Raw genomic sequence first — 125,349 nt, 5'->3', positions numbered from 1 at the left:
GATGGTGCAACATCTCTCAATCCCTACATAAGGCAAGCCCTGTCAAGGGCAACTTCATCCTGCCTCTGCTAAAAATGGGGGAACTAGAATTTCTGCTACACATTCCAGCCATTTTGGGTTGTCATGTCATGTGGTGTTTTTTCTGGTTTCCATTTGTATCATCTCTGCCATAATTAAGACTTTCAATTTGTATTAGGGAGAATATGTTAAGAGGATTTTCCTCCTTTTCAAAAAAATTTCCAGGTATTTCCTTTTCCAAGAGTGAATGGGACAATCCATCAGCATTCCCATGATTAGTCATCCTCTTCAATTGGATCTTGTATTTGTGTCCTCCAAGGTACGGAGCTCATCTCTACATTTGTGCTGCTGCAGTTAGTGGAACACACTTCTGTGGATTGAAGATGGACACTAGTGGCTGATGATCAGTAATGAGGGTAAACTCTCTCCCATCGAAGTACTAGTTGAAACATTTTACACACCAAACCAGTCTCAAGGCCTCTCTGTTGATCTGTGTGTAATTTCTTTCTGCAGTAGCAAGCAAAGGCTATGGGATGTTCACTTCCATCACTCTTAGTACTGTATGTAACATGACTACACCTACAGTATATCATAAGCCAAAGCATCACAGGCACTTCACTGGACAATGTGGACCATAATGGATGAGTGCAGTGTCAAACATCACCATTTCAATTGTCTTTAGTAAAGCCGCCTCACATTGATTTGCCCATTGCCATTTCTTCCCAATCTGTAGTAATGAGTTCAAGGGGTGGAGGACAGTAGCCAGGTTTGGTAGGAACCCGTTATAGTAATTGACACATCTTAAAAGGAATGGCAACTATGGCATATACTATGGCTTTGGGACAGGCACCACTGCTCGCTGAAATATTCTCGGCAGACTTGTGTAAATCTTGTGCGCCAATGGTGTGACTACTCTAAGTGATGCTTGGTTTAAAGAATTCACACTTGTTGAATTATACCCTGCACCCATAATCTTCTGATGTTTTAAACACTTCCTTTGAGATTTTTGAGATGCTCTTTGTCATCCAGGTAACACTGAGTGCTTGGGCAACTTGGTCCTTAGCTTTCTGCCAGAGTGCAGGTGCAGATGCAACTCCAAAAATAAGACTATTATTACAACACATCCCTTTGTGAGTGATTATGGTGAGAAACACTTAGAACACTTCTTCCATTTCCATCTGCTAAGCCAGCTAAGCCTATTTTGCTGAAGTGTTTCCCTCTAGAAAGGTTTGCAAAGATATCCTCTATCCTGGGAAGAGGGTATTAATCTACTTGCAGTGTAGGGTTGATGGTGACCTTAAAATCAACACACGTCCTGACAGATCCATTCTTCAGGGTTACTAGGACCACTGGCATTGCCCATGGGCTTCACTCAAACTTGGAAAGAATTCCTTCAGCCTCTATGTGATCTAGCTCATTGGCTGCTTCATCATGGATTCTGTTGATACAGCTATTTCAACTGCTCTTTTAAATGTAAGTAGTGCTTCAGTTAGCATTGTTTTTGAATGACTTTTTGTAAGATTCCACAAACTAAATGACCTATCAATGCATCATTAAGCCCATTACTAAATGGACAATGCCCAGACAATCTCTTCAATTCAGCCACATGTGCTGAAATGGATTCCCCTTCCTTTTAATTCCACTTATGAAACCTAATTTGTTCTGCAATCAACAGTAGTTTCCCTTCTAAATATTCCTGCATTTATTTCACAATATCAGCAAAACTCTATTTGACTGGGTTGGGGTTGGTTAGAGTATTTAAACTTCTAAAAAAACTGTATGCACCTCCATTCAGTGCACTCAGCCAAACTGGCACTCACTTCTCTTGGTTATTCCATTTGCTTTAAGCTACTGCTCAAATGGTTCCATAAGCAATATCTAGTTGCTCTGTCTCTTGTTCAATTGAATGTGTCTATCTTTCCAATTGAGCCATTTCTGCTTGATTTTAATTTATGATTATTATCTGACTGTCCTTTCTGTGTCTTTTCTTTTAACTTGCTCCTGAGGAAGCATATGCTGTGCTGTTTTATCGCTTGATGATTTCTCACTTCGCTTTTTTAAAAACTTGAATGTCTCATTGCGCTTTAACAGATACACACAAGATGCTGGAGGAACCCAGCGGGCCAGGCAGCATCTGTGGAAAAGACTCAACACTCGATGTTTTGGGCTGAGACCCTTCATAAGGACTGGGAAAAAAGATAAGAAGTTGGAAAGTTGGAGCAAGGAAGTAGGGTGAAAGGGAGGAAGAAGTACAAGGTGTACGTTACCGGTGAAACTGGGAGGGGGAGGGGTGAAGTAAAGAGCTAGGAAGTTGTTGGTGAAACAGATAAAGGGCTGGAGAAGGAAGAACCTGATAGGACAGGGTAGAAGACCAAGGGGAAGGAGCATCAGCGGGAGGTTGTGGGCAGGTAAGGAGATAAGCGGGAGAGGGAAATGGGAATGGTAAAGGTGGGGGTGAGAGCAATCAGTGTTTGACAAATTGATGTTCATGCCATCGGGTTGGAGGCTACCCAAATGGAATATAAGGTGTTGCTCCTCCAACCTGAGTGTGACCTTATCATGGCTTGGCAGTAGAGGAGGGCATGTCGAAATGGGAATGGGAAGTAGAATTGAAATGAGTGACCACCAAGAGATCGCGCTTCTTTTTCTGGCAGATGAATATAGGTGCTTGGCAAAGCAGTCTTCCAATCTACGTTGCGTCTCACTGATACTGTATACAGGAAGCAATACTGATCACTTGATACAGTAGAAGACCCCAACAGGCTCACAGGTGAGGTGTCACCTTACCTGGAAGGGCTGTTTGGAGCCCTGAATGGTAGAGAGGGAGGAGGTGTAGGGGCAGGTATGGCAGTTGTTCCACTTGCAAGGATAAGTACCAGGAAGGAGATCAGTGGGGAGGGATGAATGGACAAGGAAGACGTGAAGGGAGTGCTCCATGCAGAAAATGGAAAATGGGGGTGGGGGGGAGACATGCTTGGTGCTGGGATCCTGTTGGAGATGGTGAAGGTTATGGAGAATTCTGTGCTGGATTTTGAGGCTAGTGGGGTTGCAGGTGAGGGCAAGAGGAACCATATCCCTGGTGGGGTGGCAGGAGGACGGAGTGAGGACAGAATGTGCAAGAAATGGAAGAGATGTATTGCGGGCAGTGTTGCTGGTGGAGGGAAGAAAGCCCCTTTCTTTGAAGAAGTAGTTCTGGAACGAAAAGCCTTCTCTTTTACAGGTAGGTGGTTGTCTTGGGTTTGCTTAAAACTTAATCATCGGCACTGTTATGTTTTGTAACTCCAAAATATAAAACTAATTGAAAGCAAAAACATCGAGTTGGGAATAACGTGTCTTAGTTCATTTTTTACTATTCGTGAGATGCGCACATATGACCTGGTGGCTTGATGACATATGCCATTCATGTACTTTTACCTATAACCCATAATTAATTATTTAAATGAGCAAGAATACTTAGTCAAACAATAGATTTACAATATTACTCAAATATTCCTGAGATATTAAATACAGCACAACTATTTTATGCTTTGTATTGGAAAATCAAACCCTGTTAAAGTGGAATGTCAAAGATAGAGGTGTTTAGACCCATTGTGTTTCTGCTACCATTTTGGAAGAACGATCCAGCTAATTCCATCTGACCACCTCCTGTCATAAATCTTCAGACGAGTATCAGATTCTCGTTGGAGCATCTTAGTGAACATGCTTCCATTATGCATCACTTTCCAGATCATGATAACTCACTCTATAGGAACAACAGTTTCCTCATCTTCCCTTTATTTGGCAATTACCTAAATTTGTGGCTGCTTGTTATCGATCCTTCATTCAAGAAAGCAAATGCCCCTGGTTTATATTATCAAAATTCTTCGTGATTTTCAACATCTCTATAAAATCTTGTGCTGGTCTTCTCAGGCCTAAGGAGAACAACATCAGTTTCTTCTGAATTGAATTGAATTGACTTTATTTCTTACATCCTTCACATACATAAAGAGTAAATACCTTCGCATTATGTCTCTGTTGTGACGAGAATTCACATAAAATTAAGATGTTTGCTGGCCTGGGTTAGCATCAGTGACATCAGCAAGTGGTCTGCCACCTGCCCTCAGGGGAAGGAGAGATAAGGAACAATGGAGCAGCGTCTGGAGATGTGTAATGAAGGGACGTGGGAGAGAGAGCTGTCTGGAGCGGCTCCCCCTTTGAACCCTGAACTGTTTGAAGTGGTGGACAGGCGATGCCCCAGCAGGGGGATAAAAAGGGACCGGTTCGCTAAGGCAGGACACACACGCCACCCGAGGTAACGAGACCCTGGAAGCGGTACGCTTCTCACGAGTCGGTGGGAAGTATCAGACAACGGCCAGGGTGGAAAGGTACGATCAGCGGGAACCCGGTGTGTGTCCGCCCTTGCCTGGGTGCCGGGTTCACTGCAGAGGATCGACCGCATCTGGAGGAGGGGTCACAGTCGGTGCCCTCAGGTGACATCACCAAGGACCTGCCCAAAAAGCTGCTTGTGAGCCATATCGTCGGTCTGTGAATGAAGCCGTGTCTGAATGATCAGTTGTTCCTGTTCTCTCTCTCTCTCTCTCTCCCCACGTTGTCCATCGCCATGGCAACGATTACTGCGAACTGAACTACTAAACTGGACTGAACTTTGAGTCACTTTGAAATTTGGTCATTTACCCCTAGACAACGATAGAGCTTGATTGATGCTGTTATCTTAATTCTGTGCACATGTGTGTTTAGCATCGCTGAACTGTTGCATTTATTATCCTTTCGATTACTGTGTTGCTTGTTTCTTTAATAAAACTTTCTTAGTTCTAGTACTCCAGACTCCAACTGAGTGATCCATTTCTGCTGGTTTGGCAACCCAGTTACGGGGTACGTAACACTGTCTATATATGCAATGTGCAATCTATAGTAATTTGTAATTAAATGTATGTACAACAGGACAGTCAATACAGCATAGAAATACAATTGTATCAGCATGAATTAATCAGTCTGATGGCCTGGTGGAAGAAGCTGTCCTGGAGCCTGTTGGTCCTGGCTTTTATGCTGCGGTACTGTTTCCTGGATGGTAGCAGCTAGAACAGTTCGTGGTTGGGGTGACTCAGGTCCCCAATGATCCTTCAGGACTCTGCTTATAGGAGTCATAGAGGCTTACATCATGGTACAGGATATTTGGTCCACCACATCCACGCTGAGCATTGAACACCCATCCACACTAATTCCATCCCCTAACACGTAGCCTGTAGACTTCTGTGCCTGAGCAATTTGAGTTCATTGAGATACTTTTTAGATGTTGACAGTAACACCACTTCAATCACTCTCTTGGGCAGACGATTCCAGGTATTACAACTCTCTTATCTGTGCTTGAGTGGGATGTCAGCTGTAATTGTGTCAACAAATGTATTTTCTGACACTCTTGTGCGGACCTTAAGAGTGCCTGTAATGATATAAGACTTAGAACGGAAATGAAACTGTTGCCTATTGAACACCTTGGCATAGGTTTAACCTGTGTGCATGCTTCTGGCAGCTGGCCAATCACACTAATCAAATGATAGTCTAAGGAAAAGAGGCCTGTGGACTTTGAGATATAGTTCTTCCATTAGTACTGACATCCTGGAGGCAGGAGAGGAATGTCTTGAACGAAACCACTAGTGCCAGGCTGCTGCAATGTTGCAACCCCAGAATGATCTGTGGATTGAATGGAAGGTGTGGCTGGGATGGGAGATACATTCCTTTTTAATGCAGCAATGGCTCAGATGAGTGCTTGGAGACAGGGAAAACTGATTGGTTAAAACCACCATTGTCTAACAATAGGGACCAATTAAATCTGGATTTCCAAAATTCATTTGATAAGATATGATTTAAAAGATTATTTGACAAAATGAAGGCAGTCAGAATTAAGGATGACATATTGGTTTATCTAGAGGATTGGTTAAGGGCACAAAACTGGGTTGGAAGGAATGGGTCTTTCTCTGCTTAGCTGACATCAGTGGGATGTTACAGGGATAAGTATTGTGCTTTTATCTATTTACAGTCTATGTTACTGACAGATAACACAGTGTTACAAATCTATATTTGCTAATAATGTAAAGCTATGTGAAATAACAGGCTATGACAAGCCTCTGTAAAAGGTTAACAATGAGTTGGGTGAATGAGCAAGAAAGTGATAGATGGAGTATAACGTGAGGAATTGTAAGGTTATACATATTTGCAAGAAAGGGTACCAAACATTTTTTTTTATACAGAGGGAAGGAATAGAGATGGTGCACGGGATTGTTAATGTGACATAAAAAGTAAGAAACCACTTAGAAAGACAGAAAGTGCTTTGGCCTTTATAGAAAGAGGATTGGAGAACAAGAGTAAGAAAGCCTTCTGTATTATTTATTGAGGTACAGCATGGAATAGACCCTTCTGGCCTTTTGAACTGTGCTGCCGAGCTATCCCCTGATTTAACCCTGGCTTAATCACAAGACAATTTAGAATAACCAACTAACTTACTAACCAGTAGGTCTCTGTTGGAAGAAAATGGAGCTCCTGGAGTAAACCAGTGTGGTCATGGGGAGAATATATAAACTCCTTACAGGCAGCAGCGGGAATTGAATGCAGATCACCTGTACTGTAAAGCATTGTGCCACCACTATGCTACCGTGCTGCCCCAGTGGATTGACTCCTAGAGTATGGGTAGGGAAGTCCTCAGGAGAAATTGAGAACGACTGACCTATACTTAGAAGAATGAGAAGTGATTTTTTTGGGACACTCAAAATTGTGGAAGTTGGAATGTAGATGTTGAGATGCAGGCAAGATGTTCTCAAACTAGGGAGTTAATCTCAAGATACGCAATCACTCATTCAGGTCTGAGAGAGGAGATTTTTGCTGACTACAAATATTGTAGGCTTTTGAATCCTCTATCAGAAAGGTCAACAAATACTGAGTGTATTGACTATTGAAACTAATAGAATAACCATCAAGAGATCTGTGGATGGTGTGAGAATGTAGATGGGCACTGACTCAGTGTTCGGATGAAGGGTTTTTGACTCCTGTACCACAGAGGCAACCTGACCTGCTGAACACTTCCAGCATTTAATTGTTTTTTAGCTTGGATTTTCAGCATTGAAGTTGCTTTGATTTCCGTAATTTGACTGAATGCTCAAGGGGCCCTATGACCCACTCTCACTTCTGCTTCACATCACTTATATCATTATATAAGAAATGCACAGTGATTGAAGCATTGTCTACGACCAGACTGTTGAGAGAAATCTGTTTTCAGCTGAGGGAATGTATGATGAGCTGTAGTCGCTCCAACATCCTGCAACATCCTGGTACTGATTACCAAGCGAACAAATGTTTCTTTGGTCAAACAATCTCTTCCATATTAAGATGCATGGATATTTGGATTTTATTTATGAATGGAAATAAAGATGTCAGGTTAGGACCTTATTAGCTCTCTTCAAGTCCTTGGGGCATCCAGAGCACATCAGAAACATAATGAAACTTGGGCATTAGAATAAAGACAAATCTTAAAATTGTTTTCAGATGTTCGGTAATTCCTATAGAGGTTAAGTTTTTCTGGATTAAAGCACATGCAGGCAAACACATAAGCATCAATGAAGCAGAATTCAGTATATACTATGCTTCAATTATTTAACAAGAAGCTATCAATAAATAGTATGAAATGAACCCATCCCCAAATTACACTAATAAAATCAATGACGCAGCTAACTTATTCCTCAAATAAGATATATTCGGAATGCATGATATCTGTCTTCCTAAAGCAAACCTTTCTGCACTTTCCGCCTCCACTACCTGATAGATCCAATCATTAAATAAGAAGGAAGATGTTATTAACACCCACAAAGAATAACCTTCTTGTTGGAATGTACTAGAAAGTACACACTCCTGCTCTTTCAGTTTAGACTGGCAAAATCAACACAAGAAGGAATAACCTACTTTGAAACGGTGGCTGTGTTATGTAATTTCAGAAGTCAGATAGTTTAAAGGCTTTTTGCAGAAAATATTAGTTGTCCTAAATTTCAATATTTTGTGCACTTAACAACTTTCAACGAATAGAATGATAACAGAAATAGCCTGTGGACTAAATTGGTTAATATAAACCAAAGCTCAGTCTGTTCTGTAAGTTTGATGCAAATGACTTTACATTTTTGTTTTGAAGAATAGCAGACTTTCTTTCCCCAGGGTCCTTGCAAATATTGATGCCCCGTTGGATATACCCAAAACATTATCATCTTGAAGTTACCTACCAGAGTTGGTTGTTTCTCAGATTGGCTACCATGCTTTCTCCACCAGAACTGTGAGTATATTTTAAATGGAAAAAAAAAAGAAAACTGCTTAGAAGACTCAGAAGCTACTCATAGATCATTAGGCATTTGGAAACAAACTGAAAAAAAATTGAGGTTATTCTTTCATAACATAGCCTCTCAGTCTTACTGAGACTTTCATTGGTGAAACGTGTTGTTAGATGTCTATTAAACTACATAGATTAGAAGGAGTGCAATTCATTCTGCAGTTAACATCTCAGCTGGGTGAGTGGTTAATTGGTCTAAGTTTTTTTAACGTTATAAAGTGAGTGTCTGGGGAATGTTGGTGTGGGGAGAGTAAAGATCCTCAATTATGTTACCCTCTACTACTGATATGGGATTGATTTGTGGAAAATCTAAGAATGCCTTTTTAACATGAAAACCAAACATAACTGTGATATCAACCACCAGAAAATGGCCCATTGATGGTTATGTTTAAGCTCAGTTGAATGCTGTCTTTCTGTTGAGAGACTTGAATAGAAAACGTCTGGACTTTGAGAGTTCTCCACTGTTGCAGGAGATCTCTATTAGATGAATTGTTTAACCAACGCCTAGTCTTGCCCTTTCAGGTGGGCGTAAGTGATCCAACATTTTTGTTTTTGAAGTATACCAGACTGTTTATCCCCAGTGTCCTGGACAATATTGACTCCTCAATGAATATGACCAAAATATTATCATGTTACATAACAGGGCTTACTGTGTACAGAATGGTAACTATGCTTTCCATATCAGAACACTGAATATATTTCCAATCGACAATGAAAACAGGAACTGCTAGAAAGGCTCAGCCAATAGTCATAGAGCAGTTCAGTATGGATACAGGCCCTTTGGCCCAATGAATCATGTTGACCACACACAGCTAGAACCAATTCCTGCGTTCAGCCAATATCCCTCTAAGCCCCATTCCTCCATGTACTTATCCAAGTTTTTTTTAAATGATACCACTGTACCTACCTCAATCTCTTCCACTGGCAGCTCATTCCACATATTCACCATCCTCTGTATGAAAAAATTACATGTTTAGTCATGTTTAAATCTTTCTCCTTTCGCTATAAGTCTATGTCTTCTAGCTTTGGACTCCCTTACCTTGTGAAAAAGATTGTTGCTGTCCACCTTATCTATGCCTTTCATAATTTTAAACATTTCTATCAGGTTATCAACACGTTCACCACATTCCAAGGAATAAAAACCCCTCCCTATATCTCAGGTCATACATTCCTGGCAATATCCTTGTAAATCTTTTTTGCATTCTTTCCATTTTAACCATATCTTTCCTCCAACAGGGTGATCAAAACTATGCACAGCACTCCAAAAGCTGCCTCACCAACGACTTAACAGAAGCAGCATGATGTCACAACTCCCAATGTTCTAACTGACTGACGAAGGCCAATGTACTAAAGCCTTTTTTACCACCTTGTGATGCTGCCTTCAACAAACTATGCTCTTGTACTGCTAGGTTCCTCTGTTGCATGACATACCCGAATTCCCTATTCTTCATAGTGTAAGTCCTATTTTGGTTTGACTTTCTCACATTTTTCTGTACGGAAATCAATTTGCCACTCTTTGATCCACCTCCCTAACTGATCAAGATCCTTTTGGACTTGACAATAATCTTCACCATCAACAATACCTCCAAATTTCATGTTATTGATTAAGTCTTGTGCATTCACATCCAAATCATTGTCATAAATAACAAAAGTCAGGGTCCCAACACCAAGCCCCATGGCACACTACTAGTCACCATCCACCATTCTGAGAAACAGCCTTCAACCACCACTCTATGTTTCCTACCTCCAAGCCAATTTTGAATCCACCTAACTAACTCTCCCTGGGTTCCATGGGATTTAATCATCAGGATTGGACTACTAAAAGGATCTTGTTGAAGGCCTTGCGGAAATTCAAACAGACAACATCCATGTCTTATGCTCATTGACTTTTTTGATGAGGCAGAATCTGTGGAAAGAGAAATGGAGTTAATGTTTCATGCTGGAGACCCTTCATCATATTTCTCTTCACCATAGATGCTGACTACTAGCTGGGCGTTTTCAGCAAGTCCTGTTTTATTTCAGATTTTCAGTATCTGCAGTTATTTGATTTGCATTTCAAATGTACTTCTTTATTTTTTTTAATTATGCGCTGTGTTATATACATTAAATATCTTGTATTCAATTTTTACAACTAATGTGTGGCCACTTGCCCAAACATCAATTGGTTCTACAATAGTTTGGCTGCTGTTTGTTTTCCTCAGACTTGGAATGTGTTATTCTTTTAAGATTAGTGTCATCAATTTTCTTTATGTCTTTGCATTGGTTCATTCAGGAAGACTAGTGCCCAGGTCTGGATAAAACTTTTGGAAGGTGTTAGTGCAAGATGAAACGTGCTGTTCATTGTGAGTGGTTTGGAACCTCTGAGGCAGTCACATGTTCACCTCAGTTGTTTCCACTAACTTTATCAAAGACAAACATGCCATTAACATTGTATATCCTGAACTTACTTTTTCCTTCAACTACCCGAAAGATATCAAGAGAGACATTCTAATACTGGCTATGAAATTCAGGAAATCACGAAATCGTCAGTTTGATCTGAAGCCAAAATGGCATTTGAGCAGAAATCAAGATGATATGAAAGTTTCTGTTTTATAATAGTTTCCATGAACTTTGCTGGAGCTGGCACTTGCAGATACTAAACTTGGACCCTCAGGATCTGACTTTGATTCTTATTATGAATGCATCTGATATCTGGTGCTTTTCACTTAGTGAGGCAATAACAGTTGTCAGGATCAGTAGAAACCGAAAAGACCACGATATCTGCCAATACTTAAACTTGTATTATTCAGTTACCATAATTACTTTCCACATGCTATTTTCTTGGCCACAATAACATAGAAAGAATTGCATTCCATTGAATATTCATCATATATTTTCTTCATAATCCCCAAACAGATACTTGAGCAACTTTTTTCTTAGAAAGTAATTAATTAGCATTTTATTGGTCCATCTCCATAGCTAATTTTTTTGGGCTTTGTAAGACGTTTTCTTCATGTTTGTGCTTATGATTTCTAACTCCTTACACTCGTGATGAATAACAGGCTTACCCCTAATGCCTCTTGACATTTTAAAGTCCTGGCCACATGCCTTGCCAGCTGTTCTCCTCTTCCACAAAAAGAAATCACCACCACAAATCTTTCTTCCTAACTTAAAGTATTAAAAACAACAACAATTTTTGTTCCTTCTGAACTCTTTGCAATGTATAATTTGATTCAGTGGAACTGAATCTTATGAACGAATATGCATACTAAGAACAAGTGAGAACCAGTTTTAACTTACAAATGCCGTAAATTCATTGAAATAACTTGCTCATGTTTTATGAACCTTCCAAGAGGTGAATGCTTATCTTTAGATGATTTGCTAACAAGTTCATAGTGACTGCAGACATTCATGGATTTGAAATGATGGAAGAGCAGGCAGATTGGTTGGCTTAATGGTTTTTGTAGTAATACAGATATTAGGGCAAATTTGATCAAAGCCCAGAAATCACCTTTCACATTTCATTCTTAATTCTTATTCTCATTCTCATTATTTTTCCTTTTGTAGTTCCATCAATCAGCAATTTTATTGTGTGTCTTTATTGGTACATTTTGAACATTTTTAGTACTAAATACCTTCAATTTAAAGATTTTATTACTGTTCATTGCCTCATTTTCTTAATTAACTGAATATTTTAAATATTATAATTCTTCTTTCTGTCAGTCATCTGAGTATTTAGCTCGTGGAAATGGAGGTGTACAGAGACGGGGGTAGCCCCACAGTCTTTCCAGCCTATCATACCATTCAATTATGATCACATTTTCTATGCATCTGAATTAAATTAAGAGAAGTCAAATTAACAAAAACCTAACTGCTTCCTTCAAATAATACATCTGGTCTTTTTCCTTCATTATATTTTGGATTAACAGTAACTTCACTTTGTTTCTGGTTTATTCACATCACTACCTTTGCTGATTTAACCCAAATGTATTGATTGCATTGGTCATTTCGTTACCAGTAGTATACATCAGCTCTATCTGGTTTCTTCACCTCTGATTCCACTTCAAAACTACATTAAAAGTGGAATTACTGAGAGCTTTGTTCAAAAAGAGTTTACCTGAATCATTATTATCTTATGTATTCTTAATACGTAGTGGGAAATATAAGGGATAAGAGAATGAGATTAAAATGTTTTTTTTTTAATTTGTTCATGTAAAATTTAAGAAAATACAAAAATACATCCTTTGGCATTTCCACAATATAATTATTATTTTGAATTTTGCTCCAAGAGGCAACCAGTCTGTGAAATAACTTGCACATATTGTTTGAAATATTTTAATTTTGAGTGGATTGAGTCACTTCATTCTTCTACAAATATTTGTAGATATAGAACAAGGTGGTTGTTAGTTTGCCAAGGATTTTGTATATTTGAAAAGTTCTGCAATGAAGAATAATCTGAGCTGTTAGATTGCCTGTTAGGGCAGAGGCATCAGCATGGCAGGCCTGAGGAGCACCTGTTAGTATTTATAATGGTTGATGCAAAAGTATCACTGATAGAGCTGGGTATAAATAGTAGTTTTCAGATATTGCCTTATAGAGCGTGGAAATATTGCCAATGAATTCAAATTTCAATTTAATGAAAGAAGAAAGAGGCAAGGGTGCAAGTTATTTTTAATAACAAAGAACTTGGTAAAGTAATCGCAGTGAAAGGTAAGACAATTACTTCCCCCAAGTCATCAGGTTGATCAACACCTCCACCCATTAACCCACCCACCGCCTTGACATGTGCAACACCTAGCATCTCTTTATACACATACAATCTGTTTCTGAATGTAACAGTTACTTTCATATTGTGTTTTATAGCGTTGCTTTTATCTTTATTGTGTTCTTTATGCTTATTTTTTATATGTGGCTTCAGATCCAGCGTAACAATCATTTCATTCTCCTTTACACTCATGTACTCATGAATGACAATAAAAAATCTTGAACATTCATTCTAAGAGAATCTGTGATTATATTTGACAAGAAATGAAATACTATTAAGCTAAGATTAATGGAAGATGCAATAATGTAATGTCCTGCTTAAGGCTAGGGGCATTCCACCGAGATGCAACACTGGGCGTCATAGGAAGTCATTCCTGCCTGTGGCCATCAAACTTTACAACTCCTCCCTCGGAGGGTCAGACACCCTGAGCCAATAGGCTAGTCCTGGACTTATTTCCTGGCATAATTTACATATTACTATTTAATTGTTTTATTACTATTTAATTATTTATGGTGCAACTGTAACAAAAACCAATTTCCCTCAGGATCAATAAAGTATGACTATGACTATGACTATTTGTGGGAATTCAGTGTGTCTGCTTTTGGAGGAAAATGTTAAAACGTGGACATACAGCACATGTACACTTAAATTCCTATGCACATATTCATTGTGGGGATGGAGCTGTTGGGTGCACATACTCCTGCTTGAGGTGTTAATGAATAAAGTATTCCTTCTCCAAATGTGAAGAATGTTGATATGAGACTGATTTGAAGAGGGTATCTAGAGATTCCGGGTTGAGAGAGCAGGATTTGTGTGGGGTTAGAAAGAACGTTGAAATCTGTTGGCATGGATTGAAAAGGCACCCAAGCAAGGAGCAGCACGATAGCATAATGCTACTACAGCACCAGCAACCTGGGTTCACTTTCTGCCGCTGAGTGTGAGGAGTTGGTACGTTCTCTCGGTGACTGCGGGAGTTTCCTCTGGGTGCTTCCCACCTTCCAAAAACGTGTAATTGGGTGGTATGGGCTCTTGGGTGAGAAGGTCCTGTTACTGTGCCGTGCCCCTAAAATAAATAATAAAAACAAAACAGGAATTTTGTTTTCCTTACATTTTTGCCTTTTTGTGAGAGAAAGCAAATGGCTTGGGGAGGGGCAGGGAAAAGGAATAATCAGAAAAAAAGGAGGCAGGCAAGCAACTATTTAAAAAAAAATGAAGTAAAATTGTTTTGAACAATGTAGGTTTGAGTTAAGGGACTAGCTTTGCGTGTTATTTTTGTGGTTGCTGATCGATTCAAATCAAGAATTACTTCTTGGTCCCTAGCACATGTTTGTATTAGAAGTCCCATTTGTTCTTAGTCCAGAAAGTTTGAGAAGCAATATTATGTATATTTTCACATGGTCTGTGAATGAAAGCTTCATACATTTTTGTTTATATTGCAGTGTGCATAATATGATGTCATTCGAGTATTTATTGAATTATGTGACAGAGAATATGGAGCAGTATAGATCAGAAACAGGTCCTTTGTCCTACAATGTCCAAGCCAACCATAAGGTTATTTAAATGTTCTATATACATGCATTCCATGGCTGTTCACTTGCTTACACCATCTCCTCTGCAACTGTTTTCTCAGCATCTACCACTCTTGTATTAAAAACTTACTGGTAAATATCCTGTAAACATTTCCCCTCTCACCTGGAAGGTATGGCCTCTGGTATTTGGTATTTACACACTTGCTAAAACACTCTATCCACCCTACCTGTGCCTCGCATAATTTTATATACCTCCATCAGGCCACCTCAGCCTCTGACGTTCCAGAGGCAAAAATCTAAATTTATTCAAATCTCCTTGTACCCAACACTCTTTAGCCCATGCAACATTCATGATGAATCTCTTCTGCACCTTTTTCAAGATGCCTGCAAATTTTTTCTGTATTATGGAGATTTGCACACAGTACTCCAAAAGTGGCTTAATGGCTTAACAAAAGTTTTATACATTTGTAACATGACTTCCCTTCTTTTATACTCAGTGCCTGGATTGATGAAGGCAAATGCTGGAGGAACTCAGCAGGTCAGGCACCATTCATGGAGATGGACAAGCAGTCAACGTTTTGAGCCGAATCTCTTCTTCAGGACGAAGGAGGAAGACACCAGAATAAAAAGGTGGGTAGAGGGGAAGAAGGATAGTTAGAAGGTGATAGGTGAAGCCAGGTGGGTATGAAAGGTAAAAGGGCTGAAGATGAAGGAATTATGCAGTATGCTTTCTTTACTACCCAATCCACTTGTAGCTTTCAGGAGCAAAGAACAAAGAACATCCCAAGATCCCTTGGTATACCAATGCACCCAAGGGTTATGCCGTTTACTGTATATTTCCTCTTATGTTTGACCTTCCAAATTGCAACACCTTACACTTGTCTGAATTAAACTCTACCTGCCATTGTCCACCCACACTTTCAACCCGTCTACATCCTGGTGAGTCATTTGACAACCTTCCTTATCAACCAGAACTTGGCCAATTTTTCTGCTGTCTGAAAACTTATCAGGCCACTTACTGTACATTTTCATCTAAATCATTTCTACATAAACAAGCAACAGAGGCCCAAGGAGTGACCTCTGTGGAGAAACACCGGTCACAGACCGCCAGTCACATTAATACTCCTTGCCACTATCTTCTATCTACTAAGGCCTAGCCAGTTTTGAATCCAGTCTATTAAGAGACTATGTGTCCAATGTGCCTTCGTCTTTTGGATTCATCCTACCATGACAAAACTTGTTGAATACTTTAATGAAGTCTTCGTAGGGCACATCTACTGCCCTACTTTCAAAATCATTTTTTACTGCCTCGAAAAACTCAATCAAGTTTATAAGGCATAATCTCCCCCTGCACAAAGTCATGCTGACTATCCCCTAATAAGTCTATGCTTTTCCAGATGTTGTTAATAAAAGTCTCTCTATTAATTTCCCTACCATACACTTAATTTGCACTTTAAATAAAACTAATTTAATGGCATCTGTTATGTATGTGTACAACTATATACAAAATAAAAACACGGACACAGGAGATAGCTTTAACTGGTATATTGACATTGCAGCAAGACAGAGAGAGAGAGGATTGCAAATGTATAGACAGCAGATCAATACATTGTGCTAATGGAGGTGGGTGGTCATTGCTTTAAAATAAATAGATCCATACATTACACTTCCTCCCCCTTTAGAGTAATGCAACATAAAATGGTATATGTACAAGACATTCAATTTCCCTTTCACAACCCATATTCATAATAAACATGCATTCACAATAACAGTCTATCACTAACTTCACAGCTCTAAGTATTTTGGGCGTCGCTCTGTTTCTTTCAGGATAGTGCCTCTGGACTTGTGGAATGGCATCAGATTAGGCAGGTGTCTTGTTAATGATAACATTCTCGTCACGCCTCTGGACCTGCGGAGAGGCATCAGGTTTGGTAGGTGTCTTGTCTAAGACAACGTTCTCGGTGTCTTAGTCTCTATGTCTCTATGTCCTTCCATTGAGCTTCCAGTATCTGATCCACATGATGTCTCCATGTCTGATCTCCAACACCCACTATGTACCTCAGTGGTCCAGTTCTTGTAGCTATCCTGCTAGACGTCCTCTTGTCTTCTCGGTAATCATAAGACTATAAGGTATTGGAGCAGAATTAGGCCTTTTGGCCTATTAAGTCTACTCTGCTATTCAATCATGGCTGATCCTTATTCCCCTCCTCAACTCTATTCCCTGACCCTCTCCCCGTAACCTTTGATGTCATGTCCAATCATGAAGCTACCAATCTCTGCCTTAAATACACCCAATGACTTGGACTGCATAGCTGCCTGTGGTAACAAATTCCACAGATTCACCACCCTCTGTCTAAAGAAATTTCTCTGCATCTTTGTTTTAAATGGAGGCCCTTCTATCCTGAGGCTGTGCCCTCATGCACTAGGATTTCCTGCCCAATCTCAGAGCTCCTTGGTGTTTTACTTGGTAACTGGCTGAATTGTTTATTCTGCGTTTCCCTGGTTTCAAGAGGTCTATGTGAGATTTCAGATACCTGCTCGTGAACAGCATTGTAGGTGTTTGATTTCTCGTCACATGAGCAGAGTCCAGATACACAAAAAGGAAGCTGTCCACCTTGTGCTGTAGAAATATCTTCTCCTTGTCCTTAGCTTTAATGGACTTTTTGAAGATTTGGATAAACCTTTCAGCTAACCCATTCATTGCTGGGTGACGAGTACCTGACTTGAAATGTCTGATGTAATTTTTCTTCATAAACAGTCGGAATTATTCTGACGTGTATTGTGGTCCATTGTCACTCGCAATTTATTCTGGTAAGGCATTTCTGGTGTAGGTAGTCCTCAGAATGGAGACAGTATTTGCTGAGGTGGTTGATTCCATTGGTATAACCCCCGGCCACATCAGCTGAGCTTCCACAGATATCAGGAACATGGAGTCCATGAATGGCGCAGCAAAGTCAATATGTACTCTTTGCCATGCTGAAGACGGCCACTCCGAAGGGTGTAATGGTGCCCATGGCGGCATATTTTGAACTTTTTGGCATCCAAACAGCTTTTGGCCAAGTCTTCAATCTGTTTATCTATTCCTGGCCACCACAAGTAGCTCTGGTCAAGACTCTTCATATCCACCGTACCCTGGTGTCCTTCATGCAGAGTTTCTAACACTCTGGTGCACAGTGTAGAGGGAATCACACCATAAGAGCCACACATCAGCGTTCTTTGACGTACTGACAGTTGGTCTTGTCTCGCTGAGAACTCTGGAAACATAGGGTTACCACAAGCTGGCCATCCTTGCATGGTGATTTCTTAGACTTTTGGCAATGTCAGATCATTCCTTGTTTCCCTTTGTATTTCGGATTTAATTTGGCTTTCTTGACACTGATCAGCAGAAAAAGACTCTTTGATGTCAAAGTATAAACAGATCTCTACAAAGTTATCTAAAATAATTACAAATATAAAACGGAAAATAATTGTCTTTGTCTGTTGATCATGTCAAAAAAGCCAAATTAAATCCACTGAGATTCAATGTTGTAAAACAATAAAACATGAAAACTTCTAGTGGTGGTGGGGGGGAGCAGTTGAATACTTTTATAGGCACTGTAAAACTAGATTACTTCAGATAAAATCTCAAATAGAAACAGTCAGTTAAATCCATTTTGTGATATTGATGTTACCTCATAATTCCAGAGACCAGGTTCCATCATGACCTTTGGTGTGGAATTTGAATGTTCTTCCTGTGACCATGTCGGTTTCTTCTGGATGCTCCAGTTTCAAAAACATCAGTTTCAACCCACATCCCAAAAGTATAGATGATTAGTGGGTTAATTGGCCACTGTGATTTCCCTCTAGTGCGTAGATGAGTCAAAGAATCCGGAGAAAATTGATGAGCATATGGGGGAATAATAAGTGGAATTAATATAGGATATGTGTAAGTGGTTAGATGACTCAGTGGGCCATAAGGCCTGTTTCTGTGCTGCATCTCTCGAAGACACTATGTATTATTTGTTTTATCATGAGCACTCTGTTTGCTCAGCTTCTTCAGAGAGGGGACTAAATAAAAATAAGACAATGTGGATGTCTTTCTTATCTCCAAAAATAAATCTCCAGGTGATGAATCAGTTTACAGTCAAAGCTACTTTTCAGTGAGGCTGAATTCACTGTGCTCTTTTTAAATTCTCTCTTAGGATTCCTTGGAGGTTTGTATTATCTATTACTTGCCTTATCACCTTCAATGATATTAAGTTATTCTAGATCTTGCATAGGAATATATTCGAAGTCTTTCAAAGGCATCTGCATAGGATTAATCTTCTTCAGGATTTCTCAGTGGTGTTCCCCTGTTCTGCAGTCAAAATCTATACTGAAACCTACTTTTATTTTATTATTCAATCCCTTCTTCTTTATCCTGTGAACCAACGTTCAGTTGTAAGTACTGTTTCTACATGAAGCATTGGAATTTATGACACATGAGAAAGTCATGCCAGATGTGGAAGCTATTTCCTAATCCCACTTTCCTGCTTTTTGTCATGATACTCTCTTAATGTTTTGTTTTGTTTTGTTACCCCAAACCTCAAATGAAAACAGTCCCAGTGCAGCAGCTTTAAGATGTACTTCTCTTCATGTAAAGCTATTTTTTCCAGCTAGAGGAAGGTATTATTAATAAAATAACCGCATATTCTTAAAGGAACCGTGTCCCAGAAACTAAGATCACCATGTTTCAAGTATGCACCTGGGAACTTCTGCAGTGGCCTCAGATTTTCTTTCAGATACTGAGTTCCCCTGGATCCAAATAGTTCACATCAGCTTGCCTCTAATCTTGATTCCACATCTGTCGACATCTCTGCTAAGAGGCATCAGTCCTTACTTACTAGGTCCCTTTTAGTCCCAACTGAATGTTTTCTCCCATCGTTACTAATCTTTCACACTAGTTAAAATTCTCTGTCCTCATAGATCCCCTTGTTACTCTCTCTAGAGCAGGGGTTCCCAACTGAGGTTCACGGACCCCTTGGTTAATGGGTTAATGGTAAGGTTCTAAGGCATAAAAAAGTTGGGATCCCCTGCTCTAGAGCAATCATATTTTCCCTCCTATGGTGAATAGGACTGGTTGCAGACTTCTGACTTTTATCCTCAAAATCTGCTTGATCACATATTCTGCCAAGATTAGTAAAAGTTACAACCTTGAGGGAAGTATGTCTGTGTGATCTGTGGTTACTCTATTTCTCTGTACTTCTCAATATCTTCCCATTTGTTGTACCTGACTTGACCTCCAAGTGCATTCCCTCAAGTACTTCGGATCGAATTGCATTTGCCACTTCTCTGCCTGGCAGACCAGTTATCTTGAACCTTCCTGATAAGTTACGGCTCTGTGTCCCAAGAAAATACTAGCACCAACTTTGAAGGTTTTGCATATACGCTACATGTAATCTCTAATCAATGAGTTCGGCTGAATGTCGCCATTCTTTAATTTGGATGAGGTTTGAAGGTTTTTTTGCAAATGTTACAGCATCATCATCATTATGTGTTGTGTCATATGATGTGTATGACCGTAGTCTATGACCACGATTGTTTTTGGCAAAATTTTCTACCAAAGTAGTTTGCCATTGTGTTCTTCCGGGCAGTACCTTTACAAGACGGATAACCCCAGTCATTATCAATACTCTTCAGAAATGGTTTAGCTGGTGTCAGTGCTTGCAAAACCAGGACTTGTGATATGAAGCAGCTGCTCATACAACCATCCACCACCTGCTCTCATGGCTTCATGTGACCCTAATTGGGGGTGGGTGGAGGTGGCTAGGCAGGTGCTACACCTTTATTAATCTTTTTATTGATTTTAAAAAAGCATAAATACAATCAAGAGGAGAATTAGTTCAAATATATATATATCAGTAACAATATAAACCAAGATTAAGATAGACATTGTCAAAATCATAGATATTGTTAAACTAGTATAAACTATATAATAAAAAAATGAAAATAACAATTCTCCTCTTACCAGTTTATGAAGAGAAAGGGAAAAACATTGGGTTTTAAATGAAAAGCAAAAAAAACTACACTATAAAAACAAAACAACACAAAAAAAAAGCGACTGGGCAGTCCATTTTGAGGATACGACCAAAAAAGAAAAGAAGAAAGACTTTCTGATCAAATCTAGAACTTCGAAAAAAAAAGGATTGAAAGAGTAATAAATCAAATTAAATGAAAATATTGGATAAAAGGTCACCATATTTGCTCAAATTTAAAGGATGTATCAAATGTCTGACTTCTTATTTTCTCTAAACTTAAACAAGACATTGAACAGCAACTTTTTAAATCCAAAAGCCAACTTTATATACATGGAGACAAATCAGGCAAATTATTAGCTGGTCAATTAAAAGCAAGTATGGCTAGGAGACAGATCACGAAAATAAGAAGACCTAATAGAACTGCAATGGTAGATCCTTATGAAATTACTAAGACATTTATGGATTTCTACTCAAACAGCAAACTGTTGAGGCCAGTTCATTAGCTATGTTTAAAAGGAAGTTAGATATGGCCCTTGTGGCTACAGGGGTCAGGGGGTATGGAGGGAAGGCTGGGTTCTGAGTTGGATGATCAGCCATGATCATAATAAATGGCGGTGCAGGCTCGAAGGGCCGAATGGCCTACTCCTGCACCTATTTTCTATGTTTCTATGTTTCTATGTTTCTAATCTTTATCAGTCTGAATTTTCAGATAATATTACCTTTATGAATAGTTTTCTGCAAAAAGTGAATATACCTAAAATCTCTATTCAGGATATGAATACATTAGTTGCACTTATTAAACAAGAGGAAATAGCTGGGGCTAGATCCTCTCTCCAATCAGCTTAGGCTCCAGGACCAGATGGATACACAGTGGAATTTTATAAGACTTTTACTGATATACTTATACCTCACTTATGTCAAATTTTCACTGACTCTATATCCTCTGGGACTCTCCTGAAAACTTTCTATGAAGCTTCAATCTCTTTAATTCCTAAAAAAGATAAAGATTTATCTGAATGCTCCTCTTATAGACCAATTTCTCTATTGAATGTGGATTTTAAAATTCTCTCTATAAGATTTTGGCTAATAGACTTGAGAATATTTTACCTACTGTTTCTTCCAATGACCAAACTGGATTTATTAAAATTAGATATTCACATTTTAATATTTGAAGATTATTAAGTATTATTCACTCTTCTCCATCTAAAAGAATCTGAATGTGGTGCTACACTTTGCTCGAGGGTGACATGCAGGCTGGTGGGGGAAGGAAGTGCCTTACCCAGCTTTTGGTGGGGATGTAACTCCACCCTGCCTCCCATATGTGTTACATATAAATACTTTATCAATGAGATATATATACAGTGGCATGCAAAATTTTGGGCACCCCTGGTCAAAATTGCTGTTGCTGTGAATAGCTAAGTGAGTAAAAGATGAACTGATTTTCAAAAGGCATAACGTTAAAGATGGTTAATATTTTAAGCATGAAAACCTTTTTATTTCCATCTTTTACAGTTTCAAAATAACAAAAAAGGAAAAGGGCCCGAAGCAAAATTTGGGCACCCTGCATGGCAGTACTTAGTAACACCCACTTTGACAAGTATCACAGCTTGTAAACGCTTCTTGTAGCCAGCAAAGAGCCTTTCAATTTTTGTTTGGGAGATTTTCGCCCATTCTTCCTTGCAAAAGGCTTCTAGTTCTGTGAGATTCTTGGGCCGTCTTGCATGCACTGCTGTTTTGAGTACTATCCACAGATTCTCGATGATGGGGATCGTGAAAATCCCCCGAACAAGAATTGAAAGACTCTTAGCTGGCTACAAAAAGTGTTTACAAGCTGTGATACTGCCAAAGAGGGTGTTACTAAGTACTGCCGTGCAGGGTGCCCAAACTTTTGCTTTGGGCCCTTTTCCTTTTTTGTTATTTTGAAACTGTAAAAAATGGAAATAAAAAGGTTTTCATGTTTAAAATATTAAAGAAATGTGTGTCTTTAACTTTATGCCTTTTGGAAATCAGTTCATCTTTTACTCACTTAGCTATTCACAGTAACAGAAATTTTGACCCGGGGTGCCCAAACTTTTGCATGCCACTGTGCCACTGTATATATATATAATTTAAAATCAAAGTTCTCTTAGCGAACGTGTGCTATACTTACTGCATATGCCTGATAAGAGAATTGTGTATCAGTGATTTGATGTGCTAAAACAGGAGCTGGGTGATCCTCCATGAGGTATATTAACAGCTCTGAAATGCCTTGCCTTTGCCGGTCTGATCAATGGAAGATTTCTCAGATCTGAGTGGTCTCCTCATAGCAAACACAGATCAGCTGAATCAAACACTACTACTGAGGGGATGGTGTCCTTACATATATGTGTGCAGTCATCTGTTTGTTCATCTTCTCCCAGAAGTGGCCACTTTCTTTTCTGGGATAATCAGTGGGATTGAGTTTGCAGCATGCAGCTTTGATATGCATCATGTAAAGAGACTGCAGTCAATGCTGAATCAACAATGATAAAATGTAAAATATTTTTGACATTAAAAACTGAGCTGAGGCTGACAGATGCTGTGGGCCAGACAACAGTGTTAGACTGCAGACCCTTTAATTGATATCTCATTTTCCGACTCAGGGAGTGATCTCCTACTGATCTCTATTGTGAATCTCTAATGAAAGTCATAAGAAGCATCTGGAAACTCCAATTAATGTTTATAATAGAGAAAATGTATGGAGTGCGTCTTGTTAGCTTATGGGATATGTGAATGACTCTGAAGAAACATCTGCAGCATTAGGCTGAATTACACATGGAAATGCCTGAGTCAGTTTCTTGTCAAACATGATCTCGCCTGGATGGATTGGCCTGTTGCATTTATGGACTGTGGCCTTTTACAGTCTTATAATTTTTTTCTGTGTTTTCGCCCATTCTTTCTCATTGTTTTTATGTGCGAGAGGTGAGGGTTTGGGGTTGATGTTCTGGTTGCCGTTTGTTAGTTTTTTCTTGTTCAGGGGAGGAGATTTGGGGGTCAATGTTCTTGTTGCACTTTGTGAAGGGGAGGGTTTTTTTGGGGGGGTTGACAATCATGTTGCCATTTTTTTGTGTGGGGGAGTAGGTTTGATGTTTTTCTTTGAACGACTCCCATGGTTTTCCTTTGCTTCATGGCTATCGGGAGAAGATGAATCTCAGAGTTGTCTACTGCATTCATACTTCGATAATAAATGAATATTTCCACCTTTGAAGTAATTACTAGTGTGACCTAAGACTTGATGTGCACTCATGCATGATGAACAGCTGGTCATAGATCTAATTTCAAAGAAATCTTATCTTCTAATCAAATGCTGTAAAGACACAACATGTAAATTCATTACCTTTAATATCAAACTCTTCATTTGGGATTGATGTTGTAATTACATTTGCGTCTTTTAATAAAGTTTACTGAAACAAAAGATACTTGTTTAGATGGAGAGGTGACATGGGGCATGAATGGTGTAGGGAGGTGAAAAGTGTTCAAATACACCAGCCCGAATGCTTCTGCTAATTAATGACTAATTCATAAACCAAGAGAAATTTGCCTGTAGACATAAAGAGCTCAGTTTTCCCACTGGATGAGTTGAATGATGGTGGAAATGTAGGAAAAAATGGCAGGAAGAAATTCAAGGTGCAGAATATTTTCACAAGGTCTCTTAAATTTTGTATTAACACAGTAGATTCTGCAGATTAGATTGTGAGGACACGCAGTCCTCTTTTATTGTCATTTAGTAATGCATGCATTAAGAAATGATACAATATTCCTCCGGTGTGATATCACAGAAACACAGGACAGACCAAGACTGAAAAACTGACAAAAACCTTATAATTATAACATATAGTTACAACAATGCAAGCAATACCATAACTTAATGAAGAACAGGCCATGGGCATGGCAAAAAAAGTTCGAAAGTTCCACATCTCATGCAGATGGGAGAAGGAAGAATACTCTCCCTGCCATGCCCGACCACAGTCCAACTCTGAGTTGTCCGAAAACTTCGAGCCTCCAATCGGCCCTCCGACACCGAGCACCGAGCACCGAGCACCATCACTGCTGAGTGCTTCGACCCTAGCTCCGGCTGCCAGCAGCAGGCAAAACCGAGGATTTTGGGGCCTTCCCTCCGGAGATCCTTGATCGCACAGTAGCAGTGGCAGCAAACTGGGCATTTCAGAAGTTTCTCCAGATGTTCCCTCTATGCTTCTCACGTCTGTCTCCATCAAATCAGAATTGTGCATGGCATCCTACTTACAAATACCAGAAATACCAGATGCAGCAAAACCAGAGCAACATACATACAAAATGCTGGATAAAGCATCTATGGAGGGGAATAAACAATCTACATTTTGAAAGGAGACCTTTCATCAGGGCAGATCTACTCATCTGATTCACACCAGGGTATAAGGAAGAAGTATCACACAATCCCCAAAACTTGGACCACATTTAACTATCATTAGCAGGGTGGGACTTGTGTGACCGATTATATTTGGTCTTCCTGTACCATTACAAGGAAGTAGAAAAATTGTTGGGACTTTTGCTATATTCAGCAGGTCATGACTCTCCCCTCTGCTAATATAAGTCTTATCTGTATGATATTATGTTGCAATTTGTTGGACTTTGATGCATGTCAATAGACTTCTGCACTCCCTGTAATAGACCATAAGACATAGAAGAATTAGGCCATTCAGCCCATCAGGTCCAGTCCATCATTTCATCATGGCTAATCCAGGCTCTTGTTCAACCCCATACACCTGCCCCCTCACCATTACCCTCGATACCCCGACCAATCAGGAATCTATCAACTTCCGCTTTGCATATACCCACAGACTTGGCCTCCGCTGCAGTCTGTGCAGAGCATTCTACAGATTCTCCACTCTTTGGCTTAAAAAGAAATCTTCCTTACTTCTGCTGTAAAAGGGCACCCCTCTATCTTGAGGCTGTGCACTCTAGTTCTGGATACTCCCAGCAGAGGAAACATCCTCTCGACATCCACACTATCTAGTCCTTTCAGCATTCAGTAGGTTTCAATGTGATCCCCATGCATTCTTTTTAATTCCAGTGAGTACAGGCTCAAAGCTGCCAAACGCTCCTCATGTATTAACCTCTTCGTTCCCGGAATCATCTTCGTGAACCTCCTCTGGGCTCTCTCCAATGACAACACATCCTTTCTGAGATAAAGGGCCCAAAACTGTTGACAATACTCCATGTGCCGCCTGACTAGTGTCTTATAAAGCATCAGCATTATCTCCTTGTTTTTATATATTTTTTTAGTTTGAATGAACTTGGCCTTTTCTCCTTAGAGCGACGAGGATGAGAGGTGACCTGATAGAGGAGTATAATGTGATTAGAGACATTGATCATGTCGATAGTCAGAGGCTTTTTCCCAGGGCTGAAATGGCTAACATGAGAGGGCACAGTTTTAAGGTGCTTGGAAGTAGGTACAGAGGAGATGTCAGAGGTAAGTTTTTTACGCAGAGAGTGGTGAGTGTGTGGAATGGGCTGCCGGTGACAGTGGTGGAGGCAGATACAACAAGCTCTTTTAAGAGACTCCTGGATTTGTACATGGAGCTTAGAAAAATAGAGGGCTATGGGTAACCCTAGGTAATTTCTAAAGTAAATACATATTTGGCACAGCTTTGTGGGCCGAAGGGCCTGTGTTGTCCTGTAGGTTTTCTATGTTTTTATGCTTCTATATTCTATTCTCCTTGAAGTAAATGCCAACATTGCATTTGCCTTCTTTACAACAGACTCAACATGTGAATTAACCTTCTGGATCTTGCACAAGGACTCCCAAGTCCTTTTGCCCCTCTGATGTTTGAATTTTCTCCCCATTTAGATAATAGTCTGCATTATTGTTTCTTTTACCAAAATGAATTATGTTAAATTTCCAAGCATTCTATTCCGTCTGCCACATTTTTGTCTATCCATTCAATTTTTCTATGTCCTGCTGCAATTGCATTGCTTCCTCAGCACTACCTACCCTTCTACCTGTCTTTGTATCATCCGTAAACTTCGCAACAAAGCCATTAATTCCACTATCTAAATCATTGACAACAATGTGAAAAGTAGCGGTCCCAGTACTGACCCCTGAGGAACACCACTGGCAGCCAGTCAGAAAAGGACCTCTTTATTTTCACTCACTGCCTCCTGCCTGTCAGCCATTCCTCTATCCATGTCAGTATCTTTCCTATAACACCATAGGATTTTTTCTTGTTAAGCAGCCTTATGTGAGGCACCTAACTAAATGCCTTCTGAAAATTTAAGTAAATGACTTCCACTGCCTCTCCTTTGTCCACCCTGCTTGCTACTTCTGTGAAGAATTCTAATAGATTTGTCAGGTAAGATTTCCCTTTACAGAGACTGTGTTGACTTTGAGTTATTTTATCATTAATCTCTAAGTACCCCGAAACCTCATGCTTAATAATGAAGTCCAACACCTGTCCAACCTCTAAGCTTAGGCTAACTAGCCTATAATTTCCTTTTTTTTTGTTGTCCTCCCTTCTTAAAGAGTGACAGTGACTACTGTTCAGAGAAAGTACTTCACTGACTCCACAGGTACTTAGATCCTCCGAGTGTGTGACAGATGTCATGGAATAATTTTTTTAATAATTAAAATATATTCTCTTAAATAATAGTTTTTAATCATTTTCTGTCTTTACTGCAGGTGACTATCTGCAATACTGGAATTTAACAACCTGCAAAGTACTGATTTTGTTGACAGAATACTCACATGAATTGTGTGATAGGTTTCTTTGAGTGGTATTTTACTAAGGGATTGCCTCAGTAAAATATTGTGATCTTCATTTTAAAGACCTTATTTCATTCAGTTTCCTTAACTCCGATTCCTTAAGGTTGTTATAGCCAAGGGACGTAATGAGGATAAGCTCCCACTACCTATTAAATGCTCCCAATGGCATGTATCTCAAATAGCCTCTGACATCCAAGTCCTACTCCTGGCCTTCACGTGTGGCTTAGCTACTAAACCCATCAGAACCATTTCAGCTGATGGAAGAAGGGGCCAAGTTAGGTCACTGGTGCTCTAAAGCCAGTAACTTCAGGCCGATGGAGCTCAGCAGCGCATCTAGGAGACCTCAAACCTCTGCTGCCTTGCTTGCTATACCCATTCATGGGGAGGGCTTCGGGAGTAAACCCTGAGGAAGAATCTGGAGCTGTATTCCCTAAGGCAGTCCCACATTGAGCTCAACGCTGACTGGCAACTCCTGTAATGCTGCTGGTACCAAAGTGTATCAGTCTCTGCTGTCTCTTTGGGTTCATCAGTTGCGTGCAGAGGGGTGGGGGCTGCTGCATGGGGAACAGCCTGCTCTCCATATTGTACTGCCCTGGCTTGCATAATATGTAGACAGCTAGGAGGCAATTTCCATGGTCCAGTGGAGGGCCTCACATTTCATTCAGAAATATGGCAGTGAAAAATGCATTTTGCAGCATAAAGCACTTGCACAGGATGGTATTGTAAAGATAAGTGATACCGAGCATTCTTCAGACAGTGAGTTAATGCCCGACAAGCACGGTTTCCAAAGAACTATTTGAATTGCAGAATGCAGTAAAATTCTAGCAGCTGTTTTCCTTTCATCTACGTGCTGGAGAAAATCCTATGTTAATCAACAAACGTTTCCTTAGTAACCACACTACCAAGGGAGACTTAAGCTAACAAATTAAGAAGAACCCTGCAGTTACAGTCATGCCAGAAACAAAGTCATTGGCTTATCGTTAAGCTTGTTGCACTGTTTTGAGACAACTTTTATGACTTATGCTATCCCAAATTAAGAATAATAAATGAACAGATTAAGGCAATGAAATTAGAGGGCACTTCATTGATTTAATCAGTTCATTTATTATTTTTAATTTGGGACCTATTTCAAGAACTAACATTAATTTTATTTGTTTTTAATCATGTTGACTACCTTGGCCTTGAAATTTCTCATGCTATGATCTAAGCATTTGCAATCCGCTCACATGTTTGTGGAACTTCTGGCATGGCAAAAGTAGACTTAAATGCTGTGATAGGTATATCCCTTGCATATAGCTGTCCCTTTCCCACAGAATGATGTTGATGCACCAATCATTGGATAGGATTCCCTGATGTTTTTTCATCATCCATGGTCCCATGACTGAGAATCATCATTTACAATGGGACTACTGCTAAAACAAGCATTTCGAGGATAGGCCGTGTGTACTGACATTTTAAATAGGTTGTGCAAAGTGAGTCTGCTCAATGGAACTCTAGTACATATCGACCAGATAACAGGAATGGGACCACGATGAAAGGCAGTATTAATGTAACATAATGACTGGTTTCAAGGGGACAGGACAACTGATTAGAAGGAATTGGGGAATTTAAGTTCATTTAATTAAATATACAGCTGGTATCAATAATGCAACTGCTACATTGTTGTAAAACATTGTTGAAAACCAACCTCAAATCACTGCAATTCGCCTATCTCCAAAACTGGTTGTTTTAGCTTGTATGAGCTCAATGCACTGTGTAATGATTTAATCTGCATGAGCAGAATGCAAGATAAGCTTTTCACTGAATCTCAGTACATGTGATACTAATAAACTAATTTCAATTCCAATTCCAAATCTGGCATCCTTGCTGTATGGCACGACTTCAAGACTGGCATTGTGGTTGACTATTCCTTCCAAGATGGCTCATCAAGCCACCCCTGTAAAAATGCTGGGATAGATCCTCAGAATCCATCCAATCTGATACTGGGTGTATTAGAATACAGCTTTCTACATTAGCCAAAGTATGTGGTGGTCTGGGAGGCATGGGACGCCAGAAACAACTGACCAGCTTAAGGGCAAATAAGACATGGGGCTTCCTTGGTATCCTTTCCAATCCTTCACTGTTGGTCACTGAGTGGAGACTAGGAATGGGCACAGCTTTGTTTGCAGCATTTAGTCATCGAGTTGTATGTTTGGCCCAATTAATCTATGCCAACCAAGAAATCCATCAATGCTAATTCCATTTTCTTTGCATTTTGCCATTATCCCTCTAGTTATTCCCTGTCTATATGGCTGTCCAAATGTTTTTTTTCAAACACTGTGATTGTACCTGACGCTACCACCTCTCTTGGCAGCTTGTTCTATACACCTACCACCCTCTATGAAAAATCTGCTCCTCAGATTTCCTTTAGATATTTTTTCTCTCTTCTTAGATCTATGTACTTTAGTTTTAGATTTGGAAAAAGAATTACTGTCTGACTTATCTTTTCTCTCATAATTTTATATTATTTTATCAGGCCACCCCCCCCCCCCCCGCCTTCTGCAATGCAATGAGCATAATCCCAACCTTTTCAATCTCTCTTTGTAACTAAATCCTCCATTCCAGGCTACATGCTAGTGAATCTCTTCTGCACTATTTCCAACATTACCACATCCGTGAGATTGTGGGCAGACCCATAGCTGCATACAATGTACTGAGTAGAGCTTAACTGATCTCTATCCATCTGCAACATGATTCAAAGATACAACCTACATTTATTATCAAAGAATATATACAACATTGAGATTTGTTTGCCTACAGGTGGCCACAAAGCAAGAAATCAGTAAGAACCCAATTAAAGAAAAAAAAATAAAAGACTAACACCCAATGCGCAAGAGAAAAAAAAACACAAATCATGCCAACAACTGAAGCGAACAACTTTCAGAACCAAATTGCATCCTCAGATCTGAACCCTGCAGTAGGCCCAAAGCCTTGCTTATTAGTTCATCATATTAGTGGGCATGGAGCACAGTAGCCGGGGCAGTCTTCATAGCCTCAGCGCCATGGAGGGAAGATGGACCATCGTGGAGAGTGAGCGAGATCAATTCTCACTTCAGATCCCGATGCCTGATGTCTCACGTATTCAATACTTCTGCCTATGAAGACAGGTAAGTTAAGCATCTTCTTCATTTCCTAATCCAACTTTGCCACTATTTTCAGGGTGCTATGAATACACCCCAAAGTCACTCTGTATATTAACACTTCATAGGGTCCTACTGTTAATTGTTAATGCCCTGCCAGTATTAGATCACTCAAAATGCATTACCTCACACTTACTGTAAGTTTTCTTTCTCTTTCTTTGTCTCTTAATAAATAGCTAGTGTGGTGAGAATGGATCCAGGGTTAGAGATATTTTCTTTGTGTGAAATTTGGGAATTCTGGGAGATATCCAGTCCTCTGATAGCTACATCTGTACGAGGTGCATCAAGATGCAACTGCTCAGAGACAACGTCAGGAACTGGAGTTGTTACTTGTCGACCTTCAGCTCATACAGGAAAATGAAGAGGTGATAGATAGGAGCTACGGGTGTAGTCACCCTCAAGTTGTAGAGGATAGGTAACTGGGTAACCGACAGGAGAGGGAATGGAAATTGCAGCCAGTGCAGAGTATCCCCTTGGCTGATCCCCTCAATAATAAGTATACCACTTTGGATACTATTGACCTACCAGGAGGAAGTTGCACTGACCGGGTTTCTGGCGATGAGTCTGGCTCTGTGGCTCAGAAGGAAAGGGGAAAGCAATGCAGTAGTGATTGGGGATTCCATAGTTAGAGGAACAGATATGAGATTCTGCAGACGAGAAAGAGACACCAGAACGGTATGTTGCCAGCCAGATTGCAGGGTCAGGATGCCTCTGATTGGGTCCACAGCATTGCAAAGGAGCAGAATGAGTAGCTGGAAGTCATGGTACATATTGGTACCGACAACATAGGTCGGAAAAGGGAGGAGCATCTGAGGAGAGAATATTGGGAATTACGTAGAAAAATGAAAAGTGAAACATCCAGGGTAGTACTCTCTGAATTGCTGCCTGTGCCATGCACCAGTGAGGATAAGAATAGGATGATTTGGAAGATGAATGCATGGCTGAGGATTTGGTGCAGGGGGCAAGGGTTCAGATTTCTGGATCATTCGGATCTCTTCTGGAGAAGGTATCACCTATAGAAAAAGAAGTGTTACACCTGAACCCGAGGGGGGGGGGGGAACCAGTATCCTTTCAGGCAAATTAACTAGAGGTGTTGGGAAGGGTTTAAACTAACTTGGCAGGGAGATGACAATCGGAGTCAGAGCGCTGAGGGTGGGTGGTTGGTATATAAGTAGATGCAGTGTTTAGCGAGACTGTGAGGAAGGACGGACAGACGATAGGGTAAAACTGCAGTCAGTGGAATGAGCTGAACTGTAACATGGGGGCAAAACTGAAAGGAGTACAGGACCGAAGGTGTTATATTTGAATGCACACAGGATGTGGAATAAGGTAAGTGATCTTGTAGCACAGCTAGAGATTGGCAGGTATGACATTGTGGGCATCACTGAGCCATGGTTGAAAGCAGATCATAGTTGAGAGCTTAACATCCAAGGATACATATTGCATCAAAAAGACAGGCAGGCAAGCAGAGGGGTTGGGGAGGCTCTGTTGGTTAAAAAAATGAAATCAAATCCTTGAAAAAAGGTGAAATAGGATTAGAAGATGTAGAAACCTTATAGGTGGAATTTTTAAAAAACTGCAAGGGTAAAAAGACCATGATGGGAGTTATATACAGGCCTCTGAACAGTAGCCAGGATGTGGGGTACAAATTACACTGGGAGATAGAGAAGGCACGTAAAAAGATCAATGTTACAATAGTCATGGAGGATTTCAATATCAGGTAGGTTGGGAAAATTAGCTTGGTGCTGAATCCTAAGAGAGGGAATTTGTAGAATGCCTACAAGATGCTTTTTTAGAGCAGCTTATGGTTGATCCCACTAGAAGAAAGGCAACCCTTGATTGGGTGTTATATAATGAACCAGATTTTAATAGGAAGCTTAAGGTAAAGGAACCTTTAGGACAGAGTGATCATAATATGATAGAATTCACCTGGCAGTTTGAGAGAGAGAAGCTAAAGTTAGATATATTAGTATTATAGTGGAGTAAAGGGCATTACAGAAGCATGAATGAGGAGTTGGCCAGAGTTGAATGGAAGGGGACATTAGCAGTGATGATGGCAGACCAGCAATGACTAGAGTTTCTGAGAGCAATGGGGAAGGCGCAGGATAGATACATCCTAAAGATGAAGAAGTATTTTAAATGGAGAATGTCACAACCCATGGGTATCAACAGAAGTCAAAGATAGCATAAAAGCAAAAGAGAGGACGACTATACCTCAAATAACCACATGTTGCAACAATGATTTCCAGAAGAGCATCTCCGAATGCACAACTTGTTGAATTTTGAAGTGGATAGGCTACAGCAGGAGAAGACCATGAATGTACAGGAGGTACCTAATAAAGTGGTCACAGAGTGTAGGTTGTGAGGTCAAGATTGCATCTTATTGTATGAGGGGACCATTCGATAGTCTTATAACAGCAGTTTGGAAGCTGCCCTTGAGCCTGGGATTTTTTGTGTCTTCTGTCTCATAGGAGTGAGGAGAAGAGAGAATTTCTGCAGTGGGTGTTTATGTTGGCTGAATGAAATAACGAGGTGTAGATAGAAATATGAACACAAGAGATTCTGCAGATACTAGAAATTCAGGGGAACACAAACCAAATGCTGGAGAAACTATGCAGATCAGGCAGCATCTGTGGAACTGAATAAACAGTCAAGTTTTCAGATGTGACCCTTCTTCAGGACTGGAAAGGAAGAAGTCAGGGTAAGAAGGTGGGGGGAGGGGAAGGAGTACAAGCTAGGAGATGATAGTGAAGTTGGATGTGTGAGTAAAGGAAGATGAAGTTAGAAGCTGGGTGGTCATAGGTGGAAAAGATAAAGGGATGGAGAAGAAGGAACCTGATAGGAGAGGGGAGTGTACCATGGGAGAAAGTGAAGGAGGAGGGGCTCTAGGGAGAGGTGATAGGCATGTGAGGAGAAGAGAAGAGGCAAGGGGAAGGCTAGACTCAGGAATTGAAGAAGAGATAAGTCTCAATAGCCTGTAATTTCCTGGCTTTGGCCCATTGTCATTTTAAAATATAAAAGCAACGTTTGCTCCCCTCCACCCTCATCTGTGATGAAAAATTCTTGGAGTTCTAGCATTTTCCTCTTTTGCTTCCCATTACACCCTGGGATAAGTTTCATTAAGCCCTAGTGATTTGTGTGTTTTAATGTGTATTGATGCATCTAATATTTTCTCTTCCCCTCTTCAATTTAAGACCTTACTTCTAAGCCAAACCTCAGCCTTGTTCATGACTATTTTAAAGGTCACCAAACTGTGGTTTTGTTTAAAAAGGGTTCCTCTGCAGACATTTCCACTATTTGCCAAATCTCATTCTCTTAATTGTAGTCGAATTCAGCTTCCTCACAGTAGGATGCACGACAGATTGCTTTAAAAACCTTCCTTGGTGTGTTTAACATATTGGACCTCATATTCACCTTATATTGCACCTCAATTCAGTCAATATTGGGAAAGTTTAAATCCCAATCCTATCGTATTTACATCCTATTACTTCTCTATATATTTGTTCTTCCAAATCCTACTGTCAACGTGATTGCCCCTTTCTTATTCCTATGTACAGTACAGTACTGACAAACTTTCTTGCCAATATATTGGTCCCCGTCTAGTTTAGAGGTAATGGGCCCCTCATGTACAGATCATCCCTGGCCTAGAAGGTATCCTAATTCTCCAAAGATTTTTAAGCCATGTCCCATGCACCAGCTCCTCAGCCCTGCATTTGACCAAAGACTAGTGCCAGGATAGAACTATATGCTTCATTTTAAAACATTTTTTTTGAAATTGATACATGTTTGAAGTTATGATATTTAGTTAAGCATAGAAACTCTCTTTTTGACTCAAAAAGTAATATCATGTTTGGAATCTTAGAGATTTAATGTGGTTGAAAAACATTTTAAATTTTCAGGTACTCCACTTTCTCTAGTTGTTTAATGGGAATCAGGATAGTGTTCTTTTCAGATGGCCAATTAGACTTTTTATTACAGACAGCAAATCAAAGGGTTTAAATTTTTAGACTGCCGAGAAGTATAACATCTAATTTTGTAGTTATATACAAAGGAAAAGACTAGTGCAAGTACATCCAACAGAGATAGGAAAATATATAATGGGGGGTGGAAAGGAAGTGCAGAGGAATTAAACAATTACCTTGATTTTGTTTCATGGAAGGAACACAAACCTGCCAGATATACAGCAAGTTCAATGGGCTATAGAGAAAAATAACAAAGTAACTAAGTATTAGCGAAAATGTAATGCTAGAAAAAATTGGTGATCTTGAAAGCTGATAGATTCCAAGGACCAGGTGATTTACATTCAGAAGTTTGAAAGGAGTGGCTGCGGATATACTGGATGCCTGAGTTATCGTTTTCTGCAGATTCTGGAATTGTTCTGGTGATTGTGATGGTAGCTTTAGGGTGGCATGGTAGCAAATGCAACCCAGGTTCAACTGCAGCTTCTGTTGGTAAGGAGCTAGTATGTTCCCCCTGTGACTGCATAAGTTTGGTTTGGGAGCTCTAGTTTCCTCCCACATTCTAAAGACATATGGATTAGTAGGTTAATTGGTCACATGGTGTAACTGGGCGGTGCAGGCTTGTTGGCCAGAAGGGCCTGTTACTGTGATGTAACTAAATAAAAAAAAATTAAAATTAAATAAAATTGCCCGTTCTGTTAAAGAAAGGAGGAAGAGAAAACCAGGAAATACAAACATTTTAACTAATTGTGAGAAGTGGGAAAAATGCTGAAACCAATAATGTCAGATGCAATAACGGAAAACATTGTAAAGAATAATAGGATTGACTGAAGCCAACATGAAATCATGAAAGGAAAATAATGTTTGACTGAATCCTTGTGGACTGACAAGCAAAGATAAGGGTAAATAAGTGTATGTGATGTATTTGGATTATTAGAAGGTGTTTGTAAGTTTCCACATAGGAGATTAGGTCAACAGGGTGAGACCAGATAGCGCTAGGGGTGCTATATTAACACAGACTAAACACTGGTTATGAGAAAGGACACAAAGAGTGGGAATAAATGGATCATTTTCAGGTTAGCACCTTGTGACAAGTGGGGACTGCAAGTATTGGTGCTTGGACTTCAGCTTTCCACAATCACTATCAGAGATTTGGCTGAAGGGACCAACGAGTCAAACTTTTAATAAAATCAAAAAATGTCTGAAGCACTCAGCAAGTCAGGAAAGAGGAGCAGAGTTAATACCTCAGGATGAAGACTCCTTCAGAGCTGGGGAAGGGAGAAAACAAGAGACACTAGGCACTGCAAATGCTGGCAGTCTGGATCAGCATACATAAAATGTTGGAGGAACTCAACAGGCTGCGTCTATGGAGGGAAATGAATAGTTGATGCTTTTGGTTCAAAACCTTTCCTCAGGACTCGAGGGAAAAACAAGTTAGTTTTAAGTTACATAAAAAGTGGGGCAGAATGAACAGGATGTCATATTTCTAACTTTGCAAGTGATATTAAAGTAAGTTGTAAATATGCGGAAGGATGTAATGAAGCTTCAGGGGAATGTGGACAAGCTGTATGAGTGGGCAAGAACAGGGCACACGGAATATAATGAGAAGTGCAAGGCATTGGTAACATAATTAAAAGGTGGAGTGTTTGTTAAATTTATTCCAATAATTAAATAAAATTGAGTAGTGTTCAAGGAGAACAGTTTGTGTATGCAAGTCATTGTGGGGCAGAACACAAGTAATATGAAGTCAAGAGGTGATTAGAAGGGCAAATGATATGTTAAGACCATAACATAGGAGCAGAATTAGGCTATTCGGCTCATCGAGTCTGCTCCGACTGTTTTGCTTTGTTTCAGGATGATTTGAACACAGCTGCAACATAGTAGTCAACATAGTCAACTGTACAGAACATTGGTGAAACTACATTTTAAGTATTGTGTAGTGTACCTTTTTGGTCTCCCAATTTTAGTCTCTATTACTAAGAAAGGATATAAACTGGATAGAAATGAAAGAGAACTGACAAGAGGAGGGATTATTTCATGCAGTGAGTGGTGAATCATAGGAAGTTGCCATCCAAAAGCACTCTGGGTGCTCAGTTGTTGAGTTCATTTGTGGACATCAAGCGGATGAAGGCATATGGACAAAAGACATAAGGAGCAGAATTCAGTTATTTAGCCCAGTGAGTCACGTGGACAGAACTGGAAAATGGTCCTGAGGTAGAAGCTCAGCCATGATCTCAATGAATGGTGGAGAGGTCTCAAAGGATGGTCTCATCCCACTTGTATATGCTTTTTTTGTTCATATATTCCTGTGTTCTTATGCTGATGATGTTGGCAGATGACTTTGCTTCAGTTTGGCTGTGCTGTTGACATTCATATCTGCTTTGACTTCAGATGACACATCACTGACCTAAAACATAAATTCTCTTCCTTATTCCAAAAGTGCTGCTTGGTCTGTGGAGTATTTCCAAGATTTCCTGACCTTTTTCACAACCATAGTATCTGTGCTTTCTTGATTTCCTCGAACACTCTTTTCCATTTCTAGCCTCCATCATTCTTATTTTAACTTTCCCATTCCATTCTTCATACACAGCCGATCACCTTACCTGAAATGTTTTTGCCTTCTGTTTACTCAATTAATACCTGCTAATGCTTTCACAGTGACTTCTCCACTCTTCTCTTTTCCCTCTCACCACGTTTCATGGCTCCAAACTTTTTCACAACTCTGCAACTAGACACACGTACCACACCTCTGCCTTTCCAGCAATAAAAAAAAATCTTGTCTACCATTGAGAAAGCAAGATCAGATAGGATAGAAGCACTAAGAACAGGAGGAGAGCTTGTAATTATGGAGATATTTATGTCAGGTTACCCTTCCACCAATGGCAGAGAGAGGACATGCTATGTTGCGAGAGATAGGGATCGAGACCACATGTACCAGCACGTTTGGGCATTTCTCTTCTGATTAAATTTGCTTCCTCGTTCATTATTTTGGCCATCTAGTTCTCACCTTGACTTTCATCTTCTGTTGTCACTCTCTGACTAATTCAATTGACCTTATATTCTGAGTCTGTTGGAAACTGCAGATCAAACTGCAGTTGACCCAGAGGTGTAGAAGCCTGTCAAGGAAGCAGTGACATATGGTTGAACTCAACTATGACTAACTCAGATATTAGCAGGTTTGCACTGTTGATAGTGTGCTAGTATAGTCTGCAGTCATTGTATTGCTGGATGAAAGGGAACAGTTACACCTAAAGTACCATGCAAAAGTTAGGCACATACAGGTATATATAGCTAAGGTGTCTAAGACTTTTGTACAGTGCTGTAATAATTTCATGTATAGCACTGTATTGCTGTCTCAAAAAAACAGGTTTTGTGACATATACGAGTGATGATAAATCTGATGCTGATAGGAGTCACTATTTTGGACTAAGAGTGGGAAGGTGGGCAGGAAGAGGGTTGGTTGGGAAAAGGGGAAGGGAGAAGGGAGTGAGCAGCAAGCACCAGAGAGACATTTTGCAATGATCAATAAACCAATTGTTTGGAATGAAATGACCTTTCCAGATGTCTCAAGGCTCGGTGTGTCTGCATCCATGCCACCCTCCACCCTGGTACTCCTTCTCTGCCACCTGTCCCCATCCCATCGAACATCGAACACCACCCTCGCCATTCCCAACATATTCTTGCTGTCTATATATACACATATATGTAGTATATGCCTCGGACATTTGCACAGTACTGTACGGGTGAAAAAGATCACCCAAGGAGAAGCTCTTGAAGGACCTTTATATTGTATCTCCTTCTCTGTGCGTACAGAGGATCAGAGGATGCAAGAGATTTCTTATGAAGAAATCAGCTGTGAGTATTTTAATGTGTCCAAAAGGGAGACAGAATGGAAACGTCTACTGCCAGTTATGCTGAATTCTGTTGTGTTTCGTTGACAATGTTCAGCCATTAATACAAGTGTCTGTAAGTCTCTGTGGTTACTATAGTTAATCCCTTCATGCAAGAGTCTTGGGCTATAGATGTGGAACTTGCCAGGAATTATTATATTGACGACCATTGGACTTAATCACTTGCTCATCCTTGAGAACTGATAGTAATGGGGTGTTATCTATCTCAGGAGGGAACATGCCTCATTTCCAACCTATTAGTCAATGGCAAGCATGAACAGCTGCAGCTTTGCCCATTTAGGCTTGGACTCAAGAGGTCTCTATTTGTAACCATCTCAATGTCCCACACAGCCACAGCAGCCTCTTTTAGTTGTTCCGCTAACACTAGCTATCATAGCAGAGATCAGAAGCAAAGAAATGGTTACTCCTCATTTGTGTGGATCAAGTACTCAGTGACAAACTCATTGACCCATGGGTGGAGCTCTATGGCTTAAAACATTTAGAAGGAATCTGAAGAGCTTACTTTGAATGTAATGAGATCTACGCTAACTTGTCACTTGGTCGGTGAACTTATAAAAGAACAAATTAGTGAGAGTTGCAATGTAGAAGAAGATTCCAATTCACAATTTATTTAAAATGTAACTGCATTGTAAGATCACAATAATTCTTAATATGCAGAATATACAGAGTAATTAACAGCCATCACTTATTGGAATGATGCTGTAAGTTACAAATTAGAAAGACAATAGCTATATCAATAACAGACTCCAAAGTGAAGGTATATAATACTCTAGAATAGGTGACCTGACATCATATCACTTTAGTTGGGATATCACAATTCAATGACAGCCAATTCATTACTGTAAACAGACTTCTGAGTGCTCAGGCTACAGTCAGTTCTTGTCATTACCTCTTTTGCTAGAGTCATTGTAACCTCAATGGAACATTTTATTTTAAAATGTGCGCTGTACACTTTGGAGAATTATAGAGGAAATTTTTAGATTACAGGAAGAGATAGATGGTCTGGTCAGTGGGGAGCAAGATGAAAAGTGGAACTGAATCAAGGGAAGTGTGAGGTATGTATCTGGAGAAGTGCAGAAAAACATGGGAATATGAAACAAATGGCAGGGTATTAATGGTGGAGATAGGAACAAGGATGTCGGGATATTTGTGCACAGATGCCACAAGTAGGAAGACGATCAATTATGTGGTTAAAAAGGCACACAGGATGCTATTCTTTGTTAGCTGAGGCATAAAATATAAATCCAGGGAGGTTTTGTTTGAATTTTAATCCAGTATTAATTAAACCAGTTTGAGCATTATGTTCTGTTCCAGTCACTACATTACAGAGAACTGACTGCAATGGAGAAAATGTAGAGGAGATTTATAAAGATGTTGAAAAAAAAAATAATGGTAGCTGCTGAAAATCTGCAAGTGAAAACAAAATGCTGGAACTACTCAGTGGGTCAGTCAGTATCTGGTAGTTTTCGCTGACCTTTCATTCTGAGTACTTCACAGCTTTCTAATTTGCAATTACCTTGTCAAGACTGAAAAATAAAATCTATGAATGTAGTTTTCAGAAGTTAAAGATGTTTTCTTTGGAGCAAAGAGATTCGGAACATTTATATGAGGCATATAAGTCAGCAAGGGAGATGAGGCTGAGTACAGGTCTACGGTAGGAAACTTTGTCACATGGTGTGAGCAGAATTATCTGCAGCTTAATGTGAAAACGACTAAAGAGCCGGTGGTGGACCTGAGGAGGGCTAAGGCATCGGTGACCCCTGTCTCCATCCAGGGGATCAGTGTGGACATGGTGGAGGATTACAAATACCTGGGGATACGAATTGACAATAAACTGGACTGGTCAAAGAACACTGAGGCTGTCTACAAGAAAGGTCAGAGCCGTCTCTATTTCCTGAGGAGACTGAGGTCCTTTAACATCTGTCGGACGATGCTGAGGATGTTCTACGACTCTATGGTGGCCAGTGCTATCATGTTTGCTATTGTGCGCTGGGGCAGCAGGCTGAGGGTAGCAGACACCAACAGAATCAACAAACTCATTTTTAAGGCCAGTGATGTTGTGGGGATGGAACTGGACTCTGTGACGGCGGTGTCTGAAAAGAGGATGCTGTCCAAGTTGCATGCCATCTTGGACAATGTCTCCCATCCACTACATAATGTACTGGTTGGGCACAGGAGTACATTCAGCCAGAGACTCATTCCACTGAGATGCAACACAGAGCGTCATAGGAAGTCATTCCTGCCTGTGGCTATCAAACTTTACAACTCCTCCCTTGGAGGGTCAGACACCCTGAGCCAATAGGCTGGTCCTGGACTTATTTCCATCTGGCATAATTTACATATCATTATTTAATTATTTATGGTTTTATATTGCTATATTTATACTCTATTCTTGGTTGGTGCCACTGTAACGAAACCCAATTTCCCTCGGGATCAATAAAGTATGACTATGACTACGACCACTTAAAGGATTGACGGTGGATATGCAATGGCAAGCATTTAAAGGTTGCATGGATGAACTACAACAATTGTTCATCCCAGTTTGGCAAAAGAATAAATCAAGGAAGGTAGTGCACCCGTGGCTGACAAGAGAAATTAGGGATAGTATCAATTCCAAAGAAGAAGCATACAAATTAGCCAGAGAAAGTGGCTCACCTGAGGACTGGGAGAAATTCAGAGTTCAGCAGAGGAGGACAAAGGGCTTAATTAGGAAGGGGAAAAAAGATTATGAGAGAAAACTGGCAGAGAACATAAAATCGGACTGTAAAAGCTTCTATAGATATGTAAAAAGGAAAAGACTGGTAAAGACAAATGTAGGTCCCCTGCAGACAGAAACAGGTGAATTGATTATGGGGAGCAAGGACATGGCAGACCAATTGAATAATTACTTTGGTTCTGTCTTCACTAAGGAGGACATAAGTAATCTTCCAGAAATAGTAAGGGACAGAGGGTCCAGTGGGATGGAGGAACTGAGCGAAATACATGTTAGTAGGGAAGTGGTGTTAGGTAAATTGAAGGGATCGAAGGCAGATAAATCCCCAGGGCCAGATGGTCTGCATCCTAGAGTGCTTAAAGAAGTAGCCCAAGAAATAGTGGATGCATTAGTGATAATTTTTCAAAACTCGTTAGATTCTGGACTAGTTCCTGAGGATTGGAGGGTGGCTAATGTAACCCCACTTTTTAAAAAAGGAGGGAGAGAGAAACCGGGGAATTATAGGCCGGTTAGCCTAACGTCGGTGGTGGGGAAACTGCTGGAGTCAGTTATCAAGGATGTGATAACAGCACATTTGGAAAGCGGTGAAATGATCGGACAAAGTCAGCATGGATTTGTGAAAGGAAAATCCTGTCTGACGAATCTCATAGAATTTTTTGAGGATGTAACTAGTAGAGTGGATAGGGGAGAACCAGTGGATGTGGTATATTTGGATTTTCAAAAGGCTTTTGACAAGGTCCCACACAGGAGATTAGTGTGCAAACTTAAAGCACACGGTATTGGGGGTAAGGTATTGGTGTGGGTGGAGAATTGGTTAGCAGACAGGAAGCAAAGAGTGGGAATAAATGGGACCTTTTCAGAATGGCAGGCGGTGACTAGTGGGGTACCGCAAGGCTCAGTGCTGGGACCCCAGTTGTTTACAATATATATTAATGACTTGGATGAGGGAATTAAATGCAGCATCTCCAAGTTTGCAGATGACACGAAGCTGGGTGGCAGTGTTAGCAGTGAGGAGGATGCTGAGAGGATGCAGGGTGACTTGAATAGGTTGGGTGAGTGGGCAAGTTCATGGCAGATGCAATTTAATGTGGATAAATGTGAAGTTATCCACTTTGGTGGCAAAAATAGGAAAACAGATTATTATCTGAATGGTGGCCAATTAGGAAAAGGGGAGGTGCAACGAGACCTGGGTGTCATTATACACCAGTCATTGAAAGTGGGCATGCAGGTACAGCAGGCGGTGAAGAAGGCGAATGTTATGCTGGCATTTATAGCGAGGGGATTCGAGTACAGGAGCAGGGACGTACTATTGCAGTTGTACAAGGCCTTGGTGAGACCACACCTGGAGTATTGTGTGCAGTTTTGGTCCCCTAATCTGAGGAAAGACATCTTTGCCATAGAGGGAGTACAAAGAAGGTTCACCAGATTGATTCCTGGGATGGCGGGACTTTCATATGAAGAAAGACTGGATGAATTGGGCTTGTACTTGTTGGAATTTAGAAGATTGAGGGAGGATCTGATTGAAACGTATAAGATCCTAAAGGGATTGGACAGGCTAGATGCAGGAAGATTGTTCCCGATGTTGGGGAAGTCCAGAACGAGGGGTCACAGTGTGAGGATAGAGGGGAAGCCTTTTAGGACCGAGATTAGGAAAAACTTCTTCACACAGAGAGTGGTGAATCTGTGGAATTCTCTGCCACAACGAACTGTTGAGGCCAGTTCATTGGCTATATTTAAGAGGGAGTTAGATATGGCCCTTGTGGCTACGGGGGTCAGGGGGTATGGAGGGAAGGCTGGGGCGGGGTTCTGAGTTGGATGATCAGCCATGATCATAATAAATGGCGGTGCAGGCTCGAAGGGCTGAATGGCCTACTCCTGCACCTATTTTCTATGTTTCTATGTTTCTATGACTATAAAAGGGGACTAAATATGACAGAAGATATCCCTTTGCAAAGGCATTATAGATTTATAGTAATTGTTGAAGGTTTAACAGAAGATGAGCAATTTGTTTTCAGCTAGAAAGTGATTAGAATATGCAAGTCACTTTCTGAAAGGAGAGTAGAGGCTGAAGCTATCATCACATTTTAACAGTGCATGGGCATGTATTTGAAGAATTGTGACTTTCGGGAGCAAAGACCAAATGCTGGAAAGTGGGATAGGGCTGGAGAGCTGCTTTACAACTGGCCAAGTCATAATTAGCTGGAAGGCCACTGTTTCTATGAAATAAAAATATTCTGAAGCAGCATTCCTATAAATACTGGGGCCAAATTTGACATGAATCTAAATAGCTGTATAATTCAACATGTTTGAGCTTTTTGAATACATATTGAATTCCTGTTGTTAATTGTTAATTGTTATCTCCCTAATTGTAATTTAGGAGTAAAAAAGGTTTAATTTTCTAATCATGACTGGTCCTTCTGAAGATTATGGCTTCTGTCTCATTTATTTGGTTCTCTGATAGAGAAAAAGCATGTGAATTAAAGCCTGAATTTGCTTGCGGCTTCTCAAAAGAGAAGGAATAGCATGGACCTGTTTCCTTTGCCTATTTCTTATTCATTTTACATACTAAATTATAAATGCAAAGCATGCATTACTTCACTTTCCTCTTGGTAACATGACCAGGCCTACCAAAGCAGAGAGCAATTCCTTAGAGTACCAGTATTAATAAACAGATAATTAGGCCGTGAATCATTTTGGATTTTGATTAGAATTTTTGAACCTTGTTAATCTATAAATCTGAACAATGAAAATCAATATGAAGGGCTTTAATGCATTGCAATTTAGTGTTTACACTGAGTATGTGTATATATGAAATTGCTTTTATTGTACATGACAAATCAATTAAACTAATCTCACATTCAGATATTTTAAGCAAATTGAATTGGTGACAGTTGTGCTATCATTGGAGAGCCCTATAGTCTAATTACCTTGTCTTTCTTTTACACTCATGCATGAATGAGTAAGGCATGATTACTCAGTTCTAAGGTCTTTCTCATGAGTAATTTTATACAAAGCATGTATTGTAAGAAACTATTAACATAGTTCAATGAATTATACAAATAATAGAATATGTAATGGATCTCCATTATAGCAGATTTTGTAATAACAAAACTTATCACACTATTTGTCAATGTTAAATAACTGTAACTATCATGTTGAGCACCCTACTATTGAATCAATGTATTTTCTGAATCTTTGTTGTCAGAGTTTTTTTTGTCAAATCACAGTGCTCATTTGCACTTAACATTAGATTAAGGCAGTGTTAAAATATTTGAAGTTTAATCTATGTTGAAGAATTAAAAGCACACAGGATAATAAATACATTAAATTAAAATTTTCTTTTAATGGGTACTTGTGGAACAGATTCTAGCTACATTATTTTGAGCTGTTATGATAAGTTAATACACTGACCAAGAACTTCCAACAATCCTGCATCATTAATGTATGCATTTAAGCTTCTATGATTATTGGAGTTAAATTTCTGGAATAAATAAACAATTCTTCAAACGGTTCCAAAGAGATAATTGTAGAGAAAATCTATGTATTTTACTTATTCACCTGCTTCATAAAATGTTTATCCAATAGATACTTTGCCTTCAATTCCTTCATCTTGTGCAGAGATCTTCGCTAAGACTGGTTCTTACTTCCGAGTCCTAAAATTTATGAGGGCATGTAGCTGGTATAGAAGTGGACACTGGAAAATTGATCTGTTTAAAGGTGCCCATGTATGGAAAAACTAATTTTATAATTTATTTAGAATTCCACAGACTGTTACTTCAGTGAATCCCCAACACAGCCATCTTATGCTTAAGTGTCTAATTTTCTTATATTATATCGTACAATCCCTGTAAGTCTGATTATTTTATCCTTCCAGCTCTAGCAAGCTCCAGGCTCTGGGTCCAATCCAGATCATGCGCTCAATGTAAAAGATGTGGGAGAACCTCTCAGAATCAGAATCAGGTTTATTATCAGCATCATGTGATGTCAAATTTGTTAGTAGCAGCAGTTCAATGCAATAGATAAATACATCTTATTCAGTATACTTTATACAATATATGTATATTGAATAGATTAAAAATGATGCAAAAAACAGAAATACTATATGTGAAAAAACAGTAAGGTAATGTCCAAGTGTTCAAGGAATCGGATGGCAGATGGGAAGAAGCTGTTCCTGAATCTCTGAGTGTTGGCCATGGCAACTCATTCAATTAGATAAAGCTTGTAGCTTTTTGTTCTTCTGCCTTGGTGCCAGTGCTTAATGCATTACCATTTATTTATATTCATTCCTGGTTTGGCATACAGTCCACAGACATGATAACAACAGTGTTGTAGAGTACAGAAAACACAATGATGTGCTAAGAATCTTGATGGGATTCTTGGAAGTTTAAAGAATGATAAAATATTTTCATAATCTGTTTTGAAAAGAACTGATATATATCACTAACATGCTGTTCATATCGGTTAGATTTATTCTGAAAAGATGTCAACATTCCAAGTTGAGGACACAGCCACTCGATCCCATGAATAATCCCCACAAATATACAAATGACTTTCACGTTACAAATGTTATATATAGGTACATACTGAAGGTATTATGACTCAATTTGAGACAGCAAAGTAGCAATATTTGTTCATTATCATGCTACCCACTGTTTTAAAACTGAACTCTGTAAAATATGCAGAAGAACACTCAATGTGAAGCAGAGTGGAATAAAGAACATTTGGAAACTCATGCTCAATCTTATCTACCTTGACATGCATGAGCTCCTTAATGTCTTGTATGCTTGGTAATTTATGCAAATTTTTTATCACCTTGGAGTGAAGACACCATTCTAAGATTTTGAACCATTCCTATACCAGAACAATTGGATCACGTAACTGCTCTCCAACTCCAGGACAGCTGCTTTACTTCTCCCCCCTAACACAGGCCCTCCACTTTTGACAGTGCGCATAAATAGGACTGGGAAAATGAAACCCTATTCCACTCTTTCAAGAAACCAGAAGACCCTCCATAAAAGTGCAGCTCTCTGGTGGAAATGATATCGTCTCTGTTAAATAGGGGCCGTGGACAATTCTGATTTGATGGAGACAGACGTGAACGCACAGAGGAATTTCTGAAATGCCTGTTCGCTGCTGTTGTTACTGCGCGATCGAGAATCTCTGGAGGGTAGGCCCCAAAATCCCCGGCTTTTCCTGCTGCTGGCAACCGAGATTGAGGTCGAATCATTTGGATAGAGATGATGCTCAGTACTCGGTGTCAGAGGGCTGATCGGAGGCTCGAAGTTTTCGGACGACTCAGAGTCGGAATGTGGTCGGGCATGACAGGGAGAATTTTCTTCCTTCTCCCGTCTGCGTGAGATGTGGGACATTCGAGAGATTTTGAACATTTTACTGTGCTATGATCTGTTCTTCATCAAGTTATGGTATTGTTGCACTGTTGTAACTAAGTGTTATAATTATGTGGTTTTGTTAGTTTTTTCAGTCTTGGTATGTCCTGTGTTTTGTGATATCACACCGGAGAAATAATGTATCATTTCTTAATGCATGCATTACTAAATGACAATAAAAAGAGGATTGCGTGTCCTCATAATCTAATCTACTCTAAACACATGACCCTTCATAATCACAAGAAGTTTTGCAGATGCTGGAGATCCAATACTGGAGGAACTCAACAGGTCAGATAGCATTTATGGAAAGGAATAGATAGTTGACATTTTGGGCTGAGATCCTTCATTAGGACAATAAGAAGTTATTTTAAATGGTTTAATAGTGTTCTCCTTCTCCAAGCCTATAGAACTCCACAAACTATGGAATTAGTGGAGGTTGAAGAAAGGACCATGATGTTATATAGTTCAGTCACAACAGTTGTGAGAAATGTATTTTGGGAAAGAAGGAAGATTGGAGCTGAGCTCTGAAGTGGTCTATGAAATGTGGAAGGAAAGAATCAGAATTAAATGAAAGAGTGAGAATGGAAATGCAAGTGTGGGGCAGGCAAATTTTATAATAGTGCAAATTCCAGGGAAGTGTTGAGTACTTAGTTCAATGTGCAGTAAGGAAAAGAAGCCCCAGGTTTGATTGGAAATGTACCGAGCAGCTCACTAGATAAGGAGATAATGGACAGGGAGCAAAGATCGTCTGTAGGGATAGGAGTTGAGTGAGGTTCCAATTCCTCTGAACTGAGTTGTGTGGATGGCAAACTGTGCAATAGCTGCAAAATTCACTGATGCAACTTCTGGATTTTTACTAGTTTGTTTGTCAGTGGCATTTTTTAAAAATAAAATTAATAATTATTCTATAGTGAAATGCTAGCAACTAATATTTGTAATGTTCAAGAGGATTGTGCACCTACAAACTCAGCAAATATAACTAGTTTTATGCCTAAGCATACAATGTTTAGCCATCAATTAAATTACTGTGACCATGTAACTACTTTTCACTTACCATTCATGATCTTGAACTGTTAGTTTATTAAACTGTTTTGTTTTATGTGAAATTATAGTCATAGTCATAGTCATACTTTATTGATCCAGAGGGAAATTGGTTTTCACTACAGTTGCACCATAAGTAATTAAATAGTAATAAAACCATAAATAATTAAATAGTAATATGTAAATTATGCCAGAAAATAAGTCCAGGACCAGCCTATTGGCTCAGGGTGTCTGACCCTCCAAGGGAGGAGTTGTAAAGTTTGATGGCCACAGGCAGGAATGACTTCCTATGACGCTCTGTGTTGCACCTCGGTGGAATGAGTCTCTGTCTGAATGTACTCCTGTGCCCACCCAGTACATTATGTAGTGGATGGGAGACATTGACCAAGATGGCATGCAACTTAGACAGCATCCTCTTTTCAGACACCACCGTGAGAGAGTCCAGTTCCATCCCCACAACATCACTGGCCTTACAAATGAGTTTGTTGATTCTGTTGGTGTCTGCTACCCTCAGCCTGCTGCCCCAGCACACAACAGCCATGATCACACTGGCCACCACAGACTCGTAGAACATCCTCAGCATCATCCGACAGATGTTAAAGGACCTCAGTCTCCTCAGGAAATGGAGACGGCTCTTACCCTTCTTATAGACAGCCTCAGTGTTCTTTGGCCAGTCCAGTTTATTGTCAATTCGTATCCCCAGGTATTTGTAATCCTCCACCATGTCCACACTGACCCCCTGGATGGAAACAGGGGTCACCGGTGCCTTAGCTCTCCTCAGGTCCACCACCAGCTCCTTAGTCTTTTTCACATTAAGCTGCAGATAATTTTGCTCACACCATGTGACAAAGTTTCCTACTGTAGCCCTGTACTCAGCCTCATCTCCCTTGCTGATGCATCCAACAATGGCAGAGTCATCAGAAAACTTCTGAAGATGACAAGACTCTGTGCAGTAGTTGAAGTCCGAGGTGTAAATGGTGAAGAGAAAGGGAGACAAGACAGTCCCCTGTGGAGCCCCAGTGCTGCTGATCACTCTGTTGGACACACAGTGTTGCAAGCACACGTGCTGTGGTCTGCCAGTCAGGTAATCAAGAATCCATGACACCAGGGAAGCATCCACCTGCATTGCTGTCAGCTTCTCCCCTAGCAGAGCAGTTATTGGTTAACTATTGCCATTTTTCTGATTTTACAAAAGATTTCCTCAGAGATTGGGTAAGAGAATTATTGTATAGGACAAGGTTTGTTCATTCAAGTGAGATTCCTTCAGGAATTTGGTGCATCACAATGGGCTGGACTTTATTGTTTTTCCTGTACTTTAATAAATACCTTAGCACTTGCAAAATCTTTTTTCTTTAATGCCATACATTCCCAGTAATCCACACTAATATGATTTTATCTCACTTCTCTTGTTCAAGCAGGACTGGTAATTCAATACTTTGCTCCCGTTATGTTTTGTAACTCCAGAAATTATTCGAAAGAAAAACACGGGAGTCCAGGTAAACCTGTCTACTTTGTTTCACTTTGGTTAGGTGTCACATATAATGTAGCGGCATAAGAATGTATGCCATTCACATACTTTTACATATAATCCATAATGAATTATGTAAACCGCAAAGAATGCTTAATCTAACAATATTACTCAAATATTAAAATTTAAATACACATCAGCTCCCTCATTTGAATAGAGTCTTAGTCCATTTTGTATGTCCAATGATCCATCAAATTCAAAAAAAAAATGTTTGGGCATCCCACTTTCACGTACGTGCAGTGTACAGGTAACACGAAGAAGTGAAAAATAAGTTACGAAATATGATTGGACATTTTTGTCCATATCTCTGCTGAAATGGTATGTGTATTGTATGTGTGCTTTAACAGCTTTCAATGAAACAGAGCTCATCTTTGTTCGCCAGTGATTCATATTGCATGGTCTTCCTTCGGTAAAAGCATTTTCATGTGGTAGTTCTGAGTCACTACATCTCAATGGTTAGATTGTCACTCTGTTTTTACTCTGATTATTTTTACCAACACCAAAGCAACAGGACTAGAACAGTGCAGTCAATTAAAATGGAAGATTGAATCTCAAGTAATTCGTTTTTCCATCAGTGAGGCCTATTTCTGTAAATTAGTCACTGAACTGGAATCAACAACCCTCCACCAATGTTGCTAGTCAATTAATTCCCTTTGTTTATTGTTCATACAGTGTTACATTATCTCTTTCCTGAAATAAAATGTTCACTGTCTCCATAATAAGTCAGCAAATTAGAAAATGGTCTAAGTGACAGAAGGGAGTCTAAAAATAGAACTGAAGCAAACACTTCGGCAACTAAAACCGGTGTCTACAGTGAGGTATTTGTCTCCTTGTGGCTTAAATTTAGATGGTGATCTGGAGTAACATGTTATCCTGATCTGTTTTGTGGATACCTTTTATTAACCTAAATGCGACTCCAATATTACGTAGTGAAAACTGAAGGAAGTTCCTGACCATTGGGAGTGGAAATGCGATAAAGCTCCGATTCAGGACAACAAATTGAAGTCGATACAGGGATGAGGTAACAGGTTCTTTGGCAATTTCAGTTTCAAATTTAGCTGTGAAGGGTTGAAAACTTGCCTCTTAGCGCTCTGAGTTGTAACATTAACTTGAGTACATGAAAGCCAGGCTTCTCTTTCGTACACCACTGTTTTGACAGGTAAGCACCTCCGTCTGTGTCTGATTCCGTTGCACTGTCCAGCTGTGAAATCCTGGAAATGTCATGTCAGCCCTGCCAAAGGGTTATAGGTTGAAGCCCATGCAAGTGACTTGAATTGCAGCAGGCCAAACTGAACCCCAAGACATCGTATGTAATCGACCAGACTTTTGCAGATGAAGATCCTCAATGTCCCTTGAATCATCTGTTCACTTTGAGTAATGGGAGGAAAGGAAAATGAATAGCTTGTGTTTCATGGGGTGGGTTGAAGATGGTGAGGGTCATATATTAGTCAAAGTTGCATTTATATCAATGTACATATAGGTTACCATAACCTACCTTGAGATTTATTTTCTTGCAGGGATTTACAGCAAAATAATGAAATACAATAGAATTTACAAAAATAACTATACATAAACAAAGGTTGACAAATAACCAGCGTGCTAAAGAGGACAAATTTTGCATATAAATGAAAAAAATGCTGTGAACATGGGTTGTAAAAAGTCCTGGAAAGTGAGTCTGTAGGAAGTAGAATCAGTTCAGTATCAATTTTAGTGACGCTATCCTGGATGATTCCTGGAATGCAGGGGCTAACATATGAGGAGCATCTGTCGGCTCTTGGACTGTATTCATTAGAGTGTAGAAGAATGAGAGGGGATCTCATAGAAATGTTTCGAATGTTGAAAGGGTTGGACAGAGTAGATGTGGAAATGTTGTTTCCCTTGGTGGGTGAGTCCAGGACAAGAAGCCATAGTCTTAGAATTAGAGGGTACCCAGTTAAAACAGAGATGAGGAGAAATTGTTTTAGCCAGAGGGTCGTAGATTTGTGGAATTCGTTGCCACATATGGCTGTGGCGGCCCGATCATTGAGGGTGCTTAAGGAGGAGATTGACAGGTATCTAATTAGTCAGGGTATCAAGGGATATGGGTAAAAGCCAGAAATTGGAACTAGATGGGTGAATAGTTTAGCTCATGGGGGAGCTGCGGAGCAGACTCGATGGGCCGAATGGCCTACTTCTGCTCCTTGTGATCTTGTGATCCATGCTGGTTCAAGGACTCGATGGTTGTAGGAAATAATTCCTGAACCTGGTGGTATGGGAGTTAAGGCTTCTATGTCTCCTGCCTAATGGAAATAGCAAGATGAAAATATGGCCTGGATGGTGGGGGTCCTTGATGATGGATGCTGCTTTTTTGTGGCAGCCTCACTGTAAATGTGCTCACTAGGAGAGAAGTCAGATAGGGGAGAACATTGAAGCATAAGTCAAGACTGGAAAGTGGTGTTCAGGACTCACGAGAGCCTGGGCATTGAGAAGCTGGGTCACAGTCAGCTGCTGTGGTGTGTGAGGTTATTGGTTGGCAGACTTTAAGGAGTTGAGCCTAGGTTTCAATTACATTCGAGACAGTGACAGTTACGAATGTGGAAAGGGGTGAGTTTGCCCGGCATATGAAGATGTCAGGTAGGATAAGCTTTCAACTTAAAGCAGACCCAACTGAAGCTGGCTCCCAGTTCCGAACATCACAAGCAGGTGCACTAACTTGCATTCTCCACAGGGATGAGAATCACATCGGTGGCATCCAGACTTGTACTGCCTACTGATGAACATACTTCATTCCTGTACCACTGATGAAATTGTAACATTTCTACCCCTGCAAACACTGCCTGACCTGCTGAGTGTTTCTAGCATTATTTTTTCTCACTTGGACTCCAGTCTCTAAGTCCAGACACACAGTGGATTTTAAATCAAACTATATCCTATTCTTTTAATAATCTTTATTTTCTTAGATCTCCAGTCATAGAACCTACATAAAGGCTGTGCTATTTAGAATTCTTCAAATCTGTATCATTTTGATATGTTGTTAAATTAAGTTCCTATCTATTTTTTTAGGTTGACGAAAAAAAATACAAATGAAATTATAACAGATAATACTAGAATGAATAAACTCTTGTCGAGCTTCCAGCTGAGTACAGGTATTGATTATAACTGACGTTTTGATGACAAACTCTGCCATCTTCATCAGGGATGATGCCTGGACATGTCTAGTCTGGTGGTATTTATACCCCAGTAGTCTGTCCCTCCTGATTGGTTACTCCTCATCCAATCATGTTTCCACTCTTTCACCTTGTTTACATGCTAGCTTTTAAGAAAATGCTAGCATTGCTCAACAGGCCAGGCAGTGTATCTAGAAATACACAGCAATAACACTTCATGATCAATGATCTATCAGCTCACTTCACAGAAATCTCCCAACTTTCCAGTTATTATTTCCAGTTACTTTATATTACAAATTACTATAAATTGCACATTACGCATTTAGACAGAGACGTAATGTAAAGATTTTTACTCCTCATGTATGTGAAAGATGTAAGAAATAAAGTCAATTCAATTCAATTCAAATTAATTACCGAATCCTCTGCTGTTATTTCAGACTTACAGTATGCATAGTTTCTTTTCTCTGGCCAATAGTTACCCTTCAAACATTTTCGAAGTCATTAAAAAAGTAGATTTTCTTATCATTATCCCGGCCCAGTTTATGGAAAGGTGATGAATTCTGCAGAGTAGTGTACCTCTATAATTCTCTAATGCAAAAAGATAATGGAAGCAAGATTGTTGGATTTATTTGAAGTGATACATTTTTGGAAACAATATAGGGAATTGAGAATGATGGTGAACTGGCACTGCAGAGGAAATGAGATTTATTTAAGATCTAGCATTGTCATATTGAATGGTGGGACAGGTTAGAGGGGCTGAATGGACAAATCCTGCTATTTTTCTATGTTCTTATGAAGCTTGTCATGTACAAATAGTCATTGCATTTCCCTGAATTATCACACTGTCAAGACTTCAAAAATATTTCATTTTCTATAACGTGCTTTTGGCACAAATGCAAAAAAAATTGTGAGGAATATTTTATTCATTGTTCTAACTCAATGCATTGAAACAACCATTGTGAATTTGCAAGAGTTTGGGAGGAATGTTGGAAGTACTGCAAAAACCTGGAGATTGGGCTTTTCTTAATTTCTTCCTTTGGAGTTTCTGGAGGGCATTATAATTCCTTCATGAGTACGACTATAATTTTATCCTGGGAAGTGATAAGTTTAATGGAAAATATACTGGGGAGCAGGACCACATTTCAAATATCATCATTTACACCTTGGAGGCTGTGATTGATATTTACTATCTAGGGCCACGGGGGCTTTTTTTTCGTTGAGCTCAAGTTTCTAACATAGCAGATGACTCTTGTAGTGATGAAAGACAAGCAACACACAGAAAAATTGCTGGTGAACGCAGCAGGACAGGCAGCATCCATAAGAGGAGGTACAATCGACGGTTTGGGCCGAGACCCTTCGTCAGGACTAACTGAAGGAAGCGTTAGTAAGAGATTTGAAAGTGGGAGTGGGAGGGGGAGGGGGAGATCCAAAATGATAGGAGAAGACGGGAGGGGGAGGGATGGAGCCAACAGCTGGACAGGTGATAGGCAAAAGGGATATGAGAGGATTATGGGACGGGAGGCCTAGGGAGAAAGAAAGGGGGAGGGGGAAGCCCAGAGGTTGGGCAAGGGGTATAGTGAGAGGAACAGAGGGAGAAAAAGGAGAGAGAGAGAGAGAGAAAAACAATAAATAAATAAATAAATAAATAAATAAATAAATAAGGGATGGGGTACGAAGGGGTGGTAGGTCATTAACGGAAGTTAGAGAAGTCAATGTTCATGCCATCAGGTGGAGGCAACCCAGACAGAATATGAGGTGTTGTTCCTCCAACCTGAGTGTGGTTCATCTTGACAGTAGAGGAGGCCGTGGATAGACATATCAGAATGGGAATGGGATGTGGAATTAAAATGTGTGGCCACTGGGAGATCCTGCTTTCTCTGGCGGATGGAGTGTAGGTGTTCAGTGAAACAGCCGGCGTCGGGTCTCACCAATATATAGAAAGCTGTATCGGGAGTCCATCTCCCCTTCCCCCACCACCACTCTGCAACCCCATCTCCGTCAGATCCCACCGTCAGCTCCTGGGCCTTCAGAGGCTCCATCTTCCTCTCACCCCAACTCTCCCCTCTCCACTGACACCCCCAGCCTCTCCCCTCCCCTCTCTGATCCTAGCTCTCAAGACTCCAGCCTTGAACTCCAGGCCGGGTATTCACGTGCTGCTATTGTGACTCACGTCTCCCCTTCCACCACCACCACTCTGCAACCCCATCTCCCTCACATTCCATAATCTACTTCTGGGCCCCCAGAGGCTCCTTCTTCCTCTCACCCCAACCCTCCCCTCTTCACTGATACCACTAGCCTGCCTCCCCTCCCTCCTCTCATCCCACTTCTCATCTGTACCGGGTCTTTACCATCCCTTCTGACCTTCAACTGTCTGAGGCAGAGCACTGGCGTACTGACCTCTACCTTGCCGAGGCACAGCGACAACTCACGGATACCTTCTCTTATTTACCCCTCGATCATGACCCCGCTAATGAGCACCAGCCCATTGTCTCCCACACCATCACTGACTTTATCCACTCAGGGGATCTCCGATCCACTGTAACCAACCTTATAGATCCCACACCCTGCACTTTCCTTTTATACCTCCTACCCAAGATCCACAAACCTGCCTGTCCAGGTAGACCCATTGTCTCAGCTTGCTTCTGCCCCACCAAACTCATTTCTGCATTCCTCGACACTGTTTTATTCCCCCTTGTACAATCCCTTCCTAACTATGTTTATGACACTTCTCATGCTCTGAATTTTTTCGATGATTTTAGGTTTCCTGGCCCCCACCGCTTTACTTTCACCATGGATGTCCAGTCCCTATATACATCCATCCCCCACCAGGAAGGTTTCAAAGTTCTCCGCTTCTTTTTGGATTCCAGACCTAATCAGTTCCCCTCTACCACCACTCTGCTCCGTCTAGCGGAATTAGTCGTTACTCTTAATAATTTCTCCTTTGGCTCCTCCCACTTTCTCCAAACTAAAGGTGTAGCTATGGGCACCCGTAAGGGTCCTAGCTATGCCTGCCTTTTTGTTGGCTTTGTGGAACAATCCATGTTCCTAGCCTACACTGGTATCTGTCTCCCACTTTTCCTTCGCTGCATCGACGACTGCATTGGCGCTGCTTCCTGCACGCATACAGAACTCGTTGACTTTATTAACTTTGCCTCCAACTTTCAACCTGCCCTCAAGTTTACCTGGTCCATTTCCAACACCTCCCTCCCCTTTCTAGATCTTTCTGTCTCTGTCTCTGGAGACAGCTTATCCACTGATGTCTACTATAAGCCAACAGACTCTCACAGGTACCTGGACTATTCCTCTTCTCACCCTGTCTCTTGCAAAAATTCCATCCCCTTCTCACAATTCCTCCGTTTCCGCCGCATCTGCTCTCCGAATGAGGCTTTTCATTCCAGGACGAAGGAGATGTCCTCCTTTTTTAAAGAAAGGGGCTTCCCTTCCTCCACCATCAACTCTGCTGTCAAACGCATCTCTCCTATTTCACGCATATCTGCTCTCTCTCCATCCTCCTGCCACCCCACTAGGAAAAGGGTTCCCCTTGTCCTCACCTACCACCCCACCAGCCTCCAGGTCCAACGTATAATTCTCCGTAACTTCCACCACCTCCAACAGGATCCCACCACTAAGCACATCTTTCCCTCCCCCCCCCTCTGCTTTTCACAGGGATCGTTCCCTACGCGACTCCCTTGTCCATTCGTTCCCCCCATCCCTCCCCACTGATCTCCCTCCTGGCACTTATCCTTGTAAGCCGAACAAGTGCTACACATGCCCTTACACTTCCTCCCTCACCACCATTGAGGGCCCCAAACAGTCCTTCCAGGTGAGGCAACACTTCACCTGTGAGTCGACTGGGGTGATATACTGCGTCCAGTTCTCCCGATGTGGCCTTCTATATATTGGCTGTTTTGCTGAACACCTATGCTCTGTCCGCCAGAGAAAGCAGGATCTCCCAGTGGCCACACATTTTAATTCCACGTCCCATTCCCATTCTGATATGTCTATCCACTGCCTCCTCTACTGTCAAGATGAAACCACTCTCAAGTTGGAGGAACAACACCTTATACTCCGTCTGGATAACCTCCAATCTGATGGCATGAACATTGACTTCTCTAACTTCCGTTAATGCCCCACCTCCCCTTTGTACCCCATCCGTTATTTATTTCTCTCTCTCTCTCTCTCTCTCTCCTTTTTCTCCCTCTGTCCCTCTCACTATCCTCCTTGCCCATCCTCTGGGCTTCCCCCCCTCCCCCGTTTTTTCTCCCTAGGCCTCCCGTCCCATGATCCTCTCCCTTCTTCAGCCTTGTATCCCTTTTGCCAATCAACTGTCCAGCTCTTAGCTCCATCCCTCCCCCTCCTGTCTTTCCCCATCATTTTGGATCTCCCCCTTCCCCTCCCACTTTCAAATCTCTTACTATCTCTTCTTTCAGTTAGTCCTGACGAAGGGTCTCGGCCCGAAACGTCGACTGTACCTCTTCCTATAGATGCTGCCTGGTCTGCTGCATTCATCAGCCATTTTTATGTGTGTTGCTTGAAATTCCAGCATCTGCAGATTTTCTCATGTTTCCATAGTGATGAAAGAGTTGTTTTTAAGTAAGTTAAACTTCCAACCAATTTTCTTTGTTCACCTTCTTATCATAAACAGGAGTTAGTCTTCAGTTTCTAATGTAAATTGCAAGCAATAGTCAGTCTAAAGTTAAAAGGACAGCTTTGCAAGCCAGCAGCACTGTCTATAAGCACAGAATGTTGGTCAACAGTACGGGTCTGGTTGTAGTGTATGGTAATGAGATTATGTTAATTGGTCTGTTTCAAACCATACAAAACTGGCTGTTATTTAATTGAAAGAAGCTTGCAGACCAGATTGATATTATTGCTCTGCACATCACATAGCTGGTCTATTAATAGTTGAAAGGTTTACATGTTCAGAGTGTCAGCTTTACAGCATTAATTGCAGGTATCTGGGAACTCATGTCCAGAAGCTTTTAAACCACCTGTGTGGAAAGGTATCTGAAAAAAATATCACATGCATGTGAAGTTACCAAAGAGGACATACAACAGTATGAATGTAACAGAGCAGTCAGGCTTGCTAGGAATGGTCAAATAACATTAGGAAGAATGACAGAAAAATGGGGTGACTAGAATCCATTCCTTTGCCTTCAATTTCTGCAGTGGATGATACATTTTTCTGCAATGCGTTAATATGTATTTTTAGCTGATTAGAATTGTATCTGTGATTTGTAAATCCTTTGTGATTTAGAACTCTTTCATAATTTAGACACATAATTTTATAAGATAGACAACCTCTGTGAGTTTTAAATGTGTTTTAAGAATATTGTCTGGGTTTAAGTGGGGATATCACTAAAGATAAATTAGCTATGTTTAAACTATTTTGTTAGCTGGGAGTATCTCCTCCTTAGTAGGGAGGGTGGATTTTACTACTCAGATAGTGGGTATTGACAGCTTAACTCACAATGGAGGATAAACAGGGAAGTGAAGTAGATTTTGAAGAGTAAGTGGCTACAGTATAACCTCCCTTTAGTGATTTACATCAGATAGGTCTTAAAATCTTCATTTGAGTTCAGAGCTTTGCAGTTAGCAAGCCCAAAACCATCACAAGGAATGGAAGAAGGAACTTGTGATTACCCTGGCATGTACAGAGGGAGGTAACTCCTAGTCAGCATGGAGAAGCTGCAGAATTCCTCACCAAGAAATAAATAAATAAATCAATAGATTTATAGCTAAATAAATAAATTAATAAGGGATAATAAATCAGACAATCGATTGTTCAAATGACTTCAAATGTTCAAATTCTACTCCTTTGTCTTATGCTCTATAAAATTATCTTTAATCTTTACAAAATATTGATTAGACCATACAAGTGGCATATTTTTTCCAATTCTAGTCACAACATTTTAGGGAAGTCATGTAGGTTAGTGAAAGGAGCAGAAAAGATTTAAAAGAATGATTTAAGGACTGAGGGAATTCGGAACAGAGAAACAAGGGTTATTTTGTTTTGAGTTAAGGTGATTGAGAATGGTTGGTTTAGACAGTAAAAGTAAAAGGTACTATTCTCTTTGGGAGATGCTTAAAAATCCTGGTGACAAGAGTTCTAAAACCATATGTTAAAGATACAAAGAGCACAAGATTGAAAAAATATCATTCCTGACCAGAAAGGGTTAAGATTTGGATTTCATTGCCTGGAAGGGTGGCAGACGGAGAATTAATTAGAACCTTCAAAATTAAGTTTGATATACTAGGAGAAAACATGCTCAGGGCTGAGGGAACAGTGAAGAGAAAAGGGGACAACAGGAATCCTCTAATTGGATCAGCACAGTGCCAATGGTCTCAAAGGCTTCCTTTTGTATCACAACAACTAATTGATTCTAACTTGCAGTTGCTGTCTGCAATGTTCCAAGGTTACCTCCTGTTTCTAAATACTGAATAGTTCTATGCAAAGTTGTAATAATCTGCGATGGCACAATTCATCCCAGGACATGCTCTCATTACTACCATCAAAGAGGAATTATGCAAGCCTGAAGATGCACACTCAATGTTTTAGGAGCAGCTTCTTCCCTTTGCCATCAGATATCTGAACGGACAGCAAACCAACCGATGGACACTATTATTGAAATTTCTCGTATTTTTTTATGTATTGCACTGTAATGCTACTTTAAAACTAAAAATTTCGCAGCATCTGTCAGTGATATTAGACTTGATACCGATTCTGATTCATCTCAGTGACCCTGATCTAGAGAGACAGGAAATGTAGCGCTGAGAAATTTGAGTGCCTCTCCATGCTCGATCAGCTGATTTATTGCCCCCTCAACCCCATTTTCCTGCCTTCTTCCCATAACCTTTGCCACCCTTACTAGCAACCTCCACTTAATATTCACAATGACTTGGCCTCTACAGCATTAAATTCCTCAAGCTGTGCCTTCTGATCCTAGAATCCCTAACTATAGAAAACATCCTCTCCATGTCCACTCTGTCTAGGCCTTTCACTACTCTATAGGTTTCAATAAAATCCCCCTCATTCTTTTAAAGTCCAGCGAGTACAGGCTCAGAGCCATCAAAAGCTCCTCGTGCATTAACCCTTTTCATTCCCGGGATCATTTGTGTGGACCCTCTCCAATGCTAGAACATCCTTTCTCAGACAACGGGTGCAAAACTGCACACAGTACTCCAAATGTGGTCTGACTAATGTCTCATAAAGCATCAACGTTACATCCTTACTTTTATATTCTAGTCCTCTCAACATGAATGCTAACATTGTATTTACCTCCCTGACCACCAACTTAATCTACAAACCAAACTTAGAGAATCCTGCAGGAGGACTCCCAAGTTCCTTTGCATCTGATTTTTGATTTTTCTCCCTGTATAGAAAATAGTCAATGCTTTTATTCTTTCCGCTAAAGTGCATGACCATACACTGTGTTCCATTTGCCATGTCTTTGCACATTCTCCAAATCTCTCTAAATACTTCAGCAGATTCCCTTCTTCCTCAACACTACCAGTCCCTCCACCTATTGCATACGTCCCCCCATTACTTTGCCCCCCCTTAGCTTCTTTTACAGCATCATTTTCTAGAAGTCCAATATCCACTCCTGCATCTCTTTATCTTTCTATATCCGAGAAAAAGCTTTTAGTATCCTCTTTTATATTATTCTATAACTAACCTTCATAGTTCATCTTCTTTCTTGTTATTGCTTTTTAGTGGCCTTCTGTTGGTTTTTAAAACTCCCCAGTCCTCTAGCTTCTCACTAATATTTGCAATAATGTCTGCCCTCTCTTTTGATTTCTGCTGACTTTGACTTCCCTTATCACCCACAGTTGCCTCATCCACCCTTTAGAATGCATCTTCTTCTTTGGGATGTATCTAATGTATCTATCCTGCGCCTTCTGAATTGTTCCTAGGAGTTCCAGCCATTGCTGTACTGTTGTCATTCTGATCGTGTCCTCTTCCAATCAACTTTGGCCATCTACCCTCTCATGGCACTGTAGTTTCCTTTACTCTGCTGTAATACTGATAAGCTGACTTCATCTCCTTCCTCTCAAAATGAAGGGTGAATTTTATCATATTATGTTCCCTGCCTCCTAAGGGTTTCTTTACCTTATGCTCGCTAATCAAATCTGGTTCATTACACAATACCCAATTCAGAATAGCCTTTCCCCTAGTGTGTCAAATGGTTGTTATGATGAATCTAGTGTGGTAGTGTAGTGGATAGTGCTTGTTGCTCTCGCCTTCAGCTTCCGCCACTGGCTGGCAGTCTCGTGAAAAGGAGAGCTTTATTCTTTCCACTAAAGTACATGATCATATACTTCCCTATACTGTATTCCATCTACCACTTCTTTGTGCATTCTTGAAATCTATCTCTGCTTCTGAAGACTCCCTACTTCTTCAATACTACCTGCCCCTCCAGTATGCCTCTCCCCACCAGTACATAACCTCTCCAATAGCAAGCCTCATGTAGTACCTCTTCTCAGCTGACATACGGAAATTGGACACCTTTCAGACTCAGGCTGGACTACAGAGGACGTGGAGTTAAGATATCTGTTGTGATGCACAGTTATTTGAGTTACTGCTGCCTTCCTGTCAGCGTGAACCAGTCTGGCCATTCTTCTCTGACTTCTCCCTGTGTTTCCCACAGAACTGCTGCTCAGTGGGTATTATTTTTGTGTTTTGCACCATTCTCTGTAAACGCTATGAGGTGCTGTGAGTGAAAATCCCAGGAGATCTGAGATACCCAAACCACCTCGTCTAGCATCAACAGTCATTCAATGCTCATAATCACTTAGATCACATTTCTTCCCCATTCTGATATTTGGTCTGAACAATAACTGAACCGCTTGCCCATATACCTAATAAAGTGGCCACTGAGTGTATATGACTAGCAACTAGCCACTGAGTATTTTCTAAATATTTTTGCATATATTTCTGTTAACTGGCTATTTGTTGTCTCAAGAAATTGTATTTTCCCAACATACAGTTTATTTACTTAGAGGAGTCTAGATGTTTGCATTAACAAGTGGCCACTGAGTGTTGGAACACTATTCATGTTCTCCCTAATACGAACAAGGGCAACTTTCCTCCTCCTCTCCCTGCAAGATATTCTGCACCATTGTGATGATGACCTTTGCCCTGGCTCCAGGGAAACAGTGCACACATGGTGATTGTTTCAGAAATGCCTGCTTGCTCCCGTAACCATAAAACTCCTATGACTGCTGCAATGCAATACTTTGCTGTCTCCATTATGAACTCTCTTGCCATTGATTCCATGCACTCGACTACACACCGTCTAGATGTTGTCAGCTCCACCAGTATCTGGTGCTACGGACAGGATTGTGAATGGAAAATATCTTTAAGATTCTTGCTCTTCCTGTCTCTTCCTAATATTTCTGAGAGCCACCCGCTTTCCCTAACTTAACTCACTTTGACTGCAAAATGGTTGACTACTGGATGTATAGTTGAATGTTTTCATGTTACATTCCATAAGACCATAAGGTATAGGAGCCGAATTAGGTCATTTAGTTTATTGAGTCTGCTCTGCCATTTCATTGTGGCTGATCCATTTTTCCTCTCAGCCCCAATCACCTGCCTTCTACCTGTATCCTTACGTGCCCTGACTTATCAAGAATCTATCAACCACTGCCTTAAATATACCCAGTGACCTGTGGCAACAAATTCCACAGATTCACCAACCTCTGGTTAAAGACACTCCTCTATTCTGAGGCAATGTCCTCTTTTCTTAGATTCTCTCACCATAGGAAGCATCCTCTTCATGTCCACTCTATGGAGGCCTTTCAATATTTGATAGCTTTCAATGAGGTCACATGTCATTCTTCTGAATTCCAGTGAGTAGTCACCCAGAGTCATCGAATGCTCCGCATATGACAAGCCTTTCAATCTGGGAACAATTTTCGTTAACCTTCTTTGAACCCCCTCCAATGTCAGCACATCCTTTCTTAGATACGGGCCCAAAACTGCTCACAATACTCCAAGTGAGGCCTCATCGGTGCTTTATAAAGCCTCATCATATCACACTGAGGACAGCTGCAATAAGGCCAGAAAACCCACAAATTCCCATCTCTACCCAATGGCTTATAAGTCTATTTTGGAGCACATTTTAGACAACCTCATTATTTGACCATGAGTTTTAAAAAGGTTATAACAGGTAACAAACCTAAACTTGATTCCCTACTAAACATTTATGAATGAGATGGGGTTTTATGCCAATTCAATGATTTCATGGTCATTTTATTTTCTTATTTATGGTTTGCTTATTTTAAATTAAATGCCCCAGCTTGCCATGAATAACGGGTAAGTCCAGTAATTTAACCAATACGTTGCCTTACATTTATTTCTATTCAGGGGTGGGTGGGGTCTTCCAAATATGTTTTTTTTAATTCTTAGATTCCATCTGCTCAAGCCATAGCTTTTTGAACTTAAGGTGAATGCAACTCCTTGGAGTTCTGGTGTCCGTCACAAACCATTTAACTCAAACTGCCCATGGCAGCGTTTACTGTTTACATGAGCAATAGTATGAGATCAGTATGTAGTGAAACTTTTTGGCAATAAAAATATAATAATTGTTTTCTCTCCGGTGAAAATAAGTTTGATACTGTGAAGGAGCAAATGATTTTGGTGAAGTTCAGGGTTAAATGCAATTCTGCTTCTTTTGCTTTATCCAGGTAGTCAATCTAATTTTTAATATTGACATAGTTTCTGTCCAAACCACAAACCCATAACCTCACAGTACTCTGTGTAAACAAATGTGCGCACTGTTCTTCACCATCTATTCTTGTAACTATTGTTCTTGTTTTTGATATCACAGCTGCTGGAAACAATCTTATTTTGTAAGACTGAAGTCAGTCTGTCATTTATATTTTATTGAAATAAAAAAAATACTTTTATAAATCCCTTGACAACATCTTGTCATGATCAGATGATTTAAATTAACAAACTTCTATTTCTCCCTTTTAATCCAGATATAAGGCAGCCCTAATGCTCCATTGCTTCAGCATCACATTTTCTTTGATCTCCTTTCTAAAGGTCAGTGCAAAATACTTATTCGTTATCTTTGATTCCAAGTATCAATTACAAATTGATACACCACCCCTCTCAGGTATCCAGTTTTGACTTCAATTGCTGAATATATTCGTGCTCCTTTTGATATTTTTTTGACATTTCTTTCCTCATATCTCACATGCCTTTTGCATTTTGACTTGTTATTCACTCCGCCCCTTTCCCCTTAAATGTATTTAGGCCTTGAATATTTCAGTTTTTATTTTTCATTCATTTTGTGGCGTTTCTTTGTTTTATTAATTTTTCATCAACATCGGGATACTCAGCTTTCTGAAGAGAATTTTAATCTTCAAAAAGAAGAATCTACTTGTAATCAGTAATTATCTAATTAATTCTTATTTTACTGTGGATTTTTTTTTGGCTGTCATTTGTAGATATTGAAGAATTCTAGCCCTAATCATATTTTCTTTGAAGGCTTCCTTTTTAGTTTTAATTCTAATGCATTTACTTTAGCACACTGCATAGATCTATTCTAGTTCATCTTTGTTTAATTTACTTTTGCAAGGTACAATAATCAAAAGTTGTACTGGAACCTTGGGCCAATTTCTCCCCTCAACCCCTCTCAAGCAACTCACTCTTTCTTTTTGGAATTTCTCTAGTTCAGTGTAATGTTCATTGTTTCAGATGTTTAGGTATTACAACAGTTTTGGGTATTCTTGGATAATACACAAGTTAACAGAGAGAAGGTGTTGGTGATAACAACGTTCACATCTTCTAATTGAATCTGTGGTGACAGAGATGGGGCACTGGTGACAGAGATGTTAAATGTATATTTTTAATTATTTTCTGCCACTCCTTCATCTGCCTCATATGGTCTCTATCCCTTAATACATTGTTCGTTCTTAGAGTCATAGAAAAGTAAAGCCCTTTGGCCTATCTAGTCCATGCTGAAATCATTTAAACTGCCAACTCCCATTGAATTGCACCAGGCCCATAGCCCTCCATACACCTACCATCCATGTACCTATCCAAACTTTGCTAATCGTTGAAAGCGAGCTCACATGTATCACTTGTTCTGGCAGCTCATTCACACTCTCACCAGTCTCTGAGGGAAGAAGCTTCCCCTCATGTTCCCCTTAAACTTTTCACTTTTCACCTCTAATCCATGACCTCTGGTTGTGGTCAACGTGTCTGTCTAAATACTAGTTAAACATTATTATTGTATCTGTTTCCACTGTTTCCCCTGGTAACGGGTTTCAGCCACCTACCATACTCAATGTAAAAAAAAATAAAACTTGCTTTGTAAATTGCTTTAAAACTTCCCCCTCTCATCCTAAAGCTATGCCCTCGAGTATTTGGCATTTCCACTCTAGGATAAAGACTCTGATGATCTCCCCTATCTACGCCTCTCATAATTTAACTTTCAAACTTTCATGGTCCTAGAAATAGCATGATTAAGTCAAAGGAAAAAATTAATGAAAAGTATTTCTTACAGGAGTATAAGTCATCACAATCATAATTCCTAGCATAAGGAATCTAAAACTAGAGGTCATAGGTTTAAGATGACGGGAAAGATTTAAAAGGCATTTAAGGAGGAATTTCTTCAGCCAGAAGTTGGTGAAATGTGGAATTCTTGCCACAGATAGCTGTGGAGACCAAGTTGTTGGATATATTTAAAGCGGTCGACAGGTTCTTAATTAGTCAGGGTGACAACGGTTACAGGGTGAGTTGAGAGAGATAATAAGTCAACCATGATGGAATGGTAGAGCAGACTTGATAGGTCAAATGACATAATTCTGTTCCTATGTGGTTGGCATATGTAACGAGCTACCAGATGTGATGGCAGAGGCAAGTACTATTACATTGTTTAAAAGACACTTGGACAGGCACATAGATATGAAAGATTTATAGGTATGTAGCCTAATGCAGGTTTAGTATAGATAGGCATCCTGGTTGGCATGGATGAGTTGGGCTGAAAGACCTGTTTCTGAGCTGTATAAGTTCATGAGTCTAAGAAAGTTTAAGCTGTAACACTTGGCAAAATTTAAACGATAAGTTTTGTTGGAGGGAGCCATCTATTGTTCTCCACATCCGCTGCTGATCAATGTTCAGACTGGCCAACTTGAGGGTCCTAAGATGAACATTACCATTTACTATGTCATGAGATTGATTGAGTCAAAGGGAAAAGCCAAGTCCTTCTTCAGCTGCTAGGCTGGCCAGTCTAACTCTGTCACACTCATGCCAAGGTCAAGATTCACTAATAGTCATTGTAGTTATTGAAGAACTCAAAAGTTGTTGTGCTGGCAACTCAGTTGCAACTGATACAATTGCCATTAGCAATTCAGATCACTTCAATGGACCCGGCATGGACTTTCTGGACTCATCATTATCAATACAGGCTATCGAACTGGAAAGAAGAAGTCTATTCATCCTTGAGCATGCTCAATTATTCTGAGTCCTCATGCCCAGTATTTTACCTCTACTCCAAATTCCCATTTTACACCCAAATCTCGTGATTCTGAATTGTTTGATGATCTCTCAGAGTATCTCCATCTAAAGTGTCAGTTCTTGGATTAATTCTTATAAGCATTGCAAACAAATTTTGACTAAGGAATATGGTATTTGCTCTCAGGATCTGAATTCAGGAAAATGAAAAAAAAATCGTAAAATTACAGCACAAATAACATTTAAGAATGTTATCCCTACGATACTGGATTTATTCACTTTTGGTTTATCTTTTCCATGAGTTGCTTTGTGTTGTGAAGCAGACAGAACAAAATGGTTTGCACCTCCCTAAGTGAAGGCGCATTTTTGAAACTCATATATAGGTAGATAGCTTGCTCATAGAATTTAATTCGTGCTGATTTGCAGCTGGATGTTGAGTCTGATTTAACATGACTAAGTGTCTTTCCATCTCACTTTGTGAGGTAACTGACCTCTGTGTGGCATACCTTCCTAAAAGCATGCCTGGCATTAAGAATCGACAGTGTGTATTTGATAGAAAAAAACCATACAAGCTCACCAACCATGAGACAGTAACTGGCTCTTATGTACTGTAGCATCAAAATATATGTATATTGATTGCAACAGCAAATGTCAGCTTCAAACAATTGTAGCTAAAGGAAATGAATATTGACAATAAAATGGCTGCTCTCCTAATTCTACTTCAACTTGCTCAGGACACAAAGTAATGCTGTGGTAATAATGTACTGTTAAGAGAAATGGAAGACTATATTGTAGCAATATATTTACCTGCTTGAAATACTAGCTCTCTTGCATCATGGCTTAATGTTTCACTTTATTAAATATTTACTAACAACCCACTGGCCATATGTCACTGAGTTTGCTTGTTGACAGATTCAGTGTTCATCACCTTTACAAACAGTTCCTGCTGAATCCGTTGGATCCAGAAGGCTTTTAAGGGTGGCCTTAATAACCACTTTTTGCACTTGGCAATCCCTTTGATAGCATGGTGTCACCATTTCATTGACTTTCAATTGAAAAGTCTCCAGCTAACTCACGACTATGGACCTGTCGAAGCTTTCTTTCAGCAAGTCAGCTTTGAAAGAAGTACATCACACAAACGGGAAGTAAAGTGATAGACCTATTGCCAGATCTAATGTTTATTGTCTTCACCTTTTTAAATGAAAAGCCATTTTCCATCAGAAGATAAAAATGGTTGAATGATATAATGTTTGTAAAGACAATGCTTAAATTCTGCTTGTCATATGATGAAACAATCTGTATTGAAGAGAACTTTCAAAAATCAAACCCACACAATTTACATGATCCAATATTGTGCAGGCGTTCAGAGATATGTCGAATAATTTTAGTCAAAGCAGTTTTCAGTAATCTGTTGATAAACCCATGAATTCAATAGTTGATTAATGATTAAAAATGTATTTGTGACTGTGAAATGTTTAATTGCTTTGATTTTTCACCTTTAAGATAGTAATTATATCATAATCATTTCCCTATTGGATTTCTATTGTTCTATAAAAATTAATGAATTAGACCTTAATATAATTTCAGAATGATATCAAACAATTCCATTAAATATAAAGGCTTTAACTTGTAAAATATTCATTACTATTTGTCATGAACTTACTAAAACTAGCACTAGATTTTGAATATTTGACTGCATAATGCAGACAGTAGAACTCTTTGGGACGTCAATAGTTCTGAGCCAGCAGTTGATCTAGAACATGTAGGAGGGTTTTCTTTAGCCAGAGGGTGATGAATCTGTGGAATTCGTTGCCACAGAGGGCTGTGAAGGCCCAGTCATTGGACATATTTAACGTGGAGGCTGATAGGTTCTTGATCAGTGAGGGTGTCATAGGTTACAGGGAGAAGGCGGGAGCGTAGGTTGAGAGGTAAAATGAATTGGCGATGATTGAATGACAGAATGAAGTCAATAGTACAAATTGCCTAGATCTGCTCCTACTGTATGTCTGATAGGACATTACTCCTCATAACAACCAAAGACACAATTATTTGACTTTAATCTTACATGTTAACAGTAAATCTTTCCATGAACCCAATGAGTCTAAAATGATTGCAAAATATACAAGCTCTGACTACAAAATTAATTACATTCCTGACCTCTGGAATTTCTGGATCCCAGTCCTAGTTCTGGACACACACCACTTGCACTATGCACCCCAGACTCACAACCTGGACAAATTATTGAGCTAAAAGCTGAGCCTTCAGGTTTCCCAAATTATCAAATGATTATAGTCTCATAATCTGGTAATATAACTAGAAACCGTCATCCATGAAGTAATTGCCTGCAAACATTATTGGACTTCATGGATTGCTTTAAAATTGTGTTTATGACATGATAGCGTAGTAGCTAATGAAATATTTCACAGCACTAGTTGTAAGATCAAGGTTCAACTCCCTTCGCTACCTATAAGGAGTTTGTACATTCTCCCCGTGACTTCGCGGGTCTTTTCCTCGTCCTCTGGTTTCCTCCCAGATTCCAAAGGCATACTGTTAGGGTTAATATGTTGTGGTAACAGTTGTACTGTTTTGATGTACATGCGACAAATAAAGCCAATCTTTATTCTTTGAATATGATAGGAGCATGGAAACATAGAAAACCTACAGCACAATACAGGCCCTTCGGCCCACAAAGTTGTGCCGAACATGTCCCTACCTTAGAAGTTACTAGATTTACCCATAGCCCTCTATTTTTCTAAGCTCCATGTACCTATCCAAAAGTCTCTTAAAAGACGCTTTCGTATCCGCCTCCACCACCATTGCTGGCAGCCTATTCCACGCACTCACCACTCTCTGCGTAAAAAACTTACCCCTGACATCTCCTCTGTACCTACTTCCAAGCACCTTAAACCTGTGTCCTCTTGTGGCAGCCATTTCAGCCCTGGGAAAAAGCCTCTGACTATCCACACGATCAATGCCTCTCATCATCTTACACACCTCTGTCGGGTCACCTCTCATCCTCGGATGGTAATTTTTTTTTAGAAATTATCTTGAACAAGATTTACAACAAAATATTCTGGTGTATGAAATTCTTGAAAATGTGTGACAATTGATAAAGCTGTTGCCCTGAAGGAAAGACTGGGTTGTCTTAAGAAATAATAAGCATCGTGCTCACAAACACAAGAAATTCTGGAGTCGCTGGAAATCCAGACCAGGTCCTGATGAAAGACTTCAGCCTGAGACATTGACTTTTTGTTCCCTTCCATGGATTCTGCCTGATCTTCTGATTTCCCCCAGCTTTTTTTGTGTGTGCTTCCGTAAGAATCATCCTACTATTTATAAAATATACCCAGTCTACTGTTGAAGGACATCAGCAATTCCAGGCAGCAAAGGAAAAAAAAATCTTTTAAGAAAATAGATTTAAAACATTGAGATATTGTCTGTCCTTGCGTAGACTGAAATAAATGCAATTTAAACCAGCTAAGGAGCCAAAACAAGCATTGAATCAAAGTGGAACATGTCCTTCAAGGAAGATTGTAGTTCTGATTCATGTTCTGGAGTGTAAAACATTACAGCTCAGTGAAAGTAGATCCTGAGGGTAGGCCACAAAGATAACGATAATCAGGTTCATACCAAAAAGAACTAACATGGCAGTTACAAAGTGTCTGATGTGGGAATAAATCAGTGGTGTAATTGATTGATCATAACTCAGTAAGTGCGTCATCTTTGTACCCCTATGCCCACGGCTCAACGGATTCCAGGCTTTTCTTCCATCATCCTCCACTCCCACTCACTTCTCTGACATGGCACAACCTGCCTGTCATCTCACACCCTCCTCAGTCCCCCAGTCACTTCAGAATCCTTTCTCACCACTCTCCTCTCTTCTGTATGCTGGCCATGTCAGCTCTCCACTTTCAGTCCCTGATATAGAGGTTTGATCGCCAAACTTCAACAATTTCTTAAACAGGAGATAATCTGCAGCTGCTGGAAATCCCAGCCAACACACACAAAATGCTAGAGGAACTCAGCAGGTCAGGCGGCATCTATGGGAAAGAGTAAACAGTCAATGTTTGTGCTGAGACCTTTCTTCAGGGTGTCCTTTGTCAACAATTTCCTTCCTCCCACAGATGCTGCTTGTCCTATTGTGTCATCCAGCAGATCATTTATTGCTCCAGACTCCAGCATTTGCAGTTTCTCATGTCTCTCAGGTAAAATTATTAGTTGTGGGAGACATTCACATGTAAAATTGACAAGATACTGACTATGAACATGCCAGCAGGGAACTTAGGGATTGGTTCTGTAGATGAAAAAAATTATATTTTTCTGAAAATCTGAAATATGATTTTTTTCTCTCAGTTTTTTTTATTCTTTTCCAAATTATGAGCTCAAGTACTTCAAAAAGCATACTCCAAGACCTAGAAGCTGATAAAGATCAAGTAACATTAGGCCATTGAAGTGCTAGGCAATAACTTCCTCCAACAAGAATTTAAACACTGACTTTTGATTTTCAGTGACATTAATATCTCCTGCTGTCTCGGGCAGAACAAAAAACTAGCTGGATTGTTCACCGAAAAATTGTGGCATTAGGTACGGGTAAAAGTTGAATATCCTGTAGTGAGTGTCTCACCCTAAAGCTTTTTCACTACCCAGGAGTCACAGGCCAGCAGCTTGATGGAACACTGTCAATTAATCTCGATGAGTGCAACTCTAATAACATACAATGAGCTCTAGAGCTTCTGCTTGATTGGCTTTAACCATGACCTCAAGCATTCATTCTCTCCATCACTGATGCTCCATACATGCAGAATATGCAGTTTACGAAATGCTCAGCAGCCATTCAGCCAGAGTGCATCTGCAACCCTTTTCAAATCCCTAGCCTCTATTTCCAAGATGGACAAGAGCAGGGGAGGACTTTTATACTTACATTTCTCTCTATACACTCCCCGCAGCATGGTGGTGTAACAGTAAACATAACACTATTACAGTGCCAGGGACTGGGGTTCAGTTCTGCTGCTGTTGGTAAGGAGTTCATACGTGTTCCCTATGACCATGGGTTTCGTTCCAGATCCTCTGGTTTCCTCCCACATTCCAAAGTAGAACATTTTAGTAGGTTATTTGGAATTGAGTGGCGCAGGTTTATTGGGCCCAAAGGGCCTGTTGCCGTGCTGTATCTCTACATCAAATAAAGAAGTTAATTTTATACAGAAGGGTTGAAATAGTTCATCTTCCCAAGAACAATTAGGGATGAGTTATAAATACTGATTTTACCAGCAATGCCCATATCACAAAGACTCAAGATTAGATTAGATTAGATTATGAAGCCACACAGTTCTCTTTTATTGTTATGTAGTAATGCATGCATTAAGAAATGATACAATATTTCCTCACTAAGTACTTCCTTATTTCGTCAAAGTTCCTTCAGAATTATGAACACTTTATTTCCTTTTTTAACCATTGCAGCAGACACTGTCCCAGTAGATCATGCTTGTATACATTGCAGAAATGTTAAGCCCCTGGCGTCATCCTGATGAATTTACTGTATATCCGTGACTTCAATATGTAACGGGACTCCCAAATCAGTTAAAGGTGGCATGTTAACATAGTGGTTAGCACAACACTTTACAGAGCCCGCGATGACCGATTGGGGTTCAATTCCAGCTGCTGTCTGTAAGGAGTTGTACATTCTCCCCATGTTCTTCCAACAAGGTGGTGGTGCTAATGGTCGCAGCGGCTTCTATGGGGTCAACAAAAGGTGCTACCGTTCTACTTAAACACATGCCTAATGATCGGAAGATCCTGCTATACGTTAAGAACTCAAAGTACTGCAGGTCTACACCATCAGCAAGCTGCTCGCTGGCGGAGATTATGAAGGAGCTGCGCAACTTGCTGCCGCCTGAGTCGATGGAGGCTTACAGTTAAATAGCGAGTGGCCAGCATGGTCACTTTTCTTGTGATCGCAAGACCCCTTTGGAAGCTGTTAATCCAGTACGCTGCAAGTTCAATCCATTGGTTTATCGGATGTGAGCAGGGGTCTAGTCCTCGATCATAGTGAGGATTAAGCCTGAAGCCATGGTGACACCTGTCTGCAGCCACTTGGAGTGAGGAGACAAAGCTGTTGTGCTTCACTGGGGGCAGTGTGCAGAATGGAGTCATAGCTACCCTCACAGAGTTTCACCCGGGAGAAGACAAGCTTTGTTGTGGCCAACTGCAGCTTTTTTGGCGGCACTTGGTGGACTTGGGCCTCAAGCTGCAGGGTTGCTTGCTTTTCAGCTGCTGGAGGAGAGGCGTGCCATCCATTGTGCTCTACCGGGGACAGCGAAGCGCAGTTGTGGCGACTGAAGAGTTAAAATAGACTGAGGGATCTGGACTATATATGTATATATTTGTCTGGTTGTGTTTTTTTACTAATCTATATGTCGTTATGCGAGCACTGGGCCTCAAAGCCCTGGATTCGCCTAGCGGGAGTTGAGCGTTGGGGCGAAAACTGGGCTTCAAAGACACAGTGTCACCTAGTGCGTGTCGAGGGCCAGTCGACATTGGTGGGCTGGGGGCCCTGGACTATATATATATATATATATATGCATATTCTGCATCATTGTATTTTTACTGATATTCTATATAGGTTTATTGACTCGTATGCACCAAGTTGTGGGGAATGGGACGTAGGCATCGGGACTATTATTACGTAATTGTGATCTTGTGTGTGCTTACTGTGTGTGACTGTTGCTAATGGGAATATGCACCTTGACCCAACAGTAACGATGCCTTATTTGGCGGTATTCCTGAGTATTCATGTATGGTTAAATGACAATTAAACTTGAATTGAATTGATCACATGTGTTCTCTCTGACATTCCAAAGGTATACTATTATGGTTAGGGTTGAGGGCATGCTATTTTGACACTGAAAATGTGAGAGCACTTGAAGGCTGCACCCAGCACAATCCCGGACAGTGTTGGCCATTGACTCAAATGACATATTTCACCATATGTTTTGATTTTCATGTGACAAATAAATCAAATAATTTTCAGTCTCTTTTACAATCCACCTCAGAATCACGCTTCTGGAAGGTGGGTGCATTCTTAACAGTTTCTCAAATTAGATTATAATTACAAAGAGTTTTGTATATTTTATATGATTTTGGAGCAGTATTTTAGTGACTGGGACTGCATACAACTTTGTGGAAACAGGTCTGGCCAGACTATACTGAAATATGGTGGAAATGCAATAATATGTTAATAATCTAAAAAGCCATATCCTAACCTCATCTGTTGTGTATGCATATGCATGGTTCAAATATGCATTTTGCAAAGTGATTCCTTCTCTTTATTTTATCAGAGGACCCAATCTCAATGGGGGTGTGGGGTGGTGGGGGCAGGGAGGAGAATGTGCTGGTTCTCAAGTTGAGTGAGCTTAAATAAGCATTGCTTTAGAATGTAACATCCAAGTGACGATCTGCTGGTCTCCCTCTCACTGGGGATTGGGTGACACCTCTCTCTGTCCCTTGTTAGTGTGAAAGAGAGCCTGTGGCATGTCAAAGTGCTGTGTTATGGACTGTATTTTTTTGTCAGACTGCTGATCATGGGCTGTTTGGGGGCTTTGTTATTGCTTGGTGGGTGGTGGGGGCGCTGATGCTTCCTGCTGGAACAAGTGGGGGAAGTGGGGAGGGTTGATGCTTTTCTGCTGCTTGTGCATGGAAAAGGGTTGAGGCTTTGCAGTTCTAATATTTTTCTGTCAGCCATTCTTTGGGGTCTTCTTCTGTATTGTCGATGTCCGTGAAGAATAAGAATTTCAGGTTGTAATATGTACATATTCTCTGATATTAAATGGAACCGTTGAACCATTGAGAGTAGAAGCTTAAAGTTATTTAATAGAGCATCTCATTGTCATTTTTTATTAATAAAGCTATGCCAGTGTAACTCAGATGATAGCGAATCAGTGTCTCATTTAACAACTCTCACACAGTTTCCATCTGCTCTGAATATTACCTTTTTTGTTTAGTTTGTTGCACAATCTCCTCAACATTGGAAAGTTTAAGACCATGATAATCAACCAATGAGTTCCTCTTTACATTCTAAGTATGTGTCACTGTTATGGATGTGTTGAATAAAGGGGGATGAACAAGGGGGAAAAAGTGAATGTGATGTATTTCCAATTTTGCAAGGCTTTCAGTGAGGTACCTTACAGATTCGTGTCGGATTTATTTATCACATGTACATTGAAATGTGTCACTTACAGTAACAACCAACATGCCAATAAAGATGTACTGGGGGCAGCCTGCAAGTATGGCCACACATTCTGGTGCCAACATAGAATGCCCACAATGTTCAGCAGAACAATACAACCAGCAGCAGCAACAACAACACAACAACAACAACACAGGACAACAACAGCAATAACAAGCCCACCCCCACACACAAACAGGCTTCCAACTCCAGGCTCGGCTGCCTCTCGGCCTCCAGTCCATGGCTCTGGACTCTCAGGCTCCCAGGTGTTGGGCCGCCAACCTCTAGTCCCTGAACTGGACTTACAAGGTTCTCAGACATCTGACCTCTGACCTCCAGACAAGGTGACTCAGGGGCTTAAACCTTCAGCCATTTTCCTCTGGACTTACCGACCTTGGTCTTTGAGTATCTACCTCTGGATATTGACTCTGGGACTTGCCAATTATGGATTTGACCTACAGGCCTTGACTTCTGGACTTGCATAGTCTGCCGAACCCAATGATGTGGGGGACAGGGTCACAGGTGCTCATGACTCCCTCCCATATGGATCTTCAACCTTGGACTCACTGACCTGGGGGTAGCTGGTCTCTTCAGTGCCTGCCGATTCAACTTCCAGGATTGCTGATCTTTTACGGCAAAGCACTCTACCCTGGACTTGAACACAAGTTCCTGCCCCTGACATCTAACTCACCCTCATCATTGTCCCTAACCCCAAGGTGATTCCTAACTCCCGTGCTGTCCCCAAAACAGGATGCAACTAAACTTGAGCCACAACCTTGATGGGCAATGCAGCTCGGCACCATCTTGACTGGAAGCCATGGGATTAATAAGCAGAATTAGAGCACATAAAATTTGTGTAATATACAGACCTCAGTTAAGAGTTGGATATTGGAAAGCAGCCAGCAGAGTGGGTATAAATGGATCTCTCGTAGATTGGCGAATTACTACTCTGTGTTTGGGCCCCAGCTATTCGCAGTCTATTGATGATTTGTCTGAGGGAAATTAACTTCATGTTTCCAAGTTTGCTGACAATATTAAATTGGGTATGATTGTAAGAATGTAAGGAAACTGCAGAGGGATGTGGACCAGCTGAGTGCATGATCAAGAATTTGGCAATGGAATATAATGAAGAAAATGTGATATGGTCCACTTTGCTGCACATAACAGAAAAGAAGAATATCCATTAAACACTAAGAAATTGAGTAGTGTTGATGTTCAAAGTTACTTCATGTCCTTGTAAACAAGTCACTGAAGGCCAAGACACAGGTGCACCAAGTGATCAAAAGGGCAAACACTATATCAGTCTTTTTTAATGAGAGGATTTATTTACAGAGTAAAGCAGGTTTACTGCAATTGTATAGAGTCGTAATGAGTCTGCAAGGCAGTCTCATCTATAGATTTCAAAGTTCAAAAAGTTCAAAGTAAAGTTATGATTAAATCTATTATCAAAGTACATACATGTCACCATATACAAGCCTGAGATTCATCTTCTTGTGGGTATGCACCGTAACTCCAAAAACCACAATAAAACCAGTCGGGGACTGCACCCTATAGGATGGACAACAACAAACCGTGGAAATTCAAAAGGGAAAAGAAAGAGCAATAAGTATTGAGAACATGAGAGGAAGAGTCCTTGAAAGTGAGTCCATAGGTTTGGGAACAATTCAGTAATGGGGCAAGTGAAGTTGAGGGAAATTAATTCCCTTGGTTTAGGTGCCTAATGGTTGAGGATAAGAACTGTTCCTAAATCTGGTGGTATGGGGCCTGAGGCTCCTTTACCTGCCTCCTGATGGCAGCAGCAAGAAGAGAACATGACCTAGGTGGTGGGGGTTTTGATAATGGATGCTGCTTTCCTGTAACACGCTCCCTGCAGATGTGCTCAATGGGGGGAAGGGCTTCATCCAGGAAGGACTGGGCCATATCCACTACCTTATGTATGATTTTGCATTCAAGGGCTGTGGTGTTTCCATACTGGCCTGTGATGTAACAAGTAAATATATTCCTCACCCCACATCGGTAGAAGTTTGTCAAGGTTTTAGATGGCATGCCGAATCTTTGCAAACTTCTAAGGAAGTAGAGGTGCTGCCATGTTTTCTTCGTAATGGAATTTGGTTCTCTTCCCTGATATTTGCCTCAGGCAAAGATCTACTGGACTAATTCCAGGATTGACCAATTTGTCATGCAAAGACTGAGTCAACTGGTCTGTAAAAGAATGAAAACAATTTTCGTTGAAACCAATAAAACTCTTAAAGGGTGTAACAATTAGCTACATGATAGTTGCAGAGAGGTCTAGGAGCTGGGAGATGGTTTCAGAGTAAGGGATAAATTGTTTCAGATTTCTTCACTCAGAGATTGGTGAGCCATTGAAGTACTTTATCGTGGAAGACAGTCATTGTGTTCATTCAAAACAGAGATTAAGATTTTTCAGGACATTAATGATATGAGGATTGCAACAGCATTGAGATACTGATCAATCATAACCTTCCTGAATTGTTGAGCAAGTTTGAGGTTTGAATAGCCTACCTCTGACCCTGTATTTTCTTATGCTAACCACGATATCAAAACAGTCTGAGTGATCTTCAAAGTTCAATTGCTGGAAACATTATTACTTCTGGAAAACAGATTCCCATGAATTTTATGATTATTTTGGTTCTAATGGCAATGCAATAGAGACTACTTTAGCAAAAAGATTTTGTTTTTCTTTGATATGAGGGTGATTTTCAAATATTACTCATTGTTGACATTAATGTCACATTTTGGTTATCAAGAGCAGCCAATAAAAAGAAAATTGCTGTACCCATATTAAGTATATGCAGTCTGTAACCTTCCACAGGAAGTTGTGAATCTTTTTTTGGATCTAGTCCATTTAAAAAAAAACTTCTTTTATATATCATTTGTATGCTGCTTGCTTTGATGCTGTGCAAAGTGCAGACCCAGATATTCAATGGAATTTCCAAGTTTAAATTAGATGTATTAATTATTTATCAGCAGAAAGCTGTGATCAGTGTTAGTTTTACATATTTCAGCACTTAAAGTTCTAGTCTTGACAACTGCATCTCTTACCTACATTTTATTGCATACTATAATGATTATTTAATTTTTATTTTTTTACGATGTTAAAGCATTTTCAGTAGCCACCTAAGTCTAAATTACTCATGTTTATTTTTCCTACACGTAGGCCAGAAAGCAATGCCAATTTTTCCAAGCACGTTACCAAGTGAGTTTCTTTATTTGAGGAATCCTGGGTAATTTCAAACCAAGGATGAATAGGTAAATTAAATGTCAATTTATGAGGTGGTTTCTCCCCCTGCTGGTAAGTTAGAACTCCAAATGTTGATGACCTTGGCTGAAAATGTTGTCAACAATTTACTTAGCCTCCGGTAATGGGGATAATCCAGATCCTTGCTTACAGTTTATTATGGCCATTTCATAGATGAATTTCAAAGAAGCAATTAAACAATTTGTTTGCAAGGACACTGTATTTTCCAAAATAATATCATGTTGAACATGGAAAGGAATAGCAACTAGTTTAAGCTTATTTTTTCATATTTGTGGGCAAGTTTGTTAGACCTGTGGGGGAGAGTTTAAACACGATTGGTAGGGCAACAGGAACGTGAGTGATAGGTCAGATGATGGTATAGTTGGTGTCAAAGGTGGATGCAATGCGTAGAAAGACTGTGAGGAAGGATAGGACATAAGTGCAGTCAGCTGTATGAGTTGAAATGTGTCTAATGTGAGAAGCATCAGGAATAAGGGTGATGCACTTAGAGCATGGATCAATATATGAAACTATGGCATTGTAGCTATTACAGAGACTTGGGTGTCACAAGGGTAGGAATAGCTGCTAGATATCCTGGAATTTACTTATTTCAAGTGGGACAGGCAGAGAGGTGATAGAGAAGGGGGAGTGGCATTGATAATCAGGGATAGTATCACAGCTGTAGAAAGGGAGAATATTGTGGAGGGATTGACTACTGAGTCACTGTTGGTGTAAGTCAGAAGCAGGAAGGGAGCAATCACTCTGTTGGGAGTACTCTATAGACTCTCCAATAGCAACAGTGACACTGAAGAATAGATCAACAGGCACATTTTGGAAAGTTGCCAAAAAAAACAGAATTGTTTCATGGGTGACTTCAACTTCCTTAACGTTAATTGGCACCTCTTTAGAAAGTCTTCAGAAAGACTGCAGATGCTGGAAATCTGCAGCAACACACAAAATCTTGGAAAAACTCCATTTGGCAGGCAGCATCTATGGACTGGTGAAGGTTTCAACCAAAATCATTGTCCATTTCTGTCTATAGATGCTACCTGGCCCATTGAATTCATCCAGCATTTTGTGTGTTGCTCCCTACTTCTGTATTTCATGCCCAGACTAATGAAAGCCAGTATCTCATACGTCTTCCTAAACATGTTACTTATAAATCTTGCTACCTTCAAGGCCTTTGAATTTTTGTCCCAAAGTCCCTTTGTGCCTCATTACTCACTAAGACTCTGCCATTCACACTGCATTTTCGAGTCTCATTAAAACTCTCAAAATACATTACCTCACACTTATCTGCATTAAACTCCATCTGCCGTTATTTAGACCATGTCTTCAACATGTGATATCTTTCTGCAACCCAAGACATTTTTCAAGGCTATCAGCATGCATCTTTTCAACCCATCTTTATCATGAGCTGAGACCTGCTGAGATTGCACAAGGTGCTGACTCAAGGAGATAAGTTAACACAGCAGGTACAAGGTGATTCTGGAACTGTCTGCTGGGTTAGCTCCAGATATGGAAGTTGAAACGGTTGTTCTGAGTGGAAGCAGATTATCTTACCACTGTCTCTCCGAGAGAATCCATCCATCTCTCTGGGCACTGAGAGGTGCTGAAAGTAATGTACACCCCCTTTGAATAAATTCATGAATGCTTCTTTGAAATTTTGAATTCTCCATGAGGAAACCTACATGATCCACAGTGAATGGAAGCCCTTCCCGCTGAGGAAACAATATTGATTATTAAGGAGAGCTTTTAGGAATACATTTGTCCATGCCTGAGTAAAACCAGTAATTCCAGCAAGTCCCAGTACGTGAGATATCATTTGTTCTTTAATGAATTCCAACTAGTGTAAAGACATGAAAGGGACATACGCATAGATCTACTCTGACCACTTGGGAAGATCCTGCAGTGAAGAAGCTGAAAGTCAATTTGACCTTAACCTTCATGAAAGTGAAAAACCCAGGCACAAGACCTTGCTTTTTAAATCTATGTCAATACAGGTACGAGTGGGTATTACTCAACCAAGGATCTCATTAGGAGAATAACTGATGCTTCAAGATGTTATGCATATCAATATGTATCACTTTTGGAAGTACCCGGTCCAATTTTGCATTGGCATGATTTGACCTGGAAATTATCTTCTGCATGATCGGCTGCTAATGTGTCATATAAAATATGACCTTCCAGCTACATTGGACATTGGACCTTTTCCTATTTGCTGCCTGATAAAACTGGTCCATTGTGACTTTGGCCCTGCACTCCATCCTGTCCTGCCTAGGAAACAATGCCCTATCTGCCAGGATATTTTTCATTGGCTTCGGCTCGGCATTTAAGATGATCATCCCTCGGAGGCTGGTGTGTAAACTGTCCTCGTTGGGACTCAACACCTCTCTGTAACTGGATCTGGAACTTCTTGATGGAAAGACCCCAGTCACTCCGAGTTGGCAGCAACATCTCAAGCTCCATCACGTTGAGCACTGGTGCCTCCCAGGGTTGTGTCCACTGCTGTTCACACTACTGACTCATGACTGCACTGCCAGATTTAGCTGAAAAAGCATCATCAAGTTTGCTGATGATACTACAGTTGTGGTACAGCCTCATCAGCAACAATAATGGGTTAGCATGTAGAAAGGAGATAAAGAGGCTTTTCAAATGGTGTGAGAAAAACAACCTGAGTCTCAACATGGACAAGACAGAAGAGATGATTGTGGACTTCAAGGAAGCACAGGTTGACCACTCTCCATTGCACATCAATGGCTCTGCCATAGCGAGAGTGAAGAGCACAAAGTTTCTAGCTGTGCAGATAACGGACAATCTAACCTGGACACACAACGCCTCCTCACTATTCAAGAAGGCACAGGAGGGTCTAGACTTTCTGGGGAGATTGAGGTGTGCAAGGCCCCTATTCTAATAACTTTCTTCATGAGCACCATTGAGAGTGTCCTGTCTGGCTGCATCATTGTGTGGTATGGAAACTGTAAGGCATCAGACCGCAAGCCCCTACAGAGAATAGTTAAAACCACCGAGAAGATCATCAGGGTCTCCCTTCTCCTACTTGTGATATTTACCAGGAGTGTTGCTGCTGAAGGGCCCAAAGTATTGCTGAGGAGCCCTAACACCCATCCCACAATCTCTTTGACCATCAGGAAGGAGGCACAGAAGCATCAAGATTAGGACTGCCAGCATGGGTAATGGCTTCTTCCCTCCAAATTCAAGGTTCAAAGTACATTTATTATCGAAGTGTGTATAAGAAACCTGAAAGAACCCAATTTAAAAAAACGAGAGAGAGAGAGAGATTGATTTTGCAAAAAATAAAAACAAGCAACGACATTCAGAATTATGAGACTGATAATATCTTATCACCATCACTAGGACAGTGAGCTGTTTACTGGATTGGTTACTGTTTACCAGTGCTATGCTATACTAAATACATATTAATAACTTATTTTTAGTATACTATTTTGGTTTATGTGTTGAGTGTGATATATATAGTGTGTTTTGTTTGGTTGTATGGGGTATACTGTATATTTAGTCAGAAGACAATTTACGAACTTGAACTTGAACACAAGCCCTTGCTTCTTTAATCTATGTCAATACAGAGAGCAATAGGTATTTCTCAACTAGCATTATCATTAGGTGCATAACTGGTGCTGGAAGATGTCGGGCATGTTAATATGAATCACTTTTGGAAGTACCTGGTCCAACTTTGCAATTGGCATGACCTCACCAGGAAATTATCTTCAATGTGATCCACTCAGGATAAAACTGAAATTGTGTTCCAAAACATTTATCTCTTTCTGATGGAGGGGAGACCATATGAAGTTTTGGATATGGTTGCCAAGTGGAGCAATTAACCTACACCCTCTGACCTGCTTGATGGATTGGAGAGAGTAAGCCCCAAAGAGCACAAAGTTATTTTCCTATGGGTCTGAGAGCCACTGGCATCAGTGTCCCTTAGACAAAGAAGAAATCTGAGAATGAATAAATCAATGATTCCTGCTAAAACCTCAGCTTTCATCGTGAGTGCATGTTGAATTTTACCAATAAACAAACTTTTTTTGTTATCTTTAGCTGTTCACTGTAGCTTCATTGAATGCTGGGACATGGTGGGAGAGCATCAAGATTATTGATTGTAGCACAATATTCCAATCTAGGGCCAACATAGTTAATGTATGTTTGTGATTAGCACATCATCATTTTCTAAATCGTGATTGTGTCATGAAAAATATATTCTGGATTCCTGCAATTCATATTCTTTTGATCACTTTGAAGCCTGACCATTGATCTTGACATCACTTTTCAAAGTCACGCTGCTTGAATGCTTTCTTAAAATGTCTTGAAAGAAGAAGAAAAGAATAAAAACACAATGGTAGATTGCCTTTCTATTCTTGGTAAGGCAGCCTGATAAGTCAAATCCACAGCTTGCTCCTAGACTCAATGTAACTATTCTCTCATGTCATGATCTATAAAGTTAGCAAGGCATTGTATTTAAATCCTCCTTTTTCAAGTGCTGATAAGAAACTTGTTTTCTTATTCTGTTTCTTTACAAGTTTCCCAATGCACTTCCTTGATATTTTTCAAACATCTTTGCAACTGATTTATTTATGTTAAATACATAATAGTTTCTGCCAGATACAACATGTAAATGTCAAAGTTGAAAGTAAATTTTATTATCAAAGTATATAAAAAAAGTTTGTTACCATATACAACACTGAGATTCATTTTCTTGTGGGCAGTTATAGGAAAATAAGTTCAAAGGTCAAAATTCAAAGTTCAAAGTATGCATATATTATATGACCTTAAATGACCTTAAGATTCATCTCCTAACAGGCATCCACAAAACAAAGAAACCCAAAAGAACCCATTAAAAAAGGACAACCTAACACCCAATGTGCAGAAAAAAACAAATCATGCAAGCAAATGGCGTTCGGAACTGAAGACCACAAAGAGAGATCATCCACCGACCCACAATTCAGCGCAGAGTGGAGCAGCAAACTGAACTGACTTGAAACTCACCTCGGGTCCGACACCCTGACCTTCCAATCTGGCCTGGTGCTTAAATTGCAGTCCAAACATTGGGTTCAGCCACTTTGGTATGCTCTGGGGCCTGGACCCCGCTGCCTAGATTTAGCCTGTACCTGACCTTTGCAATTCAGCCAGGCGCTTAAACCAATCGAACCTTGGGTCCTCCTCGCTCTCGGCGAAGGGCCCACTGCCTCACCTCGCCTCAGTTCTGCCGAATCGAATTGCCTCCAAGTCCAAAAGGAAGTTACAGGCTAGTGTTTGCAATGATTGTTTACCAGAAATAGAGAAAATAACAAAGTATTTAGTTAACACACATAAAAGTTGCTGGTGAACGCAGCAGGCCAGGCAGCATCTCTAGGAAGAGGTGCAGTCGATGTTTCAGGCTGAGACCCTTCGTCAGGACACTTCGAATGTGTCCATGGTCGTTGCTGGAGTCCGGGTTTTGAATATGCCCTGAGGTGTTGGAGCCGGTGAGATCAATGGCTGAGGCAATCTGAAGTTCATGCCTGCTAGTTTCATGGCCAGCAGGCTCTGGAGTCCGTAGATGTAGGATCTTGTGATCTTTGCCTAACATGACAAAGTCAAAAAAACGGCGATTGCAGGCGTGAATCCGACGGAGGATGAAATAACGGGTAGGACCATTACAGACGGCGAAGAAAGTGTCCCGAAGGTGTGGAAGGGTCTGGGATAGGGACACCAAGTACCTCCTCATGGCGGAGAGCGTCGCCTTCAGAGCTTGACGGGAGAAGCGGCGAGAGGCAGAGTCAATAAAATGTGAGTACCTGGGATCCTCAGAAGGTCCAAATTGAGAGGCTCGGAAACGAATCCTAAAGCCAACTAGAGTAAGTTGGCGACGGAGGCACGTTCCAAGAAAGGATATATGGCTGTGGTAGCGAGTCTGAGTCAAAGTGTGGTCGAAAAGTTGAAGAGCCGAAGAAATTACAGATGGGGAGCAGTGAGAGATGGTTTCACTGAACTCCCGTCGAAGAGAGGATCTAAACTTCTTCGGTGTAGGCATCACTGAAAGAGGCTTCGCAGTAGTGAATTTAAAAACGCAAACAACAGGAATTCTGCAGATGCTGGAAATTCAAGCAGCACACATAAAAGTTGCTGGTGAACGCAGCAGGCCAAGCAGCATCTCTAGGAAGAGGTGCTGTCAAAGTTTCAGGCCGAGACCCTTCGTCAGGACTAAAGTATTTAGTTGTTTTCTTTGTTTCATTGACCACCAGCCAGAAGTTGCTGAGATTCACCAGCACCATCTTGAACTATTTTTTAAGATTTGATAATAAAGTTTAAATTTGGAATTCACTAAAACACACATGATCATATATTCAATTTGCAAAAGAGGACACTTCGTGCAAATAGTAAACAAAAAGTTAATAAAAACACACTTCGCGTACTGTCCCAACTCTTCAACAGACGATGCCATTGCCATCACCCTCCACCTGGACAAAAAAGACACGTACGTTTGAATACTGTTCATAGACTTCAGTTCAGCATTCAACACAATTATTCCTCAGGAACTGATTGGAAAACTGAGTTTACTGGGCCTGAACACCTCCCTCTGCAATTGGATCCTAGACTTCCTGACTGGGAGACCTCAGTCAGTCCGGATTGAAGGCAGCATCTCCAACACCATCACACTGAGCACGGGGGCCCCCCAGGGCTGTGTGCTCAGTCCACTGCTGTTCACTCTGCTGACCCACGACTGTGCCGCAACACACAGCTCGAACCACATCATCAAGTTCGCCGATGACACGACCGTGGTGGGTCTCATCAGCAAGAACGATGAGTCAGTGTACAGAGAGGAGGTGCAGCGGCTAACGGACTGTTGCAGAGCCAACAACCTGTCTCTGAATGTGAACAAAACAAAACAGATGGTTGTTGACTTCAGGAGGACACAGAGCGACCACTCTCCACCGAACAATGACGACTCCTCCGTAGAGGTCGTTAAGAGCACCAAATTTTTTGGTGTTCACCTGGTGGAGAATCTCACCTAGTCTCTCAACACCAGCTCCATAGCAAAGAAAGTCCAGAAGCGTCTCTATTTTCTGCGAAGGCTGAGAAAAGTCCATCTCCCACCCCCCATCCTCACCACATTTTACAGAGGTTGTATTGAGAGCATCCTGAGGAGCTGCATCATGGCCTGGTTTGGAAATTGCACCGTCTTGGATTGCAAGACCCTGCAGCGGATAGTGAGGTCAGCTGAGAAGATCACCGGGGTCTCTCTTCCTGCCATCACAGACATTTACACCACACGCTGCATCCACAAAGCAAACAGCATTATGAAGGACCCCACACACCCCTCATATAAACTCTTCTCCCTCTTGCCATCTGGAAAAGGGCACCGAAGAATTCAGGCTCTCACGACAATTTCTTCCCCCAAGCCATCAGACTCATCAATACCCAGAGCCTGGCTTGACACCAACCTACTATACCTTCTACTGTGCCTACTGTCTTGTTTGTTATTTATTATAATGCCTGCACTGTTTTGTGCACTTTATGCAGTCCTGGATAGGGCTGTAGTCTAGTGTAGTTTTTGTGTTTTCCCTTACGTGGTTCAGTGTAGTTTTCGTGTTTTCCCTTACGTGGTTCAGTGTAGTTTTTGTATTGTTTCATGTAGCACCATGGTCCTGGAAGACGTTGTCTCATTTTTACTATGTTCTGTACCAGCAGTTGTGGTTGAAATGACAATAAAAAGTGACTTGACTTGACTTGATGGAACATGACTCCATGGCTGCAGAGCCCATTTAGCACTGAGGTGAGTGAAGCCCGTCCAGTAGCCCAATGGCTATAGGGCAACAACTGAACCCGAGCCTGGTGGCTTGGCACCCAATAGTCCTTCACATCCCACCCGACAGCAGCAGCGAGAGAGAGGGAGACCAGCCAAACAGGCAGACTGCACTGTTTTTTTTTTATCATGCTCAATGCATAAATCACTGCAGACTAATGGAGCTGTCCATGGGTTTGTCTTCCGCTATTAGGCCATGACATAGTGTCTACCCCCAGTGCTGGCCACCCCAGCTTTACCTGCACTCCCTAGAGTCTAGTCCCCCAAATCCTCCAGGAGATTGCAAAAGCGCCAGTTCATTTAGTTGGTTCAAAAGTATGCCCTTAAAAGGGAAGTGAAGAAATATAATAGAATTTATGAAAAAACTATCTGCAGACTGACTGATAAACAACCAATAAGCAAAATAAAAATCAAACTGTGTACATAAAAAATACAGAATGAGTAAAGACTCCTTGAAGGTAATTCTGTAGGTTGTGGAAGCAGTTCAGACTTGTGGTAAGTGAAGTTATTCACCCGCTTCAGGAGCCTGATGGTTGTTGGCTCCCAAACTGAGTGGTGTGGGACCTAAGGGTTCAGTACCTCCTGCCTGATGGTAGTAGTGAGTAGAAAACTTGGCTTGGATGGTGTCAGTTCAAAGGTAATATAGCATATGCTATTATACCTCAGGTTTTGAAACCATAGGGGTATTAGCTGCAGAGATTTCTTGGCTTTATAAAATAAAACCAATTAGCACCTTCCCTAAAGTCTAAATTTCTGAAGTTGAGAACTTGTATAACAAGCCCCTTACGAACACGTCACTGAATCATCACTTTTCTAGTGCAAACCAAGTAAAGGTTTTCATTGTTCTATTTTATCTCATGTGTCTCATTTGGATATGTACAGTAAGTGGAATGTTGGATGTCTGGTAAAGCTAGTAAAATATAAGGGAACTGATACCACAATAGAATATATTCTATTAGAAAAGAAAGGGCAAGAATTCATTATTCCACCAAGTGAATGGCACAATGGCACAGTTACCCTAAGGCCTCAGTAATCCAGGTCCAAACCTACCTCTGCCTTCGCTTGTGTGGAATTTGCATGATCTCCCCAAGATCTGGTGGCATTGCCCTGGTTTTCTGATTTTCTCCCACACCCCAAAGACATGCAAATTCATGGGATAATTTGATTCTGTAAATTGCCGCAAATGTTAACGGCATAGAGTTTCTGTTCAATGGATAGTCTGTTTCCATTTCCAGGTCAGACTTTTCAAACCTTGCTGGTAAAATCTATGGTGCGGATGGTGAGAAATTAAAATTCTCGACGATGGGGGTAGTCTCTGGGGATCTCATGGGGGAAGGAAGATTAAAGAGATTTGATTTTTTGTCACATGCACATAGAGACGTGCAGTGGAATGTATTGTTTTCATGAAATCAAGTCAGCGAGGATTGTGCTGGATATAGTCCATGAGTGTTGCCACGCTTCTGGCACCAATAGAGTATGGCCACAACTCACTAACCCTGTGCGGTCTTGCAAGACCACGGATCTGCGCCTGGAAAATCTTCACTCTCCGGGGTGCAAGCCTGGGCAAGGTTGTATGGAAGACCAGCAGTTGCTCATGCTGCAAGTCTCCCCTCTCCACGACACCAATGTTGTCCAAGGGAAGGGCATTAGGACCAATACAGCTTGGCACCAGTGTCATCGCAGAGCAATGTGTGATTAAGTGCCTTACTCACGTTCCCTCGGCTGGCGCTCGAACTCACGACCTTCAGGTAGCTAGTCCAATGCCTTAACCACATGGCCACGTATCCACACACTCTGTGTGGTACGTCTTTGGAATGTGGGAGCACCCAGAGGATACCTGTGGTCTCTGTTGGTGCTGCTGCAACTTATTTTCTGCTACTTATCTATTTAATACTGTTTTTCTATTACTGTCTTGTTTTTATCTACCGCTTTATTTAATTGCCTGAGAGGAAGCCAAACAGAGTTTCATTGTACCTATGTATAATGACAATAAAGATCATTCAATTCAATTGCCTTACAGACAGTGGCATGGATCAATGCCCAACTGGTGATCGCTGGTGTTATAGAACAATTGTGCCAACTGCTAGGCTACTGTTCTACCCTTTAGAAGAAAGGTTCTCATTCTTTAGATCGGGAATAAAGTTAATGTTTAGGGAAAATGGAGGGAAGGTGATAAATGAATCATCTGAAAATTATTTGGCCTATCATTCTGCCCTGAGGAAATGATGAACTGGTGCTAAATAGATTGACCTCTACCATTTGAATGTCTTCCTCTTGATATCCAATTTTCCCAGAGCTTCTTGATGTCACAATTAATAGAATGCTATCTCAATCTTTCATCTTTGCTTTGGAATTCAATTTTTGATAGGTATACTATCTACATGGAAACCTCTATACCTCAGTCTTATTTGACACTTAAACAAATGTAGAAATATACAGAAGTTACAGAGATAAGTCACATTGCCCAGTCATTTTATGCTGGCTGCTCTCCAAAAAAAAAGATTTCTCTAAATGTATTTACTCATCTTGTTCCCACATGCCTTCATCTCCTTTTCCTTCATCCACCTAAACCAATCTTTGATAGTTTCAACAGATTGCCCACTGGTGGCCTTCAAGTGCTCTGCATGAGTTCTAAGCCAACGCTATTAGTTTCTAGCTTCTGTGTTTATTCTGGTCCCCTGCTCGAACTGAACACGGTGTTTTAAAATCATTTCTTTTCATTTCCTAACAAGGTCAGGATCGGTGTCCTCCTCCTGTGCAGTGATTCAGTGGTTTGTCATTGATGAGGTAAGCTTCCAAATTTATTTATTATATCTGTCTATACCTTCTCTTAGAAAAAGTCTTTAAAATAAAGGAAATAATACAATATTGTGTCTTTCTCATGTGATGGTTTTACAACTGGGCAACAAAATTATTGTCTTCGAAAGAAACACATGTAACCCTGATAGTTCACTAAGTCAACAGAACTCAGTAGTGTGGGCCTGAGTCATCCAAATGAGAAGCATTCAGCTTCAAACCTTATAAGAAATTGTCCTTATGAATGATCAGAACTCATAATCGTTTGATATATTTCCACATTTTGATATCTTCTAATGCTATTAAATACCCCCTCATGGTGTACAGAAACATTTATTTATTTGACTGAACAATGTATTTGAACACACTGATTCAACTTTGAAATGTTACTTTCTTTACAGTAGAATAGGAAAAATTTAACCTTATTAATACATGGATTGTTTGCATTGAAACAGTACATAGTGTACATTATTGTCTGAACATTTAGGGCCTTAAAATAAACTCATATGTCATTTTTGTGGAAATGTTAACATTTTATTTTAAACATATTAATACAAGCAAAGGAACTCAATTCAAAAGTGCTTAATATCTGTACATTGATCATTACCAAACATAATTTCAAAGCTCATGTAACCATCACTTTGAGAACAAAACTCTATTTGGTTTTACTCTGTTATTTCCTTTATTTTATAAGTATAACATGGCTTATTTGTAACATTTCACTGATAGTTACAAATACCAAGCATAGCTTTGTATTGTCTAAAAATGAATTCTGTACTAAAAGCATTCCTGGTAATTTTGTGTAATGTTACAGGAATCTAACTTCAGTGCTATGAAATCTGGTGCTTTACTTTCAGCAGTTGGCATCTGCTTTGTGGAATTTCAGCAGTGAGAATGCCAGATTATACACAAGAGAAAACTGTTTTTAAAAAAGTTAAAAAATACTCCACTTTTCTTCATTATATCAAAGTAATAATTTATTAAAATTCCATTCAGATTATTGTTTCACAATTAGTGGAAATAGTGAAAAAATACTTTGATTTTTAGTTGTTTAATTTTAAGGAGTAAATCTTAGCTTCGTTCAGTAACATAATATAATTGGTAACTTATCACAAGGCATTTCACACCTCCTGCATTGAGTTTACTGAAGATATACTCTCAGTGGTCACTTTATTAATTACATCCGTACACCTGCTGAGTGATGCAAATATCTAACCAGCCAGTCATGTGGCAGCAACTCAATGCATAAAAGCATGCAGCCATGGTCAAGAGGTTCAGTTGCTGTTCAGACCAACATCTGGATAGTGAAGAAATGTGAGCTAAGTGACCCTGACTGTGGAAAGATTGTTGGTCCCTGACAGGGTGGTTTGAGTATCTCAGAAACTGCTGATCTCCTGGGATTTTCATGCACAACAGACTCCGGAGATTACAGTGGATGATGCAAAGAAACAAAAAAAAAGCACCTGTCATGGTCCGGTCTATGAAGTCCGCATTCCGGTTCACGGTCCGGTCCATCGACCCTTGCTCCAGGTTTTCCTGTCTACCCTGTTTCTGTTCCTGTTGAGCACTAATTGAGGCAGCTGATTCTTGTTGGGGCTGGCTGCATAAATACCTCCAGAAATCAGGGCATGGCTGCTGGATTGTTCTTGTCCTTACTCCTTGTATCCCTTCCCCTGCATTCTGTTTCCCCGCCTGAAGCCCAGCCTTGTCTTGCCAATAACTCTCGCCTTGCTTCGCCTGTAGTCTTGGCTTGGAGCCACCCTGTACCTAGTTTCCTTCCTGTCCCTTGCCTCCCCTGGGTAAGTCAGGCCGTCTTGCCGTTACCCTGCAGTTGGTTCTGTCCCTTCCTGTCCCTTGCATCCGTGGGGTAAGCCAGGCCCATATTGCCGTTACCCTGCGGTTGGTTCTGTCCCTTCCTGTGCCTTGCCTCCGTCGGGTGGAGATCTGCGCTCTGCCCAGGTGATCCGCGCCCTGCCCAGGAGGAGCTTCAAGACTCCAAGCCACGAGCCTTGCCTCAAGCCAAGCTTCAAGACCCCAAGTCTCAAGCCTCTAGTCTCAAGCCTCTGGTCTCAAGCCTTGTCTCAAGTCTCTGGTCTCAAGCCTCGCCCCAAGTCTCTGGTCTCCAGCCTCGCCTCAAGTCTCTGGTCTGCAGCCTCGCCTCAGGTCTGAAGACTCCAGCCTCATCCTACCTGCCAGCCAAGTCATGTCCTTGCTTAGTTCTGGGATCCGGGCCAGAGGCAAGACCTGGGTTCTGGGTCCTTGTCCAGTCTCTGGCTCGGAGTCCAAGCCCGGGCTCCTAGCTCTCTTGTCCAGTCTTGTTCCAGGTTCCTGGTTTTCATGTCCATGTCCTAGCCTTCACCCTGTATCCTAATCCTGTCCCTACTACTTCTGTGTCTGTGTCTTGCACTTGGGTCCGTTCCGAGCCTCCACCGTATGACAGCACCCAATGAGCAGCAGTTCTTGGGTGAAAGTTCCTTGTTAATGGGAGAGCTCAGAGGAAAATGGCCAGACTGGTTTAAGCTGGCAGGAAGGTGACAGTAACTGAAATAATCACAAGTTACAATGGTGATGTGCAGAAAAGCATCTCTGTATGCACAACACATCAAACCTTTAAGAGGTTGGGCTACAGCTGCAGAAGACCTCGAACATTACTGCAAATATCTAATTAGCCAATTATGTGGCAGCAGCTCAATGCATAAAAGCATACAGACATGGTCAGGGGGTTTAGTTGTTGTTCAGAGGTACTTAATAATATAGCCACTGAGTGTAAATCCAAGAATTATGTTGAATGATTTGGTGGATTTCTGTAACACATTTGTCCTTCAATGATGTGACTTCAGCAATGAAGTTTAGGAATCTAAATGGTACAAAAAGACAATAACACCATGTAAGAAAGCCACTGATATCTGTAAGTTCTAACCTAAGCATGCTAACCATTGCAGGTGTGTTTGAAAATACATTCTCCAGTGTATGGCTGTGGTTATCCAGACTAAACTACACACCGTGCAGTATCTGATTCACAAATACAAAGACAATGCACCCCTATCTTTCTGATGAAACAATGTACTGTGCCTATAAAAAATATTCACCCCCCCCAGAAGTTTTCATGTTTTATTGTTTTACAACATTGAATCACAGTAGATTTAATCTGACTTTTTTGACACTGATCAACAGAAAAGGGCTCTTTCAATTCAAAGTGAAAACACTTTTCTACGAAGTAATCTAAATTATTTACAAATATAAAGCACAAAATAATTGATTGCCTAAGTATTAACCCTTTTCAAATCTGTATTTAGTAGATGTACATTTGGCATCAATTACAGCCTTGAGTCTGTGTTGATAAGTCTCTATCAGTTTTGCAGATCAGAGCACTGCAAATTCCTCAATTTTCTTTACAAAACTTCTCAAGCTCCGTCAGATTGCATGGAGATCTTGAGTGAACAGCCCTTTTCAAGTCCAGCCACAAATTCTCAATTGGATTGAGGTCTGAACTCTGATTTGGCTGCTCCAGGACATTAACTTTGTTGCTTTTATGTCATTCCTGTGCAGCTTTGGCTTTATGCCTGGGGTTATCGTCTTGCTGGAAAGCAAATCTTCTCCCAAGTCGCAGTTCTCTTGCAGATTGCATTAGGTTTTCCTCCAGGATTTCCCTGTATTTTGCAGCATTCATATTAGCCTCTATCTTCACAAGCCTTCCAGGGCCTGCTGCAGTGAAGCATCCCCACAGCATGATACAGCCACCCCCATTCTTCACAGTAGGGATGGTATGTGTTGGATTATGTGCTGTTGTTCGGCTTACACCAAACATAGAGTTATCTTCTTAGATCCCAGCTACCTGATCTTCCTTGCTGTACTCTGGGCAGACACATTCCAAGTGATGAAAACAAAATTCTACCCCCTAAGATTTGATATTAAAGTGCTTTGCCTCTGATTTTCAGACTACATTTAAAGAAGTGTAAGTTGAGAAGGGCATTTGCGGTGGCTGTCCAAGCCCATAATGGAAGGCTTGATCCAACTTTATTTCAATTCAGCTAATGCACTATGTGAGTTAAAAAGATGACACACCACTGTTTGCTAGTTTTTGGCAGCAAAAAAATTATCTTGGGCAGCTTGAAAATAGAAATGGTTGGGGAAGGGATTGGGATGGGGGTCCTGAGATGACTTGAAACAGTAGGGACTCCAAATAAATATTTCAAATAACTGCAAAAATGAAGTCCCTGGGTAGTAATTCCTTCCTGCACTACTAGCTATTGTAAAAGATAAACAGGTACCTAATGGGCATGGCTCATCCTTTGCCAATTTCCACAATGGTAGCCTACATTTATGGCTGAGCTAATCAGGACAAATTTAAACAGCTACCTTTGTATTGTTGACAGTTATGCTTTATGCCTATTTAAAAACATCTGAAACGGATGTCAATAGTACATATTTTTAATTTCAAAATTTTACTACCCAAATATTAACCATGAAACAATGGCTGTTGTTTGAAAATAGTCCCATAATGTTCCCACCATTTGTGCAAGTTAGTATAGACTTATATATACAGGTGGCCCCCTGTTTTTCGAACGTTCGCTTTACAACAGGTCACTGTTACGAAAGACCTACATTAGTACCTGTTTTCTCTAACCAAAGAGGATTTTCGCTTTTATGAAAAAAAGTCCGCTATATACGTGTGTTTACCATGACCGTGAAGCCTTGTGCGGGCAGTTGTGTGCACATGCGTGTACGTGCATAGGCGCGTACATGCGCATGTGTGTACGTGCCGATTTTTTTCTCCATATCGATTTTGGCTCGCTGTCTTTCCGATTTTGATAAGTGAAACTACACTGTACATACATTATTTCTACTTTATATAGGTTTATCATATCGTTCCTGCTTTTACTATATGCTTGTGTTATTTTAGGTTTTATGTGTTATTTGTTATGACTTGGTCGGTTATTTCTTAAGTCTGGGAACGCTCAAAAATTTTTCCCATATAAATTAATGGTAATTGCTTCTTCGCTTTATGACATTTCGACTTACAAGCAGTTTCATACGAACGCTCTACCTTTGAATAGTGGGGGAAACCTGTACTCAGTTTTAATGAAATGTTTTATTTTTCAGTATGAAGCCTTAAGATGATTGATTTGCTAGTGCTATGACCAACTAATGAATGATCTTTTATGTTCAGTCTTTAATAAGAATAGGTAGTGAAGCAGGAGGTGAGACCTTGAGCTCATCCTTGAATCGAAGATAACTGCAAGATGTGACCTTGCATTATTCCATTGATTGCTTAGGGCAGATTGCAAGGTTAGTCTGTGAGTGGCTTTTATTCGGGTAGATTGGAGCTGAGTGATTCACTTCCTGAAAAGAACTATATAACCTGGCTGGTTAAATAAATTGAAAACCTGAAGATTACCCTGACTCATCTGCCCGACTTTTGATGAGAACGACCCATGTGAAATTATGTTCAGTAGCAAGCTTTCTGTTCTTGTAGATGATCCAGGAGGAAAGTTCATACTTTTCTTTTGTGGTTCTCCTAGTTAAATCTTTCTTTAACATCACGTGGTTGATTTTGAATATGTATTATATTATGCAGACACGAGATATTGTAGATGCTAGAATCTGGAAAAACATGCAAAATGCTGGAGGAACTCAACAGGTCGGCAGGATCTGTATGTATTTCTACAACTATGGATGCTGCCTGAACTGCTGAGTACCTCCAGCATTTTGTATACATCTCGTTATGTCTGGGTAAGAATGTATCCTGTCTATGAAATAATTGACATGTGGCTATATCAGTCCTATGACTTAGCTAGCAACCAAAAATATTCACTATGCTAAAAATCTAGAACAACACATAAAATGCCAGAGGAACTCAGCAGATCAGGTAGCATCAATGGAGAGGAATGAACTGTCGATATTTTGGGCCTAGACCCAGCGTATTGTGTGCTTTTTTAAACTATTAAACCTTAATCAAACTATGAAAACATTTAATGCTATAAAAACATGAACTAAAACACAACACACAAACTCAAGCAACTAAAATGTAATTTTAACACCTTAGAGACTTGGAGGGTGGAATTTTCGAGTTATGTCCAAAAGAGCTTTTTGACGCAAAATGTACATAGGCCAATGAGGGACGGAGTGTCTATGAACCTTTTATTGCGAAATGCAGCTAGTTGATTTGGATAGTGATTTTATTTTAAACAAAGGGGATGGACTGGCAATTAAGGTCAACTTCGAGTAAGAAAACTATCTTCATCATCCTCCTCATGTGCCATGTCATATGATGTAGGCAATCATGGTCTATGACCATAGTTGTTCTTGGCAGATGTTTCTACAGAAGCGGTTTGCCATTGCCTTCTTCTGGGCTGTGTCTTTACAAGATGGGTAACCCCAGCCAATATCAGTACTGCTCAGGGATTGTCTACCTGGCGTCAGTGGTCACATAGCCAGGACTTCTGACATGAACTGTCATATAATCATCCACCACCTGCTCCCATGGCTTCACGTGACCCTGATCTGGGGTTAAGCAGGTACTACACCTTGCCCAAAGGTGGCCTGCAGGCTAGTGGAGGGAAGGAGTACCTTACACCCTCTTTAGTAGAGATGGATCCCCATCCCGCCACCCAAAAAGAAAGTAGGAAATTATTCACTATGATTGGAAAATGAACAGGGAGACCGCAAAGCCACAGATGCAGAACTTGGAATGCATCAGGAACAAGAGGAGCAGGAAAGGCAATTGCCAATCAAACCTTGGGTGGATAATGGTGATATGTTCTGTTGGCATTCTGAACAATTGTTTCAAATTCTAGATTTGGAACTAACCCAGCAGTGAGGTCCTGAATCATAAGTGTCTTGTCCCTGCTGTGTTTATTCATCTCCTTGATTCAGTTCCCTGTGTAATCTCAGCAGGTCTCTGCTCATGTACAGGTGCTTAGATAGAGTCATATACATAGTGTAGAAGAGAATCATAGGCTGCAGTGATATTGGTATGTTGATGAAATGAGCTGAAAAGTGACAGGGTGGTGTTAAATCCAGACAAATGTGAAGGAATGCATTTTGGGAGCACTCTTATGAGGCTAGGACATACACCATGAGTGGTAGGGTCTTAAGTCCTGAGGAACATAGTACAAATGCATGCATCTTTGAAGCTAGCAAAACAGGTAGATAATGCACTTAGGAAGGCATCTGGGATACTGGCCTTTATTTGTCAGGGCATCAAGTACAGAAGTTGGGGGGCTATGCTCCAACTTCATCCTCCTAAATGCATGCGTTCCAACTTTGATCAGATCTCAGCTGGGGTCCTGCCTGCAGTTCTGGTAACCATGGATGTGATAACAGTGGAGAGGGTGTGAAAAAGATTCACTAGAATGCTGCCTGGGGTGGAGCAGTTCAGTTGCGAAATCTAGATCTCTTCTGCCTGGAGCGGAGGAGGTTAACAAGGATGATCACAAGACCCTGTTGGACATTGGTAATAAGATACTGCAAATCTGGTTCATTGATTCAATGGCATGACCGATGGTGGGGGAGTTGCGTGGCTTCAGTTGTTGTGCGGACCAAGCTCTCATGCCGTGGCATTGCCTGTGCAGCCACCCAAGGGAGGAGTTGGAGAGAGTGCAAAGTGCAACAGGTGTGCTGGAACCTGAGCTACTTTGTGGGCTGGTCCCAGCATGAGATAAGCGGATTTGTCTCTGTCTGCTGAACCAGCACGAGATGAGGAACTGCTGCGTGCTTGTTCTTGCAGAAACATGGCTCCAGGATGACAACTCATGCACCATCAATCTTCAGGCCATGCTATGCAGGGACTTGGACTAATATTATTTTGTGATGGTGTGTGCTATTGTAACCACATCTGCTGTGTTCTCTGTGTGACTGTATGTTACTGGGTTTTGCACCTTGGCCCCAGAGGAACATTGTTCCATTTAGTTGTACATACAGTATGTGCATGGTTGAAAGACAAATAATCTTGAACTTTTGAACTATTCTAAAGATACATGGGCTAGTAAGCTAATTGGTCACATGCGTGTGATTGGGTGGTACCAGCTTGTTAGGCTGGAAGGGTCTGTATCTCAAAATAAAAATAAAAAAAGAAGTAATTCATGTATATACAATTACAAAGGATATAGATTTGGGTAGATTGTTCCCAAACTTTCCCCATACCGGAGGTAGGTAAAACTAGAGAATATAGGCTTAGGGTTGGGGAAAGCGATTCAAAGGGGATATGAGGAGGATCTTCTGCATCCAGAGAGTGCCTGAGAGAATAGTTGAAACTGGGTCAACGACAGCATTTAAACATGATCTGGATGAACACTTGAATTATCACTGGGCAATGGACCAAATGCTGAGTGCTGGGATTAACATGGAAGCAGAAGTTGAACCATATAGCCTGTCTCTGAGCTGTACATTTCAATGACTTTAGTAGTGCCTCACAGATGTTGTCCAATATTGAAATCAATGGAGAAGCAGTTCCTGCATCTATTCCACCTGTGAGGAGTCCAATGACAGAGGAAATTGGAGAGATGCCAGTAAACAATTTGGTATCCCCATGACAATGCACACATGTGGAAATCCAAAACGTGTCATCACTGACACATGTAGAATTGCCATATTGCCCCTGCAAAATCTACCCTAAACAAACTTCTTGACAATTCAGTTTAGAGGTCAACAGTGCTTCAGTGCAAGTAGCAGAGAGGACATGTTGATTTTTAAGCAATTCAATTAACTGTCCTTTACACTGATCAACACAAAGAAACAAGAGAAAATCTTTACACTGAGTATCAGGTGGGCTTAAAACATATGACTCCTCCAATGTCATGTGCTTAATGCTAAAATTACCCCTATTGGCTTTAATGCAAAGAGATTTTTAATAGCATATAATCCAACTACCAACCAGATAGCAAACATTATCTGACTCAAAAATGATGCAAGCATTCAGTAGGTATAATAATATTTAAATTGAATGAAATTAGTTAATGAATCTTGTAATAGTACTTTATCCTCTCTGAAGCAGGGATGATAAATCTTTTGACGTAGAGATATCTTGCACAGACATAGAAGTCAAAAAAATGTATTTATGAAATGTGAACACTTATTCAGCTTTTTGATCTCTTTTGAACTAAAAATATTTGATCGGAAGAGTAGTAAGTGCTATCAGTGGTCTTTGAAAAAGCATCAGTAGTATCAGGATTTAACTTGTGGCTGAATAACAGAATACAGTTGTTTATTGGGTTTGGTTGTTTTATCATTTATAATACAGCATACTTCCAGTTTCCTTAACTTCCCAGTGCTTTGCCCTCTGTTATATGATCTGTTTGTCCAGGCTTGTTTGATATGGAAATTGTTGCTTTCTGCTGAGGTCAAGGATCAAGTGCCATTCTATTCAATGAACCAATCAGTATACCCCAGTCACAGCTGGTAGTCACATTGGGCTACGTTGCGGAAGCCAACTGAACATTTGTGTTCTGCTGGATACTGCCTTTAGTCCAGTCAATGAATTTAAAAGGACTTACGCCCTTCAAGGGAGAAGCCTACTCCAAAGGTCAGAATCAGGTTTATCATCACTGGCATGTGACGTGAAATTTGTTAATTTAGCAGCAGCAGTTCAATGCAATACATAATATGGAAAAGAAAAAATATATAATAAATAAATAAATTACGGTATGTGAATAGTGAATAGATTAAAAACATGCAAAAATAAAAATATTGTATATTAAAAAGTGAGGTAGTGTCCAAGGGTTCAATGTTCACTTAAGAATCGGTTGGCAGAGGGGAAGAATCTGTTCCTGAATCACTGAGTGTGTGCCTTCAGGCTTCTGTATCTCTTACCTGATGGTAACAGTGAGAAAAGGGCATGCCCTGGGTGCTGGAGGTCCTTAATAATGGACGCTGCCTTTCTGAGACACTGCTCCCTGAAGATGTCCTGGGTACTTCTAGGCTAGTACCCAAGATAGAGCTGACTAGAGTTACAACCTTCTGCAGCTTCTTTTGGTCCTGTGCAGTAGTCCTCTTTATACCAGACAGTGATGCAGCCTGTCAGAATGCTCTCCACGGTACATCTATAGAAGTTTCTGAGAGTATTTGTTGACATGCCAAATCTCTTCAAACTCCTAATGAAGTATAGCTGCTGTCTTGCCTTCTTTATAACTACATCGATATGTTGGGACCAGGTTAGATCCTTAGAGATCTTGACACCCAGGAACTTGAAGCTGCTCATTCTCTCCACTTTTGAAATCTCTATCCGTCTTACCCTTCCTGAAGTCCACAATCAGCTCTTTCGTCTTACTGACGTTGAGTGCCAGGTTGTTGCTGCGGCACCACCCCACTGGTTGGCATATCTCACTCCTGTACGCCCTCTCGTCACCACCTGAGATTCTACCAACAATGGCTGTATCATCAGCAAATTTATAGATGGTATTTGGGTTATGCCATGTTTCTCGTCTCCAAGTATTCCAAGGTAACAAACAATAGGGAGGTGTGGGAATATTCCTACCTTCTCTTTGAAATAATGGGATGCCTAATAGGAAGGTGTGCCTTTGCAAATTCATTTCACTAAGCCAGCCCTGGATAAAAAATGTGCTATGCTCAAATTGCCAATCAACTAATTGAATAACTGTTAATTATATCATCTAAACCCGCATACCAGTGCTTTCTTCCAACCTGCAGTAATTTTCAATGAAACACATCTGAGCCAACATATTCCAATTACATGCACTCATGGGTCATAAGGAGCAAATCAAATTTCCCGATTAGAAAGGGATTCCACTCAGTACACAACTGGTCCTCCATCAAATGCTACAGATTTTGCATGATCATAGTGCATATGTAGGGATTGTTACAGCTTATTTTTTGTGAGGAGCTCTAACCTCACAGCATTATTCAAGAGAAATTATATTACATCAAAAGGATTTCTGAGAGGCAAAACAAATCCTTTTTTTTTGTTCTCACAACTTATGATGCACCTCAGCCAGCAAACTTACCTGTAGCAATGAGAGGACTATTGGGAGGACTACTGAGCTGCTGATCTCTTGGTTTCTTTGAACTGATGGACACATTGAGATGCAATGGAAGATGGCAGGGACTGAGGGCCTGGCACTCTATCAGAGGGTGACTCACTGTTACATCTCAGTCACCAAAAATTCCCAGCTGACTCAATATGAACCACTGTCAAGCGTGGGAATGTAGGTGCTATATTAGCATCAGTACTGGTAGAGTCAGTGATAAAGGGTGCTGGGGTAGTTGGATTATTGAGGGACAACGTGAAGAAGATTGATTAATATCATTAATACATTAATATGTTCCTCTGGTGAGTAAAATGGAAATATAGCCTGGCCTTTTAATTTGTCAAGGTTTTGATCAAGATCAATTACATTAGACAGTAGATAGTCTGAACTTGCTGTATCCCCAGTGAAATTTTGGACATGAACACATATCCAATGCTAAAGGATGTGGTTCTTCAGAACAATCCTTCCATATTATTTCAGTATTAAATTGTCACTTCTATTTTCCAGCATACACACCTTCAGTTCCCACTCCCCCACTGCTCAGCCGGGAATACACGCTGTACTATAGATTTTGCAGTACATTTCTTATTTTTCATTAATTGTTTTGCATTTTCAAGTCACTTGTCCCTTCGATTACACAGCCAATCTAAATTTTGTAAAAACCTTCAGTGACCAACTATCCCATTTGATTTCTTTAATTGTAAATGGATCAATGTTAACTAGACTTTAGCTGGTTTAATATCTGAGTACTATTCCAATACAAAAGAGTAGAGAAAATTGCAAGTATGTAGAAGTTTCTTTAGTGCATCAGCTTTAGATGTTCATTTTTTAGATTGTGTTGTACACTCAGTGGCTATTCCGTTAGGTACACCTGCTTGTTAATGCAAATATCTAATCAGCCAATCATCTAGCAGCAACTCAATGGATAAAAGCATGCTGATTTGGTCAAGAGGTCCTGTTGTTCAGACCAAACATCAGAATGGGGAAGAAATATGGTCTAAGTGACTTTGACCATAGTGTGATTATTTGTGCCAAACAAGCTGCTTTGAGGATCTCAGAAACTGCCAATCTCCTGGGATTTTCACACCCAACAGTCTCTAGAATTTACAGAGAATCATGTGAAAAACAAAAGACATCCAGTGAGAGGCAGTTCTGTGGGTGAAAACATCTTGTTAAAGAGAGAGGCCAGGGGAGAATGGCCAGACTAATTCAAGCTGATGGGAAGTCAACAGTAACTCAAATAATCCATGTGTTACAACAGTGGTGTGCAGAAGAGCATCCTTGAATGCACAACACATTGAGCCTTGAAGTGGATGGGCTACATCAGCAGAAGACACAGATATACACTTAGTGTCCACTTTATTAGGTACAGGATATATCTAAGAAAGTGGCCACTTAGTATATGTCAAGATTTCAACTTTCACTGTTGTTTCCCAACAAAAGCATAAACGTCTTTGTGGTTTGCACATGGTAATATCACTGCAGTGATGAACCTTGCAGAGCCCCATTCAGTAAAAAGATAATTTAACAGTCTTAAAATACTAAACCACTTATACATTCCCCTAATGACACAGTGTATGTCAAGAGTGCTCGGCAGATGAGCCTTCCTCTTAACTTGCCTGCAAAATGAAAAGAATAGCAAGTATTTTGGAGATGTCTTGACAACAAATCATATTAAGCTTTCAAATCATTAAGGGAAATGTGAGCAACCCTGCACACCTCAAAGTGGTTTGCATTCTTTAAATGTGCAGTTCAGACATTCTAGTGGTAACTCTTTTGAGAATTGAATGTGTTGATTATCAGACAAAGCAAACTTTAGGGCAGTGAGTCATTTAGGAACTCTGATGTAAAGGCTACTTGCAAATAAGTGTATGAATAAAACATAAATAAACACGTAGACCTTGTCCCTTGTGCTCCTCGCACTCATACTCCTGCATCTGATTTTGATCAGAGTTTGCTCACAGACAAACTTGTCTTCAAATAAGTATGTTACAGATATTTAGTTCAGTAATTTCAGTTGTTCGGTTTCTTCCACTTCACCTGTATTGTTTCTATAATTGCACAACTACCTGTAAGAGACCATTCAATACTTTCAGCAAAATACCTTTCATTTTGATAATATTTGACAGCAAAAATCAAAGCTAATACCATCTACGTGTTATCCAAAGCCTCTTCTTTTTCTTTAATGGAGTGATCTGTGGTGCACTAACCATTCCACAATAGGCCCTTTGATCTCACCTCTGAATTTAAGTGCTTTAATGGTTATCCGATAAGATTTAATAGTTCTCCACAAAGGAAAACTGCTTTGACACTGACTTAAAAAAAGTTGCCTCTCGCTTACAGACAATTACAACCCTTCTGAAAGAGGGGTATAGAAAGAGAAAACAGATCCCGGCATCTTCAAAGAAAATCCTCCCTTCCCCGAAGAGTCCCAACATTTAAAAAGAGGCGTGTAAGCCTTTAAATTATTGTATACTCGAACCTGGTGGGAATGAATAGTTGAAGTGGAGCACGTAGAGCTACGGAAAGTTTTGTATGTAAAGAAACCAATCAAACCAACCCTTCCTTTTCAAGTATTGGAAAATTGTAGAATCAGTGTTTAGATTTCAGAGTTCAAAGTGGACATGCATGTAGATATGAATGGCTTTCTGACATTTATAACTGCTCACTAATTAAACTAAGCCATCACGAGGAATGAGTCATAAAGTTACAGAACACTACAGCACAGATACAGGCACTATGGCTCAACTCATCCATGTCAAAGTGCTTAGTCCCATCGACCTGCAGATGGATCATAGTCCTCCATCCCCCTCCTATCAATGTACCTATCCAAATTTCTTTTAAAAGTTGAAATTGAACCCACTTCCATCACTTGTGCTGGCGGTTTGCTACATACTCTCATCACCCTCTGAGTGAGGAAGTTCCCCTTAAACATTTCAGCTTTCACCCTTAACCCAATACATCTAGCTCCAGTCTCACCCAACCTCAGTGGAAAAAAGCTTGCCTGCATTTATCTTATCTATACACCTCATAATTTTGTTTACCTTATTTACAAATTAACTAAATGCTGTGAATCAGAACTATAAGTTCCTAGATTTCACAACAATAAAGGTGTACAGTTAAACCATCTTGGCTGTACTAATTTTAAACAACTGTGCAGAGTTCCGACACATTCCCTCAACCCAAATGAAAGTAAAGTATGGACAATTATTTTAGTAACAGCTATAATAAGACAAAGGTGATGTACTGGAGGTAAAATCAGGCACCTTTTTATTGTAGGGTGTGGTCCAAAACTAACCTCGAGATCAAACAAAACATGAAAGGATAAGAATGTAAGTTAGATGAAGGGACTGATGACAGTGGTTCCAACCACATTATTTGCTTGTGAGGAATTTTCTGTTGTTTGTCATTGGGCCATTGGGCATCTGATAGGCAAATTGGAAAAAAACAAAGCCATGATGAGATGGAACTTAATGTTACAGGAGATGGAGTTTGTTAAAATAATGTTGCCAGTAGTAACAGAAAATTGCCTATAGATTCAGTCATAGCAATAGACTTTAATACTAAGTATGGCCTTCAGAGTAGTTAGATGATGGCATCTTTAATCGCTTATTATTTTACAGCTACAGTGTACTTACTTTGTTTAACATTGAACAAGTTGACTAAATAAACTTTTAACTAACACTTTTAAACTTCATCCACCTCAAGGGCAGCTCGCTTATTGATGGCTCATGTCCTTTCCTCTTTCATCACCACCACCCACGAGCGATGAGTTCATTTTGAGTAGCACCACTCTAGGCTTTAATTATATTGGTACCTTCTTCAAAAATGTGGCTAGACTGAGTTGTGGGTCTTGAGATGTCATTTTGATGGAATAGCTAAGGTTTTCCTCCCCCACAAATTATGAGGCCAAGCAGCAAAATCATTTGTTAATTGGTCAGAGCTTGCAAAGTTGGTGCCCTTTTCCACTTGGAACTTAAATATCGCATTTTGAATCTAAAACATGAATACTCCTGACCTATTAAATAGGATGTGCTCAGGGTAAATTCTAACTCTGCAACTGAAGGAATAGAAAGAGCTTATCAGAGTAGTGAGCTTAAAGAGAAGTCATTAAGGTTGATATGGGGAAAGATGAAATGACATTTTTTTCATGTCCTAAGTGTAGATGCTTTATGAGTGGTAATAATGGATTGCCGAGTTTGCAATCACAGGCTTTGAGAAGAAGAAAGATAACTAGCCATTTTGTCTTTCTCTGTGTTTAACATCTGACATCAATTGCTCAAAATGATACTGTTAAAAATGGCACTCTGCTGCCATTTTTAAATTGTATCTCTTGCAAGATCATGATGGGATCTTAGCAATGAAAATACAAGTCAATCATAGTGAGCTCAATTTCAGTCTGTATTTATATAGGAATTTAAGATCAGATTAACTTACTCTACCCTTTTTAGGATAAAATATTCACCATTTGTCTTTTCAATGACGTTTGCACAGATTTTGCTCCTATTGTATTGATACAATTTCTTCAAATGTTTCTTCTTGTTTGTCCAAGACAAACGATATTTACTGTGCCTCTTCCTCCTCTCCATATCCTGAGGAACAGAAAAATAGGAGGACGAGGAGACTTTTTCTGTAATTTAACACAATTAGGATCTTTCTCCATATCCCTTCTTTGATGCTTCTATAATCTAGAGTGAAGACTTTCCAGGCGCAGATCCATGGTCTCGCAAGACTAACGGATGCCTTTTTAAAATCTAGAAATCTATCTGTCCCCCCCTTAAGTATGTTTAGCAACTTGACCAAGATAATGAGAGGAATTGATCACGTGGATAGTCAGAGGCTTTTTCCCGGGGCTGAAATGGCTAGTGTGAGAGGGCATAGTTTTAAGGTGCTCGGAAGTAGGTACAGAGGAGATGTCAGGGGTACGTTTTTTACGCTGAGAGTGGTGAGTGCGTGGAATGGGCTGCCGGCGGTGGTGGTGGAGGCAGAAACGGTAAGGTCTTTTAAGAGACTCTTGGATGGATACATGGAGCTTAGAAAAATAGAGGGCTATGGGTAAGCCTAGGTAGTTCTAAGGTAAGGACATGTTGGGCACAGCTTTGTGGGCCAAAGGGCCTGTATTGTGCTGTAGGTTTTCTATGTCTCTAAAATGGTAGTTGATGGATTTGAGAGATCAAACTAATTGCAGCATTCCAGGAAGACAAGGAAAGGCGGAAGTTGGATTAATGTAATGATGGGAACATTACATACTAGTGTGGACATTTAATAGCACTAAGTGAGGCATCCTACGGTGAACCAACAATCAATTTGTTTATGAACATGCTGTAACAAAAGTCAGCAGCACCCAAAGCCCAAGCCTTAATGGCCCTTACAGTTTTCTTGTTTATTGTGTCTTTTGGAGCACACAAGTAAATCTGCAACCATGGGAATTGGATGCCAATTCAAGACTCAGTCAGATGTCAGGGCCAGAGTTGGGGGTGGTGGTGCTTGAGTCGGGGGGTAAAATAGATGCATAGCAGAGGTGATGGTGTGAGGACCATTCTGGGAGGTAGACATAAAGTATAAGAGGTAAGAAGGGGAACATTCTTGTGTGGTGTTCCCATAGTTAGACTGGACCTACTCAAAGAGTATTGACGGGGAAGTCAGGCCACCTTTCAAGAGGGTGAGTGCTCACAAGGTGACAGGCCCCGTTGGAGTACCTGATAGGGCTCTGAAAACCCGTGCCAACCAACTGGCGGGGTGTGCAAAGACATTATCAATCTCTCATTGCTACAGTCAGAAGTTCCCATCTGCTTTGAAAGGGCAACAATCATACCAGTGCCCAGGAAGAGCAGGGTGAGCAGCCTTTACGGCTATCATCCAGCAACCTCACATCTACAGCGATGAAGTGCTTTGAGAGGTTGGTTATGGATAGAATGAACTCCTGTCTCAGCAAAGACCTGGACCTACTGCAATTTGCCTATCGCCACAATAGGTCTATGGCGTATTGGCTCTTCGCGTGGCCTTGGATCACCTGGACAATACAAATACTGATATTTCAGGATGCTGTTTATTGACTACAGCTCAGCATTTAACATAATTATTCATACAGTTCTAATCAAAAAGCTCCAGAACTAGGACCTCTGTACTACCCTCTGCAGCTGATTGCCAGCTTCCTAACTGGAAGACTACAGTCTGTGTTGATTGGAAACAACATCTCCACCTCTCTAACGATCAACACCGGTGAACTTCAGGGAGGCATGCTCAGCCCACTGATCTACTCTGTCTATACCCATGAAAGTATGGATAGGCACAGCTCAAATGACATTTATAAATTTGCTGATCATACAGCCACTGTTGGCAGAGTTTCAGATGGTGACGAGAGGACGTACAGGAGCAAGATATACCAGCTGGTTGAGTGGTGTTGCAGGAACAAACTTGCCATCAACATAAATAAGATCAAAGAACTAATTGTGGACTTCAAAAAGGGTAAGATGAAGAAACACATACCAGTCCTCATAGAGGGATCAGAAGTGGAAAGAGTGAGCAATTTCAAATTCCTGGGTGTCAATACCTCCGAGAATCTAAACCTGGTCCCAACATATCAAAACAGGTACAAAGAAAGAAGAACAGCAACTATATTTCATTAGCAGTTTCAGGAGATTTGGTATGTCACCAAAAAATACTTGCAAATTTGTATAGAGGTATCATGGTGAGCAGTCTTATTGTCTGAATCACCGTCTGGTATGCGGGGGGGGGGGTCGGTGCTGTGGGGCTACTGCACAGGATCAAAGTAAGCTGCAAAGAGTTGTAAGCTTAGTCAGCTCCATCATGGGCACTAGCCTATTCAGTATCCAAGATATCTCCAGGGAGCGGTTCCTCAAAAATTGTAGCGTCCATCATTACGGACCCTCATCACCCAGGTCATGCTTTGTTCTCATTGCTACCACCAGGAAGGAAGTACAGAAGCTCAAAGGCACACACTCAACCATTCAGGAACAGCTTCTTCACCTCTGCCATCCAATTTCTGAATGGACATTGAACCCATGAACTCCATCTCACCTCTTTATTATCTCTATTTTTGCACTACTTATTTAATTCAACTATTTAGTAATTATTTACTGACTGTAATTCACGATTTTGTTTCTGTTATTATGTATTGCATTGTACTGCTGCCACAAGGTTAACAAATTTCACGACATATGCCAGTGATATTAAGTCTAATTCTAATTCTGATTCTGATACCATTACATGGGAATCTCATTATTGTCTTCAGTGCTATTGGTGACTGTAAATATGGGGTTGGATTTTGAGTCGTAAGTTGGACCTCAAAGCTGTCACAATTGAATACCACAGCAGAAATAATGTGTTTTCATTTGTTCAGTGCTGGTAAAAGCAAGGCTACTTGTTAAAATTTCTAAGCTGCTCTAAAGAAAGGAGTGGGTAAGTTTCAAAAGATCTAATTGGCAATGTTTAATTTTTTACTTGGCTAGAATGTAAATTCTCGAGAGTACCTTGATAGATTTGCCTTCCTTTTGCACCAGTCTTATTGTACCAATACTGCTGGGTTTGATTTTACTGTAAATTTATAACTTAACTGAGATGGGGGCTTAATGTTCACAAAGAATGCAGAATATCAACTTCAATATGCTAATTAATTATAAATCTGAGGTCTAGTATCTAGTTCCTTACATCAGCCTACATTTCTCTGCATTATTTTTTTTCTGTAGTATGTTTTCTGAACCTGCTGACATCCTTGCTAGGCTACACTTTTGTGCTATCATTCTCCAGTACACAATCCTATTATTTGGGTAAATCGACAGAGAATATTGTAACTGTTTTCTGTAGCAGACATCACTGTGAAGCCCAACTTAATATGAGCTGTGACACACTGAGAAATTGCTTGTTGCTGGCTTCAGGTATGCTTGTTAGCTGTTTGCTTCTGAGTTATCCTAAACTTGGTTGTTTAAGGTTGTTATAGCCGGGGGTGCTAATGGAGACAAGCTCTCACTGCATATTAAATGCTCCCAATGGCATGCACTTCAAACAGTCTCTGACAACCAAGTCCAGCTCCAAGCCTTCATGTTTGCCTTAGCTACTAAGCTCGGCAGAGCTGTTTCTGCTGACAGGAGAAGGGTCAAAGGTGGGTTACTGGCTCCTTAAAACCAGTCGCTTCAGGCAGATGAGTCTCGTCAGCCGTGGTTGGCAACTCATCTAAGAAAAGGAAAGCTCTAATCGCAAACCTCCACTGCCTTATGTCTATACCCACTCATGGGGAAGGCTTCAGAAGTAAACTCCATGGGAAACATCTGGATCTGGAGTCCTTAAGGCAGTCCCATGTTGAGTTCAATGCTGACTGGCAACTCTTGCGACACTGCAGGTACCAAACCGTATGAGTTTTCCCTTGGGTTCATCAGATGTGTGGAGTGGGGAGGCTTGCTACAGCTTGATCTCCATATCATACTGCCAAGGATTGCATATCTAAAATCTCTGGTCAATCTGACTGACCAAGGCCTCATAATATCTTAAGCTTATAATGATTCAGAAAAATGCATTGGTCGATACCAACTTTCATGGGAGCAATCCTCTTAGTCCCTTTCTCACTTTCCTTATTTCCCTTTGCCTTTACAACTAATTCTCTCTTATCCATATCTTCACCAAAAAACTGTTGCTGAGTCATCAGTAGTTTACATTGATCTCCCTTTGCTACCTACTATAGGAAAGCTTTAAGAATAAAAACTAAATGAGAAATAGGCTCTATTTAGGTTTTATCCAGAAGAAATCATATAGAAATTAATATATAGGCAAAAAATTACAACCCAAAAGTCTTTAACATCGATCCATGAAAGTGGACTGGACACTTTTGTTCACTATCCTGGCTAGATGCACACTGGAAGATCTCATTACAAAGTAAAACCTGGTGTTAAACGTAGAACCATACAACATGGAAGCAGGCCTTTTGGTCAACTGCACGTGCTGAGCACTTACACAAATCCTTTTCTACTCTCTCCATAGTTCCTGTCAACTTCCCTCAGATTCAATCACTCACCTACACACAAGGGACAATTTACAGTGGCCAATTAACCTAACAGCCTTCGAGATGTGTGAGGGAACTGGAGCCACCCAAGGTGAAGGTGCAGACTGCATAGAGAGCACTGGAGGTCAGTGTCCAGCCTAGGTCACTGAAGCTCTAAGGCAACAGTGTGCCATCCTTCTGGTCATGTGTTAGATGAATGAGTCCTGGTAACATTACTGATGACAGTTAGAGCATAAAGTACCACAGGACTGCTGTGGAGGAGACCAAGGAGCACACTGCCACTTACTGTGTACTGCAGAGTGCACTTAGATGGACATATGCAATAAAATCTTACCTTTAATATTCCTGTCGCACTTTCACAAACTCTCCTGTTTCATTGAATCAAAGGAACATGCATGTCCCATGTCAGGGGTCCCCAACCTTTTTTACACTGCGGAGCGGTTTATTATTGACAATATTTTTGAGGACCGGCTGACCCGGGGTGGGGGGGGGGGCGGCGGTAGGGTTGCCAATGGACCAGAGTAGCAGTCAAATACGTTGTGTTTACCCTGAGAAAGACTACCATGACCATGAATCCTTGTGCGGGCACCAGTGCACATGCGTGTACGTGCCGATTCTTTTTCTACAAATCGTTTTTGGCGATTCTGTTCAGGGTGGGGGGACCGGAATGTAGAAGATCAGTCAACTCTAAGTCACTTTTTAGTGGCTAATACACTCAATTTCGTTTCTAAAAGGGTTTTTCTAACGAATTTAATATTAAACACACAGCGCATATTTTTCTCGCATGAATATAGTGATAAGTCAATTACTGTATAAGTCACTTATAAGTCAATAGCATCATAACATTTTAAGTAACATTTGGATATTAAACACACAGCACATATTTTCCCCGTATGAACATATAAAATTATTGCAACACACCAATGTCACTGAATCAGTGGGAGCCCTGGGCTTGTTTCCCTGCAACAAGACAGTCCCATCGAGGGGTGATGGGAGACAGCGATACTCGAAGGGGGTTCCTTATGTCCAGTCTATTCCGCAATTTAGTTTTCATTGCATTCATTGCAGAGATATGGTGGAAATGGAAGCAACGTTTTCAGTGCTTTCGTGGCTATCTCAGGATATTTAGCCTTGACTTTGATCCAGAATGCCGGCAGAGATGTTATGTCAAACATACTTTTCAGCCCGCCGTCATTTGCAAGCTCGAGGACTTGATCTTCCCATGCTGACATGGATCACGCGTGCATAATGACCCGCGTGCGTTCAAGCTCAACAGTGGACGTGACAGGGAATGAGGAAAGGTGCAGCTGACTCCTATCGCCAAATCATATCGTTTCCTCGCGGCCTGGTAGCACATGCTTTGCGGCCCGGCACCGGTCTGCAGCCCGGTGGTTGGGGACCGCTGTCCTATGTTGCCCCTGACACCTGCCTATGCTAATCCCATTTGTCCACATAAGGCCCATATTCTTCTGCACCTTTCCTACCTGAACAAATGTCTTTTAAATGTTGTAGTCGTATCTGCCTCCAACTTCTACTCTGGCCATTTGTTCCAATTGGTGTTACACATGCTTTCTGTGAGAAAGATTTACCCCTCAAATCTCCTTTCAGTTTCTTCGCTCTCACTTTAAGCCTGTGCCCTCTAGGTTTTGACTCCTCTGCCCTGTGCTTGCATGCGCTGGTATGAGGCTTTGTAGGAGATGCTGTCATTTTCAGAAATTGTCTAACCACTTTGTTGTTCAGATGAGAGTGGGAAGGATTTGGGTTTTCTCTGGGTTCCTTGGCCACCAATGCATACACTAGTTTCAAGTTATGCTACCTTACAGGGTACAAATATTTGCTTATCTTTCATGGCAAGAAGAACAGTTATTATAGCACTTCAGAAAATTATTGATTTACTGGGATTTAATGGGCTGTCTTAAAATACACAGGATATTAATTTAAAATATCAATATTATTCAACCACAGAAGACATGCAATCTTGAGTACAGAACGTTAGCATGTTAGGATGGAGAATATATGGAATGGGGAGGAGGGAATTGTGCATAGGACTTTTAGATTGGGGGTCAACTGAACAAAGATTGAGTTCATTTTACGTACTTGACAAAAGAGAGTTCTATGAACAGAGTAAAATCACAATTTGAGTTCCTTAGAAAATATTGATGATGGCAAATAAATCTCCAGCCTCTTTAGAGAATGAATTCTCTTTAATCTAGATTTTAAGTCATTTAATTTTTATTCATTTTTATTTAGGAATGAATTAGAGATGTATATTTTGAAATTTTTTTATGCTTTTAGATTTCTCTTTGCCGCAGGTCAGGTTTCTACTAGGTACAGCACATTTTTGGAAATGTATTTGGACTGGGCCATTCTTTAACTTTGACTTTTGTGTTCACACATTTTAATTCATTTTTTTAAAGAGAAAAACATTCTGTGAGAACTTCTTTTGATTTCTTTTTTGTTTTCATCATCTTCCTGCAGGAGAATGTAGATCCTTTATACTACTTACATGTTAAGCAAGACTCTCCTTGTCTGTGTTTGAATCTGTAGAATATACTTAAGCCTTGCTTCCCTGGCCAGGTACACCATTCCAGTCCCTCTGACAAGACCATGACATTCTTTTCATGGCATTGCTAATTTGGCAAATTCTTTTCTGCCTGACCACATAACTTTCCCCTCAGAGAAGTAAGAGGTTAAAAGGAAAGGTTAAATGCAGGTTTCAACACATAGGAAATGCTGGAGGAATTCAGCAGGTTAAACAGCATTTATGGAGAGTAGTAAACAGTACATGATTTGGACAGAGACCCTTCATCAAGATTTCCACCATATACCAAATCTTTTGTGTCTCCAAATACAAGTTTCAGATATTTTACAATAGCCATTATTTATCTTATATTAACAAATAACTTTTACAGACATAGATTTTGAAAAGGAGCTTCATTTAAAAATATACAGCAATATACAGTGCAATATTAGTTATGATCTTTCATTTAAGAATGTTTGTTTTTCAGACAAGCTTTTAAACTTTGGCCTTTTATATTCTCCAGCTGGCATAAATGATTCTGCTGCAAAGAATGAGAGAGATATCCTTCAATCAATCATCATCATCATCAGGTGCCATGCCCAGTTTGAGCTTTGACTGCCATGGCCCACACACTCCTGTTTCAGGTCAAGTGGATCAATTCATTGGTATTCATTTCCAGTTCTCTGGCTGTTGTCCCCATCATCATTTGTCTTTGTCTTCCTCTTGCTTTCTTCCCTTCAATCTTTCCCATAATTACAGTGCATTCTAACTCCTCTTTCCTAATCACATGTCCAACGAAGTTACGTTGCCTTTTCATGATCTCATACATTATTTCTCTTTTTGTGTTTGCTCTGTTCATGACATCCTCATTAGATATTTGTTTCGTCCACGATATTCTTTGCATCCTCCTCAAAAACCACATCTCTGCTGCTTCAATTCGTTTCCTCATGTTACTAGATATTGTCCAACATTCTGAGCCCTATGACATAACTGTATAAACATAACATTTCAGTACTCTGAGGCGGGTTGTCATGCCTAGTTTAGTATTGGTCAGTATACTTTTCATTCTTGTAAAGGTGTCTTTTGCCATCCCTATTCTTCTTTTGATGTCCATGTCGCACCTGCCATCTGATGTCACCCAGCTTCCTAAGTAGCAATTCTGTACTTGTTTTATGTCTTCCCCGTCTATTCTCAGCCTGCAGATAGGATTCTCCTTCTTTTTGGATATCACCATACATTCTGTCTTTTTGCAATTGATAGATAAACCCATTTTTGCACTTTCTTCAACAATGATATCAATTAAGTTTTATAGTTCTTCGTCCGTACTTGCAATTAACACAGTGTCATCTGCATATCTGAAATTATTGATGTTTTCACTGCCAACTTTGATTCCCAAGTTGTCTCTTATTTTTTGTAATATTGTTTCACTGTACACATTAAACAAATCAGGGAAGAAAACACACCCTTGTCTAATGCCTCTCTTGATTTTCGTAAACTGACTCACTTCTCCATCTATTCTTACAGCGGCAGTTTGTTCCCAGTACAGATTTCTGGTTAGGCAGAAGTCTTTCAACTCTAGATCTAGAGTTTTCTGTAATATTTCAAATAACATATTGTGCTTCTCTTTACCAAATGCTTTTGTGTAGTCAATAAAACAAACAAACAAATCTTTTTGCACTTGACTAGCTCGTTCTGATAGTATCCTTAACGTCAATATTGCGTTTCTTGTACCTTTGTCTTTCACAAAACCACATTGTTCTTTATCTATTTCAGCTTGTTCAGCTTCTAGCTCTTGTCATCAAAATTCTTAGAAGTTTCTTGGTGATATGACTCATTAAACTTATGGTCCTATGTAGTTCACATTCTATTGCTCCAGGTTTCTTAGGAAGAGTGATAGATACTGATTTTTTCATCTCTTCTGGTATTATTCCAGTCTCATAAATGTCATTGATTAAATCAGTAAGTCCTCAATTCCATAATCTTCAAGGGTGATAATCTGTTCTATTACTAATTCATCAGGACCTGCTACTTTTCCTTTCTTCATCTTATTTATTGTATTACGAACTTCAGATTTTAAAATACTTGGACCTTCAATGTTTTTCTTAATTTCTGGTTTTTCGCCTCGATCATCTTCAAACAATTCCTGAATATACTCAGTCCATCTGTTCATAATCTCATCTTTTTCCATGATAATGGTACCGTCCTTTGCTTTCAAACATCCACCTGAAGAACAGAGGAGCTTTTTACCAGTGATATTCTTGATTTGCTGATATAACCGTTTTGGATCAGTAATAGGGATTCTTTCTATTTGCTCACATCCCTGGTTTAACCATTCTTCTTTGGCTTTTTGACATAAGCTTTTATCTTTTTTTTTATCTAAGGACTTATATTCTACAGGATTTGCTTTCTTCCATCTCCTTTCTTCCATTAGATTTTTAATTTCATCTGTCATCCATTTATTCTTTGTGCTTTTTACTTTTTTAGGAATCACTGACTTTGATGATTCTATCAAGGCATCCTTTAGAGAATTTAATTTCATTTCTACATTATTGCTATCATCTTCAATAGATTCTATTTCTAGACTTTGAAATTTATTCCTTACTTCTATTGTAAATTTCTGTCTTAAGTTTTCTTCTTTAATTAATTGCAAGTAGTCAAGGAATTGTTCATGTTTTTGCTTCTTTAGTTTTTTTTTAGTTTTACTTTTTCATCACATACTACTGGGTTATGGTCACTATTACAGTCTGCACCTGGATATGTTTTGCTTTGAGTCACTGAGTTTCCAAATCTTTGGTTTATAGTAATAAAGTCAATTTGATTTCTATTGTTACCACCTGGACTTTTTCAGGTCCACAAGTAGCTTGATGATGGCCGGGGATCCCCTGCTGACCAGAATCAACCCTACCGAGCGAAGCATCTTCAGAATTGTCTTGAAGATCCTCTTGACGCTGTTGTTGTGCGATACATTTTGTGAGTTTGACCATGGTTTTCTTAGCAAATAGATTCTATGAAACCTAGTATCCACCAACGGTGGTTTGCTATTGCCTACCATTGGGCGAACTAAAGAAATCGCCATTTCTCTTCCCAAATGTTCATCCGCCTGTTCTATAGCCGATGACATTTGAGGTCTTAGCTCATCCGCCTTCTCCATCATAAGTTCAGTTACCGAACCTGCCGGATCTGCTGTTGGCCTTCGCTTGTATCCTGAGCAGGAACCCTTGCGGGTGCTACTGTTCCGGGTCAGAGCGGCCCTGGGGGCAATGAATGACTAAGGGGTAACTCCACTTTCCCCAAAGCTCTGAAAGTCCCCAGTCAGAGCCTCATCACCGGTTGTAGTTTAGAGTCATACCCAGGACAACTTCAATCAATAACCTGAAAATATTTATCTGTTAATTATCATAGTTGTTTATGAAAGTTTGCTGTGCATATATTGGCTGTTATGCTACCTACATTAAATACTGTCTGCATATTTCATTGGCTGTATAGCACATACGTTACAAATTAGTGCATGTCTACTTGGTTCTTTCCTTAAAAAGAAATGTTTGTCCAATCTATCAGACACATAAGTGCCACAAAGTTGCTTTATGTAGCTTTAGTTCAAAGTCAAGGTAAATTTATTATCAAAGTATGCGTAAGTTTCCATATACTACCTTGACGTTTATTTACTTGCAGGGATTTATAGGATTAAAAAAGGAGGACAACAGAATTAATGAATTAACAGAATTGTACATAACAAAGATTGACAAAAAACAAAGTGCAAAAGAAAACAAACTGTACAAATAAATAGAAATATGGATAACATAATTTTCAGGTCATTTGAGGAAGTATAGGGGTAATATGAGAGGTAATTTTTTTACGCAGAGTGATGGCTGCCAAGGCTGGTGGTAGTGGCAGATATGTTGGGACATTTTAAAAAACTCTTAGATAGGCAGATGGATGATAGAAAGATGGAGGGAAGGCTGATTGATCTTAGAGTGGGTTAAAAGATTGGCACAATATTATGGGCTGAGGGGACTGTACTGTGCAGTAATGTTCTATGTCCTAACTGGACCTTTAACAATACACATTCTCAGAACTTGTTTGGTCCAATAGGGACTCTGTGTATTTCCCTGTTGACAAATGGTCCATCTCTATGTTGATTTCACAGTAATATTTGTTGATGAAAGACCCAAAACTGCTTTTCATTCTCCACAGATGCTGTCTGATCAGCTGAGGTTTTCGACATTCTTTTGTTTCTAATTTCAGGCTTTCAGCATTTGCAGTGTGTTGACCTTGGGCAAGAATATGTAAAGATTGAGAAACTATACGCAGAAATTAATTTTGTAATAGAGGTAGGTCGGTCAGTACAGAAAAACACAGAATGTTGGAGCAGTTCAGCAAGTCAGGCGGCATCAACAGAGGAGAATAAAGAGACAACTTTTCAGGTGGAGAACCTTTCATCAGGACATGGTTTTAGCCCAAGACATCGATTGTTGTTTACCCTCCATAGATACTGACTGACTTGCTGTGTTCCTCTAGTATTTTGTGTGCTTTGCTCAAGATTTCTGCAGAACCCTCTTATGTTTAACATAGAGGAAAAATCTTGGTAGAACGGAGTTGTCCTTTCAATAAATTCTGGATAAGGAGGGTTATTCCATATCAGCTAACCATAGATCAGTTAAATCCCAGCAATATGATTTGTAATATTTTAATGATTTAGTTAACAACTGGAGAATGTAATAAGCCCCAATGTGCAAGCATTTGCAGGCTCCATGAATGTCCTTACAGAGAGCTCACTGATAGTTTCCTCCCGACCCGGAGGTTCTCTGTAAGCATGTATGCTTGTGCCTCCAAGGCTGTTAGGTAAGCTTTCAGTTTCATTGTTAACTAATATCAACAGTTCTTGAAGCAGGATGGCATCTCATTGCAAAGCCTGTTGCAGCTTTTGTGATATCTTAAGAGATATTTAAAACTGCTTTGGACTTTAGAACTATAAGACACAGGGGAAGGAGTTAGGCCATTTGGTGCATTGCATCTGTTCTGTCATTACATTTTGGCTGACTTAGTATCTCCCTCAACTCCATTCTCCTACCTTCTCACCTTCAATTTTGATGTCCTGACTAATCAAGAAACTATCACCTTCAGCTTTAAATATCCACAATGGCTTGGCCTTTATAGCCATCTGTGACGGTGAGTTCCACAGATTCACCACCCTCTAGCTGAAGAAATTCCCCCTCACCTCTGTTCTTCAGGAAAATCTTTCTATTCTGAGTCTGTATCCTTTGGTCCACTATAGGAAACATCTTCTCCATGTCACTCTATCTATTATTCAATAGGTGCAATGAGCTCAGCTTCATTCTTCTAACCTCCCATGAGTACAGGCCCAGAGCCATCAAAAGCTCCTCACACTTTATACTTCCATTCCCGTGGTCATTCTCATGAACCCCTCTGGACCCTGTCTATTCCTAGGTAAGGGGTCCAAAACTGCTCACAATGCTCTAAGTGTGGCCTACCCATCGTCTTTTAAAGCTTCAGCATTGTATTATTGCAACAATTCATTTGCGTTCCTACCAACGACACAAGTCCAAGTTAACCTTTAGGGAATGCTGCACAAGGATTTCCAAGTCCCTTTGCACCATCAATTTCTAAGTTTGCTCCATGTTTAGAAAAATATTCTACACTGTTTTGGAGAGCAGATACAATGTTTTCATTCCTCAAAACAGCACAGACAATTTTTTACACCTTATATTCAGAGCCTTGACCTAATTATAAGTGCTTGCTCTTGTATTGTGTGAAACCATAGACACAGATATTTGACTTTAGGATTAATTTGTTTTTCGTCTCCATTTATTATGAATAATTTATTCATCGATGGAGGCTGGGATTATGTTTTAATTTATCATTTTTCTCAGTCACTGCCTGCTCTCTGAGTTCTGAAACTTTTATTTTTTAATCTTCCACATAGTTACATTTAAATTTCTGTTTTTATGACTCATCAGTGCTGTAAACATGAAATATATTTAATCAAATTTGAAAAAAACATTGCCTTTCCTATAAACAAAAAATAACAAAGATGTATTTGCTTCTTTGTACAGTCGGAAAAGTTGCTATTACTGAGTAAAAGAGATAATTATATCCCTTTTCACAAGTGCTTTCAATTACAATTTAAAACCTAGTAATTAGTTAAATACAGTGCTTGGAAATTGTACTCATTTGTTTGGGTGTGGGAACTTTCATTATTGATACTCAGTATTGTATAAACTCAGAGGCCACTTTATTAGGTACCTCTTGTACCTGATAAAGTGGCCAATGAGAGTAGGTTTGTGATCTTCTGCTGCTGTAGCCTATTCACTTCAAGGTTCGATGCCTTATGTGTTCAGAGATGCTCTTCTGCACTCTACTGTCGCAATACATGGTTATTAGGGTATTTTTGTCTTCCTGCCATCTTGAACCAGTCTGGCCATTCTCTCTGTCCTCTCATTAACAAGGCTTTTTCGCCCAAAGAACTGCTGCTCACTGGATGGTTTTTCTTTTTGATTTTTGCACCATTATCTGCACACTTTAGAGATTATATGTGAAAATCCCAAGAGATCAGCATTTTATGAGATAATCATACCACTCTGTCTGAAATAACAATCATTGTTTGTCACCAACAATCATTCCATGGTCAAAATCACTTAGATCACATTTCTTTCCCATTCTGATGCTTGGTCTGAACAACAATGAACCTCTTGACCATGTCTGCATGCTTTTATGCATTGAATTGTTTCCACGTGATTTGCTGATTAGATGTTTCAATTAACGAGTAGGTGTTCAGGTGTACATAAAAAGGTGGTCACCGAGTGCAGAATTTACAGCATGGAACCTAATTCTTTGGTTTAACTAGTCTATGGCGTGGTTTAGTCTTCTGATATTTTTTGACCAACTCTGATTATCCAGTGTTACTCCTATGCTGAAACTGGGTAGGGAATTCCAGGACTTAGATTCACTGATGATATTTCTAAGTCTGGATGAGTTTCAGTTTGGAAAAGAACCTGCAGGGGGTGCAATTCCTATCAGCCTGATACCTTTGTTATTATCCTTTCCTTTAATAATATTTGGAACTGTTATTAGGAGTTACCAGCCTTTTATTATTTTTAAGCCCATCCATGCTCTGATGTTTTTGAGCAATCACTTCCATGCAAGCTAAGGAACAGTCTACATGGATATGCTACCTTTTATTAGGGTAGAAGCTGAAGTAGTTAAGGGGAATCTGAGGGGGGCTTCTGCACTCAGAGGGTGGTGTGACTGTGGAACAAACTGTCAGTGGAAGTGGTAGATGTGGGTTCATTTGTAACATTTAAGAGATTTTTGGATAGGTATATGGATGAGAGAGGTATCTAGAGTTAAAGTCTGGGTGTAAGTAGATGGGACTAGGCAGAAAACAAGACCAACATGGAAAAAATGGGCAGAAGGGCCTGTTTCTAAGCTGTATTGCTCTATGACTCTATCAGACTCAATGGCAGTGAAGTGATTTGAAATATATCGATTGCCATTATTTGGAAATAACCAGCAATTTTTGTACCACATGCTCTCTCAAACATGATGTGATAAATGTCAGCTTCAACTAGTTGGTTGTACTTCCACCTCTGAATCAGAAGCTTTTGAGTGCAAATTGGCTGCCACAACTCTAGACTACCATAGTGACTTAACTTCAAGAAGAACCTCTTGCCTAAAAGTCATTTCAAAAAGCACTGAAGGGTTGTGAATGGTAACGTTCTTTACTTTTAATCTTGCTGTTTGGGGGACAAGCGCAAATATTGGACAACACTCCTGAGAAATCTCTGGCCTTTATCTTCAAAGTAGTGGGACCTGATCAATGATACCAAGCCTTGATGGAATACCTTCTCCAAAATATGATACCTCCAAAATCCAGCTGCAGTACTGCACTGGAACGTCAATTAGACTTTTGTGTTCAAATTTTCAGAGTGAGATTTAAATGCACAAACATCTTACTTATAGTTAAGTCAGCTACCAATCGAGCAGGAGCTGACACAGGTAGATCAGCACCATTACTTGCTCCAGTCTTTTTACAGATGCAAGAAATTTTTAAGCAGAGAAGCTCAACAATGGAGGAAGAGGACCCATCACTAATTTCAAGCATTTTTCCCATTAGAGCTATTCGCTTTACAGTAATTTGCAAAGGTCTTAGGTACCCAAGCTGTACTGTATTTGTCAACTTGGAGTGGAGAGTAAGTTTGTAAATCTGGTGGGAGCAAAGGATGTTTGAACATTGAGGGTGGGGTGCAGCAGGATGGGTGTTGGACAGGTGGCAGAGAAGGAGTGCCAGACGTGGGGGGTGGGTGGCACACCCAGCCCTGAGACAGCTGGCAAGGTCATTTGATTTGAAACAGCTGGTTTATTGATCATTACAGGGTGTCTCTCTGGTGCTTCCCACACCCTTCCTTCTCTGTTCCCCTTTTCCCAACCATGACTCTCCTCTCCCTGCAACAGAGACCCATATCAGAATGGAGTTTATCATCACTCACATATGTCATGATCTTTTTTTGTGTGGCAGCAGTACAGTGCTGTACATAAAGTTACTACAGTACTGTGCAAATGTCTTAGTCCCCCTAGCTGTAAATACGTGTCTAAGACTTCTGTCCAGTACCGTATGAGTGAATACTGTATTATAAGAGTCATGGAGTCATGTAGCACAGCAATATTCATGGCCACCAGCAAGACCCCTTTACACAAACCTCCTTTTATTTTCCCCATATTCTCATGAAATTTTCGCTCGCACCTTACATACCAGGATCAATTGATATTGGCCCATTAACCCTCCAGCCTGCTTGCCTTTTCATGTTGTTTCCCAATCTTAACCTGTTCAATTCAAAACATATGTTTGAATAGAACCTTTATTCAGACACTGGTTTCAAATTGCATTACATTTTATATAAAATTCTACTCTATTATTGTCATTATGATCTAATATCCCTTAGTTACCAGATCATCAATTAACTATTCTTCATTCAATGCTGTTATTTTTTAAAATAGCTCATTTCCTGAATAATTTCTTAAGATATCGAGCTAGAAACTATCTCTTATGTGCTCCATGAATTCATCCTCCACACTAAAACTGCCAGTTTAGTTTACTTAGAATTTATGTCTTCCCATGATTATTGTATTACCTTAGTTAAGTACATCCTCGCATCACTGAAGTCCTTTAATCAGAAATGTTTACTCTCCACAGGCATGCACTGAAAGGACACTGTGATAAAAAACAAACTTTTTTGCTGTGACCACAAAGTGACTTTACCAGGTTACCACAACGTCTGAGCCACCTGATGCCAAATAACCAGCTCTGGGAGATTAAAGGCTACCTTCCATTATGTTCTGTCATTGCAATTTATAGCAATTAGAATAAGATAGTTTCACTGTAAAGCTAAATAAAACAAATTAATTAAAAAAAAAGAAAGTCTCCCTATGGTTACCCAGATTCATATTCTGCAGTTATCTCACTCAGAGGCACTGTACTAAAACTCATAGCCCATGGAGATGCCTCCGGGGAGCCATTACTCCAAGTAACTGTATGGACCAATGATTTTAATTATAAAGTTGGAATTTATCCTTTGTTTCAAAAGATGAGACACATGGCAAATTCATTAAGCCAATCATGTTTTATATCCTATGATTGTCTATGCAAACCAAATCCAATATATTTTTATTCAAAGAACATCACTCTATTTGGAACTGAAGCAACATGATTTAAAAAGTTTCATCTGCTTCTTTTGATTGCTTCCAAATGCAAGAAGCATCGAGGGAAATATTTGTAGAGTTGGAAAAAGGACAGATGTGTGATTGAGATAATATATTTAACATAAGGCAACAGCAGTTGTAGAAGAGGCAAAGCAGTATGTGACAATTTACTATGCAAGTTATTCCAGAGAATGACATATTTAATACAAAATTAGAGCTTTTAATAAATGGGTAAAACTGTATGAATGGATTAAATGAATTAACAGTTTTTTTGTCCAGATTGCACATAATGATTGAAATAGAAGGGATAGGTTTTATTACAGTTGCTGATAGCATTAGTGTCAGTCTGCAGTGCTGAGCAATTCAAATTGCAAAGCCCTGTAGCCTATTTTTACTTCCTCCTTTGAAAGACATTAGAAGATATTTGTAAGAAACCACTGCAGGGGCAAGGTTGTTGATTTGAACGAGATCAGTAATGAGACGTGGGAAGCACAGCCAATTCAATTTAAAATATATTTCAATGGTTTCTTGATTTAGTCTATAATACCAACTGTTCTTTGAGTCTGTGTAAAATTATTGCAAGGTCACCTTTTCCAGTTAAACAAAAAGAATAAAAAGAACCAAGTGTCTTGTACATTGCTGACCCCAGTGGCACAGAGGTATCCAAGAGGATTTTCATTTTGAGGCTTGCTACAGTATGAGAAATATTAAGTCCCAGAAATATATAAGGTCACTTTCACAATATCCAAATGGTTTTGTGTACATTGCTACTCAATTCAATTTATGAACCTACGGTGGGTAAAGTAAATGTGATGTAACCTGGTGAGTATGTGTGGTACTGGTATCCAGCAAAAGTCTGCTCCTCTGTGTTAATAATGAACTTAACCACCTAGCAAAAGCATAGTTATGTAAGTTACAAGAGCTCTGGACGGTTTGAATGAGAAACGCCAATGTAGGTCAACATGTTGCTTTCATCAGTTGGGTCCTCTTGACACCACGTCTAATTTCACTTGATGGGTGTCTGTGTTTTTCTCTATTGAATCAAGAATTAGAATCAATTTTCTTATCACTGACATATGTTGTGAAATTTGATGTTTTGCAACAGTACATTGCAATACATAAAAACTACAATAAGTTAAAATAAAAATTACAACAAAAATAAATGACTAATACAAAAAGTGAGCAAATTAGTGAAGTAATGTTCATGGTCCATTCATAAATCTGGTGGTGGAGGGGAAGAAGCTATTCCTAAAACACTGAGTGTGCATATTCGGGCTCCTCCCTGATGGTAGTAATGAGAACAATGTAATGGTAAGGGTCCTTAATGATGGATCTGTCTTATTGAGATATCACCTATTGAAGGTCTCTTTGATGGATGCGAGGCTAGTGCTCATGATGGAGCTGGCTGAGTTTACAACTTTCTACAACTTTTTCCTGATGCTTGTGCAGTGGCACCTCCATACCAGATGGTGACGTAACCAATCAGAATGCCTTCCACAGTCCATCCGCAGAAATTTGCTAGAGTCTTTGGTAACATAGCAAATCTCCTCAAACTCTTAATGAAATATACCCTCGGAAAATCAAGAGCTCAGCTGTTCGCATGCGCTGCTTCCATGGAAGCAGATATGAGTTGCTCATAACATTATATTTACCACAATCTTTCTGTTGTGTCTGTGCACAACTACAGTACATATCAATTAAATAAAAACACACACGTGGGAGTTGGCTTTCACTGATGTATTTACATTGCAACGAGAGAGAGACCAACTGTCAGTATGTCAAAGAAGACTGATGTGTGGATCTCGTGTTGTGGTTCCCTCTAAACTGCATGTCATTCTGTCTGTCTCTTGCTGCAATGTGAACAAACCAGTTAAAGTCAGCTCCTGCATGCATGCTTTTATTTAATTGATATGTAGCAGTGCACAGGCACAACACTTCCTAATTTACAATTTTATGTTCCTTACTTGAGGATGTATTGTGTTAGAGTTTTGGAATGGGGAAACTGTCCTAGATAGGCAGGAGTTTGTAGGGATGTACAGGAACATTCTCTGCTTTCAGCCACTCTTGATCTGACTTGTTGAGTTATCTTATCAAATCTCCAAAACATGAAGGAAAAGGATATATTTCTGGGCATGCTTATCCAATGCACAGTTATACATCAGAGATGAGCTCAGAGTTAGGAAGATAGTGATATGGCGGACTTGGAGATGGAGAACAGGATATCAGGAGAATCTGGGAAACTGTTCCATTCCAACAGCGATGCACTCTGACACTTATAAGAATGAGGGAAAAGACTCTAAAGAGGACAAGGGCCAGTTACTGTGGGACAGGAGGCTGACCGAGATTGGGCAGAGATGAATAGTAATTAGATGACAAGATATCACACTCTGCTGTCAAGTGTGATAGCTCTGAAGAGCAAGTTCCCTTGGGAAATCATGGCCTCTTCTATTCTCTCTTTACTTCACCTCAGTTTAGTGTATATCAGATCAAACAGAATCAGGATGGGGGTCCTGATGAAGAAATATCATACACTAGGATCATTGCCCAACCTACAGACAGGTGAAAAATAGAATTTGCTTAAGTGCTGATGTAGGAAAGAGGCTTTACATTTCATAGGGCTATGGCATTTGGACTGAAACAGAGAGGAAGTGTAGTGATGGAATATGCCCCATCTAAACTGGAGTCTGTCTGAGAGAAAGAATTGACAGGGAGATGGCAAAGCCTTCACACCAGTTTGCCGTGGGATGGATCTACACAAGAGGAAACAAGTCTAAGGATAAAAGAAACAGGAAAGGAGAACTTAAACACAAGCAAAATTGCAGGGCGGACAACGATCACAAAGGAATAAATATAGTTAGAAGTGTTAAAGCATGTTTAAGCTAAAGTGACGGGAACTGTTATTAAAAATATAATAGTGTCTAAAACAGCAATGTCTTTTTTCCCGGAACATGCTATCTGTAATAGAACAGCAGAACTAGACAATAATGCATGATGAAGAAATAAATATAAAGGTAATTATTGACACTTGGAGATAGAAACATCATGGGTGGAATTAAACATTTAGAGAAGATTTTGTAGGAGAGGAAACTGGAGGAGCTGTATCTAAATAATATAATGGTTGTGGAGAAAAAGTGACACAGAAATTGATAAACATAAATTGAATTCATAGGTTAAATTCTGCAGTAAAAAAAATCAAGGTTCAATGACACTAAAATTAAAACAGGAAATCTTGGAACCAACAGGTCAAACTGTGTTTGTGAAAGATATTTTGACTCCCATTTCTGACACCTCCCTCCCCTTTCTCGATCACTCTGTCTCCATCTCCAGAAACAAATTGTTGACCAACATCTTTTATAAACCTACTGATTTCCATGGTTATTTAAACTATACCTCTTCCCACCCTGTCTCCTGTAAAAATGCTATTCCCTTTTCTCAGTTTCTTCGTTTCCACCACATCTACTTCCAGGGTGAGGCTTTCATTTCCAGGATATCAGAGGTGTCCTGCTTCTTCAAAGAACAGGGTTTCCCTTCCTCCAGCATTGATGCTGCCTGCTTCTGCATCTCCTCCATTTCCCAAATGTCCACGGTCACCCACTCACCCCATATTCCTGTCTCCTTAAAAGGGAGAGAGTTCCTCTTGTCCTGACCTACCACTCCATGAACTTCCGCATCTAAAACATCATTCTCCACAACTTCCGCCAACTCCAAAGGAATCTTATCACCAAACATATCTTCACCTCCCCTCCCTACACTCTCCACTTTCTTCAGGGATCACTCCGTCCATGATTCCCGTGTCCATTTGTCCCTCTTTACTAATCTCCATAACGGCACTTATTCTACCAACGGCAAAGTGCTGCTCCTTCTTATTCAGCTAGGGGCCCAATCATTCCTTCCGGGTGAGGCAACACTTCACCTGCAAAGCTGCAGGGGTCATCTATTGTGCCCGGTGCTTGCAGTTCGGCGAGCACCTCCATTCCATCTACCAAAACCAGAACTTCTCAGTGACCAAAGATTTTAATTCTGATTCCTATTCCCGTTCTGACATCTTGGTCCATAGCCTCCTCTTGTGCAATGATGATGATCAGGGTAGCCTCAAATCTGATGGCAAGAATATCAATTTCTCCTTCCAGGAAAAGCACTTTCTCCCTCTACTTCCCCTCTTCTTCTATTCCCCACCTTTTTTCACCTGCCTATTGCCTCACTCTTTTCCCCTCCTCCTTCCCTTTCTCCCATAGTCCATTTCCCTCGCCTATTAGATTCCTTCCTCTCCAGCCCTTTGCCATTCCTACCTACCTGGATTCACCTATCACTTTCTAGCTATCCTGCATCTCCTCCACCACCATTTTATTGTGGCATCTTCTCCCTGTTTTTCAGTCCTGAAGAAAGGTCTTGGCCCAAAACTTTGTCTGTTTGTTCATTTCCATGGATACAGCCTGACCTGCTGAGTTTCCTCCAGCATTCTGTGTGTGTGTTGCTTTGGATTTCCAGTATCTGCAGAATTTCTTGTGTTTATGATGCTGCCTGACTTGCTGAACATTGCCAGTATTTCCTGCTTTTATTTCAGATGACCAGCCTCTATAATGCACAAACACGAGGAAATCTGCAGATGCTGGAAATTCAAGCAACACACGCAAAATGCTAGTGAAACGCAGCAGGCCAGACAGCATCCATAGGAAGAAGCACAGTCGATGTTTCAGGCCGAGACCCTTCATCAGGACTAACTGAAAAAAGAGATAGTAAGAGATTTGAAAGTGGGAGGGGGATGGGGAGATCCGAAAAGATGGGAGAAGACAGGAGAGGGAGGGATGGAGCTAAGAGCTGGAAAGTTGATTGGCAAAAGGGATACAAGGCTGGAGAAGGGAGAGGATCATGAGACAGGAGGCATGGGGAGAAAGGAAGGGGGAGGGGGGCGCCAGAGGAAGATGGAGAGCAGGCAAGGAGTAATTGTGAGAGGGACAGAGAGAGAAAGAAAAGGGATAGATAGAGAAATAAATAAATAAATAAATAAATAAGGGATGGGGTACGAATGGGAGGAGCGGCATTAACATAAGTCAGAGAAGTCAATGTTCATGCCATCAGGTTTATAAGACGGAATATAAGGTTTTGTTCCTTCAACCTGAGTGTGGCTTCATCTTGACAGCAGAGGAGGCCGTGGATAGACATATCAGATGGTTTATTATGTGTTATGAATTACACTAAATCTGGCTATCCTGCAGACCACCAATCAATGAAAAGAAGGTGGAAGAAATGCACAAACAAATTAAAGAAACATAA

General features: G+C 40.3%; 2 long non-coding RNA genes across 2 annotated transcripts; both read left to right on the top strand.

The window, feature by feature from the left end:
- Positions 1 to 4,766: 4,766 nt before the first annotated feature.
- Positions 4,767 to 111,019, top strand: LOC134354243 (uncharacterized). The gene is made up of 5 exons (XR_010019743.1): positions 4,767 to 4,890; positions 8,212 to 8,326; positions 15,151 to 15,283; positions 87,773 to 87,827; positions 110,882 to 111,019. It is a non-coding gene; the product is annotated as an uncharacterized LOC134354243 (long non-coding RNA).
- Positions 111,020 to 112,797: 1,778 nt separating this feature from the next.
- On the top strand, positions 112,798 to 119,690 carry LOC134354246 (uncharacterized). Its single transcript, XR_010019744.1, has 3 exons — positions 112,798 to 113,328; positions 114,553 to 114,689; positions 119,570 to 119,690. It is a non-coding gene; the product is annotated as an uncharacterized LOC134354246 (long non-coding RNA).
- Positions 119,691 to 125,349: the final 5,659 nt, after the last annotated feature.

Source organism: Mobula hypostoma, chromosome 11, assembly GCF_963921235.1.
Source record: "Mobula hypostoma chromosome 11, sMobHyp1.1, whole genome shotgun sequence".
NCBI lineage: Eukaryota > Metazoa > Chordata > Chondrichthyes > Myliobatiformes > Myliobatidae > Mobula > Mobula hypostoma.
Note: the sequence above shows the minus strand (reverse complement) of the source record. Positions and strands in the feature narration are given on the sequence as shown.